This window comes from Bidens hawaiensis, unplaced genomic scaffold (genome assembly GCF_021521415.1).
Source record: "Bidens hawaiensis isolate Kalapana, Puna unplaced genomic scaffold, B.hawaiensis_p1.1 tig00012724_1, whole genome shotgun sequence".
NCBI lineage: Eukaryota > Viridiplantae > Streptophyta > Magnoliopsida > Asterales > Asteraceae > Bidens > Bidens hawaiensis.
The window spans coordinates 33,954-165,894 of record NW_027492052.1 but is presented as its reverse complement, the minus strand read 5'-3'; the positions used below and the strand labels follow the sequence as shown (position 1 = coordinate 165,894).

At 36.2% G+C, this 131,941-nt stretch overlaps 5 protein-coding genes, 1 long non-coding RNA gene and 9 pseudogenes across 7 annotated transcripts; 6 read left to right on the top strand and 9 right to left on the bottom strand.

Moving 5' to 3' along the window:
• Positions 1-1,666: 1,666 nt before the first annotated feature.
• LOC143541905 (transcription factor bHLH104-like) lies at positions 1,667-4,478 on the bottom strand. Its single transcript, XM_077034595.1, has 5 exons — positions 4,306-4,478; positions 2,921-3,004; positions 2,436-2,513; positions 2,178-2,340; positions 1,667-2,088 (listed from the first exon to the last, which is right to left on the bottom strand). Exons 1-5 carry the CDS (start codon positions 4,401-4,403, stop codon positions 1,834-1,836), a joined length of 678 nt encoding a protein of 225 aa, XP_076890710.1. The 5' UTR covers positions 4,404-4,478; the 3' UTR covers positions 1,667-1,833.
• Positions 4,479-6,706: 2,228 nt separating this feature from the next.
• LOC143541904 (VAMP-like protein YKT61) lies at positions 6,707-10,332 on the top strand. The gene is made up of 6 exons (XM_077034594.1): positions 6,707-6,998; positions 8,727-8,824; positions 8,897-9,001; positions 9,102-9,167; positions 9,906-9,992; positions 10,111-10,332. The coding sequence occupies exons 1-6, from the start codon at positions 6,803-6,805 to the stop codon at positions 10,159-10,161; spliced, it is 603 nt and encodes a 200-aa protein (XP_076890709.1). The 5' UTR covers positions 6,707-6,802; the 3' UTR covers positions 10,162-10,332.
• Positions 10,333-34,907: 24,575 nt separating this feature from the next.
• On the top strand, positions 34,908-41,299 carry LOC143541917 (ATPase family AAA domain-containing protein At1g05910-like). The gene is made up of 10 exons (XM_077034601.1): positions 34,908-35,342; positions 36,251-36,352; positions 36,443-38,263; positions 38,963-39,151; positions 39,232-39,374; positions 39,466-39,711; positions 39,804-39,990; positions 40,278-40,343; positions 40,429-40,672; positions 40,797-41,299. The coding sequence occupies exons 1-10, from the start codon at positions 35,073-35,075 to the stop codon at positions 41,156-41,158; spliced, it is 3,630 nt and encodes a 1,209-aa protein (XP_076890716.1). The 5' UTR covers positions 34,908-35,072; the 3' UTR covers positions 41,159-41,299.
• Positions 41,300-42,395: 1,096 nt separating this feature from the next.
• Positions 42,396-47,252, bottom strand: LOC143541887 (exopolygalacturonase-like). The gene is made up of 7 exons (XM_077034582.1): positions 46,968-47,252; positions 46,749-46,871; positions 45,019-45,226; positions 44,681-44,762; positions 43,892-44,000; positions 42,889-43,008; positions 42,396-42,803 (listed from the first exon to the last, which is right to left on the bottom strand). The coding sequence occupies exons 1-7, from the start codon at positions 47,250-47,252 to the stop codon at positions 42,396-42,398; spliced, it is 1,335 nt and encodes a 444-aa protein (XP_076890697.1).
• Positions 47,253-51,274: 4,022 nt separating this feature from the next.
• On the top strand, positions 51,275-53,204 carry LOC143541916 (uncharacterized). Its single transcript, XR_013136828.1, has 4 exons — positions 51,275-51,378; positions 51,480-51,574; positions 51,646-51,689; positions 52,601-53,204. It is a non-coding gene; the product is annotated as an uncharacterized LOC143541916 (long non-coding RNA).
• Positions 53,205-55,460: 2,256 nt separating this feature from the next.
• On the bottom strand, positions 55,461-59,038 carry LOC143541886 (PHD finger protein At1g33420 pseudogene; annotated as a pseudogene). Its single transcript, XR_013136823.1, has 3 exons — positions 58,795-59,038; positions 56,908-57,043; positions 55,461-56,814 (listed from the first exon to the last, which is right to left on the bottom strand). The product of XR_013136823.1 is annotated as a PHD finger protein At1g33420 pseudogene (transcript).
• An 11,114-nt stretch (positions 59,039-70,152) lies between these two features.
• On the top strand, positions 70,153-70,947 carry LOC143541885 (UDP-glucose flavonoid 3-O-glucosyltransferase 6 pseudogene; annotated as a pseudogene).
• Positions 70,948-73,896: 2,949 nt separating this feature from the next.
• On the top strand, positions 73,897-75,383 carry LOC143541915 (anthocyanidin 3-O-glucosyltransferase 2 pseudogene; annotated as a pseudogene).
• A 2,065-nt stretch (positions 75,384-77,448) lies between these two features.
• On the top strand, positions 77,449-78,957 carry LOC143541913 (anthocyanidin 3-O-glucosyltransferase 2 pseudogene; annotated as a pseudogene).
• A 1,145-nt stretch (positions 78,958-80,102) lies between these two features.
• On the bottom strand, positions 80,103-81,548 carry LOC143541914 (anthocyanidin 3-O-glucosyltransferase 2 pseudogene; annotated as a pseudogene).
• A 338-nt stretch (positions 81,549-81,886) lies between these two features.
• On the bottom strand, positions 81,887-83,433 carry LOC143541911 (anthocyanidin 3-O-glucosyltransferase 2 pseudogene; annotated as a pseudogene).
• A 2,790-nt stretch (positions 83,434-86,223) lies between these two features.
• On the bottom strand, positions 86,224-87,808 carry LOC143541912 (anthocyanidin 3-O-glucosyltransferase 2 pseudogene; annotated as a pseudogene).
• A 6,920-nt stretch (positions 87,809-94,728) lies between these two features.
• Positions 94,729-96,351, bottom strand: LOC143541903 (anthocyanidin 3-O-glucosyltransferase 2 pseudogene; annotated as a pseudogene).
• Positions 96,352-96,487: 136 nt separating this feature from the next.
• On the bottom strand, positions 96,488-98,141 carry LOC143541902 (anthocyanidin 3-O-glucosyltransferase 2 pseudogene; annotated as a pseudogene).
• A 2,215-nt stretch (positions 98,142-100,356) lies between these two features.
• On the bottom strand, positions 100,357-107,663 carry LOC143541901 (uncharacterized). Its single transcript, XM_077034593.1, has 6 exons — positions 107,515-107,663; positions 105,626-105,769; positions 105,474-105,541; positions 101,648-101,698; positions 101,503-101,562; positions 100,357-100,777 (listed from the first exon to the last, which is right to left on the bottom strand). The coding sequence occupies exons 1-6, from the start codon at positions 107,636-107,638 to the stop codon at positions 100,436-100,438; spliced, it is 789 nt and encodes a 262-aa protein (XP_076890708.1). The 5' UTR covers positions 107,639-107,663; the 3' UTR covers positions 100,357-100,435.
• Between the last annotated feature and the right edge of the window lie 24,278 nt (positions 107,664-131,941).

Below are 131,941 nucleotides of genomic sequence, written 5' to 3'. Positions count from 1 at the left end.
CAAATTTTCGAAATCGGGATTTTTGGGATCGGTAATGGTCGATATCGGTACCATCCTGAGCTCATCCCTAATTTAGTTTCAGTTTGCATTTGGTTTTCGGTTTTACATAAGGATTCGGTTCAATTATATAACTTTATATAATTACATATGTTATATGAACTCCCTTGCAATGTTCTTTTATTCATATTTAGTCCTTTTCCTTATAATTTGGATTGATTATCACTGAATAACATATAACTTGATAGCTTGGCTTCGGTTTGTAATCAACGGTCAATTAACCTATTAGACTGGTTAATTAGGTTGGGTGCGACAAGCACAAAAATCCTAACTTGTATAACTGAACCGGAAAAAAAACGGTTTTAAAAAATTATTTAAAAACCTAAAATCGGTCTAGGTTAACCGGTTTCTGGGCCAAAATGTATAACTGGATACTAACCATCGGTTTTTTCCATGTAGAAACCAATCAGAGAGGGACCAGTTAGAGAATCGGTTAGAAACCGGTCACTTACCGATTTGGATGTGTGCCTCTATTCATAGCTCATTTCATCCATATCATATAATTACATTAAAAACTACTAACCTTTCTTTTTCTTTTTCAATTAAATAATATTTTTAATAATTTATCATTATATTTAATTTCCCCCCAACTTACAAGCACTTTCAAAAAAGTATTAAATAATTATACTATGTTAATAGTGTAACCCCAATTTTGGTTTTCTCATATAACATTTTCTCTCTCATTTATTCACAAACACTCATATCATATAATTTATAAAACTCACTCACATAATTGTTAAGAAACAGGCTGAGAGTGCTCTAAGAAACATCTCAACATTAGATATGAGTTCGGTTTGGTTTTAGGTCAGTTTTCGCCTTTTAGTTTTACATTTGCTGTTGAAATTTTTGGGCTAGAAAAAGGTTGCCCATTTGAACTTAAAACCTGTCAAAATTAATGAGTTTGGCTACAAATACAATAATAAAGAATTTGGTGTGGATTGACTCGATTTTGTTGCTGTTCAGTTTGGTACGGTTTGGTTTTTAAACGAAAATAACTGAAACCAAACTATAAATTTTGGTTTTCGAAAAGTTAAACAAACCGTCTAGTTATTAGCTTTGATTGGTTATTTCGGTTCGGTTTTATCGGTTATTTCAGTTTCAGTTCAGTTAATTAGAATATTGCTCACCCCCTATACTACTATAGTCTTCATGTTTAGTCCTTTTTAGTTTCAATTTGCATTGCCCGTTCACTAAATTTGGCGTTGATATCATAGTTCGGCTCAGGTATTCAATTTTAAGAAACCTTTCGGTTTTGGTTTTACATAAGATTTCACTTCAGTTATGATTAGGTTTCCGGTTTTATGTTTGGGCTTAAAATGTTTGGGTCCGGAAAAAGATGACCCAAAGTTATGAATTTGAGATCGAAACTTAGACAAAAGGTATTGCAGATTGCTTAACCACTTCTTTACAAATTTGAGCTTTAAACTTTTGGCAAAAATAATGAGTTTTAGTCAAAAATTCAACAACAAACATTATAAACAAGTTCAGTAATTCGGTTTTGCATCTAAATAGCTTTCAGACACCAACAGTTTTGAAAGCATACAAAGCCAAAAAAGTATGAAGAAAAATGCAAATTTCATAACCGACAATAACAAAAGAAGAGCATTATTTCTAACCAACAAATTCGTCCTGCAATAAAACTCTAACCGTCTCTAGAAATCAATAACCGCAAAAGTTCATAAAATTGAAAACAGCAAAATGCAATTAAGCATATTCCTATTTACAAACTACAATGAGCTAACAATATCCCCATTGACCGTCATCCTTACGCGTTTATTAAGCAGCAGGTGGCCTGAGCTCATGATCGCGAGATGTATCACAAGTAGATGGTGGTAAATACTGCCACATTGGAATGTAACCATAGCCCGGGAAAACAGGCATCTTGTTTGCTCCCGCCTGAAATGCAGCTGGATGTGGTGACATAAATCCAGGTGGCGCAATATTATTGGTCATGGCTTTCACCTGCTCCTCCATTTTCGCTTTTTCCGCCTTTAAAACAAGTTTCTCTTCACGAAGCTCGTTCTTCTCCGCCTGTCGGTTTTGCCAAATTAATCTTAAACCTCACACCACATTATTTATATCTGTTATTCTTTTATAACATGCATATTACATTGACTAACCTTTAATGTTTTAATTTCTTCCAAAAGTTTGTCATTCGTTTCTTTGTAATCCTGTGATTCAGATTTGAGTTGATTCAGAACTCGGATAGCGTCTCCAAGTATAGCTAACTTGTCAGTGGTGGCAGGTCGGTTAGGTTCCAAAGTAGAGCTTAATTCTAAGAACCTGCAAAAAGAACCAATAAGATTTCAACTGGCCTAAATAATGATAATGTTATAAAAGGAAAGCTTTGAAGGAAATTTAATGAAGAAAAAGGTCACTTGTTATTCAACATCTCCCTTCTTTGCCTCTCACGACATGCTTTGCTCTCGGCCTTGCTGCATGAATTACCGCGTCCCCTGTTATGTGATCAAACAGTATAAGCAATTATAGCATTACGAGGAGATAAACTAGAATCTTATACACAGCATAAACAAACCCCCCAAAGGTGCAGTAATTTGCTTGCAACAAAAGCACAATTACGGTGGTTAAAAATCTAAATCAGACATACTTCTGTGTCTATTTTTGGTTTAAACAAGTAAAGTGATTAGCTTGCGACAAAAGTACAACTTTTACAATGAAAACTAATTCAGATATTAAAAACTGGAGATAATATTTGCAGAAAAGTCAACTTTAAATGAGATTACTTCTAGCTCTATAATCTTTATTTCAATACAAATAACCAACTTATGTTAGTAACCGTGTCATTTGGACAAAATTTGACGGCACGGTTACTAACATAAACTGAAAATAGTACTCTATATACCTTTTTCTTGAGCATTCTTTCTCCACGCACTCCTTCTCAGGTGGTACAAAGTTAACAAGTGAAGCATCTACTTGGACCGCAGCACTGCAATGCCAAATCAACTATCAATCAAACAATTTTGCTTGCAACTCTATGAAAAACATTCACAATTCAACTTTACACAAAAACTATATATATGTGTGTATTGCCCTAAACCTAACCAACAACAACTAGACATATAATTAACTGTCACTCACAACAACCAAAATTTTGCTATATCAAATTAGTTACAGAAGAAAAATCTACACATCAAGTCTATGCCATAGATTTACTGGTGAAAGTTGCTAGCATCAAATAAATTGAAACACTTAAAGAGGTGCAAACAAGCCAAGCTGCTTGCGAGCTACTCAAAATCAGGTCATAAAAAGCTTGAAATGAGCAGAGCTTTATCGAGCCCGAACCCCAACTAGATCTAGTTTAGATATTAAGCCCAAACTCGATTGTTGTATGGGAAGATTGTTTAGGCTCATCAAACTAGTTAAGGATTAACTAGCCAAGTGTAATTTAAGTTTTAACTCTTTAGAACTACGTGTGCAAACGAGCCAACCTGCTCGAGCTCAGACCGATAAAAAGCTCAAAACGAGCCGAGCCCGAGCCTCAAATAAAGCTCGTATAGTCATCAAGCTCGAGCCTTGTATGGAAGCTCGTTTAGGCTCATTGAGTCTTCACAAGCCTTTTGTTTTTTCTTAAGTTTTACCTCTTTTGGAATTTTATTTATAATTTTACACGGCATAGCGAGCTTTGGCTCATATAAGGTACTACATGACCTCGAGCCAAAATAAATAAATATATAATTAAAAAACTCGCATCAAATAATTAATAAATAAAAAAACAAGCCGAGCATGAGCTTGAAATAACAACTCACGAGCCTAGCTTCTCAAAATGAACTAAGCCCAAGCCTATTCTCGTCTCGGCTCGTTTACACTCGAATTTAGGACTTCTATGTATTAATTTCACAGTGCACCGGCCTTGAGCCGAGCTTTGGTGTTTAGGCAAGCTTAGGCTCGTTAAGGCATTACTCAAAATATATAACATTGTATATAAACTAATGAATAAATAATAATAATAATAACACTAATAATAATAATAATAAAGTAGCCGAGCCCCCAGCCGAGCTTGAAAAATAACTCAAGCTTTACAAACAGAGCTCGAAACGAGCCTAGTCAAGGTCGGACTCGGCTCGTATACAAACACTCCTAACACACCTACTACAGCAATTAGCCAATTACCAATTTGCTCATGGAACAACATTTCAATTTCTATAATCTAAATTCATAATCACAAATCTAAAAATTAAGCTATCAGAATATCACAAACTCGAAATGATAATTCAAATGAGTAGTTACCTCTGATCGGGCCAGTGTAAGAGATCGGATGATGCGACGTCGTTTATGAGACTGTCGTAATCGATTAGATCCCAATTCGCATTCTCGAATGGATCCATTTGATGTTAATGTTAGTTGATTTCGATATTATCAATCAATCGTCCTTAACAATACGAAACCCTAGATAATAATAATAATAATAATAACAACAATAATAAAAAGTTTATAATATAATTGATTGATTATTATTATTATTTATATTTATTATCACGTTCAATGTAAAGGATTGGTCTCTCATCAATCATGATGGCTCACGTGGAAAATGTTATATTTTCGAGGTCTTTTTGTATAGTTGTGGTCTAAATTGGCTAACGGACAAAATTAGAGTTGATAAAATATCCGATTTTGAACCTGACCCCGTGTATCTGACTCGGAACTAGTTTTTATTCGTATCTGACCTGTGAATACGATCTGGAATAGGATTTTTTTCCAAGGTTGTACTCTAAGCTGGAACCGACCTGGACCCACCGGATCCGAGAATACCTAGTTAAAACCCGACCCGACTCTACCTGACGCCTGAAAACACCCGGAAAACTAGGTCAAATACCTGAATTTATACGGAATGGTTCATACCTGACTTGATTTTGATTTTTATTAACCATACCTTACCCATTCCTAAAAATACCTGGAAAACTAGGTCAAATACCCGAATATACAAGGAATTGGCCGACGGACAAAATTAGAGATTCACAAAATATCCAATTTTGGAATTGGTTTTTATCCGTCATGCGGATATGACCTGGTATAGGATTTCTTTTTGGAGTCGTACCTTAGACCGAAATCGGAAAATACCCGGTCAAAACCCGACCCGATTATACCCGGAAAACTCAATCAAATCTCTACCCGGAACCAGTAAATACTCGACACGGTTTTGACTTTTATTGACCATACACTGTCTGGTTCCGGTTTCTAAAAAAACCCGGTTTGAAAACCTCTAGACAAAATTATTGAAATGTTTATTAAGTTTTAAATATTTTATGTTTTGTATGTGTTACAGAGATTTTATAATATTTTAATATAACAAGTTGTATGTTATGGCATGTACGTTAAGCTTATTACTGTTAGATTCCATAAGGTGGCTGTGACAAACGAATAAAATAGGGAGGTTGGGGTAGGTAAAGATGTATCCTTTTTTTGTTTTTTCTTTTTTTTAGAATGATCAACAAATTTTTTAAATGAGATATTGACCAAATATATCATATCAGAAAACACTCGTATTTTGATTTAGTGAAAACCCTCATTTAAGGCTAACGTTCGTGAACATTCGCCCGAAAGCACGAAAATGCGGTGAAGTAAAACTTGTTCAGTTCAAGGATTCAACAAGTGAACGGCAGGCACATATTCGATTAATCTTTCATCATCACCCGTGTGCCTCCGAAATTAAATGATAGAGATAGGAATCAAACCTGAATCATATGAAAGAAAGTTTATTTCTTACCACTTTATCACAAACTCATTGACGGTAGATAAAGGTATCTAATTAAGCCATCTTACAAAGTGATGGCAAGTATGAATAGATATTGCCTTTAGTAGTCATATCTAAACTAATTGAATATTGTCACAGTTGTACTTGAAAATTCTTGTAAAAGGACAAATCATGTTTTGATAATGAGTGAGTCTAAAGCATGTTTAAAGAATGTTAGGCCAGTAGATTCAAAAGATAAAATTCTTTATAAATATTAGTGATGAAAATTATCAGGATCAATTTTCCATTCACACAAGCATGAACCCATAAGTCCATAACTATGTTTTGCATTAATTATAGAGACATGTATTTGTGAATTTTAAAATATTTCTTTCAAGTTAAAATTGTCATATGATATAGAGAAAGAGAATTTTGCATCTATATGGTTGGGGTGGAAGCAGGTTGTTTTTCTTCTTAAAAAATTGAGTTGCTTTAGTCCATGTGGTTTTTACGAGGGATCAAATACGCCCCTCTGTTAAAATTATGTTATTACATCCGCTAAATTGAGTGGCAAAGTCGTCTTTTCACATATATAACAAAATTCTATTACCTCTTCCTTCACCTTCTCACACATCAAGAAATTTGTTCCTTAAAAAGTCGGATAATTCTTCTATCGAAATACAAATCAGTATATTTTGGTCATATAAGAAGCCACAAGAGTAAAAAACGTTCAAAAACGATTTTCGTGAAAAAAGTGAAAATTGATCGATTAATTATCCAAAATTGTTTTTTTTTCGGTGAATCAATGATTAATTGGGTATGTATTGATGATTCCGAGATGTTACAATGTGATTTCATGAATCGATTATTGATTATTCGATGTTTTAACTATTATTATATTTCCAGCAAATTTGGGTGAGTCAAAAGCTATTCTCCCAAAGCCACCGTTTCTTTCTTTTCTTCCTTATTCACAAAACCACTCAAAAACAGCTTTTCCCAATTTGCATATCACACACACACACTAATAATAATAATAACAATAACAATAATAAGATGAAGATCACGGCGTTACTTGTGCTCAAATGCAACCCTGACGGATCATCAGATCCGATTATCCTGGCAAACGCCACTGACGTCAGCCATTTCGGTTACTTCCAGCGGTCTAGCGTCAAGGAGTTCATCGTGTTTGTTGGCCGTACAGTCGCCAAACGCACGCCTCCGTCTCAACGTCAGTCTGTTCAACACGAAGGTATCGGTTATTATTATTATTATTATTATTCGAGTTTGTTAGTTGAATCAATGAATCGGATCTAGGTTATTGTTATTCGGTTTGTTTAAATTGAGTGTTGTGAGGTTAGTTTGTTAGTTGAATTGGATCTAGGTTTTTGTTATTCGGTTTGTTTAAATTGAGTGTTGTGAGGTTAGTTTGTTAGTTGAATTGGATCTAGGTTATTGTTATTCGGTTTGTTTAAATTGAGTGTTGTGAGGTTAGTTTGTTAGTTGAATTGGATCTAGGTTTTTGTTATTTTGTTTATATTTTAGTTTTATGTGATATTCAATTGCTGATTGAATTAGGTTAGCTAGTTTAGTTGAATCAATGAATCGGATCTAGGTTTTTTGTTATTCGGTTTGTTTAGTTTCGTGTTGTGGTAGATTGCTGGTTGAAGTAGGTTAGCTCAGTAGTTGAATTGGATCTAGGTTTTCGATATTCTGTTTATTCGGTTTCGTGTTATGTTTGATTGGTGATTGAATTAGGTTAGTTTGTTAGTTGAATCGGATCTAGGTTTACGGATTGAATTACGTGAAGAGATTGTGCCGATTAACATCGATTTGTTCGATTCGAGTAGATGTTGTTTACTTATTGCTCTTCAACTTTAGTTTCTGATATGAGGTTATACTTTGTGATTTAATTGTTCGATTGCTGATTGAGTTAGGTTAGTTCGTTAGTTGATCGGAGCTAGGTTTACGGAGTGAGCTATGTGAACAGATTGTGCTGATTTACGATGGTTGAAGTATATGAAATTGAAGGTATCGGTTTCGGTTATTCAAGTTATTCGATTGGTGATTGAATTAGGTTAGCTTGTTAGTTGAATCAACGGATCGGATCTAGGTTTTTGTTATTCGGTTTGGTTAAATTGAGTGTTGTGGTTGATTGCTGATTGAGTTAGGTTAGTTTGTTAGTTGAATCGGAGCTAGGTTTTTGTTATTCTGTTTATATTTAGTTTTATGTGATGTAATGATGTTCAGTTGCTGATTGAATTAGGTTAGTTCGTTAGTTGAATTGGATCTAGTTTTTTGTTATTCTGTTTATATTTAGTTTTATGTGATGTATTGATGTTCAATTGCTGACTGAATTAGGTTAGTTCGTTAGCTTAATCGGAACTAGTTTTTTGTTATTATGTTAAGTTAATTTTTGTTGTGTTTGATTGGTGATTGAATTAAGTTAGTTCGTTAGTTGGATCGGATCTAGGTTTATGGATTGAATTATGTGAACAGATTGTGTGGGTTTGATTGAGATGAATCTTTTTCAGAATTTAGATTAGTTTATTGAAGTTGTGGTTTGTTTGTTTGATTGCTGATTGAATTAGGCTAGTTGTTTAGTTGAATCGGATCTGTGTTCACGGCTTGAATTACGTGAACAGACTGTGCCACTGATTGAATTAGGTTAGTTCGTTAGTTGAATCGGATGTAGGTTTACGTTGTGGTGTTTTGAGTTTGATTGCTGAGTGAATTAGGTTAGTTCGTTAGATGATTCGGATCTAGGTTTATGGATTGAGTTATGTGAACATGTAATTGAAGTATATTAATGTGATTTTTTGTTGATACTTGCTTATCTAAGCTTGAGTCGCCACTTATTATTGTATCATCCATGACAATGATATCTGCATTCTTAATACGTTTTCATGGATACTTTCTTTTTGATATGATGTTACATGAACCAGAAGTAAGGTTTTATTTTTTTTTTTTCGTTAATCAGAATACAAGGTTCATTCCTACAATAGAAATGGTATTTGTGCTGTGGGCTTTATGGATGACCACTATCCTGTTAGAAGTGCGTTTTCTCTTTTAAACCAGGTAAGCCATACAACCTTCATCTTCTTTTATTATATCAATTCACTTGTAATAGTAATTTAAAAGTTGCTTTAGGTGTTAGATGAATACCAAAAGAATTTTGGTGATTCATGGAGAACTGTGCAAGCAGATTCCAGTCAACCATGGCCTTATTTAGACGAAGCTTTGACCAGATTTCAGGTTTTTATTTTACACCTATAATCTTAGTATTATAATTGCTGTATAGTAAAATGTACTAAATTGTTTTTATACTGTTTATTGTTTACCTTTAAACTATCAGGATCCTGCTCAGGCAGATAAGCTGCTGAAAATTCAGAGGGAATTGGATGAAACAAAAATTATACTTGTAAGTGATTATTGGTTTATTTCAAGATGAATTATTTGAAAATGATAGCAAGTTCGTGCTTGTTTAACTTAACCAAACTAGCGGGCGGATATGGACAAGTAAACGGACGGGTTTTTCTTGTTCATGTCCGTTCGTTAAGAAAATGACAGTGTTGGTGTTCATTTATTAATAATATTTATGAAGGGTTCCTGAACGTAGATGAACATGACTGATATAGAACGAATATAACTGAGCGAACACCGATTGAAGTAAATATTAACATTAATCTAGCGGGCTCAGAAAACTATTAAAACTAAACTATAAATTGTAATGGGCAAAAAAAGTTAAATGAATATATGAACAAAAGTAAACAACCGAACTTAAACAAACGTAAACATAAACGAACGTAAAAAAACGTGAACGAACGAACATAAATGAACAAATGAGACACGTGCTCATGTCCGTTCGTTTAACTAAATGAACAAAAATAATTGTTCATGTTTGCTTTCTTATTAAATTAATCAAAAATAGACAAACTTCTCGTCAACAGGTTGATTGAACGTTTGGCTCATTAAAATCGTTCTCATGAAGTATGCATGATGATCTATAAGATCATTGCGTATTATGTGTATCTCACCTGATTAAATTAGGCTAAAACATGTATTACATAATTGATCAAATGAATATAATCATATATAAACGTTAATTGAAATACTATTTTTTAAGTTTCTGTTAATGCATAAATGTGTTTTTTTACAGCACAAAACTATTGATAGTGTCCTTGAAAGAGGTGAAAAGCTCGACAGTTTAGTCGAGAAAAGTTCGGACCTCAGTGCAGCTTCACAGGTTTGTATTACATTTTCTTTAATTATCTCATAATTATTATTATTATTATTATTATTATTATTATTATTATTATTATCCCTTAAAAGTCCTTCATGATTTCTTTTTAATATTTTGACAGATGTTTTACAAACAAGCGAAGAAAACGAACCAATGCTGTACAATATTGTGAGATTTGAAATGGGATGCAATGTATACCGGGTTGTGTTGGTTTGTGTTTACTATTTATACTGTTAAGAGTTTTACGCTTAAATAGTTCTTTTGTGATGAATGTTTAATACTCGTTTGTAATATATATGGTGGTTTCATTTGCAAACAAAACCGTTATAAGACATGTCATTTTATATTTACCTGTTTTTGTAAAGATAGCATATGTCTGTGTTGACGTAAAATCATTAACATCTGCGTGTTTATTCGTTTACACTCCAAAATGCATCTCTTGCATTCATTTCGTTAAATGTTTGTACGCCTGATAAATATCGATTAAATACTGTGAGTCATCCTTGTCGTGGGTAGATACGTTTCAATGTGTAGATGGGTTGGGTTGGCGTGGATGTAAGAGTGTATGCGGTTTGTTGTGGGGCCGGGCTAGCCTATTGGCAGGCCCAGTTTTATCGTATGTAATTGAGTATGTTGTTATTTTATAAAAAAATTTTGTTAGTCGTATTCCGTTTAAAAAAATATTAACTTTGTTTAAGATAACATATGTTTAACCTTAATTAAAATAAATAATAAAACCTTTTAACTTTTAACATCGATTTTTAAGAGTGACAAACATGTTTCTTTACTTTTATCACATTCTCGTAAGAGAAAGATGCATTTTGTCTCCCTGGTTTATATCGTCATGCGATGGGTTAACCACTGAAAAAGAATTTGCGAACTGTGGACCACTGTGTTTCTCCGGCGGGTCAGTCTGTGCCACTGCTGTCAGTTGACCGTTGTGACATTCGTCAAATTTGAGTCTTGAGTTGTATTCGTTTTTGTAAACTTTTATTATGTAAACCCGACTCAACATTCAAAAACCTTATTTAATTATTTTATAATATTATGATAGACCTCGACCTGAAATAAATAGATGTTTGTCATAATATAGTGTTGTTAAGAAAACTTAGAGGGTTCAAACTGAGCTTTTGTAAAGTTATTATAAGCTTTGGAAATCTTTATACTCATTTTAAACCATGACAGAAACTAGGGGGGCCTTTTGTGTAAATATGTAACATATAAATAAAAACAAACCCTAACCCTAATATTATTCTCCCAGCCGGCCCTCCTTCCTTTCCGATTTCCGGCCGCTGCCGCTATCCCTGCCGGCGCCATTTCCGGCCACCATCTCCCCTCCCATAACTCATACATCACTACCCTCTTTCCCTTGTTCTCCGAACACCACCCACAACTTTTTTTTTTCTTCTTTCCGGCGAGCCCGAACTCCGGCAGCCGCCTCCGGCGACCCAACCACCTTCGGCCGTCGTGGTCCCGTGCTCTCCCTCTCCTGTCGTGGCCTCACCTGCTCGTCTCTCTCTCTCTCTCTCTCTGTGCGTCTCTCTCTCTCTCTCATCTCTCTCGGCTCTCTCTCTCTCTCTCATCTCTCTCGGCTCTCTATCTCTCTCTACTCTCTCCGTCGCCCTCTCTCTCTTCTTTCTCTCAGCCTTCGTTTTTCTGGCGCACTCAGGTGGCCGGAATCGGCCTTGGCTCGTATTCGGCAGTTTTCGGCTCGGATTTCTTTCCGGTGTAGAGCCACGAGTATATACACGTCTAATAGGTAAATGTATTTGGGATTTAGTGTTGTTAGTTTCCGTATTTCGATTGTCAGATTTAAATCATTAATAAATCGGTTATATTGTTTGATTATATACTTGAAACGAGTTGGTTTGGGTATGGAGTTGTTTTGTTTTGGGGAAAAGATGAACAACTGGGTTCGAGTCTAATCCTAGACCGGTTTCGGTGTTATTTTTATATTTAACAAAATTGTATTACTATTAATACTAACATTACTATATAAAGATTTTTATTAGTATTATTTTGTTTAACTTGTTATTATATGTATTATTATTATTATTACTATTATTAACAAGATAATTATTATTATTAACATTATTATTGTTAACAAGATTATTATTATCATCTTTTTAACAAAACTATTACTATTATCATTATTTTCATAATAATAGATTATCATTATTATCTTTATTACTATGATTGTTAAGGAATATTATTAAAACTTAATATTGTTAATATTACCCATTTGTTTTATCGAACCGAAACCCATGTCGGGCCTAGTGGCCGTTTAATGTCATTGTCACTCGAGTTATATCTTTTTATCACTAATACTACTATTATTAAAATGTTATAAGTATTAGTTATTATTAATATGACACATATAACTAGTATAATAATAATTATTATTATTATTATTAAATTTTATAAATCTCTTAATAACGTTTTCAACAATAAAGTAATAATTATTATATTTATTACTACTACTACTATTATTAGTTTTAACAACAAATTCTCGATGAGTAGTATATTATATATTATATTCACCATTATTATATATATATAACATGCTCTAAAGTTATTATTATCATTACTATCCTTATTATTAATAATATTATTATAAGCTTTATTATCTATTCATTTTTATAAAACCGAACTCTTGAATTAAAACCGTCTTGTTTCTATTTAATATTGGTTTAGTTATTTAAAAGCCTAATAAAATAATCTTATTTTGTTTGATTACCAACTAAGGGGGTGTTTGTTTGCCACTTAATGGAACCATTCAGATGGTATATCTGAATCGCACAGAGATGAGAGCGTTTGGCTGTTTAAAAAATGGCATCTGAATGAAAAGTTAAACCTCTTAACATAAATCTTACGATTACAGTGTTGATTAACGATTTGATTGTGATCTTCCTCTAAATTCGAAACGCTATGAGAATAGATCTAAGCGCCGTTATGTCTACGGTGCCCGCAAACGTTCAGTTCATGCTTGAACCTTTTGAAATCAAAGCCACACCTCGAGTTCAGATCATCTTCAACCAAATAGGTCTCTTCAAACTCCATTTATCCAGTTCGATTCGATTAAGTGTCCGAATTAGTTTACCAGGGGTCAGCGTTGAGCCCGTTTCTTTTTGCAGTAGTCTTGGATGAGTTGTCAAAGACGATTCAGGGGACTCTCTCGTGGTGCATGATGTTCGCAGACGATATTGTGTTACTTGCTGAGAAAAAACAAGATCTAAACATGAGGCTTGAGGAGTGGCGAACAACCTTAGAGACAAAAGGTTTAAAGATTAGCCGATTTAAGACGGAGTGCCTCCACTGTGATTTTGGTGGGATAAACGACAATGACGACGCACAGATCACCATTGAAGGGCAGGTGGTCCCGCAGGTAACGAAGTTCAAGTATTTAGGATCATTTGTACAGAGCGATAGGGAATTAGACAGTGATGTGACCCATCGAGTTCAGGTAGGATGGTGTAGATGGAAAGCAGCCACAGGTATATTGTGCGACAAGAGTTTCTCGACTAAACTAAAGGAAAAATTTTATAGGGTGGTAGTTAGACCTGCAATGCTATATGGAATCGAATGTTGGGCCATCAAGAAGGCACAAGTGCGGAAGATGGATGTAGCAGAAATGAGAAAGCTACGTTGGATGTGTGGGCACACAAGGCTAGACCGAATAAGAAACGCTGTGTTTCGAGGGAGATTAGGGGTGGCGAACATAGCAGACAAGATAAGAGAGTGGAGATTGAGATGGTTTGGACATGTGAAGAGAAGACAGACGACGAATCCCGTTAGATCCGTAGAAAATATTACTATAGAGGGGAGGAGGGGTAGAGGACGACCGAAATTGACTTGGGATGAGAGGATTAGGCATGATTTGATAGACCTAATGTGACACCCGGTAATTTTCCATATACTTTAATCTTTATAATTGATCAAAATTACGTGTTATTTATATAATTTATATGAGGTATAAACCATAGTATACTTGAAATGTGGACGAGAACAGTCATTATGCCTATAGGATCGTATAAAGAGCCGATGAGAACGGCTATATGATAAAGACAGCCCAGTAATAGTCAGAGGTGACAAACATATCAAGCTAAATATATACCTATGATCCAATATAATGGGTAATGGTAAGACTTTGCCCAATAATGTCCTAATTCCCTAATTAGGACCAAAACGCCATAAACATTTAAATAATGGAATATAGTCGCCGAACCGGCCAAATCAATGATACATTATACAGTGAGACGATCAAGATATGAAACTATGAAGAAATTAAAGGTATACTAGTCAAAATAATATGAAGTTAATAATTTAAACAATCCATGAAGGATTACAATATGGAGCACTATTTAACCGAATATAACTCCGGGCTAAATTTAAATATACATCATACCGGGAACCGAAATAAATACCGGGTTCCATACCATCTATAATACTTTAAAGGTGACCAAATAAATTAAGAGAAGCTCATAATACCCAAGTCCAATATAAATTCCATAACTTGTTTACTCGATGATCAACTCGTCCTAACGACTATCCACTTAAGACCCGAACCAAGATTGAACTTAGCACTACATTTGGACAACCAATATATTTATTAAATGACCATAATACCTTCCCTTTTGCAGCCCAAAGCCGAACCCCAACCTCTTCCCATTCAGTTTTAATGTACAAGGAACAAACACCACATTAAATCTTATAAACCATTATCCATGCACCCATATGTATCATGATCATGTATCATCATCATCACCAACATCATCATAATCTTGGTTACTTGCAAGATCAACCAAAGTCCCTAAAAGCCTTCACAAAATCTGCCCACATTATAATATTACAAAGACCATACCTTTGACCATTTCACTTGACAAGATCTTGAGGAGTTAGCAAGATTTCAATCCCTAAACTTAAGGGATGATGTCCCCTACACTATTATTAATATACACCATCAGATCTTCAGCTGAAATTCACCACAAACATTCAAGAACACAATCCAAATCTCCCTTGTTCCTCTCTCGGCCGAAGAACAGCAGCAGGCCACCAAACAGCCGCCTCTTTGCAACCCGTTTTCTCTATAATTCTGCTCTTAACATCTTGAACCCTATATATCGTTGGAAAGCTAGAAGAAATCCTTAAACCGTGGTAGAAAGCCTTGAATGGATCTCTGCCCGGAAAACTCGGTAAGAAGCCTTGAACCTTCAAAGGTCACTACTGGAAACTGCATTTTCCAGCAGTACCCCCCTCTCTTCTTTTGTTCATATCTCACAAACCACTTGGTATTTTTGAGTGATTCTTGTTTAGGAATCCAAGGAAACTCGCAAGGATCACGAACCACCTTTTGAACATCCATTTCCGGCTTCATTTCAGCATTAGGTAAGCCGAAAACTCGAGTTGTAACAGTTTATGGTGGCTGGAAAAACACAGATTCTGTCCAGCCACGGTCTCATCATTTTACTTGACCCTAATCCACCTATTTCATGTTATTTGAACATAATGTAGACTCTTAACATCGTGGTTAACGTCAAGGAACTTGGATCTCGTCTTAAATCGCTCAAAAACCGACATTCCCAAGGTACTAATGCCATAAAATGTTTAGTAGAAAAACATGGACTAAGCCTAAGATACGTATACATAATGAGGTGATTAGACATAAACATAAACTTGAAGTGTGTTGAAATGACATATAATTAAGGATAAATCATGTTAAGTAAAAGATATAAAGGATTTAAAGGGTGTTTAAGGAAGGTTAAGGTTAATAGAACACCTAGTTAAGGTAAAAATGATCTTGAGTAGTAAAACCCACTTTTAAATAAACAAGATGATATAAATGTAAAGATGGAATTTTGGTTATGTTAAACTTTAAAAAGGGTATAACTAACGTATTAAAAACCGTATCGAGTTTGTCATAAAAGTAAAAATAATAATAGTAATAATAATAATAATAATAATAATAATAATAATAATAATAATAAAAATAGGAACACTAGTAATAAAAAAAATGAAAGTATAAATGAAAGTGAACCTTAAACATAAAGTGCAACCCTTGCACCAAAACATGGAAATAAATATAACGACAATGGTACGGGTAAAATCCAAGATACACGTATATTCCTATATACGCAAATGAAAATACCCATGTATAATGTTATAAAAACAAAGGATGTGTATAAGAGTTATAATAGTAAAAGATAACTATATGTTACGAAGACGAAAATACTAATAATACTTATCATATACATGAAGAAATGATATATACAATTAATACACATATATTCCTATATATGTGCCACAAGTATAAATATAAAATACGGGTTTTTGTGATGGACATTGCGAGTAACTGGAAGGGTGGAGGTGCCGGTAGTCGGGACGTCCTGTCTAGGCTGGTAACTGAATATATCATAGATGGGCCCGTTACCTACCTGGGGACTAACGATGAGAGCTCCAAAACCTATTAGGCTAAAGCATGTCACGAACGTCATGATTACCGACGAATAATTTGTATCGAGCATTCCCTCATGCTCGGAGGATATATATATAAATAGGATATAACGGATATACATAACAAGTATAAGACGTTGTCTAACGTCCGTATCGCTAATGTATAAAAAGTATACATATATACCGTCACCTCATAAGTATGTATCGGGCTAAGTATTAATAGTTATATATTATGTACTGAAGTGCATACGTATACGATATAATACAGGAAACTCACCAAGTATAACGGAACATTATTCCTCATTTAAGGTGAGTCTCACAGCCCCTATTTTCACTATGTTTTAAACTGTTTTCGGGGCGAGGGACACGTGTTTAAATATGTTTTATCATGGTGTATATCTTGATTTACAATGTGCGTGTACATGAGATATTTGGCGCGCTCATGGTACATAAAGTCTCCGGTATATATTGTAACCATAAACTATAGGCAACTATAGCCGAGGAACTCTACGGGTAGTACTACTGGTCTGACCAACCCACTCGTAAGTGGTCGCGCCACTTTATAAGACGGGTGCTTAGTTTTCCGATTTATTTATTCCCTCGTGGACTCGTGGGATGTTATGGTGGGGCTTTATGGTGTATATATATAGTCAAGGAATGGTTACGAACTCATGTATTCACGTTACACTGCAAGTCATGGATACTGCATTCATGACGTTATGAGAATTATATTATAAAGCATTTTATCGAGTCACAAAACTTGTGAACTCACTCAGTTTATACTGATTAAATTATTTTACGTGTCTTTCAGGTATTTAGCTACGTGGAGAGGTCACGGTGTCTCACTACGGTTTTTTGTTTAACTATGGAAATTTCATGAATGAGGATTTTATATTTTGGAGTTTTCACGGCTATTTCTCCCTTCGGCGGGACATAACTGTGAAATCTCAATATGTTATATGTAAACCTTTTTATGGATATTTTTGTAAAACTTATATTATGAATGAAATCCTCATGTATTTTATCATATAGTTGTTGCTTAACCGCGCTCTCGAAAACCTTTCATGAGTTGCACACCGGTTGTTTCCGCCTATGGACCGGGTGTGACAGACTGGTATCAGAGCCATGGTTATAGCGAACTAGGATTCAACCCTGAGTCTAGGCTATAACCCCTTAGATTCCCTCATGAAAACGTTTTTCATGCATGACATGTTTTCAAAACTTGCATTACACGAGAGTGCACGTGTCTTCACGACACCTTTATCGCAACTAATGGTCTAGTATAGGAATGACCAAAATAAGGAATAGAAAAAAAAAAAAGCGATATTATCACTAATTAAACCTTAATCCTTTCAGCGATGGCCTTCCCGAACAATGATCCATATCATGGCCTAGCCATCACTGACTCCGACTCCGGCTCTGACTCTAACACTGATAGCAGCAGTGTCCATATGAGCGACGTTGTTCCAATTCCTGATGATCCTATAGAGATCTCCGATGACGAGCCTACCGAGGTAATCAGGCTCGATGAGGACGACAAGGTAACTTATGACGACGACGACCTTGAGGAGATGGAGGAGCTGGCTGCAGTGCCCTCCGAGGAGATACGAGCCGCCGGGCTGAAAAGGTATGCCACGGACTCTGACGATGAGGTGCCCCGGACTATACATGAGGTAGGCGAGTCCTCACGCCCCCAAGGGCGCGCTACCTCCGATGATACAGAGGTCCCCGTACCACCGACCGCAGCAGCCGCCGAGGCTGAGAGAAAGGCCCTTGATGAATGGCTCATGGATTGGGAGCAGAGGGTCGAGGTGTTTATGGAGAGCGTGAAAGGCAAGGCCTGTGAGACCAGTCCCCGCCTTGATAACCACTATGACTTGATCTCGGACGCAAGGATGAGAGTGCTAAAGTTGGAGCATATGGTAAGAGATGCATTGCACTTAGCTGATGTGGGAGCGAGGCGGGCCGCTGCCGCCGAACGAAGGGTGATGAAATTGGAAAATGAGGTTAAGACAATTCAAGTCTTTTTGGGAGACGTGTTTCCACCACCGCCACCACCGATGCCATGAAGCGACTATAGACTAGTATTAGCGGGTAGTAATCATATGTATGGAAGTAATATATTACGGACTACGATCCGATCTTTTGGCAAAACGCTTGTATGTTGTAGGAGTTTGTAGTAGACTTAAACATAAACTTATGTAATCAAATCTTTTGATGTAATGAAGTTATGATTATGATATATGAGTATGAGTATACGATGTGGTATAATGAGATGTAATAATAAAATCTATGTATGCGAGTATATGATTAATAAGTATGACTATAAGCAAATATATGGGTGTGAATGTAATAAGTATCGAACCCTACAACTACTTACATACGAGCGTGATGCCAATACTAACCGATCCTTCTTATTCTCAACTTGAAGGAAAATGCCAAGGAGAAGGAACGACAGTTTACCTAATACACCTGCGCAATTACAAGAAGTCATAGCGCAAGCGATAGCCGCCTACGAAGCCAGTAGGGGCGACTCAAGTCAAGAACGAAGGAATTCCGCAAACACTGAAAATGTAGCTCCAGAGACTGGCGGTGAGGAACGAGGATGTTCCTACAAAACTTTCATGACATGCAAACCGTGGTCCTTTAAGGGAACGGAAGGAGCCATAGGAGTTATCCGTTGGATCGAGAAGACAGAATCTGTGATAGCAATCAGTGGATGCACAGAAAAACAGAAAGTGTTGTACGTGACATGTATGTTTCAAGATGAAGCCCTATCGTGGTGGAATTTACAAGTACAAACCCTAGGCCGAGACGTGGCCTATGGTAAGACCTGGAAAGAGTTAAAGGAGATGATGGAAAAGAAATATTGCCCAAGGACTGAGATGCAGAAGTTGGAAAATGAGTTCTGGACGCTCACCATGAAGGGAGCCGACATCACAGCATATAACACGCGATTTCACGAGCTATGCCGAATAGTTCCTCATATGGCCACCACCGAAGAAAAGAGAGTTGAAAGGTACATCTGGGGATTAGCAACAGTTATCAGGGGACCAATCACGGCCACTAGGCCTGCGACCATGGCCGAGGCTGTTGAACTAGGTCTGAGTTTGACAGAAGATGCAGTACGAGCTGGCACCCTAGGAAAGCCAACTCAGAAGGAAGCCAGCCAACCATTCTCCCAACGCGGCAACAGCCGCCATAACAATCACAAGAGGAGCTGGGCCTCTCGTAATCAAGGGTCAAGTTCCAAAGAACCCCCTGTCAAGAAACAAGAAACTGTGAAAGTGTATGCCGCCCAGACCACGGATCAACCACGGAAGACGTATAGCGGGTCAAACCCGTGGTGTGACAAATGCAAGTATTATCATGTTGGTGACTGCTCAAGTATTGTGTGTAAGCATTGTCACAAGAGAGGGCATGTGGAAGCTAAGTGTAGAATTAAGAATGGTGCAGTAGTTGTGAAGCAAGAACCGGGGAAAACGACACCACGAGCTTGTTATGGGTGCGGAAATACGTGTCATTTTATCAAGAACTGTCCGCAGATGAAGAATACAGCTCAAGCTAGGGCTTTTGTTATCGGGGCGGGTGAAGCTAAGGAAGACCCAAATGTCGTCACTGGTATGTTCCTACTTAACAACCACTATGCGTCTGTGTTATTTGATACTGGTGCGGATTTAAGTTTTATATCCACTGAATTTAAAGACCTACTTGGTTTAGCACCTAGTAAATTAGCAACGCCCTATACTATAGAATTAGCTAATGGCAAACAGTTACGATCAGACGATATAGTGGAAAGTTGCGTACTAGTGATGGGAGAACATGAATTTAACGTAGATCTGTTGCCGATAGATTTAGGAAGTTTTGATGTCGTTTTAGGCATGGATTGGTTAGCAAAGAACCATGCTGAAGTTAATTGTTATGACAAGCAAATCCGCATACCCTTGGCAAGTGGTGAAACGCTGACTATTCAAGGAGAAAGACCTGGCACTGTGATAAAGTTAATTTCGTGTATGAAAGCACGAAAGTGCTTGCGAAAGAAGTGTCAAGCTTTCTTAGCCCACGTGGTGGAGAAGAAGGATGAAGAAAGGAAGATAGAAAGTATACCTATAGTAAGAGATTTCCCCGATGTCTTTCCAGAAGATCTACCAGGGTTACCACCTCAAAGACAAGTGGAGTTTCGAATCGATCTAGTACCAGGAGCTGCACCAGTAGCGCGAGCACCTTATCGATTAGCTCCCTCGGAAATGCGAGAACTATCGAATCAATTACAGGAGCTACTAGACAAGGGTTTCATACGCCCGAGCTACTCACCTTGGGGAGCCCCGGTACTATTTGTCAAGAAGAAAGACAGTTCGTTCCGTATGTGTATTGATTACAGGGAACTTAACAAACTGACCATCAAAAATCGGTACCCTTTACCGAGGATTGATGATTTGTTTGACCAATTACAGGGATCTAGTTTCTATTCCAAGATAGATCTACGATCCGGGTACCATCAGCTGAAGATACACGAGGACGATGTACCAAAGACTGCGTTCCGAACGAGGTATGGTCATTATGAATTTCTAGTCATGCCTTTTGGGCTAACGAACGCACCTACCGTGTTCATGGACTTAATGAATCGAGTGTGCAAACCTTACCTTGACAAGTTCGTGATAGTGTTTATAGATGACATATTAATCTATTCCCGAACCGAAGAAGAGCACGAGCAACACCTTCGATTGATTTTAGAATTGTTGAGAAAGGAGAAGTTGTATGCAAAGTTTTCAAAGTGTGATTTTTGGCTAAGAGAAGTACACTTTTTAGGCCATGTCGTCAACTAGAAGGGAATTCATGTTGACCCTTCAAAAGTAGAGGCCATTAAAAACTGGGAAGTGCCGAAGACGCCGACGGAAATACGACAATTTTTAGGTCTGGCAGGCTACTATCGACGGTTTATTGAAAATTTCTCGAAGATAGCACAACCCCTTACTGCGCTCACACAGAAAGATAAGTAGTTTAATTGGGGAGATAAACAAGAAAAGGCGTTCCAGTTGCTAAAACAGAAACTTTGCAGTGCACCTATTCTAGCCTTACCAGAAGGGATGGATGACTTCGTAGTTTATTGCGATGCTTCGCATCAAGGACTTGGTTGTGTCCCTATGCAAAGAAATCAAGTCATCGCGTATGCGTCACGACAACTCAAAGTGCACGAGAAAAATTACACCACTCACGATTTGGAATTGGGCGCAGTGGTGTTTGCACTTAAGATATGGCGTCATTACTTATACGGCACCCATTGCACAATCTACACCGATCATAAAAGCCTACAACATATATTTGATCAAAAAGAATTAAACATGAGGCAACGACGGTGGGTTGAATTATTGAATGATTATGATTGTGTAATCAAGTACCACCCTGGAAAGGCGAACGTTGTAGCAGACGCTTTAAGCAGGAAAGAAAGGGTGAAGACATCACGTGTTAAAGTCTTAGGACTAACTATAAGTACGAACCTCACCACCCTTATCCACGAAGCCCAACGAGAAGCTTTGAAACCTGATAATATCAAAGACGAGGGTCTCCGTGGTATGGTTGACAACTTAGAATCCAAAGAAGACGGTACCCTGTACTTTGTCAACCGAATATGGGTTCCTCTCAAGGGAGGATTACGTGAAAGAATACTTGATGAAGCCCACAAGACGAAGTATTCCATGCACCCCAGTGCAGATAAAATGTATAAAGATGTAAAGGGATACTATTGGTGGCCGAATCTTAAGGGTGATATAGCAAATTATGTGGGAAAATGTTTAACTTGCGCAAAAGTCAAGGCGGAATATCAGAAACCATCCGGATTATTACAACAGCCCGAGATTCCCATGTGGAAATGGGAACAAATCTCGATGGATTTCATTACGAAGTTACCTAGGACTCCAGGTGGTTATGACACCATATGGGTGATAGTCGACCGGCTAACCAAATCCGCGCATTTCTTAGCTATCAAAGAAACGGATAAGATGGAGCGGTTAGCTAAACTATATATAAAAGAGATCGTGTCAAGACATGGAGTCCCAGTCTCGATTATTTCCGACCGCGACAGTCGATTTACGTCTCATTTTTGGAAGTCGTTACAAAAAGCTTTGGGCACGCGATTAGATATGAGTACCGCCTACCATCCCCAGACTGACGGCCAAAGCGACGAACTATACAAACATTGGAAGATATGCTAAGAGCGTGTGCAATTGATTTTGGTGGTAGCTGGGATGTTCACCTTCCTTTGGTGGAATTTTCATATAATAATAGCTACCACACGAGCATAAAGGCTGCACCGTTCGAAGCTTTGTATGGTCGTAAGTGTAGGTCGCCCTTGTGCTGGGCGGAAATAAGCGATAGACAAATGACGGGTCCCGAACTAATTCAAGAAACTACTGACAAGGTATTTCAAATAAAAGAACGACTGAAAACGGCCCGCGATCGACAGAAAAGATATGCGGATGTGAGACGCAAGCCTTTGGAATTCCAAGTGGGAGATAAAGTTCTTTTAAAGGTCTCGCCATGGAAAGGAGTTCCGAGGTTTGGAAAGCGGGGCAAGCTCAGCCCAAGATATACCGGACCATTTGAGATCCTGGAAAGGATAGGTCCCGTGGCCTATAAGTTGAAGCTACCTGAAGAACTTAGCGGGGTACATGACACATTCCATGTGTCGAACCTTAAAAAGTGTCTATCCAATGAATCTTTAGTCGTACCCCTAGACGAAGTACATATTGACGAACAATTACATTTTGTTGAAGAACCGATAGCCGTTACCGACTGGAAAGAACAAAAACTACGAAGAAGTCGGATTAAGTTAGTGAAGGTACAGTGGAAATCTAAAAGAGGACCCGAGTTTACCTGGGAAAGAGAAGATCAAATTCGAAAGAAGTACCCACACCTCTTCCCGGACCCAACTATAACAGTTAACTAACAACAAATTTCGGGACGAAATTCTTCCAACAGGGGGAGAATGTGACACCCGGTAATTTTCCATATACTTTAATCTTTATAATTGATCAAAATTACGTGTTATTTATATAATTTATATGAGGTATAAACCATAGTATACTTGAAATGTGGACGAGAACAGTCGTTATGCCTATAGGATCGTATAAAGAGCCGATGAGAACGGCTATATGATAAAGACAGCCCAGTAATAGTCAGAGGTGACAAACATATCAAGCTAAATATATACCTATGATCCAATATAATGGGTAATGGTAAGACTTTGCCCAATAATGTCCTAATTCCCTAATTAGGACCAAAACGCCATAAACATTTAAATAATGGAATATAGTCGCCGAACCGGACAAATCAATGATACATTATACAGTGAGACGATCAAGATATGAAACTATGAAGGAATTAAAGGTATACTAGTCAAAATAATATGAAGTTAATAATTTAAACAATCCATGAAGGATTACAATATGGAGCACTATTTAACCGAATATAACTCCGGGCTAAATTTAAATATACATCATACCGGGAACCGAAATAAATACCGGGTTCCATACCATCTATAATACTTTATAGGTGACCAAATAAATTAAGAGAAGCTCATAATACCCAAGTCCAATATAAATTCCATAACTTGTTTACTCGATGATCAACTCGTCCTAACGACTATCCACTTAAGACCCGAACCAAGATTGAACTTAGCACTACATTTGGACAACCAATATATTTATTAAATGACCATAATACCTTCCCTTTTGCAGCCCAAAGCCAAACCCCAACCTCTTCCCATTCAGTTTTAATGTACAAGGAACAAACACCACATTAAATCTTATAAACCATTATCCATGCACCCATATGTATCATGATCATGTATCATCATCATCACCAACATCATCATAATCTTGGTTACTTGCAAGATCAACCAAAGTCCCTAAAAGCCTTCACAAAATCTGCCCACATTATAATATTACAAAGACCATACCTTTGACCATTTCACTTGACAAGATCTTGAGGAGTTAGCAAGATTTCAATCCCTAAACTTAAGGGATGATGTCCCCTACACTATTATTAATATACACCATCAGATCTTCAGCTGAAATTCACCACAAACATTCAAGAACACAATCCAAATCTCCCTTGTTCCTCTCTCGGCCGAAGAACAGCAGCAGGCCACCAAACAGCCGCCTCTTTGCAACCCGTTTTCTCTATAATTCTGCTCTTAACATCTTGAACCCTATATATCGTTGGAAAGCTAGAAGAAATCCTTAAACCGTGGTAGAAAGCCTTGAATGGATCTCTGCCCGGAAAACTCGGTAAGAAGCCTTGAACCTTCAAAGGTCACTACTGGAAACTTCATTTTCCAGCAGTACCCCCCTCTCTTCTTTTGTTCATATCTCACAAACCACTTGGTATTTTTGGGTGATTCTTGTTTAGGAATCCAAGGAAACTCGCAAGGATCACGAACCACCTTTTGAACATCCATTTCCGGCTTCATTTCAGCATTAGGTAAGCCGAAAACTCGAGTTGTAACAGTTTATGGTGGCTGGAAAAACACAGATTCTGTCCAGCCACGGTCTCATCATTTTACTTGACCCTAATCCACCTATTTCATGTTATTTGAACATAATGTAGACTCTTAACATCGTGGTTAACGTCAAGGAACTTGGATCTCGTCTTAAATCGCTCAAAAACCGACATTCCCAAGGTACTAATGCCATAAAATGTTTAGTAGAAAAACATGGACTAAGCCTAAGATACGTATACATAATGAGGTGATTAGACATAAACATAAACTTGAAGTGTGTTGAAATGACATATAATTAAGGATAAATCATGTTAAGTAAAAGATATAAAGGATTTAAAGGGTGTTTAAGGAAGGTTAAGGTTAATAGAACACCTAGTTAAGGTAAAAATGATCTTGAGTAGTAAAACCCACTTTTAAATAAACAAGATGATATAAATGTAAAGATGGAATTTTGGTTATGTTAAACTTTAAAAAGGGTATAACTAACGTATTAAAAACCGTATCGAGTTTGTCATAAAAGTAAAAATAATAATAGTAATAATAATAATAATAATAATAATAATAATAATAATAATAATAAAAATAGGAACACTAGTAATAAAAAAAATGAAAGTATAAATGAAAGTGAACCTTAAACATAAAGTGCAACCCTTGCACCAAAACATGGAAATAAATATAACGACAATGGTACGGGTAAAATCCAAGATACACGTATATTCCTATATACGCAAATGAAAATACCCATGTATAATGTTATAAAAACAAAGGATGTGTATAAGAGTTATAAAAGTAAAAGATAACTATATGTTACGAAGACGAAAATACTAATAATACTTATCATATACATGAAGAAATGATATATACAATTAATACACATATATTCCTATATATGTGCCACAAGTATAAATATAAAATACGGGTTTTTGTGATGGACATTGCGAGTAACTGGAAGGGTGGAGGTGCCGGTAGTCGGGACGTCCTGTCTAGGCTGGTAACTGAATATATCATAGATGGGCCCGTTACCTACCTGGGGACTAACGATGAGAGCTCCAAAACCTGTTAGGCTAAAGCATGTCACGAACGTCATGATTACCGACGAATAATTTGTATCGAGCATTCCCTAATGCTCGGAGGATATATATATAAAGAGGATATAACGGATATACATAACAAGTATAAGACGTTGTCTAACGTCCGTATCGCTAATGTATAAAAAGTATACATATATACCGTCACCTCATAAGTATGTATCGGGCTAAGTATTAATAGTTATATATTATGTACTGAAGTGCATACGTATACGATATAATACAGGAAACTCACCAAGTATAACGGAACATTATTCCTCATTTAAGGTGAGTCTCACAGCCCCTATTTTCACTATGTTTTAAACTGTTTTCGGGGCGAGGGACACGTGTTTAAATATGTTTTATCATGGTGTATATCTTGATTTACAATGTGCGTGTACATGAGATATTTGGCGCGCTCATGGTACATAAAGTCTCCGGTATATATTGTAACCATAAACTATAGGCAACTATAGCCGAGGAACTCTACGGGTAGTACTACTGGTCTGACCAACCCACTCGTAAGTGGTCGCGCCACTTTATAAGACGGGTGCTTAGTTTTCCGATTTATTTATTCCCTCGTGGACTCGTGGGATGTTATGTGGGGCTTTATGGTGTATATATATAGTCAAGGAATGGTTACGAACTCATGTATTCACGTTACACTGCAAGTCATGGATACTGCATTCATGACGTTATGAGAATTATATTATAAAGCATTTTATCGAGTCACAAAACTTGTGAACTCACTCAATTTATACTGATTAAATTATTTTACGTGTCTTTCAGGTATTTAGCTACGTGGAGAGGTCACGGTGTCTCACTACGGTTTTATGTTTAACTATGGAAATTTCATGAATGAGGATTTTATATTTTGGAGTTTTCACGGCTATTTCTCCCTTCGGCGGGACATAACTGTGAAATCTCAATATGTTATATGTAAACATTTTTATGGATATTTTTGTAAAACTTATATTATGAATGAAATCCTCATGTATTTTATCATATAGTTGTTGCTTAACCGCGCTCTCGAAAACCTTTCATGAGTCGCACACCGGTTGTTTCCGCCTATGGACCGGGTGTGACACCTAAACCTCTCCGAGGACATGGTTGAGGATAGGAATTCGTGGAGAAGTAGAATTAAAGTTAAGGATTTTTAGGGAGAATTGAATACCTTAGGGCTTAGACTTAACTTATTTAGGTCACATACCATAATGGTATTTCCCTTACATATATTATTATTATTATTATAATTATTATTAGTTTTTATATAGTTGTTAAACTGTGATCTTATTATTAATATTATTATTATTAGTAGTAGTTTTTATATAACTGTTAAACTTTGATTTCCTTTATTTTGCTTCATACACATGTACTTAGAGTCGAGGGTCTCTCTGGAAGCCACCTATTTATTTCTTTGGATAGAGGTACGGTGTGCCTACATCCCACCATTCCCAGACCCCACTTATAGCTTTGCTGTCGGTGGGACTTTACTGGGTATGATTGATTATTATTATTATTAAATCTTATAAATCTATTAATAATGTTTTCAACAATAAAGTAATAATTATTATATTTATTATTACTACTACTATTATTAGTTTTAACAACAAATTCTCGATGAGTAGTATATTATATATTATATTCACCATTATTATATATATATGTATATATATATATATATATATAACATGCTCTAAAGTTATTATTATCATTACTATCCTTATTATTAATAATATTATTATAAGCTTTATTATCTGTTCATTGTTATAAAACCGAACTCTTGAATTAAAACCGTCTTGTTTCTATTTAATATTGGTTTAGTTATTTAAAAGCCTAATAAAATAATCTTATTTTGTTTGATTACCGACTAAGGGGGTGTTTGTTTGCCACTTAATGGAACTATTCAATGGTATATCTGAATCGCACAGAGATGAGAATGAAAAGTTGAACCTCTTAATCGGTCAATGACAATATTGAATCTGAATGAAAAAGAGACCAAAATAACCCTAACCCTAGACACAATATAACTTCTTCAAACAATCTGCTGCTCCAACCATCGCTGCTCAACCTAATCATCGACTCTCTCCCACCCAAATTACGGTGTTGCTACCCAGGTAATTTTTTTCTCCATTAGCAATTTGCCATTTTATTTCCGAATTGCTAAGCATATGATTATATTTTATAACAAGGATTAGTTAGATTGATAGGATTGGTCATAAATTATGGAAATTAGGGTTTCAATTCTGTTTTTCATAAAACTGGTGAAATAAAGTGGGATTGGTCATGTATATTGTGTTTGTGTTTATATCAAGGGGCTCTCTCTTCATCACATGTGTTAATTTCAGTTTATGGCCAATCTTTCTTAAATTTGGAATGCTGTTAGAGTATGTCATAAACTTGTATATAATGTTGTAATCATGTATTGAGTGATTAGCATGAGAAATTGATCAAATGTGTGTTCAGTTGTGTATAACCTTAACTGTGTTGGTTGTCTAACTCGAAACTATTGAACATCTTAAAGGACATAAGGGGATGATTGAGATTGAGGTACTTTGTCATTTAAAGAACAAATGGTGAAAATGAACTTTGAATTAGGAGTTTGATTTTGAGAGTGTCTTAGGTGAGAATTTGGGAACATGTATCTATGAACTTTGAATTAGTTTAATCTCCATGTAGGTTTACGCGAATCGTGTTGGCAGTTAAGCACAACTGATGTCAATTCTAGAATCTCAAATGAATCATGAAACCATTGGATTTCCATTTTTAAGTTTTGCCAACTAATTTGTATTCAATTTTGCATAATGTCAATTATTTACTGATATAAAAAGTTTTCTTTATTATCTACTGATCTAAACATAAATTTAAGGTAGTTTTATCTTGTGTCTCAAGTGCCAAACAAAGCTCAAGTCCCAACTAACAATTCAGCAGTTATTGTTTTGATTGCTGATGAGGTAATATTTATCTTGATTCTTGATATTAATAATTAATTCAGTTTATGCTTCATGCTTTTGAAAATTCATATAACAGTTTATATCTATTTCTTTTGTGTTGTGTGTGTCATTCTTTGTTTTGGGTGGGTACACCTTTCACGTAACATTGCAGGAACATATGGTAAGACGAAATGGCTAACCATGAAAGTGTTTCCTAAATGAACTAGAACTGAAGTACGTATACAAGAGAGAGAAGAGCAAAAGACTTAGCTACAGAGCAAACTGGAAAGACAAGTATATGCGCAGTTGGGGAAAAATGGTGGTATTAGGCTGGAAAGACAAGTATAAGCGCAGATGACAAAGAAAAATATCAAATGGTGGTATTAGGCTGGAAAGCATATGTGCAGTTGGGGAAAAATGCATAATATGGAGAACAAGTTTAGATATCAATTGAAGCCACAAACATATGAAAGAAAATAGATCAAACTCTTAAAGGAAGGAACACTACTTTATGAAATATCCGCCCAGTCAAGTATGATCTTATAACACAGCGGGAATCCAAACCAGTGGATGATATAGTAATTCTTTGTAGGCGATGTTATACATCTATATTTTACTCTCAGCTTCTTGCTGATTTGGAACTTTGTAATGGTTCGTTTTGGTTATGAATGTTCGCTTTTGCTAGTAAAATATAAGTATTATTTATTGTTATGATTATTATCATTATTATTATTGCTTTGATTATCACTATAATGGTCACATTATAAACATTCTTTCAGTTTGTTTAAGAGATGACTGTCAATCAAAAAGTGAGGATTCTTTCATGGAATTCACTACCATAAATGATGAGCCGGTAGCTTTGATTAGTCCTTATGCAAGTAATATTTTTTGTTCGTGAAGATTGGTTTGAAAGATAACGACATAACATTAAAGTTACCTAGGTTTGCTTTCTATTATTAAAATGTTGTTGTAACAAGACAAACGTTTTCTACAAATTCAAGGTGGAGAAAGTGATGGCCAACTTGTTCATGACATAGAATGGGCAAAATAGTCATTTTGCATGGTCATTCAGAGGTCCAACCAAACAACACTTACTGGTTCAGCACTTACTGGTTCAGAGTCTCTTAACCATTCAGACCTCTTACTGATTCAGCACTTAATGATTCAGCATTTGCCAAACAGCCCCTAAGTATAAGTTCAAGCATGTTAACCGGTAACTAGTATAAAGACCGAACCCCTCGTTAAGGATTTCATTTACGATTTCAACTATAGTTTCATTATGGTTTCAAGTTCATTAATATATATTACATTATTTATTTTAGTTAAGGTGTTTATCGATTCAAGTCGGATCCGTTCGTTTACCATTCGAGCTTCATTTATTTATCTATTTATTTCTCGGTTTATCAATCGAGGTGAATACTTTCATACCCTTTTTCATCTTCCGTTTTGGGGTGACATTTCATACGTATCAAACTAAATGCTTTATTTACTTGAATCTTAAACCCACAAACGTGATTGTATACCTTACTTGAATAAATGCTCGATTTGGTGTTCTATGCTTATTTGTCTATGTGTTTATCGCTTTTGGTTGGTGGAAGTCTATAAATCCTAGACTACTTGGCATCCCCTTGTAGCAAGGTGTCGTTAACGTAATGCAATTAACAATATTCTATTAAATCCTAGACTACTTGGCAACCCCTTGTAGCTAGGTGGCGCTAACGTAATTCTATTAGCGATTGTCAATTTATCCAAGTTGTTGCTTTTATTTATTGTTTCATATACAAGTTTTGTGGCATTTTATTACAATATACTTATATGCTCAAACTTATGAATTGCTCACCAACCTTTGTGTTGACAAACTTTATTTTATGAAATGTTACAGGTTTAACTTTTGTTGACTCGAGGACTTGATGAGAAACGTTACCAAGACTATTAGGGTATTAGTAAAACGAACAATATAAATGTTACTTGTATTAAATTTGTTTGTGTGAACGAGAGGTGTTGATTATTGATTTATGAAATAAATGAGTTGATTAAATATTGTCACTTTAAATAGTATCTTGTGTATTTTTCCAATCACGTTGCACCCCGGTATGTTCCGCCTTTGGTCTGGGTGTGACAACCGTGAGTTGACTGACCAAAAAACGCTGAAATGACCATTTTGCCCCTGAGCCTATAATTAATCCTAAAACTAAATATCCAAATTTCGTGTAAAGGGTGGGGTTCGAACCCCGACCCCTAGTTTAAAAACCCACAAGACCAACCAGTTGAACTAAACTAATATTTCTTATAAAACTTATCTTTCTTTCATTATTATTAGATAAATATAATAATAATAATATTCATCTACCCTATCACCTTCAAACTAACCCTATCCCCAAACCCATTTCAATTTCACAACACATTCTTCTCCTTCTCTTCTTCTTCTTCTTCTTCTTCTTGTTCTCCGCCGCCGTCGGAAACCCACAAAGTCGACGGCCACCGCCGGAAACCTTAACAAACCCACCTTCTTGCTCTTCTTCTTCTTTTTCATGTTCTCCACACCAAAGCGATGCCCGCGGCCGCCGTGTTTGCCGCCACCGGATCCGGCGTCTGCCATGGCGGCTCCGGCACCGTTCATTGCTGAACCCTCAATCATCGCCGCCACCCGCTCCGGCACCGTTCCGGCGTTTGCCATGGCGGCCTCCGGTGCCGTACCGTTTGCTTATTTGTTTGTGAGGTTTTTGGGGTGTTGGGGTTTAGGAGTTTGGTTATTGGATTGGTTTACGGATTGCATTAGTGTTTAAGAGGCGATGGATTCTTTCATTATCTGACATTTGGAACGTCACCACGCTGTCGCCGGAGCTCCGAAAACCCGTTCCGACTCACCGGATCTCCAACAAACCATCACCGGAGGCAATTAATCGAACGGCGACGGGGGAGCGGCTTGATGATGATTATTACTGTTATGTTCAATAATATAAAGATGAATATTACTATTGTTATTATTGTTCAATATGTTCAATATATGAAGATGAATCTGGTGTATGAATATGATTTGTTATGTTGTATGAATATGATATGATTATTATTATTATTAGAGAAATCTGCAATTGGTATATGTTGTTAATATGATGCTGCTGATGGTATATGAATATAATATATTAGTATATAATAAATATAGATGTCATGTAGCTGCTGTTGCTACGATTATTATTATTATTATTTATTAGAAGAAGATTACTAAAATACCCTTGATATGTTGGTATTATTACAAAAATACCTACGGTCAACTGACAATAGGAGTCAAAAGAACCCGCCGGAGAAACATAGGGGCCCAAAGTTCGCAAAATCTTTTTCAGGGGTTAACCCATCGCGCGACGATATAAACCAGGGAGACAAAATGCAGATTTCTCTTCTCGTAATTCAAGTTTCCGATTCCTCATCAATCATACGAAGAAAAAAAAAACAGATACTTTTAAATTTTTGGAATACTTCTAAAACGAGTAATCTTTGGAAAATACTATAGATGTTAATAATTTGGTATAAATGTGTGATTTATCGTAAACCGAAATTCAAAATGTAAATAACTGAGGATAATATTTTTTAACAGCTAAATCTCGCACCCAGTAAGGATTGGACACTTGACTTGACCACCTATTTACTCATAAAAATAAATAAATTTGTACTAAATTGTTAACTATGGGCATGCACAAAACCGAATCAAAACCTGAAAAAACAAAAAAATACCCGAATAGTGGTTTTGGTTTGGATTTGTATTTTGTTAAGAACCGAAATATCCAAAAGTTGAAATAACCATAATATCTTAACCGTAAATCCGTAACCATTAAAGTAAAATCTACCGATTACTATTTGTTTAGTCTTAACATATGGTTAATAACAAATATATTTGGTTTCTAGATATAATTAATAACTAATAGTACTAAGTTTTGATTTTGAATTTTGATTTTAATGTATATTTTATTAGCTTTTAATATTTGAAGTTCAAGTATTCAATATTCTATTAATCATTAGTTTTTTAAAAAAAATGTCATTCCCAATATCAATATCTGGGCTTTTTTGCACCAAAAATTTTGGCTCGATTGACAAAATCGAAAAACCACATTCAAAACCGAACTAAACCCAAAAACGAAAACCGAAAAAAAAAACGAAACCGAATGGTTTAAAAAATCATAAAACCGAAAGTTTGGTTTTAGTCAAAAAACCGCACCACACACACCCTATTACACCCTATTGTTAACTAAAATGGTAAAAAAATCATTAAATTAAATTTAAATACATAAAATAATTAAAAAAATTATTTAGTTTGATTCTCTTTCCATATTGTTCGTAACAAAAAACCCTAAAATGCTAGCAACCCATTAAACCCATGCTCATATTCAAACCACACAAATCACAACTTTTATATATATATATATGTCTCTATGATAAGGTTTACAACCACATAGATCGATCCAACAAGTTGTTGTGCTCTACCTTTGTTGCATGGAACCACCACCCCCACCACCACCATTAGAGACATCTTTAGTTGAGATTAAGGTAATCAACCTTTCGCTTTTGTTTCAATTTTCTTTTGATATATGATTGATAAATTTATCGAAAACAATTAATGTTTTGTGTGATGGCTTTAAATTCCCGCGTTCTTTAGTTTTCATTTTGTGACCGTGTAACATAACTTCGATAATGTATCTAACGACTTAGTTTTGCTATTCAAAAAGGGTTAGCAACTCATCTAGTTACCCATTTACCTTCCGTATCGATATAAACACTATTTTTAATGAAATATAATAATTTGTATTTATAATAAATAATTGCTTAATCGCATTGTTTTCTCCGCTATAGGCACTCAAAGGTTATATGGGGAGGATTTAAAGCGGAGATGGAATGTCAAGATAATAACAAATATTGATAATGGTAATTGATAGCTTTTACAATTTTGTATAATTATTAATTAGTTTGAGGTTAGTTATCTTTAACATTTAATGTATTTGATTATGTAAAGATTGATGATATGTCATACCTATCTCGTGCTGGAACCGTCAAAATTGGTCATCGTTGAATTTTACGGCTGGTTTTTTAAATTTGTTCCATTGTTTTGTTAGAAATTTCTAAATTAAACCCGATGGTTAGGTTTATGGCTTATACTCGAAATCATAAGGAAAGTATGAACCGGGGCATACGATTTTGGAATGTGGAACTTTTATATTACACTTGACTTTAGTCATTTGAAGTTTGATTACATGAATGATTAGGTTTTGCCTAAGAATACAATATATGAAGTTGGTCTTTTTATAAGTGTTAAATGTTAGAACATTATTATTATTATTAGTATTTATTTTTCTATTTGTAAAGGTCCAATAGTTTTTAATGTACTGATTTTATTTGAACATTGACGTATTCGGTATTCGGGATTAACGGCATACCTCTTCATAGCCAAGGTATAACCATCCATTGTTAGTTTGACATTCAAGGATGGTGTCAGATACAGGGATGATCAAATTCGTAACCAGTACCGAATCCGGTACCAAGTTTTGAATTTTCGGTACCGATACAGCTCGATACGGAATTTTGCGATACAAAACCGTAAATACATTTCGATTTCCGATATCGAAAAGGTGCGATTTTCGGAACTGGTACGGTACCGATCTCATCCCTAGTCAGACCATTCGAAAAGAAAGCCAATTATAACTCGTAAAACTAGGGATGAGATCTGTACCATACCGGTACCGAAAATCCCGATCCTGAAAATCACAAATTCTTGGTATTGGTACCGGTATTGAAGGTAAAAATCCGGGAAATACCGATACATACCGATCCCAAAACTCAAAACTTTGGTATCGATTCGGTACTGAATTTGTTCATCCCTACGTAAACCCATCTCACTTTCCTATCAAGAGAAATGCCGACAACAGCAAGGTTCGAGCCCAGAAGCTCGGGACGGAATAAAACAAAACAAAACAAAAACAAAAACAAAAACAAAAATAAAATGACTAGAGGGACCAATTACGCCTTTTTATCGAAACTAATAATATAAACCCAAAACCCCAAATTACAAGCCCTAACCCTCACATTTCAAACTCTCCACAATGAGCTGATCAAATTCAATCAAAATCCAATCAAATTGAATCAAATTATGGTTTCAAAGCAATCAGTTGACGCCGGAGCCGAAGCCGACGTGGACGCCGGTGTAGTATCGTCACCGAGACCGGTTCGGACGAGTGATAGGCTCCGTACACGGCCGAAGGTGTACAATCGGTATGTGCATACGATGAACCGGAATAAGGCCAGGAGTATGAAGCGTAGGAAGACGAAGAAAGCTAGGGTTTCGGCTGCTGAGATTGCGAAGAACTTGGAAGGAGGAGGAGGCAGTAAACAGAATAATAATAATAATATTAATAATTCGGTACCGGTTTCGGCTTGTTTCATTTTCCAAGTGATTTTAGTGTTAGTTTATGTTATTATATGCATTTTGAAGTTTGAACTGAATGAGCTCTAGATTATTTTATCAGAATAATAATTCGGTAGCGGTTTCAGTTTATTGTTTGACTGTTGAGTTATTTAGTGTTAGTTTATGTTATTATATGCATTTTGAACTGAATGAGCTCTAGATGATTTTATCAGAATAATAATTCGGTAGCGTTTTTGGTTTATAGTTTGATTGTTTATAAGTTTTTATAGTGTCAGTTTATGTTGTTATAATCATTTTGAACTGAATGAGCTCTAGATGATTTTATCAGAATAATAAATCGGTAGCGGTTTAGTGTTTGATTGTTTAGTGATTTAGTGTTAGTTTATGTTATACTATGCGTTTTGAACTGAATGAGCGCTAGATGATTTTATCAGAATAATAAATGGCAGCGGTAATATGAGTAGGATAGCATGAGTTATATAGTTATATTCATAGTGTATGGCACGTCAGTCATTTATAGTCTCAGCTATCCACATCACACGCAACCTGTTTGCACATGGTGTGTGCAGGTAGACCTTAGAAGATGCCATTTTGCACACACCAAATATAGGGCTTATTGCATGGATCACACAAGATAAATATTTAAGATAATAGATACATGGCCAAATCATGAAAGGAGGCAATCCATAGAATAGTTCGATAGTAATTCGGTTAATTGTTTGGCTGTATATCTTGTTCTGTTTCAGTTTACCTAATTTAGATAACAAAACTTGAATCTTAGTAACCTTAAAAGCCAACCGACTTCATTCAGTATACAATAATTCTGATCGCCATGATAAATTCAGAAACTAAATTTTATGCTTTCTTTCCTTTTTTGTAATCCGTGTCTATTGCTATTACAGTCCGATACAGCACTTCGACGCTCCACAAGACAACGTAAAGTTCCTTCAAATCTTGATAGCTACACAGACGAAACTTCCGGATCAGAGGATGGGGACTTAATGGTGAGTTTCTAATATTGGTTTATAAGTCTTCTACATGCCTTTGGAGATGAGTATTTTTGATGGTTTAGAAAACAATGCACATTTTTTCAGGATCATCGGGAGTACCGGCATTCTAGAAACCGGAATTCTGGCAGTGGTAGACAGAAGTTTTCATCACGTGAAGGATTGAGACCACGTCGTGATGGGCTTCGTCCTCGTCGTTCTAATACAGATTCAAGGAAACTAATTCTTGAATCGGAGGATGATGGAGATACTTATGAGGATAATAATGGCCAAAATGTAACAGAAAATGGCAATGAGATTGAGGATAATGATGATGAAAGCGAGGAGGGCGGTGCTGTGGGTGATGGTGATGATGAAGGTGAAGGTGAAGGGGAAGGGGAAGGTGAAGAAGAAGACGATGAAGGCGAAGAAGATGGTGATGATGAAGATGTCGAAGAACAAGATGGTAGAAGAAGATATGATCTCAGAAACCGGGCCGAGGTCAGGCGGTTATCCATTGAAGAAGGTAAACAAAGACCAAGATCTCCAAGAAGGGTACTTCAACAAGGTACAAAGCACAGTAGGGATGTTAGAAGAGGTGGGTCTCGAGTTCATAAACGCCATCGGATATCACGTGCTGATGACTCTGATGATTCACTTCTTGTTGATGAGCTGGATCAAGCTATGCCTATGCCATGGTCAAGAGGCTCGAGCCGGTCTGGTGCACCACCATGGCTTTTATCTGGACCTGATATGCACGGGTCATCGGCTTGGGGGCTAAACATTGCTGCATCTGGTTGGGGTCATCAGGGAGATGTTTTGGCTAACCTGGCTTCTGGTGTTCAAACCGCGGGCCCCAGTTCCAAAGGCGGGGCCGACATTCAACCTTTACAGGTTGATGAGAGTGTAAGTTTCGATGACATAGGAGGTCTTTCGGGCTATATTGATGCCTTGAAAGAAATGGTCTTTTTTCCATTACTCTATCCTGATTTTTTTGCTAGTTATCATATAACTCCTCCGAGAGGAGTGTTGTTATGTGGCCCCCCTGGCACTGGGAAAACACTAATCGCACGGGCATTAGCTTGTGCTGCTTCAAAAGCTGGACAGAAAGTAAGTTTCTATATGAGGAAAGGTGCTGATGTGCTTAGCAAATGGGTAGGTGAAGCTGAAAGACAGTTAAAGATGCTATTTGAAGAAGCTCAAAGAAACCAGCCTTCTATTATTTTCTTTGATGAAATTGACGGTCTTGCCCCTGTTAGGTCAAGTAAGCAGGAACAAATTCATAACTCCATTGTTTCAACACTACTTGCTTTAATGGACGGTCTAGATTCACGGGGTCAGGTGGTTTTAATCGGTGCAACCAACCGAATTGACGCCATTGATGGAGCATTAAGGCGCCCTGGTAGATTCGATCGTGAGTTTACATTTCAGTTACCTGGTTTTGACGCACGTGCTGAGATTTTAGACATTCATACTCGAAAATGGAAACGACCACCATTGAAGGAGTTAAGATTAGAGCTTGCTGCTAGCTGTGTAGGCTACTGTGGTGCTGATTTGAAAGCTCTTTGTACCGAAGCTGCGATTCAGGCTTTTCGTGAAAAATACCCTCAGGTTTATACCAGTGATGATAAGTTTCTGATAGATGTTGAATCGGTTGAAGTGGAAAAGAAACATTTTATGGAAGCCATGTCAACAATAACTCCAGCTGCACATAGAGGCTCGATTGTTCATTCTAGACCATTATCTCCAGTTGTTGCACCGTGTTTACAAAGACATCTTCAGAAGGCAATGAGTGCTATATATGATATTTTTCCTGCTCTTGATATTTCATCTGAATCCAAGAAGTTTTCTATGCTTGTTTGCGGTTTTGCTCTTCCTCTTGTATACAGACCTCGCCTTTTGTTGTGTGGCTTGGAAGGTTCCGGACTGGTAAGGGTTTCTTTAGATTCAGATTTTTATATTCCTACGCGTCGTAAAGGGGTTGCTTTGGGTGATGTTTTATGTAGGCCTGTAAACGAGCCGCACGAACAAAAATGAGGTTAAGTTAACTTCAACTAAAATCAAACACGAACATTTAGGGTGTGTTTGGAATTGCTTATTTAAGTGCAAAAGGACTTTTTGCTAAAAGGACTTATAAACTGATGAATTTTTTAAAAGAAGTTTGTAAAAAAGTGTTTGGATTAGCTTATGTGTTGGGGAAACCAAAATGACTAAAATGGACACTCTTTTTTAAAAGAGTGTTATGGGTTTTGAGTATTAGAGGGGTGTAATAGGTAAATCAAACCCATTAAGTTAATAAGTTAGAGATTCCTAACTTTTCAAAACCCTTTTATTTTGCCTTTTCCATAAGCTAAAATCCATAAGGCCTTATGGTTTGCCAAACACCTTATATACCTTATTAACTTTTCAAAAAGTTTATAAGTTAATGAAAATAAGGAATCCCAAACACCCCTTTAAACAAGTCATTATCATCTCTAGGTCTTTCATTTCTTCTTTCCGGTCAACCCAACATGACATGTGCCTGAACTACCCATTTTGACTTGTTACCTGACTTGCCCATTTGTCACCTCTATATCTGTTATCTGTTAAATGTGATTATAACTGAATTCACAAGTACTTTTTTTTCAGGATCACTTGGGACCCGCCATCTTACATGAACTAGAAAAGTTTCCGGTTCATTCTCTAGGTCTTGCTTCTCTTCTTTCTGACGCGAGTGCTAAAACCCCAGAGGAAGCTTTGGTACATGTGTTTGGTGAAGCAAGAAGAACTACACCTTCAATATTGTATTTACCTCAATTTCATCTTTGGTGGGAAAACGTATGTGTACTGTGCACGTATCTATACATTCTTTCATTCTTACTGCTTTTAAAACAAATTTAACTTTCATGTGAACTCAGGCACATGAGCAACTTAGAGCTGTGCTCTTGACATTATTAGCAGAGTTACCATCAGATTCTCCAATATTACTGCTTGGAACATCTTCAGTTTGTCTTGACGAGCTTGATGGGGACCTGTCTTCTGTATTCCCTTCACGTAACATGTATGTTCGGTTATTATTCTGCTACTGTTTCTAAAATGTCTTTTGTTATAGTACATAGCTAATAATACCTTCATTTATGTATCTAAAACAGCTACCAGATGGACAAACCGTTAATGGAAGATAGAAGTATGTTTTTTGACCGTCTGATTGAAGCTGCTTTGTCAATATCATCAGAGGGAGCCAAAAACAAGTCCCAAAAGTCAACCGCGGTTCCTGAACTCAGCAAGGCACCAACGGTTGACACGGGTCCAAAAGTCTCTGAACTAAAAGCTAAAGCAGAAGCTGAGGGCCATGCTCTTCGTAGACTCAGAATGTGCCTACGTGACATTTGCAACAGGTAAGTTTTATTTTTGTTGTGTTTGTTATTATATTGTGTTTTGGTGGACTTGTAACATGTGTAATAAAGGTGGTACTTTTTTATTGGGGCAGGGTTTTGTATGATAAACGTTTCAGTGCGTTTCACTACCCTGTGTTGGATGAAGATGCCCCAAATTATCATGCGGTTATTCAAAACCCTATGGATATGGCTACTCTTCTACAACGTGTCGATGCTGGAAAATATATTACTTGCAAGTTGTTTTTAGAAGATTTTGATCTCATTTTGGCAAATGCAAAGGTTCGTATCCCTTCCTAAAGTGTACATTTTTTTAGGTCTTAAGCAAACCGAATGGACATTTAAGGAGCATGTCCTTGTTCGTTTGTTTAACTTTAACCAAACAAACTATTGAACACGGGCCATTAAATGAATGTGGTTTTCTTGTTTGTGTTTGTTTATGTTTGCTCATTAATCCAATAAATGAACGCATTCCTGGCTTCCTGCCAAACAGTGCAAGGGTACATTTACAGGCGTACACATTTTAAAAATTTTAAAATCTTTTGTAATGCTTTTCATTGTCGATGCAGATATATAACAGGGACGATTACAATGGATCTAGGATTGTCAGTAGAGCATATGAACTTCGAGATTCGGTATGTCATTTTTTCAATAGAAGTAAACTTAAAAATATAAAGTTACACGGTTGTCTTTGTTTACGTTAGTATTTGTTTTGTATAGGTGCATGGAATGTTATCCCAGATGGACCCTGCGTTGGTCGCTTTCTGTGAAAAGATTGCTGAAAACGGTGGTCCTGTGTCTTTGCCTGAAGATGTAGCGGGATCTTCTTTCCAGAATGTTCCGGTGATGGCAACTATGACTCGAGCTAGTGCACGCCTTCGTCACGTCCAGCCAGAAGTTAATTTAGATCAGAGCTATGAAGCACTAAAACGCCCCAAAAAGAATGTTGATCCTTCACATACAGGTGTCAAAAATATTAATCAGGAAGTTAGATTTATGGATATTATTATTCTTATTCTTATTCTTATTATTATTGTTATTATTATTATTATTATTATTATTATTTAATCTGTGATTTGAATTTTCAGCATCAACGGCTGATGAAGGACCTGTTCAGGCTCAAGAACCAGCAGGTGAAGATCAAGATGATACAAACCCTGGTCAAAGCTCGTCTCCGGGTTGCGTAGAAGTCAACACTATTGCCGACGAGGCTAACGAGTCAAAATCCGAAGATACAATCATGGTGGATGCTGTGAGTGACAGCAAAGTTGAATCTGCTAAGAAGCTTTTGTTGGAGCGGACAGTTGATTATGGTATTCCCGAGCTAGAAAGGCTGTATACCCGAATCGTGAAAGGAGTTTTCGAGTTGAAGAATGTTGAACCCGACAATCTCAAGTCCTCGGTTTCAAACTTTCTCCTCGGATTTGCGGAAAACGAGGCTAATTTTTAAAGGGAATCATTTTTTTTATAAATTTCTTGATGGATAGATTATGCTTGTTTTGACATGGAATTTTAAATTTTAAAGGATTTGGGTAGAATCTAGTTTAAAGCCAATCCGGAAGATGGTTTCACTTTATTTATGGTGTTAGCACTCGGCTCGTTTTGACTTACAACAACTCGAGCTTGACTTGTTTCGAGCTCTTTTTCGAAAACTCAACTTGTTTTTTCAAGCTCGGGCTCGGCTCGTTATTTATTAATTACTTTATACAATATTTTATATATTTTAGAGAATAAAAACTAGTATATGTTTTTGCTAGTTTTTTGCTTAGCCTTAGTGTGGTATCTTAAATTATACCAAAGCTTGGCTAAATATGCAGTGTGAAATGAATATATAGTTTGAAAGTGTTAAAAAAAGAATATACAAGACTTGAGCTTGGGCTCGATAATGAAGTAGATTTATTTTAAGCTTGAGCTTGATAAAGTTTTACTTGTTTTGAGTTTTTTATCGATTCTAGCTTGACGACGGCTTGCCTCATTTGCACTCCAAAGTTTTCAAAAAACAAAACATAATAACAATAACAACTTTGAAGTAGTACCCTACACCCAGTGTTGCAAAAACTCCCGACTAAAGACTGATTAATCCCCGATTAATCGTTAGTCCCCACTTCGTTGATTAATTTTGAGCTAGTCGGCCAATTAATCGGTCAACGGTCAAATCCGGCCAAAATCAACGGTCCGGCGAGATTCCAACCAAAATCAGCTCTTTCCGGCGAGATTCTGACCAAATCCGAGGTTTCCGACGAGATTCCAGCAAAACCAGCGGTTTCCCACGAGATTCCAATCAATTTTCGGCCAAAATTTGTTTGTGTATGTATAAAGCTGGAAATTATATATAAAAATGTGTGCGTGTATATATAAAACTGAAAAATTTACATTAACGTCCGATCGGATTAATCCCGATTAATCTTGATTAATCCTGATTAATCGCTAGTCCCCACCTCACCGCTCGATTAGCGAAACGATTTTTGCAACACTGTCTACACCATGTCACCAATTAATATAATATAATAAGAGACTATTATTTATTTATATCTTCAATAAGATATTCACAAAGCATGTATAAAAGTGATTGTTTTGACTTCATCTAGATAAAATAGAATGCTATTCATCAGTCTACTACATAAAAAGAAAATAAAAATATTTAATTTTAGTCTATAAGTTATACAACTTAAAATCAATACTTTGAGCTAGCTTGTTGCGGTTTGGAATTTGTCGTAGTTGTCATCACACGGCACTGCATCGGTTAAGCTTGGTACTCGATTGTCATAACACGACACTACATTGGTTAAGCTTGGTATTTGATTGTCATCACACGGCACTTTATCAATTAAGCTTGGTACACGATTGTCTTCATCAGGTGTTTGAACACAGTTCACACTAGGAATCACGGGTGGAATTAAACTAACGTTAACGTTTTTGCATATTGATCCAACCTTGCCAGACGGGTTGGCAGGATTTATATTGATTTTATCGAGAGTAATGCCAACGCAACCATCCGGATTCTTAGCGCAGTGAATGTTGATCGCATCTTCGGATGTACAAGTCCCATGGATATCATAAAAGGTCACATCTTTAATTTGAACCATTGAAATTGGCTGTTTAATTTTAAAAAACAAAAAAAAATTGACAAAACCAAATACAAATATTAATGTAAATGTAGTAAGAAATATATCTACATACCTTCTCATCCTTATCGCATTTTTGATGAGGGCAATAAAAGTGAGTGACTATGATCGGATTTTGTACATTCGTCATTTCTATGTTACTAAATGTTATTTCGCTTGCAGAGCCCGATCCTCCCTGAAAAATACAACAATTAGTAAGTTATTCTACAAAGAGGGACAACAATGAGAAGGATGCGAATGATTTATAGAAAAAAAAACCCCTTAAAAAATAATGAAAAATTAATAAAAAAATCATAACTCAAAATTTAATTAAAAAAATGATAAATGTAAAAGTGCAAAAAATTTTCCATCGTCTCCCTCGTTCCAAAAAAAACCCACTCGAAATAGACACAATGTTGAGAAAAAAACATCAATGTGTCTTTTTATTATCATTGTGTTTTATGTTTATTTTCGTCATTGATTGTGTCTTTTTTTCTTGACATGGTGTCTTTTTTTCTTGATATTGTTATATATTACTCAAAATTATGTTATATTTTGTTCGACATTGTGTTACATTTTGCGACCTATTGTGTCTTTTTTGATTTATCATTGAGTTGTTTGTTCATTTTCGGCATTGTGTCTTTTTTTCGACATTGTGTTTTCGTCAATGTTTTTTTGGAACGCGAATGACGTGAGAAACATTTTGGATTTTTTTAGTTTTTATTTACATTTTGAGTTACGATTTTTTAATTATTTTTTGTTGAGGGGTTTTTTGTGTGACCACAAATCATTCTAACACTTCTCATTTTCGTCTTCCTTTGTATTTTAACTTTACCCTTAATTAAATAAATGTAAACATAAAATTTACTTATTTAGGGGAAAGTTAATGTATAAATAAAATTAACGTGTTAACTGTGAGAATCAAGTAGAGTAATTATGTAATTACATCATAGAATAATTATGTACTTATTATATGACGTAATTACATAATCACATAATTACTCTACTTGTTTCTCACAATTAACACACTAATTTCATTTATATTTGATCCAAACCCTATATATTTAACGAATATGTACCGGCACTATTTTGACCCGAACTCCGTTTTGCGTATTGGTGAAGGTTGCACCGATGACCCTAATACTACCTGCATATTCTCTTGCATTGTGCCTTCCTAAGCTTCCAACACTTGAAGAAAGATATAATATTAATTAATAATAATAATCAGCAATTCAACATAATTATTTAATGGTGTATTGGTTTTATTAATCCTAACTATCATCTTTTGGTTAATGCTGGTCCCAACTAACGAATTGGCTACTGATAGTCCCAACTTTTAACGTATTTGTTTGCAACAGTCCGCAACTAATATAATCCTAACGGCGTTACTTGCAGGTTACCGGAAAAAACGTTTTTGACAGGAAAACTCACATTTTTGTCCCAAACATCTTTGTAACCTTAGATCGAACCTTTAGAAAACTTTTTCTAGCAAAATACCCAATTATTGAGGTCGCCGGAACCCTAGAACCATCGTCGGAATTGATTGGTGATGCTCAAATGGTAGTGGTTGGTTTGGTCGTGAATCAGTTGGTGGTGTTCAGGTTGAGTTTACCATCAAAAAATGTGATTTTACTGGCCAAAATCGTTTTTTCAACAACCTACGAGCAACGACGTTAGAATTCTGTTAGTCGCGGACCGTTGGGAACAAATATGTTAAAAGTTAGGACCATGAGCAGCCGATTCTTTAGTTCCAACCGAAAATAACCAAAAGATAATAGTTATGATTAATAAAAGTCAATACACAATAATTAATTAACATTAATAGATAATTAGTAAATTTATAAACTTATAAGTGTGATAAAAAGAACCTTATGCCATGGCCAGGGCCACAATGCAGATCAGTAATGTTGATATTGAAACTACCAGCATTGATTGCAATGCAATCATCACCTAAAAGTTAATTATAAATTATTTGTTGCAATAAATAGTTTTTCAAATTAAATTAACTTGCTAAATGTGAGGATCAAGTAGCGATTATATATACAAGTAATGTAATTATGTAATTATATCATAGTGTGATTACAATATGTTGTAATTACACTACACTATAATTACACTATGTTGTATATATAATTACACTACTTGATTTTCACAGTTAGCACATTAATTTAATTTGTATTTGATTCAAATCCTATATAAATAGTACCAGTCCCAATGTTTCCACCCACAATATTAAGTCCATTAGTTGCTGTAATATCGATGCCATCAGTGTTAGGACTATCTTTGTCTGCGATTACAATGATGCCATTGATGGTACCATCGTCGCAAGCATTTTTAGATAGATGATTTCTTTGACTGTTTGTTGAGGTCACTCGGTCCAAAAACAACCCGGGACAATTATGAAACGCTAACGCCTACATGAAAAAGATAAAATTTACTATAGATGTTCATGTTACATATGTAGGTAGCTCTGTAAATGAACCGAAGGTTCGGTAAACTGTTCGACGAGAAGTTCGTTTATTTAATAAACTAACGAACATGAACATATGTTCCGTTTATTCATTTATGTTCATGAACGTTCGTTTATATATGTTCGTTTGTGTCTGTTTATTTATGTATTAATAGAAAATAATTAAATATTATCTGGATGAGTGTTAATTTAAGTGTTTTCATTTATGTTCGTTTATGTTTGTTTGTATTCATTTACATTTGTTCATATATGTTCGTTTACCTTTGTTCAGTTATGTTCGTTCAGATTTTAGACAAACGAATATGAACAAACACAAATGTTCATTTTTTAAATAAACGGACATGAACATAGATATTTGTTCGATTAAGTGTCCGTGTTTGTTCGATTCATTTATATGCTTTCATTATTCACATTGATGAATACACCGGTTTCAATCTCTAGACTCTACCGATTTTATTTGTGTTCGTTTACAGACCTACAGGATAATAAACAAACGTACACATGTGTAATCACTTACAGTGGGATTCTTTTCGCATGTGTTAGGCAATGTCTGGAAAAGATCAACATTCATGGTTAGATAATAATCGATGATTTTTGTTTAGTTAATTATAATCACCTTAATTAACTACTTAATTAATACCTTCTGGCATGTGTTCCACCAACCCGACCCTTGCCCATCAAATTTTCCACCGGAACCACTTATATGAAGATTTTCGACGTTGTGAAAACTAATCCATGTATCGAAGTTAGACGGCCAAGCATTCTTCGGTATGGCCATAACGGTCCCAATGACCTATTAGCATATATAACCATGAAGATATATATATATATATATATATATATATACTGTTTTTCATATACAAATGGAATATATATAAGCGAAAATCACTAAAACGTTCATTTTGTCACAAGAAGTTAAGACGAATGTCTATTTGATCTTACAATTCCTTCAATGTCTCTCCCAAATCTGCCGGACCTGACTGTTTAAATATGTCAGGTGAATGTACTCTACATCAGCCTATTATATAAGAAGCCACGTGTAAAATAAAATATGTTGTAATAAATTTTTAAATGAAATCATGTCGAAACTCACATATAATACGGTCAGAACTAACAACAATAATTCAGACGGAATCACAAATAATTCCGTTGGAACTTAAATTTAATTCCATTGGAACTAAAAGTTAATTAGGTTGCAACTCACAAAAAATTTCGTCAGAACTCACAAAAAGTCCGTTGGATCTCACAAAAAATTGTACCCAAAATAACTTTTGTACACGTGGCTGCTTGTTATAGGTCTACATACCAACGTCTAACATGTATAAACCGTCGGAACCGAAGAATATAAGATGATCATTTGATATATATATATATATATATATATATATATATATATATATATATATATATATATATATATTGTAAAATGAACATATTGTTGAATTTTTTAAGTAATGTTTACTTACATCAACCTCCATCTTGTCACCTTTGCATGGACCTCTAAAAGTCAACGGCCCTATTGGGGAGTTGCCTGTGGATAACACAAATTTACCTGAGCCAGAAGCACATGCATTGTTCCATTTAGTTTCCTGTCAGATACATACATTATTAAAACATGAAACTAATGTGTACATATGTACTTAAATTTGAACAAAAATGGAATTCATTAGTTATTAGTTAATTACCAAAGTATCACTAGTTTCTCCCAAAAGTCCAACTTCATTTACATCAAACTCTTTTGTAGGACTAGTGGTAATCAAATTCCGAGGTCGAAACAAAACCATGAATCCGATGGTTGCGAGACTAAGAACGAATGTAATCGCAACTGCTGAGCTTTTGTACCCAAACCCCTTCACGAAACCAGAGACGTCTTCTTTTAAAACTTCTCGAGCTTCCTTAGAAGATGATCCATGTGATCCTTGTACCTTCCTTCCCCTTAAAGCCCCTAGCGCCTCTTTTGTTTCCTCCATATTGATGATTCAACCTAGCAAAGCGATTATTCCTTAACCACGGTCTACAAGGGAATGTATATCAGAACAAGGTTTCTACTAGAAACCCTGTTCTGATATGCATTCGTATACAAATGTGTTTGCAACGAATTTCAAAATCTCACCTTTGATTAAATTAGGCTCAACCTCGAGCTTCTAATATTAACATTCACTATTCCATGAAAAAACGAAGTGTTTTCATCTCCGTCTATATCCCCTTTTAACCTCCCTTTTGTTTAAGATCAACCCTTCTCCGATCATCTATCTCCGCCTCCACTTGCTTCAAATCCCTTCTCGTCTTTCTTTTTTTCGGGTTTAGTTGTCTCGTTTTGGCCACCTCTTCCATGCCAATGTTACTTATACACCACTCTTTATTAACCAATTCTCCATACTTGGAAATCAATCTCTACCTCTTAATTGCTTATTTATTAACCTTATGAAGCTACCATCACATAATCAAATGAATTCAAACCTCATATACTTTTTAAAGGACATAAAACATCTAATAGATATTTGGTCATATTGCAAGGGTATCTTTCATTTGCTATAGCGAGTAAACCAAAACTGAAAAAGCTCATGTACGCCACAACACACGGGTTTGATTCCACTAGTTCTATTTATGTTTCATGTTGTTTAGTGACGTTTCACGTTATAAAAGTCTAATGTGCCATAACATTAGACATTTCATCTTCTAAAACCAACACTTTTCATGTTATTTGACGTACAATAATTTCTATATGCCTACCTATGGGATCGATAAACTTTTTGGACCTTATTAACCAAAGAGATATGACTTTGCACTATAGTTAGCTCAACACCAATAAAGAATGCCCAAGGAATTCCAAGAATTCTTGTTATACATTATTCCAACCCTCAATCCTCTTTTCGAGATTCATCGATATTGAATCAATCGAACACACTTCTAACACATGTTCCACTTTTGGAAGACCTTGCATTATTTGACTTATTCATATCCAGATCATGAAGGTTTTGAACCCATATTATGCAAGGAGACATTGCTTTTGCTAATTCGAAATGAAGGGTGATATAAAGGAGGTCTTCATCTTCAGACGAAATGAAGGGTGATATAAAGGAGACATTAATACTAGTTAGCAGTTTCGGCTCCATATCAAGAATATCGTCACTAGCATCAATATCGTCAAAACCTTGAAACCTTTTATCCATGAACTTGTTCAGAAATACCGTAATGAAAGGAAGATAGGTGTTTTTCGCTAGCTATTTTTTAGTTTGTAAGAAAGAAACAAATTTCTAAATTTAAGAATTAGTCATAAGTATTTAGTAAAAATAAAAAAAACCAAAGATAAAATTTGCTTAACGCGCGGAGATGAATATGATTCCAACGCAAGAAGTTTTGAATAAAGATAATGGTATAACGGACACACAAAGAAAATGTGATTATTGATTGTTTGATGAGTGAAGATAGGGCATTCAAATGCATCGAAACTCGGCCTTGACCCGGATCGATTTTTGTGGTTATTGATGTGCTTTGGGTTGCAAAGAAGCAGCTTGTTAAGCTTATGTATTTAATTTAATGCTAGGGAAACCCCAAATATATGGGTTCACATTAATCAATTAAACATGTTGATAAAGCATGTACATTTGAGTTGGATGTGGATGGTCTATTTAAGGGTTAATTTTGAGTACTACTTGATATGCTTTCTTTAAAGACAATTGTGTCTACTTTACTCTTTTATACAAGTAGGGGTTGTGTTTGGTTAGGACTCTTATCTAGCTATACTTTTTAAATATTTTGCCGCGCAATGCCCATTTACCCAAAAATAAAAAAATAAAATAAAATTTAAAGCGGATACGAATCAGAATCCAAACAATCAATAATAAGATGTATACAAACTTCAAACATTAGCAAGAACAACGGAAAACGTACATGAAACCAACGGCATACCCAATCTTGTATATGACGAAATAGTTAAGCTATTCGAAGTATACTTATGTGTGTTAAGAGAATTTTACAAGAATGTTGTAAGAAATAACTTATGGAATGCAATGGCCACAAAACGAATGTAAAGTATGTTAATGTATTGGAGTGGTTCAACAAAACCATGAAGGTAGAAACTTGTTGCTTGGGTCCACAACTTCAAAGGATTATGGAAAGCATATTACAAGAAAAATTAAGGATGGAGTAGGAGACTAACGATTAATCAGGAATAACATGGATTAATCGAATTGAAATTTATATGTGAATTTCATATATACGTATGCATACCTTTTATATATAAAATTTTTGTTTTGACCAAATAGCAATTAATCAACGTTTAGACAGAATTTTTACTATCATGAATTCAGGGGTTGCCTAATCACCACCTCTATAATCAAATCAAAACTAGTATGGTATGCATGAATAATAATATATAAGGTTTATTCTACATCTATCTTCTGACTACTCTCCATGAAACTTTTTACAGTTATATAATAATAATAATAATAATAATAATAATAATAATAATAATGCTCCTTTTATGATGCAGCGGTAAAATGAAAATGAAGATCAAAACACGTTGATTCTATGAAAACCCGTGTTGAACTTCCAAACTCTCAAGTCCCACCCAAAAGGCTAGGGAAAACAAAAAGAAAATATTTATTAATCAAATTTAAGTCTGTCTCTCCAAATTACATAAGAAACATATAAATAGATTTCTAATACGAAATGGGCCCAAAAAAGGCCATGGGCCAAACACAAATCCAAAAAGAAAAATGCGAAAACCGACAAAAAAATATAAAAAGGCTCATAACTTTATTTAGGAGGCATTTTTGGGCTTCAAACAGGGCCAAACCGCCGTAGGCGTTTGCCACAATTTGCTCCTCGTCTTAAGCTTCGATTTGACTGGTAATGGGCTTGAAACTGAGCTTCGTGGGCCAAGTTATGCCCATTTTCGTGGGCCACCTTTGGAAGCACGATCTTAGGCCTCCAAATACAACATGACACGTTCTTCAATACTTGGGCCTCAATCATTTTATATACAATCCAATTCCACAAATAACCTAGACTAAATATCCAACATATGATAAGATCAGTTGAGTGTTTTATTTTAGAGGCTAATTCAAAGTACAAGTATTTACACTATTTTCCTTCACAACCCCATACACCAAAATAACACAAAACCGCAAAAAGCTAACATTAAGACACCAAGGACGGTACAAAATCAGCCACTTGAATTCTTAGCCGCATCCAAAATATCACCATCACCACCACCACACGTATAGCAAACGAACCGTGTAGGCACAACGTCACAGTTGGGAATACCATCACACCGAGTATGTTTCCATACACCGCATACATCACATGCAACTGCTTTGTAGTAAACAAACTTTGAGGTTGCAACAAAACCATGAATACGACGGTTAAGAGACTGAGAACAAACTTAACCGCAATTGCTGAGCAAGTAGCCTACAATATTCAACACGTACTTAATTAATCAATCAATAATTAATCTAAATATTTTAACTTAATTAACAAAAGAACTAATCGAAGAAGATGCTTAAGAAAGCTAATTACCATGATCGTCGAGCACGAAAAGAAAATGAACGATTTGAGTTTATTAAAAGCTAGAGAATGATTTGAGTTAATGAAAATATTATAAACCGGTTATGATGTTTATAGAGAAATGTAAAAATGGTAATTAAAGCTATTTCTATCACTAAAAAATCTATATTATAAAAATTCTCTGTCTTTATCATAATTCATGGAGTGGTAAAATTAAGAGACATGATTTCCCAAAACATGTGTAAAAATTATTAAGAGATAACTATGCATGTAAGAAATCATATATATGTATATATTTTATGCAATAAAATCCGATGTTATAAATTCAGAAAAGATATTATATATAATTAATTGAATTAACTTTTTACAGTGTTGATAATTGTTTAACAGTTGATTTTCCTCTGATTTTAGTCTGTGCAGGTTATCAATTTGATTTTCCTCTGATTTTAGTCTGTGTGAATGCAAAATTTCAACCTTTTATCTTATTTTGTTGTAGGTTGAAACAACACATGTATGTAGCTCGAATGATTGGAGCACCGTGTTGTAACACAGACTAAATCGTTTGATGATTATGTTGTTGATCTGGTATTGCATTTCATTTCTAATAATTTTATTAAACCTGTTGATGCCTCTTAGGTTCACCATTGATAAATTTAACTTTTAACGGTTAATACATAAATTTCTAGGCCAATCGTTATCAACTCTTTCTGCAGACGAATCGGTTTCAACTATTGCAGAAAACAAGTCATGGACCAGGCCACCAATATACATGGAATTTCAGGTACTAATAATTTAACGCATCTTATTATTAAAACAATTCATTAGCTAAACTGTATTCTTGTGTTTTTGTAGGTTCCAATATTTACAACATCTGATTCACGGGCAGGTTTCTAAAGGTACATTTTTATTTTACTCGTGATAGATGGTGTTTTGAAAGTCACGAAAGCTCGGGTCATAAACGGGTTCTGGTCAAAATGGTTTAACTAATCGTGTTAACGGGTTAACAAATACACGACACGTTTATAAACTGTTTATTAAAAGGATATAATTATATCACTAACTGAATATTTGAGTGTATGAAATATGTATTATATCCTACAAGGGTAAACTCCTAAAACTAATACAAGTCCTGTTATGGTGCTATACTATATACTGTTTATATATATTATAAAGCATGAATCAAAGGCATGTTAAGAACATCTTATACAATGTGTGAGGGCATAGTTGGAAAACAAAAAAAAACCTATTAAACACTACAATGTGCAGGTTCTTCGTTGACTACAACGTTCCCTTTTCCATTCGGTTCCAACACTGACTGAATGCTTACGATGTTTCATCTTAATCCAACTAATGGTATTAAAAGCTGCAATCAAGTCAGTGTTTGCAATCAAGCGATTGAATGATCGGATCAAGGGCTAATAATGTTATGGCTGTTAAATGTTATTTAAGTCTACCATCATTTAAACATTAAAGAGAATCAAAATGAATGTATTTGACTTAAATCTGTCATATTAGTAACTCTGCAATCTCTTAACTTTATTAAGAATTTTGATGGTAAATCTAATAGTTATTTGGACATGGTTTGTTTGTTAAACTTTTATCTTAAATAACTTAGTTGCTAATCTTATAGTTATTTGTCAATTAAAAGAAATTTGATATTGTATAAGCAATTTTTAAATAACTTAGTTGCTAATCTTATATGTCCTAATATAATTTTATAATTATATTATTTTCGTTGTTGCAGATATCCCAAGTTGTTAAATATATTAAAAGTGCAGCTTTAACTTTGGATCTTTTATCTCTGTAGAGCTTCACAAAACCGGTAAGCAAGGGTTTGATTTCGAGGACATATGTTGTACGATTCGAGGATTTTTACACTCGCATAGGATGTATTACATGCCAGAAAAGACGACCAAATAGTAGAGATGGTGGCTGCAAGAACAATTACTTCAAATGGGATGACAGGTTCAACTGTTTTGGGCCCGGTCTCAGTGCTGAGTCGAGGTGAACGAGCTACGTGTTCGTACGTGACCAGCGGGAATGACCAACTAAATATTTTGTTGTGGTTTGCAGGGGCATTTCTGTCCTTTATTTTTAAACTGTTCCACTGCGAATGTTTTGTTTCGGATGACTATAATACATGTTCCTTACTTAATTGTTGTATACATGTTAGCGTTGTTGAGTTGGAAGTTTTTGTTTTTTCAACTCAGCTTTCTATTAAAAACGTATATGATTTGCATAGCATCGACGGTGAATTTTTACCTAATTTAGAAGACAAAATGGTTATAGTTTTAACTAATGTAACATGGCATTTCTTTATTAAAACTTTATGAGGAGCTCCCCTATTTTCTCCTTTCGGCTCATGGTATTTTAATTTTGATGCACAGATTCACTTATCTGTTTCGTCTAGGCTGGCAAAATGTGTTCATCCATGTTAAAAATATTCACCGAAGTCTAATTGGAAATAAAACTGTACATTGTTATGTTTTTCATTAAAGATGAATTTTTAAATCCATAGCCTTGTGTTAAATCCATTAAAGATGAATGTGTTCATACATATTCATAGCCTTGTGTTAAATCCATTAAAGATGAATTTTTAATAATGATTTTGATAGCATGGATATGCAGAGATATAAAACGGGATAAACATGAAGACGAAACATAGACTAAACGATGCCCCTAAAACCGAGCAACTTAACCATTTAGTTGACCCCATTCTTGACCGAGATCCAACCAAAAGAACCAAGTATACTTAATCATGGTTACTTAAATCTTGAACGACTAACGCTTATGTATTGATTATGATATTTGGCTATGAGCTTTTATAATTAACCTATCCTAAAGTAATTTATCTGTACAACTTTCGATCCAATGTTAATGGTTTTTTTGTTTCTTTCTATTACTAATTAATAAACTTTATTGATAACATGTACCATTTATCCTTTACAATGGTGTTAAAATTTTAAACCAATAATGAATGTGATGATTCTAGCTTGAGAATGTGCTCTAAATCAACTTTCAAATATATATGTGCATAGCCTTGTGCCAAATCAACGACTAAGGCTTATGTATCGATTATGATACTTGGCTATGAGCTTTTATTAACTAACATATACTTAAGTAGTTTATCAATATAACCTTGGATCCAATGTTAACGGCTTTTTTGTTTCTTTCTAACTAATTAGTGTGCACCAAAATCGAAAGAATTTCAGTCTGCCATAACTCTTCGGCGTAAGCTTAGTACATTATAAAGAATAACCCTTTACTAAGTTATAAAGTTAACATCTTAATATTGATCACATTATGGATTTATGTAACTAAGATTAAAACTTGTTACCATTGCAGCGTTGCGTGCGTTTCCAACTAGCTGGATCATTGAGTTTCCTAATCTATGGTGGGTTTCCTCCTAAGACCATCCTCTATGGTGAGGGGCTTAGTGCCACGTCAGCCCCACGTGGGCACTGGTGGCTTCAAAGCCCCACCCCAAAGATGCCCCTCTATGGTGAGGGGGCTTCGAAGCCTCTTAGTTCTGGTACCGTAACGAACATGACGAAAATCGACTGAATGCTGATTTTTGTTTTTTTAGTTCCGGTACCGTAACGAACATGACAAAAACCGACTGAATTTGCGTAGACTGTCCGAGATCGATAACGGTCAGGTTTTGCAAATGATCCAGTTTTACCGACCGACGTCACGCCATTGGTCCACCCAAATTTTATAATTTTTTTGTTTTATTTTTGTCTTAGTTCCGATACAATAACGCACGTAACTGCAACCAAACGAATTCACGTCGACTTACTGTATCAATGCTTTGTGTTTTATCACTACCCGTGTTTTACCGACCTGTCCGGCGTAACGCGCCGGGAAAAAACACTAGTTTAGTACAATTACTATATAGTTGAATTAAATATAAATATATTAATACAACATGGACACATCCTTCCATTTTGCCTATCAAATTTGACTCAAATGCATTAAGGGAGCCCACAACAACGTTGATCTTCCAAGAAAATTTGCATATTAAGACAGAAACTAAGTAGTTACATAAGGCAATAATATGTAAATCATCTTAAGTGAGCCGTCGATTTTGACTACCCTAAGTACTATAAATAACAATCAAGTGATATCCCAGAAAAAGCAAACACAACATATTGAAGTAGTCAGTATTTGAAGGCAATAAGATTCAAAAAATATGGGAGCAGGTGGTCAGATGTCGGATTCAGGTGAAAGATGTGTTGAAACGTGTCCCAGTTGATCCACCGTTTTCGTTGAGTGATCTTAAGAAAGCAATCCCAGCCCATTGCTTCGAACGATCAGTCATCCGCTGATCATACTATGTTGTTCACGATCTTATTATTATAACCTACGTCTTTTACTTCCTTGCAAACACTTACATTCCCCTTCTCCCTGCTCCTTTAGCTTACCTAGCATGGCCTATTTATTGGTTTTGCCAAGCTAGCATCCTGACTGGCTTGTGGGTGATTGGTCATGAATGTGGTCACCACGCCTTTAGCGAATACCAGTGGGTTGATGACACTGTTGGATTCATCCTTCATTCTACTCTTTTTACCCCTTATTTCTCGTGGAAGTCACCATGCCAACACAAACTCACTTGATAATGATGAAGTTTACATGGAAGTCCAAAGTCATGATTTATTCGAAAGTTCTTAACAACCACATTTGTTAAGAACGTTGACCACATTGTTTGACCCGACCAGAACCTTGATTTGTGTAGACTCATCTACACCTCTATATCCAACAACCTCTTCGGCTTGAAACCGTCTTAAAACCAAGTAAACTTCTTGAAACACTTTCGATGCTTCAACTTTAACATCATAAACCGTCGCATTAGCAGGAACGATTATATGCTCGGCTGGCGGGTTTATAACATTTTCTTCGGTTTTCTCATCAAGTTCAGGTTTACAACACAATACTAATGAACCCGGGTTCGCTTCCAAAAACGACCTTTCAGGATTGTAATTCTTCACGAACTGCTTGCAATCGAGAATCATCGTAGCTGAAATTACCATTTTGTCCCTCATAGTGAAATGCACATCATTTACCATAAACTGTGGATGAAGTAAAGCTTCATATAAGAACTTTAAATCTCTCATTAACTTACCTTCAGACGGGTAACTTGTAACCGAGCCTATACTACTAGCATTGCTCGAATCCTGTTCAAGCCGGTATTCAATAACACCCGAGCCTGGATTGGACCGAGCATTAACCACCATACCATCACTCGCTCGTTTCCCTTTAAGTTCTTTAAGACAATAATCCAAAAGGTCGGGGCGACCCACTTTACAGACCGCCCCACGTAACGACCCCCAACTAACCCAACCCGACCCACTAACCGCTTTCAACACTCTAAACATTGCTTCCTCGACACGAACAATGTCATCCATATCCCAAACACACAAAACCCTCAAATCACTTAATCTAACCCTTTTGGCGGTCCGGAAATCATTTCCCATTGTCCGGTTTTCGTTGGCATCATGTAGTAATCTAGTTAAGAAACGAAAAAGGTCTCTACTTGTCACAAGTTCTTGACTTGAAAGCGATTGGTAAAACAAAACCAAGTCGTTTAAATGTGTTATCGGTTTATGCCCTTGAACCGATAACACAGATAAAGGCATATTCGCTAATGTTTCAATAGCGTTATTATACGCCTCATAGCTAATACCATAACTCCCACAACCAAACTCATAACCCAAATTGCCATACCAAGGGTGACCTTTAATTACCGAATGAAGTAAACGAAACTCTAGACTGTATTTCTTCGACACATCCATAACACCCACTTGTCTAACACCAAGAGCTCTACAAAGACGGTCCCAGAAGTCCATAATATGACTCCCGGACAAGAACCACGAGCCGCCTTCTCGGCCATTCACTCGGAGAATATGACCATAACCATTCATATGGACCACACCATGTAACAAATGGTTGGTGTGATCCAACTGGTTGTATAACCAATCTTCAATGTCTTCAGTGGTCATGACATGGTTACATGACTTGCACCTACAAATGTTTTATAACTTTTAACAACACCTATATGTTATATATATAATATCATTTTAAAGGCTTTAACTTTGTGTTTTTTTGGATCATGACCTTGAATCAGATAAATGGACCAAAGCACCACAACCAGTACATGGCTTGTTGTAGCCACTAATTGAAGTCCCATCACTCTTTATTATGAAATGGTACCTCTTTCCACATACTGGGTTCCCACTCCATCCTTCATATATGCATATGAATTAATTATAAATTGCAAATGAAATGTGTGTGTATATATATATATATATGAAGAAAAAAACATCAATACTCAAACAAACAAATTCAGAAATCAAACAATATTTTGTAAATCATGTTAGATATTATTAGAATAAACATGTATTTCTACCTGCGCATTGCAACGGGGACTTTGTCAGTATTGGTTCAGTTCATTACGGAAAAATTTTTGTGGTCAAAGTTTAAAATCTGAAGTTTTGTGGCAAAATTTAAAAATCTAAAAGTTTTTTTTATTGTAAAAGTGTAAAAATTTTGTGGCCAAAGTTGAAAGGCTAAAATTTTTGTGCCCAAAGTTTATGTTACCAAACTTGAAGGGCCAACAGGTAGACGCGTGAAAGTTTGATAAAAAAAGTTTAAATAAAAAATCAAAGTTTGAGGGGTCAACATGTTATATTGTGAAACTTTGGTGACCAAAGTCAAAAGAATACAACCTTACAACATGTAATGTAAAGTCCTTTATGTTGATGATTAGTGATAGCTTGGTCTTAAGCACTAACAAAGTTAGTAACCATCGTTAAATGGAATCACATGCATATCATGTTAGGGTACAAGGGTAATTCTACCACCCCCATTGTTTTCCCTAGTTTAGAAAATACCTCACGTCGCCTGCCATGATGCATCGTCATCTGGTATGGTATTCTGATTTTTCGCATTATTCATGTTCGAACCCACGGACATAATAAAATCCATAACCTTTCATTCTAATGATTGACACTCGATGGCAAGGTTTCGTATTAGACTTGACATATGAATGTCAATTATCAGAATGAAAGATTATGGATTGTTCGATGTTCTTGTTTTCGAGTATGAGAATGCAAAACCAAACACCAGGCAACGGAAACGATCAACAATCGAGTATGGGATGCGACATAAGGTATTTACTAAACTGAGGAAACTAGTGAGTTGGTAAAACTACGCATGTTCTTCCATTTAACAATAATTACTAACTCTTTAACTTATAAAGGACAAAACTTGTTACTAAATTTAGCACAAAGGATGTATACTATAATTAATAAAAATAGAGGACATAGCATGAAAAAAACTATAAACTTTAAGGACCTTTTCAATAATTTACTCCATATATTATGAATACATGACGTAATAAATAACCAATTATAATATAAATAAATTTAAAACTTTATTGAATGTGATTGATAGACACGTAGCATGTAACCTTTATTGAATGGACATACTATTAATTTTATTAATTTATTGAGTATTAAACTATACAGGTTTTACTGTATATTATTTGAAATTAAAATAAAAAACGAAAATCATTAAAAGTCAACGTGACCTCAGTTAAAACAATATAGTCTGGTCAGAGTATAATAACGAGACTCTTCAAATTTTGGAGAGTAGAATCACCTAACACAAGGAAGTCTTCCTTCAAAAAAAGTAATAATAAAGAATAAATAAATTCGGTTCAGATCTACAAAATCACAAACCTGAAATGTCAGTTTTTATTTCGATTTTTACGATTTTATGCACCCCTAGTTTCACATTTTTAAATCCTTAAACCGAGTTATATATCAAATCAAATGTTAAACTATTATTATTATTATTATTATTATTATTATTATTACTACGACTAATTAATGCTTATTAAATAATTACCTAACTTTCCGTCAAACCAGCTGTCAATCAAATTTCTTAAGATATTTAAAAAAAAAACAACCGAGTTAACCCGAACAAGTTGAGTTAACTCACCAACAACTCGACACTGATCACAATACACCGATCTAGATCTCACCACATCCTCCACCACCACATCTAAACACATATCACCATCAAACACCACTTGCCACGTCAGCAAATGCGGCACCAACGACGCCGGCGGCGGCAACAATGCATGCCGGAGCAAAAACCCACGTACGGTTTCCCTGAACGGTCTCGTTGCTGGAGGTTCGCCAGTCGGAAAAGTCAAAAAGTCAGCGGTTACTCTACGCTTCATCTTTTTTAACAGACGACCTTTAATTACCATTATTATTATTATTATTATTATTATTTAATGGAGTGGAGTTGGTTTAGGATGGAAGAGAGGGTCAATCGCTAATTATTTTTTAGTAACTTTTAAAGATTTGTTGGTTGATATAATTTAATGTTTAATAATGGAACTTGTGTTTTGTGACGGGGGTGTATAAGGTGCTGATAAGGATGTATTTATAGAAGGTGGATCGGTGGATTTATATTGCGGAAATAAGAAAGCTATGCGGTTAATGAGACGTGTATAGGTTAAAAGTAAATTTAATTATAATAAATAAGTAGGCGTAAGTGATTAAATAAATAAAGGAGTTAAAAGCGTGACATGTTTAAAGAAAACAATTATTAAAATTAAGGGGTGATATGATAACTTTATTAAAGTTTGAGTTAAAAATGTAAATTGATGGAAAATAATGAATAAATACATTATTTGAATTGCTATATATAGAATATAAAATTTTGTTTATTTTTTTTATTTGAGAGAGAGAGAGAGAGAGAGTTCCTCGTTATTGTTTTAACTGACTGATTGCTTCATCAAAAGACAATCATTCGTGGAAAGCAAAAACACATTTTATTTCAATGGACCCAGTTGATCTTTTTCTAATTGTGGATAAACAAACCAACTTTTTCTCATTACTCTTCGTAGGAAAATTCATATGGAATTTTCCTCTTTTCCTGTCCGAAATCAACAAGTTAATTATACTACCCTTCTTTGGTATATCCAATTATAGTGAATTTTGTATCATAACACGAGTCTGGTTAAAAACTCCAACCTAACCCAACCCCAATTTTATGCACAAGATCAAGTTTGAAAAAACTAATATATTTGCTAATGCTAAGTTTCATTGTAAACATTGTCAACAACATAAAATAGGCTTAGTATACGACCTAGTCTTCTCTTTCGATAGAAAATCCTCCATTGGGATTGGATTCTAATAAAAGTAATATACCAAGACCCTTGACCCTTCTACCCTTCTATAGAAAATTTCTCTTCATTCTCTTACATCTGACTACTTGTGACTACTTGTTCTATTCTAAACCACTAATAAAAAAGAGACAAAAGGACATATTCATAAAAAAGGAGAGAGAGAGAGAGAGAGAGAGAGAGAGGACCATGCGTACTCCATGCACGTTATGACGTTTTCACACCAAAACGCCTGGAGCACCCCCCCCCTCGACGTTTTGACTTGGCGTTTTCGAGGGAGCGTTCCTACAAAACGCTAGTTAATTACATGTGAGGAGGGGGGGAGAGAGGGGAATATATATATATATATATATATATGTAATTATTGTAAGAGAGTTGTGACGTTTTGCCCACTACACCACTTTTTACAAAACCCTCCATTGATGACGGGATGTCACATGGCGCAAAATGCCCAAGGGTGAGACGTTTTGACTACACATGGTCTAAATAGCAAATGTAAATCCTTAGTTACATGTTTAAAGTCAAGTGTTAAAAAGTTTTATGTTTACGTCATTTAGTTTAAATTTATAACGTTGACATTTACAAAAATTAGTTCTTAAACAAAAAGTTGAAATAAAAAGCCTATAAGACCATGTGTAGTTATAAAGCCTTACTTCCAGGCATTTTAAGTCAAGCGCTTAGTAAGCATTTCAATATTTTGCAAAAAAAAGGTGTAAGTCATAATTTTCTTCATAACTCTACACCAATCAATACAATCATTTTTTTCGTTTTTGCATTTATCTTTCTTTTAATTGAAACTAAACAAATAATATTTCATTAAATATATAAACATTACATTAAAATAAAAAAACTACTCGACTCCCATGTCCTCATCTTGGTGTTTACTACAAAAAAGAGTGGTATCTGGGACTGAAAAATTAGTCTCCGATACTTCTTAATCAGTACCTAATGGGTATCAAAGACTGATTTGCCAGTCCCTAGCCAGTGACGGATGTCTAGTCCTAGATAGTGGTTTTAGTAACTAAAAATCAGTCTTTGTTGTATGTCACCAACAAAGACTAACGTTCAGTCTCCAATATACAAAAACTCAGTCTTTAATTTTTCCCCCGATACCACATCATTTCAGCCCCTAATACATTTATATAGTGACTACAAATCAGTCTTAAATATTATGATATTTCAATCCCTAATGAATAACTTCATGGATTAAAAATCAGTCACCTAAACATGACTAAACTGTCTCTAATACGTTTCATAACAAATTAGTCTCCTCCAATAAGATGTTTTAAAGACTGCCAACTAGTCCACGCTATCACCCGATTCTAGTCGTTAATATGTTTTTTATGGGGACTAAAAGTTAATCTTAAATATCGCGTTATTGCAGTCCCTAACATATCCTTTCAAGTCTGATATAACTTATATTTTCAGTCTTCAATATGTTTATTTAAGCACAAATCAACCAAACATATCCAAAATCTCATTTATAAATATATATTTAAACACAAATCAAACCAACAAAAAGGTTATACAGGATCACATATAAATGTATATCTTGCATGTCGCTTCAAGCAGTAGAACTCCCATCAGCTTTGATTAACATTTGCTCCTATGAAAACGAGTGATATCTTTGACCTGAAAATATAAGAGTTCCATTTCATTAGATTTCATGTCATCTGCTACAAATTTATAAAGACTTGCCAAATACTGACAATTTTATCAAAAAAGAATTTCTAGAAACTTAAATCAATAAAACAGTCTCTAGGCAGTTCAAAAATATTTAATTGTATTAAGACATAAATGTTGCAAGCAATATAAAATTATTGTAAAAACTAAAATGTTAGTATACCTTTTGCTGGTATATGAAGTTGTAGAACGAACTCTGTAGCATAAGAAAAAAGAACTATTAGAATGGCAAAAAAATAAGTTCAAAGTCCAATAACACCAAAACTTTAAAATATCTTTGGAGATCAGTTATAATCTCCACATAGAACATAAGCGTTAGATTATAACCAGCTGATAGATTATCCCAAAAATTTGATCTACCATAAGCTCTTACTAGTACCCTAACTAGCTAATAGATTATAACTTCAAAAGTCAAAAAAATAAACAAAACCCTTTGATAGATTGTAAATAAGTAACATCCAACGTTAGCCATAAAGTATAAAAATTTATAGTTTCAAGTAATGTGTCAGGTTAACAAACTTAAATTGAACCGTGTATTATTGGCTAATCATCTAGATTTTTGCAGTTTCTTTCTGCAACCATAATTATAATGCAAAATAATAAGTTCTAAAACAAACATTTGGCTAAAAACAGAGGCATCATATGTCTAATAGTCAAAATCTCCAAAGATATCGTCTATAACAAAGTAGATAAATTACATGATATTAGGTCACAAATATGTTACATAAATGACATCATATGATTTGAATTCTAGTCTTATTTTGAAGTACTTGAATTATCAAAAGCGTAGAAAATTATATATTCTTTAATTCAAAGATGAAAACTACAACAGCACAAATTACTCAATCCCTTGCAGATAAAATAGATTATCCTAGTTGCATTTCGAATTTAGAGAACTGTATACAAATTAGTGCTGGTCGGGGCAAAAGATTGAGGGGTTGAGGCCAAGAGGTTACAGGAGTATGAAACAATTTTGAATAAGTAGAGGGAATAAGAACTGGGAAGGATTTTCAAGAGCGGGAATATAAATTTTTTATTTTCTTTTCCTTTTATAGTTGGGATGGTTAAAGGAGTGAAAGGAAAGAAATACATAATATTTGTTTTCTTTAAAAAAAAACGATTATATTTATAATATAACAAATATTTGAGTATGAAAAGAAAATTAAAAAGGTTTATTTTCATTCTTACTAACAAATAAAAATCATATATAATTCGGTTTTTTCGGTTTCGAATTGATTTTTTAGTTTCTTGCACTGTCCTATCAAATACCCACTTTTAGTTTTTAAATATTTCACAAACAGTACAATATGCGTCGATTTTTAAAGACTTAACATCAGCCTCTAATTCTTTTTCATATACAAAACTTTCTTGATACCAAATAAAGATACAACATATTTGTGGCTGATTTTTTGTTTCGATACTTGTTAAAAATAGTAAATTTCGCACCAACTAATTGGAGACTGAAAATCAATATTCGATTCATTTATATACAAAAAGACTTTAAAGACTAAATATCAGTCATTAATTTAATTCGATTTAGGGGTATTAAGAAATAATTTTCAGTCTCTAATATGTTTCCTCTTTATTAGAGACTAAGGACTAGTCGCCCATACATTTTCATCATTTTTCATTTCAAAGTGAATGTATCTGGAACTAAAAATTCAGTCGGCAGTTATTTTCCCTCCAAACCTAATACCGTGCTCAGATATTTATAACTGAAATTCAGTCTCAAATAGTGTGGCAAAGTATTAGCGACTAAAGATTAGTCACTAACATAAGTCACATAAAAACCAGTCCCTAATATTATCAGTAACTGATAAACCAGTCCCTGATAATATGTATTTGTCACTGATATGTCAGTCCCTGAAACTTTAGTCTCCAATGATCAGTTTTTTTGTAGCGCCGTCGTCTTCGTCTTCATCATCGAACTTGTCTCCATCTTCATCGTTTCCCTCGTCCCCGTATTCATTTTCACATGAAAGACGCCAAAATATCCAAGCATGTTGGACCAAATCCTCCATAAGAGTGTTACGTATTTCTGTTGAACGCACGAAATACACGCTTTCTAGTCTATGCAATAAAGTTGTTGGAGTTGGTGGTGGATCATCGTCCGGTATATAGGTTGAACATGTTATGCACTATGATACACGTATACATAACTTTTCATTCTTTTCAACGACCATAGATGACATGGATTTTTAAAAAATGGCAAGATTGTTGAAGAACCCCAAAACACATCTCTATGTCCTTTCTTGAAGACTCTTACACTTTCTTAAAGTAGTCTATTTTTTCATTGATCGAGTCTTTAAACGTTTTCAAGATAATCGAATACTCAGGATATATCCCATCACCCAAATAATAACTGTGTGGGTAATAGTTATCGTTAGCCCAAAACGAAGCGACATGAAGGTATTGGAGATGTAACCCTCCATCACATGCGACGGTTCCAAGACGTTTATGTCATTGTTGGAACCGGCGACGCCAAAATACGCCGACCAAATCCAAAGTTCGTATGAAGCAATCTCTTGAAGGCTGACTGTTGGTCACCTCGTGTGTATTGATCTTGCCATGCGGTTGGACAGCTAGCCCATTCCCAGTGCATACAATCTATACTCCCGATCATGCCGGAATCCAGAGAAGTGGATATGAAGCAAATCCAAAGGTCGTATGAAGCAATCTCTTAAATGATGTACTCGTGAATTTTTGTTCACTTAATTAGATGGCTGGAATCCAGAGGAGTGGATATGCGAGTTTATACGATCGAGTGAATGGTCAGGAACATGGTCACATAGGTAATCGAGTTCGGGATAGCTAAGAACACATCTATGGATCAAGAAAACTTCCAGAGAGATCAATGAATATTTAATCTGAATTTGTAAAAGTGATTAAAGTTCGGGGTTTGTTTTGTTAAGTTTTATATTAATATTTGTTTAGTATGGTAAGAATATTATGGATTATTCTAGAATAAGTTTGTCTTGTTTTCCAAGTTGGGTTTGTCTTGGATAACAAGTTTAGTAGGTCTATAAATAGGGTCTAGTTTATTAGTTTTATTTGAGAGAGTCAAGAGGAGTCTCTTTTCCTTGTATGTTCGTGAAGTTATGTTCGTTTGGTTATATGAAAAAGAGTCGAGGATTGTCACACCAATATCTCGTGTTCGTTTATTTTATATGATTGCTTGATTCTTCTGGGCTTAAGACCAAGATGGTTGTGAAAACCGAGAAGGTCAAGATCGTGTGTCGAATAAGGAAGGTCAAAGGAGGTGAGTCAGATACAACAATTGGGGTGGGGGGGATTGCTAGCTCAATTGTTGTTTGGTCCAGGTGTAAGGCTCAACCAAGAATTAAAAAAGGGTTATTAGTTTTCTTGTTAGCTAAGTTGAGTTAAAATAATAAATAGGGACAATAAAGTTAGGGATTGTCATGAAGTTGATGCAACCAAATTAGGGGTCATCAAGAGTCAAACCGAGTTAGAGTTTGAGAGTTGTAATCAGTTTTTTTTAGTATATTTCTGATTAATAAACGAGAGTTATTCATTTACTTCGTGCTTGATTATCGATCCGGGACTTGAGATTTAGATCGTTTGATCGCCACAACTTTGGTTGGATCGATCATCCTTGAGGTAACCCTTGAACACCTCACTGAATCCACCACATCCAACAGCAGGTTCATTGAAGGTATGAATTGCCAAACATATCTTATATATATATATATATATGGGGTTTGGATCAAATACAAATGAAGTTAACGTGCTAATTGTGGGACTAAGTAGAGTAATTATATATACATAATTATGTAATTACTCTATAATGTAATTACATAATTACTCTACTTGTATATATAATTACTCTACTTGATTCTCACAATTAGCACGTAATTTCATTTGTACGCTAACTTTCCCCTATATATATGAGCCTGCTACTAACTAGCTATATAGCCATTTAATCTTCTATAAATGTTTTGATAAAACTTTGTGCTTAGTATGAACCCTTAAATCATAATAGTTACATTTAAATAACACATGGATCTCATGATATCACACTAACTAAACCATGTCATTAATCACACAAAGATGCCTGATACCAGATTAATATAAAAATAATACATACACTAGCAAATCAAAGAAAACAAAACCTCACGATGCCTAAAGCATGTTTCTTTCTTGCATCAAGTTAATTACCATAATTTGAAACATGATTAAGAACATGCTTGACTAAAAACTTTTAATGTCTTAGGTGATTTTGTTCATCAGGTTGGTCGTCATTGGCGCCAGGTGGACGCCATTTGGGTGAAGGGTAATGCGGGTAACGACTACGAGGAGCATATGGTCTCCTCGTATGTGGTTTTGGTCTGGGTGGAAGAGTTGTAGGTGGTTGCTTCTCAACTGGTGGTGGCATAATGCTTGGATTGTTAGGTTGTTGATCCTCAGTGGGTGGCGGCAAAACGATGGGATTTTGTGGTGGTTGAACCTCCACGGGTGGTGGCACGTCGACTGGATTTGTTGGTGGTTGAACCTCCATGGGTGGTGGCATATTTGGTGGTTGATCTTCAAATATTGGTGGCATATCGTTTGGAGTTTGTGGTGGTTGAACATTAATTGGTGGAATGTTAATAGGAGTTTGTGGTGGTTGATTGTAATTTGGTGGTGGCATGTCGATGGGAGTTTGCGGTTGATTATCAGTTAGTGGTGGTTGGTTGATACGAGTTTGTGGCGGTTGATTGTCACTTGGTGGTGGTTGGTTGATGGAAGTTTGTGGTGGTTGATCATCACTTGGTGGTGGAAGGTTAATGCGAGTTTATGGTGGTTGAGCATTATCTGGTGATGGCTCGTTAATGGGAGTTTCTGGCAGTTGATCGTAATCTGGTGATGGCTCGTCAATGAGAGTTTGAGGCGGTTGATCATCACCTGGTAATGGGATGTAAATGGGAGTTTCGAGTGGTTGATCGTCAATTGGTGATGACTCGTCAATGGGATTTTCTTGTGGTTGATCGTAATCTGGTGATGGCTCGTCAATGGGAGATTCTTGAGGTTGATCATCACCCGATGATGGCTCGTCAATGAGAGCTTGTGGTGGTTGATCATCACCTGGTAATGGGATGTTAATGGGAGTTTCGAGTGGTTGATTGTCATTTGGTGATGGCTCGTCAATGGGATTATCTGGTGGTTGATCGTAATCTGGTGATGGCTCGTCAATGAGAGTATCTGGTGGTTGATCATCACCTTGTGATGGCTCGTCATTGGGATATTCTGGTGGTTGATTGTTATCTGGTGATGGCTCGTCAATGAGAGTGTCTGGTGGTTGATCGTCACCTTGTGATGGCTCGTCAATAGGAGATTCTGGTGACGGCTCGTCAATGGGAGTTTCTGGTGGTAGATCATCGCCTAATTATGGCACGTCTATGGGAATTTGCGGTGGTTGATCGTCACTTGGTGATGGCATGTTAATGGAAGTTTGTGGTGGTTCATCATCGATAGGAGGATCGTCAATAGGATTCAATAGAAGCGGTTGTTGATCAATGGGCGATGGTTGATCCTCAACAAGCGGTGGCATGTCTATCGGATTTTGTGATGGTTGGTCATCATATGGTGGATCATCAATAGGATTAAGTGAAGGTGGTGGTGTGTAGATATATGACAATGGTGGTTGGTTGTTGACCGACGGCGCCATATCAATAGGTCTTGTTGGTGGTTGACTAACCAATGGTGATGTGTAGACATGTGATGGTGGTGGTTGTGAGTTGATAGGCGGTACCGTGTTTGTTGATGGTGGATTAACCTCAAAATTGGGAGGTGATGTGTAAACTTGCGGTGGTGGTTGAGAGTTGATAGTCGGTGGTGACGTGTACATTGGTGGTGCCATTCGAACACTGCTTGTTGGTGGTGGGGTTATCTCAAAATGCGGTGGTGGTGGTGGTGGTTGCAAGGTGAAAAGTGGCACCATCTGCATTGGTGGGGCCATGCCAAGTCTTGTTGGTGGTGGAGTAACCTCAACATATGGTGGTGATGTGTAGACATGAGATTGTGATGGTGGTGGCGGCGAGTTGATAAATGGTTCCATGTACACTGGTGGAGCCATGCGAAAATGTCTTCTAGGTAACGAGCCATGGATTGGATTAGGCGGTGGTAACATTGACACCACGGGAAATATTGGTTGTTTGCGTCGAAGGTGCGACGGGTGTGGCTTATGATGGATTGGTGTCCAAAAGTTTTCCAATGAAGGGGTAGAGGATGATATAGCTACACTAAGAAGTAACAATAGAGAGTGTATGAGAACCATTTCATATGTTTTTGTTGCTAATTTGGTGAAGAAACTTGCTTGTAGACATTGCATTTTATAGCATAGCTAGCCTTGATAAAAGGCTACCTTAATTCAAGCCCATGTGAGATTTATGGTCGAAACATTTGACCAAAGGTTTAGCCAAAGGTCCACATATAAAATGCACTTGTTATGAACATTATAATAATGCCCATGCATAAAACTTCATATAAGTATAAGTAATATGCAAATTTTTCATAAATGATGAGTAAGTTTGATTATATAACTATTGACATATGAAAATAACAAGTGTACAGAATTCAGGGGCGGATTTAGGAGACTTGAGGGGTAGCCCAGGTGCCAGGTTACCTCTTAACTTAGTCGGCTAAGTACAAATATTTAAATTTTTTAGCATTCTTAGGAAAAACATATGTATACTATGTTTAGTAGTTTAATAACATTATCTGAAAGTGTTAGATTCCTTGGACTTCATCCATGCTGATTCAAAACCCGCTTTCCACATTTTTTTTTACCAGTAGTTCCATAAATTTTTATTGGATTACCCTTAAACTTCTCTTCCAGATCCGCCACTGGTACTTATTATATTTATATGGCCGTATAGAGCGCATGATCAACATACTATACTCTATACAGACGTATACCGGTAACTTAAGTGGTGTACATTTTAAAAATGAATAAAATAAATAAATCAAAAGTACAAATTAAGACTTGAAAGAAATAATTGGACATCATTGATCTTTGCATGTAATGTTGACAAGAAGGATATTGGTAAAATTTTGGTTGAAAACATATATACCATGAATGAGTCGAGATATTAGAAATGGACCAAAGATCAGCTCTACCCACTTCTTAAACATCGAGCAATTCGACCTTCGAAATTCTTGGCTGTTTGGAAGGAAATAATCATTGGATTTATTTGTAACAACATGAAATCCATGTCTTTTATACTTACTCTTCGAATCTTAAAAAGCCTGTGCAGAAACTCGAAGTTTTCGAACAGGTAATTGTTATATTTTACAATCGGATATATTATTTATACACCAGTTTGTAATAATCGTGTGGAACACTAGTACAGTTGCATTATCTGAATGATGAAATATTAATGTTAGTTCGCAACTTAGAAGTGCGTATAGGGATGACAATGGGTCAGGTTTAGGTATTCCCGAAACTCGTATATATGTTTGACAAACTCATTCTAACCTGAATAAAGAATACCAATTTAAAATGACTAAGTTTTAGCTCGAATAGTTCTGACTCGTTACCCCACCACCCAAGCATCCCTTTTTATCTTTTATTATCGTTAAACCATGGTGGTGGTGGTGGTGGTGGTGAGTGCGGATATGGATGGTGGTGGCGCCCCTAAGGTTAAACCATAACACATGGTCTTAGGGATGAGATAGGTACAGCATCCACATCCATACCCGTATTCAACTGTACCTTTACCAAAAATCAATAAAAACAAGTATTGATATCCATACCGAATTTATTGGTACAATATAGATACAGATACTGGTACGCACCCGTTTTTGTACCGCTTTATTATTTTTTAAATCTCGGACCATGTTGGTAGTTGATACCATACAAGTAACAAAGAAGCTGAATCGGTCCAGGTACGTCAAGTACGTGATGTGTACCAAATTTGCTAAATATTGGTACATGAACCGGTATTACTAATACCACAATCAAAGCCAAAAGTAAAACCAATAAAGGTACTTCATAAATCGTAATACGTTCAATGATGATACGGTTGTATGATTTATTTTAGATGTAATACATATAATCTCAATAAAATATGTTCATAATACCATACTTGTACACGTACTCGTACAAAAAATCAATAAAATTAGGTACTGATACCTGTACCGAATAGTTTAAATCGGTACAAAAATAGATACAAGTACATGTATTAGGACAAAACTCTAAGGTTGAGTCTAGAAAATGTAGTAACAATGAAGATTGGACTTTATAGTAGTATAGTACATAGGTTGGTCCCGGTTACTTTATATGTTTTATCTTTATTACCTAACAATGATGACATTTGAGGCTACAATCTTTCCACGAGCTCTTAACGATAACATATACAGCAATATGGTCCCAATAGGTACAATATTTAACATGTCATGTGTTTATACAAGCAAATAACATCATAAAGAAGGATTAATATTAATTCAACCAAACCATTCATGAACCTAAACAAAAACAAATGGCTAGTATAGTTGCAAAGCTCATGTTCATCCCTGCGCCCGCTCTTGGTCATATTATCTCAACCATCGAGCTTGCTAAATTATTTGTGAACCGAGATCAACGTCTTGCCATAACCGTCCTTGTCATCAAGCCTAGCTCGAGTTCTGGATCAGCTATCACGACGTACATCAAATCATTAGGTAAAACGAATATGGATCGAATATCATTCGTTGAACTCCCTCAAGATGAAGCCCCACAATCAAAGGCTCCCTTGACTCAAGAATTTATTGGTAGTCATTGCAAGTATGTAAACACTATTGTGGCTGATATGATAAGTCAGTCGGGTTCAGGTCGGGTCGCAGGGTTTGTGATTGACATGTTTTGCACTTGTATGATAGATGTGGCTAACGAGTTTAATGTTCCAAGTTATGTGTACTACACCTCTAATGCCGCGTTTCTTGGGTTCACATTTTATATCCAGACCATGTGTGATGATCAGAATCAAGACATTATAAAGTTGAGCCACTCGGACACCGAGATATCAGTTCCAACGTTTGTCAAACCGGTGCCAACGAAGATCTTTCCATCCGTGATCGAAAAAAGAGAAACTCTAGACTTTGTTATGTCAGTGACCAGGAAACTGAGAGAGGTTAAAGCAATAATTGTTAACTCGTTTATGGAATTGAAAACACGCGCAATTAAAACGTTGTGTTCTGACAACACCATCCCGTCGGTGTATCCAGTGGGACCCATACTCAACCTAGAAGGTAGTTCTGGCGACGAAAAGCCATTGGACGATAATATCACCATGTGATTGGATGGATAATCAACCGCCTTATAAAATACAACCCCCATTTTGTGGGAGATCATGGGTTATATGTAAAATGGGGTTAGTGGGTGTTAGGATAATAGAAAGATTTATTACTTTGAATGTTGAGTATATATATCTATAGCCGTCACTTGGTATGCATGCTTACATAAAATCAATGCAAATAATAACTTGTGATTAGTGAATTACTTTAAAATCCAGAAAAGTTAACTCTACATATAATAGTGTTAGTTGGCATAGTTAATAAGACAATGGAGTTAATTGGCGTTTCATATATTGTTAACCAAATTCCTAGCAAATTGTCAATGTATGTGTGTGTATAAGTAAACGAAAAACTAAGTTAGAAAATGGGCCGAATGTATCTAAATAATAAAAACCTAAAATATCTAGTAACTCTCCACTAACACAACCACTATTCAATTCGGTTACATTACAAATTACAAAAACATGTGATTAAAACTTGCATTGAGAAACAAAACCAAATTCTAGCAACTCGACTATCACAAATCTATTTATATAGCACTAATAATTACACCCGTTAGACTGCTGATTCGACAATTCATTCCATTTCCATTCTAGCAAGGCTCCGGTTCCTTTTCTTTTCTTCTCTATACCACGGATCTACAAAACATAAATAATTTGTTTGTTGGAAGTTCATAAACTCAATAAGACATAAATACATTAAAAGTCGAATAGAAGAACTTCATGCAAACAACCTCGTCGTTGAACTCACGAGAAAGTTATGATTTGTACGGACTGTAGGGTCCAAATGACACAACTTCAACACCCTCACATCGTGTCTAAAAATAAGCAAGACTACAAAGCAACAAAAGAAAACATTAAGGGTACATTATCATTGCAACTAAAAATACAACATAATCATCTACATATAATATGATTAAATGATGAAGGTAAGACAAAAGCAACTTAAGTATGTATTGCATCTTATTTGGACATATTTATCACTTTGGTTTTCTTCCATCTTGTGTGCAATTGTTGATGTATGCATAAAGAATGCTTCAAAGTTTATATAAATATATCTAGTAGTGGGTGGTTACCCAAATAAATAGGTGTAGTGGGGTAGTTACATGTGAGGAAAAATGTGTAGTGGGGTAGTTACATGTGAAGAAAAAATGTGTAGTGTGGTAGTTACATGCAACCGCTTTTTAATCCATCCTTATCAAACGGCCAATATTCAATCTTAGATCTTATCGGACGGCTCATATCAAATTCCACTCTTCTATAACCTATTATATTAATTATTAATTTCCCCCAATTACTTGTCATATCTTAGTTTTAAATCATCTAGGACAACACCACCACTACCTTGAACCACTCCAGCGTCGCTGGAGATGTTGAGTCTAGTCTTGCTCCGCGTTTCACGATCTCACCATAATCTCTCATACGTATAATCATTGTTAGTTCAAGAGGATTCGACTCCAACGTGATATTTCTCTCCAGTTAATTTCCCTACACCTTTATCATTTGAAAGTAGTTATTCAAACATCTTGATTAATAGCCTAGATAATGATAGAGGTTTACTTAGTCTGACTCAAAAAAGTTTTAATCAACTTCGGTTTGATTTTTGTTTTACATAATCAACTTCAAAAGGGGGTTGCGGCGCAGCTTGTTGCCCGTTTGCCTGCCACTTTATTGTAATCGTTTTATAGTAGATTATAATAATTTATATATAAAAAAAATTGATTACATGTTAAACTAGTTACTTATAGTTAGGGGTGTTCAAGAAATCCGAAATCTGATAAAAACCGAAATCCGAACCGAAATCGAAACCCAAATAAACCAATCCGAATTATTATTCAGATATTCGGATCGGATCAATCCGAATATCCGAATAACTAATTCGGATTCGGATCGGATTCGGATATGGAAATTTAAAAAATTCGGATTGTTCGGGTTATTCGGATATCCATTTAATCCGAATAAAAAACATGATTTTAGTGCTTTTTTTCTGGTTTGGTATATTTATTAGACTATTATTTGAAGTTTAAACTTAAAATTTGTGTTAAGAGTAATTCGTATTTTCCGGTTTATATGTTTATTGTGATCTAAACTATTAAATGTTAGGAACAAAAAAATATGTATTTTTTTTAGGTTTATTTCGGATTATTCGGATAATTTCGGATTATTCGGATATATCCGAATCCGATCTGATTGAATTCGGATAGATTCGGATCGGATAGGAATATTCCTAATTCGGATCGGATCGGATTTCGGATAGGGTCCAAAAATTTTCAAATCCGAATAACCCGAACCGAATAACCCGAATAATCCGTTATCCGATCCGATGAACACCCCTACTTATAGTCTCTTATTAGTAAGTTCCATTTCAAATAAAAATCTAAGCTCCGGACCCAAGAAAATTTGAAGAATAGACACATTTTTACTTAGTTTCGGGCTCTCAAAATGGTTGAGCCGCAATATTGTATAGGAAAAACCGTATCAAAAACCGAATAACATCCAATATCAATATCTTGGGTATCTTTGTAGGCCTGATTAGCACAATCGAAAAAATCGTATCCAAACCGAATAAAACCCAAAAATCGAAAACCATAAACCCAAAAAACCGAAACCGAATTGTTTGGAAAAATAAAAAAACCTCAAAGTTGGTTTATAGTTCAGTTTTAGCTCAAAACCGCGCGCACACCCTAGGTAACTTACAGCTCTTGACTTATTTTATGTGTTAATTAAGTTTATGCCTTTTTTTATGTTTTAAGTTTATGCCATGGAAAAACTTGTGACGTGAAATGCAGACGAGTCTACAAAAGAAGATTGAATGGCTCTCAGCCTCTCACTTAACTCTTTTATCTTCATTAAAAGATTCAGTATCTGCCTACCACTCTTTATGTACAATAGTGTCCATGTGGATATAAGTTTCACAAGCACATAAATTAAGAAGATCAAACATTAAACAAACCAAAACAAAAATGGCAAATATAGTTGCAAAGCTCGTATTCATCCCTGCTCCTGGCCTTGGTCATATCATGTCAACCATCGAGATAGCAAAGTTACTAGTGAATCGAGACCAACGTCTCTCCATAACCGTCCTCATCATCAAGCCTCCAGGCCCGAGTTCTAGCTCGGCTAGTAATGCCTATATTGGATCAATATTAGCTGAAACTAGTATGGATCGAATATCCTTTATTGAACTCCCTCAAGATGAAATCTCGCCGAGTGACTCAAAAGATCCCTTAACTTCTTTCAATGAATTCATCAAGAGTCACTGCAAATATGTTAGAAACATTGTGGCCGACATGATAAGTCAATCGGGTTCAGGTCGAGTCGCAGGGTTTGTGATCGACATGTTTTGCACTTGTATGATAGATGTGGCTAATGAGTTTAATGTTCCAACATACGTGTTCTTCACTTCTAATGCTGGTTTTCTTGGGTTTAAATTGCATATTCAAACACTATGTGATGATCAGAACCAAGATGTTATCAAGTTGATCCACTCGGACACCGAGATACAAGTTCCAACGTTTGTTAAACCGGTTCCAACGAAGGTCTTTCCAGCCGTGGTTCAGACTAGACAAAGTCTGGACTTTGTTCTGTCGACAGCTCGGAGACTGAGAGAGGTCAAAGCAATAATTGTAAATTCGTTCTTGGAATTGGAAACACACGCAATCGAGTCGTTATTATCAGACTCCACCATCCCGCCGGTGTATCCAGTGGGACCCATACTCAACCTAGAAGGTGGGTCCGGTGGTTCCGGTGCTAGAAAGTCAATAGACGATGATATCATCGCGTGGTTGGATAATCAACCGCCGTCCTCGGTTGTGTTCTTGTGTTTTGGGAGTATGGGTAGTTTTGATGAGGTTCAAGTGAAGGAGATAGCACGTGGTTTAGAGCAGAGTGGCCACCGTTTCCTGTGGTCCCTACGTCAACCCGCACTAGCTGATCAAAAGTCTAAAGTCACCCGAGACTACGAGGATCCTGGAGTGGTCTTACCGGAAGGGTTTCTAAAGCGAACGGTTGGGATTGGAAAAGTCATTGGGTGGGCCCCGCAAGTGGCCGTGCTAGGTCACCATGCAGTAGGAGGGTTTGTGTCTCATTGTGGGTGGAACTCGTTGTTGGAGAGTTTATGGTTCGGTGTACCTGTGGCTACTTGGCCTTTGTATGCTGAGCAACAGATTAATGCGTTTGAAATGGTGGTGGAGTTGGAATTAGCGGTGGAGATTAAATTGGATTATAAAAGGGATTTGCTTAACCCCTCAGCGGGCACGATTATAGTCACGGCGGAGGAGATAGAAAGAGGGATAAGGCGAGTGATGGAGGATGATACGGTTAGAACAAAAGTGAAAAAGATTAGTGTGAATAGCAGATCGACTTTGGTGGAGGCAAGTGGTTCATCGTATTCATATACTGGTTCTCTCATTCAAGATGTTATAACAAATGTCTCTTAATATCAAGTTTTTCTTGTTAATGTTTTAACATGTGATGTTGGTAACACCAAAAGTAATAAAGATTTGTTTGATTTTGATCCTTTTTCTATTTAGTAGCTTTAAATAAAAGTTGTCAACTTAACGTACTAGGGTTGTTCACAAGCCGAGTCGAACCGAGTGAAGGCTTGCTCGTTGTTTGGCTCGTTTACAACCGAACCGAATGGCTAAAATTCGAAACCGAGCGAAAATCGAAATAAGCCAAAATTGAATCGAGCACAAACATGTAATAGGTTTTAATTTTTTTTTTATGTGAAAGAAATTTAAAGTGACATATAATGAACATGTAAACAACCTTTTAATATTATGAAAACTTGAATCGAACTAATAATATACTATAAAATTGACGGAATTGGAATGATTGAAAAGTTTTTTAAAAATTGTATACTTATATTTTATATGTTTTTTCTACATATTTATATATTTGTTCATATATAATTATATATAAAATAAATTAAAAATATTCGAGTCGAACCAAACCAAGCAGACCTTTGCTCGTTGCTTGGCTCGTTTACAAACCGAACCAAGCAGAGAGGTTCGTTTACAATCGAGTGAAAACACAAGCGAGCATTTTCTGAGCAAGCAACGAGCGACTTCGAGCGACAAACGGTTTGGATGCCTTATAACGTACGTTGGTGGCGTAGGCACGTTGGTGACTTTGTGGCAATTAGATCTGAAGTCAGGGCCGGCACTAAGGGGGTAGGGTGGTTGACCGCCTCTGTTCTTTATTCAAGCTTTCCTTTCGGAAAAAAAAAAGGTTTTACTTATCATGTAATTTTGGTCTCGTCCCTCGTTAGGTTTTTCTAACCGGGCATGTGTTCTTTATTCAAGCTTTCCATTCAGAAAAAATGGTAACCAACGGGGCGTTTTCAGCCATGCATCTTCACCGTTGAGTTCGTAAACTTCATGGCTACGGGGAAACTGCTTACACTATCAACAAGAGTCATTGATTGCGATAACTTGGTCATGTTCCCTGAGCATGTTAGTTTGTAAACAAAGTTATTATAGCAATAATGTATAAAAATAAAAAAATAAAACTAAACATAATAGAGTAATTGCTAAATTACTAGGTCTTCTATTGGTTAACAAGAATATATACAAATTCAAAATTAGGGAAAAATCAATTAAAATCATATGAGCGACCAACAACTTCTTCATATTCAACTTTCGTGGTCATCCATAGTCGAACTTGTGCGATGAATTTTAACATTGTATCAAAGGAGTGCAACAATTGAAATTATAACCCAAGTGTGAATTGATACTCCTATGTGAAATGAGTGCAACAATAAAGTCTTTCAAGTGTTAGAGAATATATGGTTAGGCGCGAACAACTTTTCAGTCAAGTGGTCCCACAAAGTGTTTTAAAAACCGGTGTGTACTAACCGGTTGAACCCGTTATATCAGATTTTGGTAAGACAACTGTTACTTAGAGCTCGGTATATTTGAGCAGTTTGCTAGAACATCATGTCGTCGATTTTTTTTTTTTTTGTGAATTACGGCAAACCGGTTTTAAACCCAAGAGATTTTTATAAATGACTTGAAACGAGTAAATATAGTAAACAACTATTCGTTAATCAACCAATTTTGTATCATACAAATTCAAGGTTTATACAGAGTACCCGTATCGATGTCTGTACCATGTAGTTATCCACTTGTTCAACATATTGATATCAATTTTTTTAGTACCGTTATGGTATCAAAATTCTGAAAAGACAAATGAAGAAACAAAAGAGATTTCAAAAGACTAAAACTAGGATGAGGGACTCACCCCTTCGGTCTAGATTTCGCTTAAAACAGAGTTATGTGTTCAGTGTGGTCCCAATACCTTATTATGTTGTACGTTTTTGTTGCCGAAAGATGATGACATGTAAGGCTACAATATTTAATTCCTCAAGCTCTTGATAATATAGGAATGGATCTACAATTTGCCAGCAGCAATGGCATCACCCGAAAAAGGAATGGTAGATAACTAAACACCCACAAGATACTATAAACAGTTTAAAGATTATATAAACTAAAACCTTAAGCAATAAACCAAAACCAAAATGGCAAATATAGTTGCAAAGCTCATATTCATCCCTTCTACTGGCCTTGGTCATATCATGTCAACCGTCGAGATCGCAAAGTTATTTGTGAATCGTGACCAGCGTCTCTCCATAACCGTTCTAGTCATTAAGCCTCCAACCACTGGTTCTAGCACGACAATCACCACCTACATCGAATCATTAGCTAAAACCGGTATGGAGCAAATATCCTTTATTGAACTCCCTCAAGGCGAAATCCCACCCGCTCGTGACTCAAAAGGTCCGTTAAATTCGTTGAAAGAATACATAAACAGTCACTGCAGATACGTAAGGAACATCATGGTCGACATGACAAGTCAACAAGGTCCTGGCCGGGTCGCAGGCGTTGTGATCGACATGTTTTGCACTTGCATGATAGATGTGGCTAATGAGTTTAATGTTCCAACCTATGTGTTCTTCACTTGTAATGCAGCTTATCTCGGGTTTAGATTATATATTCAAACACTATATGATGATCAGAACCAAGATGTTATTAATTTGAGCCACTCAGACACCAAGATACCGGTTTCAACATTTGTCAAACCAGTGCCAACGAAGGTCTTTCCGATCATGCTCCAGACGAAAGAAACTCTAGACTATGTTTTGTCATCTGCCCGGAGACCGAGAGAGGTAAGAGCGATAATCGTTAATTCATTTATGGAATTGGAAACACACACAATTGAATCGTTGCGTTCTGACTACATTGTCCCGCCGGTGTATCCTGTGGGACCCATTCTCAACCTAGAAGGTAGTTCGGGTGCCGACGATGGCATCATCAAGTGGTTGGATAATCAACCGCCTTCCTCGGTTGTGTTCTTGTGTTTTGGGAGTATGGGTGGTTTTGATGAGGTTCAAGTTAAGGAGATAGCGCGTGGTTTAGAGAGGAGCGGTTACCCTTTCTTGTGGTCGCTACGTCAACCAGCACTGGCCGGTCAACTATCAGAAGTCACGAGAGACTACGAGGATCCTGGAGTGGTTTTGCCGAAAGGGTTTTTAGAGCGAACGTTTGGAATTGGGAAAGTCATAGGGTGGGCCCCACAAGCGGCGGTGTTGGGTCACCGTGCAGTTGGAGGGTTTGTGTCACACTGTGGGTGGAACTCGTTGCTGGAGAGTTTATGGTTTGGTGTACCTGTGGCAACATGGCCTATGTATGCTGAACAACAGGTTAATGCGTTTGAAATGGTGGTGGAGCTGGGATTAGCAGTTGAGATCAAAATGGATTATAAAAAGGATTTGTTTAACCCCACGGCAGAAAGTGTTATAGTCACGGCGGAGGAGATAGAAAGCTGGATAAGACGACTAATGGAGGGTGATTTGGTGAGAGAGAAAGTGAAAAAGATGAGTCAGAATAGTAGATCGACGATAGTTGAGGGTGGTTCGTCGTATTTATTATTTGGTTCTCTTGTTCAAGATTTTATAAGAAACGTTTCATAATTTCTAGTTTTTGTTAAGTTCAATAAGGTGATGTTGATAACACAAAAGGTACGTTAAGATCTTTTAGATTTCAGTCATTTTATTTTTAATTGTTTTGAATAAAAATTGTCAAATTTGGTCAAACTAAAAGTTGTGTGACCTTGGTTGAGTAAGGGGTACCAATAGTATCAAATAAGTATATCAATTCTCCTCCCCATTTTAAGGGACATACATCATAATCAAAACAAAGGGTATAGTAAAATCCAAGCGTCGATAAAATCCCAACGTTGTCAGTAACACACGTTACGACGGTGGAACTAAATCAAAACTATCAAAAAAAACTTAATTGTGGCTAATCGATAACCCGCCACCTAGGCCAATGGAAAGGCTTGTGGCACCAAACTTCTTAGATAATCTATAGTAATAATATAGAAGGCATGCAACAAGTATTAGTAGTCCTAATCATTCTGGATTGTAAAGTATGTTTAATTAGGGGTGAACAATAATCGAATCGTAGCCGAAACCAAACAGAAATCCAACAAAATCAAACCAAACTTAACCAAAAGCTACCATAAGATTTTTTTACCCTTGGTCAACCGAAAATAACATAATCGGACCATTCATATTTTCATATTTTTCTAGCTTTTATACCATAATATCATGTTTTATATCACAATTTTATGTATTTGTACATTCATTTAATGTATTTATTCATCAATTTAATGTAATTTCTTATTGGCACTATGCTAAAGTTTGAATCAAGTTGGCCTTTCAGAAAGTCAAAAGTATGGTTTCACTATGTAATGACCATTAAGGTTATCATTTTTCCTTATGTTTTCATTAATTGTAAAGTTAAATAGTTTTAAGTTATGGTCAAAGCATTTTAAACATATTGAAGGGTTGTTCATGGTGCAAGAAAATATATATATATATATATATATATATATATATATATATATATATATATATATATCATTTGTTTGTGAACAATATATTTTTTGTAACAAGTTTTGAGTTGATATTATTAAGGGTACTAACTAAATATGAGCCATCTAGAACTTGTTGATATTGCTCACAAACAAATGACATGTAGCATTATAAGCATTATGTTGTCATTTGGAGTCATTTAACACATTATGCATTTCAAACAAGTAAACAACAATTCTCGGCCGCAAATGCTCTACCAGTTAACGACGATTTGAGTATCTCATATGATGTTACTCATGATTTCTTGAACAAGATAGCCAACCGAAGCATATGATGAACCACCCTCAACTACAGTCGCCCTGCTTAGTTTACTCATCTCTTTCACTTTTGCTCTCACCTCTTTATCCTCCATTACTCGCCTTATTCCCCTCTCTATCTCCTCGGCCGTCACAATGACTATATTTGCACCGGGATTAAATATGTCAATCTTATAATCCAATTTCAAGTCAACCGCCAATCCCAACTCCACAACCATTTCAAATGCGTTCAATTGTTGCTCAGCGTCATTGGGCATGTAGCCGTTGGTACACCGAACCACAAGCTCTCCAGTATTGAGTTCCACCCGCAGTGGGAGACAAACCCTCCCATTGCTTCATGGGCCAACAACGACACTTGTGGGGCCCATCCAATCACTTTACCTCTTCCCATAGTGCGCTCGAGGAACCCATCTGGCAATAGCACTCGTGGGTCATCAAACGATTTCTCTAGATAAGGAGTTAGGCGTATGGACCACACAAACCGATGACCACTTCGTTCTAAACCAAGTGCTATCTCTTTCACTTGGACCTCGTTAAAACTTCCCGCACTCCCAAAACATAACACCACCACTGACAATGGCGGTTGACCGTCCAACCAACTAATTACATCCTCGTCATCAGCTTTTCAGCTACACCGTCTAGGTTGAGTATAGGTCCCACGGGATACACAGGCGGGAAGTTGGTGCCAGGAAACGACTTGATTGCGTGCGTTTCCAACTCCAAGAACGTATTAACCATGATCCCTTTAGCCTTTCTAGTTTTCCCAAGCGAAGATTTCATAAAATCCAACCCGTCTTGTTTCTGGAGCGGCTCTGGAAAAGCTTTCATCGGAACCGGATTAACAAAACTTGGAACGACCATGTCACCTTCCGAGTTACTCAGCTCAATAACATCATCTTGGTTATGTTCCACGCATAGCGTCTCGATATACAAGTTAAAGCCAAGAAAAGCAGCATTAGAAGTGTAAAACACATACGACGGAACATTAAATTCATCAGCCACATCTATCAAGCCAGTGCAGAATATGTCAACGACAAACCCAACCACCCGACTCAAACCAGTTTGATTCATCATTTCAGACACGATATTTGTTACGCATTTGCGGTGACTGTTGATGAATTCATATAAGGAAGTTAGGAAGGCTTTGGGGTCTATCTTTAATAATGTTTGATCTCGAGGGAGTTCAGTGAATCGTTTGCGTTCTATAGTGTTTTTAACCAACGATTCGATGTAAGTGTTGAGAGGAGAGACAGAGTAAAGAGGGATTATGAGAAGAACGTTTATTGAGAGGCGTTGATCGCGGTTCACGAGTACTTTTGCCATCTCAATGGTGGACATTATGTGACCAACCCCTGGTGCAGGGATGAATACGAGTTCCGCTACTGTTTTCGACATTATCGGCTAGCTTAACTAAAGTTTTTTTTTTCTTTTTAATGCTTCATCCATAGTTATAAATCCAAGATTGGCTGCATTCGAAGCGTAGAACACGTATGTTGGTAGATTAAATTCATTAGCGACATCTATCAAGACGGTGCAGAATATGTCAACCACAAACCCAACTACCCGACCCGAACCAGGTTGATTTATCATGTCAGCCACGATACTTCTAACGTATTTGCAGTGACTGTTGATGAATTCATGGAAACATAACAAATTTATTTATGACCTATCATAATAAAATGTCTAATTAAAGTATTGTAATAATGGTGAAAATAAAATGTGTAATTATGTTTTTGTTACTTGACTTTAGAAAACATATATGTGAATATAATTAGAAGTAACGATACAAAATTCGAAGTCATATGATATTACTCATGATTTCTTGAACAAGGGAGCCAACGGAAGCATACGATGAACCACCCTGATCCACCGTCGCCCTGCTCAATTTGCTCATTTCATTCACTTTTGATCTAACCTCGTTATCCTCCATTAATCGATTTATACCCCTCTCTATCTCCTCTGCCGTGACGATGACTATATTGGCGCCAGGGTTAACAAGTCGATCTTATAATCCGATTTCAAATCAACCGCCAATCCCAACTCCACCACCATTTCAAATGCGTTCACTTGCTGCTCAGCATACATAGGCCATGCAGCCGTTGGTACACCGAACCACAAGCTCTCAAGTATTGAGTTCCACCCGCAGTGAGACACGAACCCTCCCAGTGCTTTATGGGCCAACAATGATACTTGTGGGGCCCATCCAATCACTTTCCCTATTCCCTTGGTGCGCTCGAGGAACCCATCGGGCAATAGTGCTCTTGGGTCATCACATGATTGCTCTAGTTGAGTAGTTAAGCGTAGACATCACACAAACCGATGACCACTTTGTTCTAAACCGAACACTATCTCCTTCACTTGGACCTCATTAAAACTCCCCGCACTCCCAAAACACAAAACCACCACTGACGATGGTGGTTGACCATCCAACCACCTAATCACATCCATGTCATCAAGCTTTTCCTGCCACACCGTCTAGATTGAGTACGGGTCCCACTGGATACACTGGCGGGATGTTGGCATCCAAAAACGACTTCATAGAGTGTGTTTCCAATTCCAAGAACGTATTAACCATGACCCCTTTAGCCTTTCTCAAATACCGGAAAGAAATTACCAGAAAGTCCAATCCATCTTGTGTCTGGTAGAGTGCTGGAAAAGCCTTCACCGGCACCGGATTAACAAAACTCGGAACAACTACCTCACTCTCCGAGTTGCACAGCTTAATAACCTCTTGGTTCTGGTCATCCACACACAGTGTTTCTAGATGCAAGTTAAAGCCAAGAAAGGCAGCATTAGAAGTGTAAAACACGTATGTCGGAACATTAAACTCATCAGCCACATCTATCATGCCGGTGCAGAATACGTCAACGACAAACCAACGAGCCTTCTCGAACCAGGTTGATTTATCATGTCAGCCACGATATTTTTGACGTTTTGGCGATTACTATTGATGAGTTCATACCAAGAAGTCAATATGGTTTTTGGGTCAATCTTTAACGGCGTTTCAACTTGAGGGAGTTCAATGAATCGTATGCGTTCGATGGTGTTTTTGGCCAACGATTCGATGTAGGTGGTGAAAGCCGGGACAGGGCCAGAAGGGTGTATGAGAAGAACGCTTATGGAGAGCCTTTGATCGTGGTTCACGAGTACTTTCGCCATCTCGATGGTGGACATTATATGACCAACCGCTGGAGCAGGAATGAACACTAGCTCTGCAACGGTGTTCGCCATTAACGGTTGGTTTAGTTCAAGCTTGCATTTTGTTGATGTCTCATTCCCTATGACCTATAGATAAGATAGATTCCAGACTGTTGAGATTTTAGTGGAACATTGGTCCCAAAATTCAGCATCCACATTAAATAAGAGTTTGGATAACAAAGCAAAAAAATCCAGATTTTTAACCTTGTTTTATACCATCATATATGACATATGAAAAGAAGTTAAAACAGTTAAAGATTAATTAGTAAGGGTAAAATAATAATATTCATGTTCCAAAATTGTTGCTCTAGAACCCTATTGTTCAAAAAAAAAGGTTTGATTCATGACCAAGTGTCTTAGGCAGAGGATATTCTTGTTCAAGAATCGAACCATTAGCTCATTGGACTGGATATTGTATATGTGAGAGCGGTTTTTAGGGAAGGAGTGTCACATAAACTTGAAAAAGTTTCACCCACGAAGAGTAGGAAGCTTTGGTGCCTAACACGAATTTTGTTTAGTGTTAGGCACGATCTTTATGATCACGGTGACTAGCATTAATGCAACCTCTAGTTCCTATTTAAATTCTGATTGTTAAAGACTAGACTGCCGCAAGCAAACCGGTACATATATAATCGTATATGTTTTGCAAGTTCTTATATCTTTATTTTGGTTATTAAGACTGATTATCACTAATGACATCTTTATCTCATTCATACTCCTAATAGCTAAGTACCACCATCAATTCATGTCAAATTCAGACCGAAATAAAAATATTTAAGATAATAAAATTGGGTGGATATAATTATATAAATGAATACTAGAATTACTTACCAGCTTTTACTCAGTCATTCAAACTTAAGCTAAAATATGGGTGGAAATACATGCAACCAGCTGATCAATAGCATCTTGGTTCTTATCCACACATAGTGTCTCCATATACAAGTTAAAGCCAAGAAAGGCAGCATTTGAAGTGTAAAACACATATGTCGGAACATTAAACTCATCAGCCACATTTGTCATGCCGGTGCATAATACATCAACAACAAACCCAACGAGCTAGCCTACTCGAACCAGGTTCTCATCTACGATATTTCTAGCGTTTTCACAATTACTCTTGATGAGTTCATACAAGGAAGTCAAGAAGGAATTGGGGTCTATCTTTAATTGCATTTGAACTACAAGGAGTTCAATGAATCATATGCACTTGATGGTGCTTTCAGCCAACGATTCGATGAAAGCTTTGACAGGGCCTGGAGGGTTTATGAGAAGAACTTTTACGGAGAGTCTTTAATCGCGGTTCACGATTACTTTCGCCATCTCGATGCTGGACATTATATGACCAACCCCTGGTGCAAGGATGAACACAACTTCTGTCATTGATGGCTGGTTTGATTCAATCAAATATAGTTTCAATTCTCTTTGTTTATTTACTTCGAATAACACTTATAACTTTTTATGTTCATACTACACACATCAATTATTTATAAAATTAAATAAATAAAAAAGAGTATACGTTTCTATTAGAATACAATGCTCTTTTACCTTACCAAGGGAGGCTCGGAGGGTGTGTGAGCCGAACCATCGGCCGGGGCATATAAGTTTTGGGGGCACAAACGTTTTTATACATATTACATATGTATGTTTTTTGGTGTTAAAAATAAGTTTTCTTCCAATGGTTTATGAGATAATTACATGCTTAGAATGGTTCCGCTTATAATAAATCGGTCGATAAAAGTTTTATCCATGTACATTAGCGAATAAAAAATTCCGTTAAGGCCAACAGGCCTTTTTATTTTGGCTCGGCCAAGGTATTTAAATTCTCAAAGACGGCCCTAACCTTCACCTTTCACCTAAATCATGAATGTCATTAACATTTATTGTTAAAGTGATTACTCTAACTTGTTCAAAATGTTCATATGACACATATCACTTTGCACCGTAAGTATTTATTGCTCAACTAAATTATTCTACTTATAAATACCCATAGATGAATAATATCATATTCATCTCATCAAGGCCTTCAACACACAAAACAAGAATGCGATCTCTCACCGCTTTCTTGGTTTTGTTCTCACTTCTTTTGGTAAAAAAAATCATATTTTGCTAGTGTTTGATTTGAAAGGCATACAGTAGTAAAATTATTTGAATTGATCTAATTCCTTTTTGTATATTTGTTTTCTTTTTTAATGGTTAGATTGCAAGTGTTTGTGTGCAAGAACGGAACCCGAAGAATATTGGAGAAGTGTAATGAAAGATGAGCCTATGCCAAAGACGATTCAAGATTCACTGAGACAAAATTCTATTGTATCAAAAAAACGAAGATGATAAGAAGAATCAATTCGCTAGAGGCTTTGACACACAACCTAATCTCAAGATGTTTACAAGAGATTTTAATCCAAAACCTAATATCATGAATTAAGGAAACCCTCATAAGAACTAGAGTTCAACCACATGATGTAAAACTATCTATAATAAATGTGAATAAAGTTGGGTTATGTTTTCATCGAACATATGTGTGAATTGAAGAATAAAAACATAAATTTAAGTTTTCGATTAGGAGATCCTTTTAATTTGGTGTTCGAAAGTGAAATAAACGATGAAAGTTCACAAAAAAAGTTTGGATTCGAAGCATATAACAAGAAAACAAAAGTTCTAGATATTAAACCCGGTCTTATACTATTGAATATATGATATTTCACAAAATTCCAATTAAACATTATATAAACTTACTAGGTTTGAAACCCGTGTATTACACAGATTGAATACAGTAAATATTAAGTAATTACTAATGAAATGCTTTAGTAATTCAAATAAAAAGTGATGCTTTTTAGCTTATCTTCAACCTTCTGAGAATATAACTACTAATAGCTTATACAAAATCCTGAGTCATATGTTACTCATGATTTCCTCAACAAGGTAGCCAACCGAAGCATACGATGAACCGCCCTCAGCCGTTGTAGCCCTACTCAGTTTGCTCATCTCTTTCACTTTTGCTCTCACCTCGTTATCCTCCATTACTCGCTTTATTCCCTTCTCTATCTCCTCGGCTTTGACGATGACTATATTGGCACCGGGATTAAACAAGTCGATCTTGTAATCCAATTTCAAGTCAACCGCCAATCCCAACTCTACCATTGTTTCAAATGCATTCAATTTTTGCTCAGCATACATAGGCCATGTAGCTATTGGGACACCGAACCATATGCTCTCCAGTATCGAGTTCCACCCGTAGTGGGAGATGAACCCTCCCACCGCTTCATGTGCCAACAACGACACCTGTGGCGCCCATCCAATCACTTTTCCTACTCCCATTGTACGCTCCAGGAATCCGTCAGGAAACACCCCATCATAATTATCATCGAGCCCTTTCGATGACTGGTCTAGTGAAGGAGGTCGACGTAGGGACCACACAAATCGGTGACCACTTTGTTCTAAACCACGAGCTATCTCCTTCACTTGGACCTCATTAAAAATTCCCATGCTCCCAAAACACAACACCACCACCGAAGATGGTGGTTGACCGTCCAACCACCTAATCACATCCATGTCATCAGCTTTTTCTGCCACCCCGTCTAGATTTAGCACGGGTCCCACGGGATACACAGGCGGGAAGTTGGTGTCAGGAAACGACTTGATTGCGTGTGTTTCCAACTCCAAGAATGTATTAACCATGACCCCTTTAACCTTTCTCAAATCCCAAAAAGAACAACCCAAAAAGTCCCACGCGTCTTGTGTTTGGTACTCCGTTGGAAAAGCCTTCATCGGCACTGGATTAACAAAACTCGGAACAAGTAACTCGCCTTCCGAGTCACTAACCATCTTATCAATAACATCTTGGTTCTCATCCACACATAGTGTCTCCAAATACAAGTTAAAGCCAAGAAAGGCAGCATTAGAAGTGTAAAACACGTATGTAGGAACATTAAACTCATCAGCCACATCTAGCATGCTGGTGCAGAATACGCGACAAACCCAATGAGCCTTCTCGAACCAGGTTGATTTATCATGTCAGCCACGATATTTCGTACATTTTCGCAATTACTCTTGAAGAGTTCATACAAGGAAGACAAGAAGGCATTGGGGTCTATCTTTAATGGTGTTTGCACTTGAGGGAGTTCAATGAATTGTATGCGTTCGATAGGATTTTTAGCCAATGATTCGATGTAGGCCGTGAGAGCTGAGACAGGGCTAGGAGGGTTTATGAGAAAAACGTTTATGGAAAGTCTTTGATCGCGGTTCACGAGTACTTTCGCCATCTCAATGGCGGACATTACATGACCAACCGCTGGGGCAGGGATGAACACAAGGTTTGCCATTGATGGTTTGGTTTGATTCAATCAAATTATGTAAACTAAATGGAGTCTTTTAAATCATTTTGGACACCATGTAATGTTATATTGTATATTTGCAATTTGCAATGGGCAATCTTAGTATTTCATTAATAAAATTTGCTTTATTGTCAAGATATGAATTTGGGTATTAATTACCATATGATTTTTTGTATATTCCCAAGGTATTATCAAAGTAATATGCATTAAAACTGCATTCATAATTTTCATGTTCATACTACAGACATTAATTATTTATAAAATTAAAGTTTTGTTTTCTTTTGAATGGCTGAATTTATTAAAAGAAAGTATGCATTTCAGTTACAATATATATATATATCTATTTTGAATGACCAACTAAGTAACGTCGGGTTCTCCGTACGTGGCCCCTGAGTCAGGACGGACGGAGCCGGATAAAACCCGACCCCCACGCCCGCCAAACGGCACGATAGCGAGGAGCCGGTAAAAACGGGTAAGATCAGGACTCAAACCCTAGCAAGTCAGGGTCATCCCTCCCTCATATCTCCCATATAAATTGGTGATAATGAGGTTTAAACCCCTTACCTCTCACTAGTAAAGTAAGTGCTCATCATTGAGCCACATCCAATTTATATTTCAGTTAAAGTAATAATATTCATGCAATATCATTAATTTAGTCCATATAATATTATTTTACCTTTCTCCTAAATCATTAATTCTCTGTTACATACATTTATTTTTAATGTGATTACTCACTTATTCACAAGGCCGTGAAAATCGTGAAAATTTTTGGACTGTTAATGAAAAAAATTTGATGTTAATCTTAAATTAGTTGAGTAATTATGTTTAAATGTTAAAAATACATATTTTTCTTTTAAAAATATATATATAATTTTAAAAGATAATAATATTAATAATTCGTGCTTATTGGTGTGTCAGGCGGGGTCGGTTGACAACCCGGCCCTACCTCATAGCCAGCCTTGCTTATTCAAAATGCTCATATGACACATGTCAATTGGCACCGCAAGTATTTATTGCTCAACTAAATTATTCTATTTATAAATATCCATAGAGTAATACTATTTTGCTAATGTCTCTCTCTCACCACACAAAACAAAAATGTCTCTCTCTCACCACTTTCTGGGTTTTGTTCACACTTCTTCTGGTAAAATTTCATATTTTGCTAATGTTTGACTTGAAAGACATACATAGTAGTTAAGTTATTTGAATTTATCTTTTTTTTTTTTGTATATTTGATTTCTTTTTTAATGGTTAGATTGCAAGCGTTTCTAATGCAAGAACACAACCAGAAGAATATTGGAGAAGTGTAATGTGAAAGATGAGCATATGCCCAAGACGATTCAAGATTCCCTGAGACAAAATTCAGTTGAATCAAAAAACGAAGATAATAAGAATAATCAATTCGCTAGAGGCTTTGACACACAACCTAATCTCAAGATGTTTACAAGAGATTTTAATCCAAAACCTAATATCATGAATTACAATAACCCTCCTAAGAACTAGAGTTCAACCACATGATGTAAAACTATCTATAATAAATGCAAATAAAGTTTAGAAAAATAATTGGCCATGTTTTAGAAAAATAATGATTTTAGATCAAATAGATTCTAATGGTGATCAAAAAATAATTAGCCATGCTTTAGAAACATAATGATTTTAGATCAAATAGATTCTAATGATGATCAAATTTAAGATGAAATAAAATAATAATAATGATAATAATAATAGTTTGTAACTTAACATTTGCTAGTAACTTATCATTAATTATTAAACCATTAATGAGCATGAGTTACAAAACAAAATACTTTATATTTCACTAATATACCCTATATATAAATAACCAGAAAATAAAAAAAAATTATGTGATTGGTTAGAATCTCTTCTCGCACTTCTCGCAATAAGAAACACTTCTGAAATGAACCTAATCATATATATATATATATATATATATATATGTGGGTGGGTTATTATACAAGAATAGCTTATCGTACATTACGTACACGACCATCCAGAGCGTTAGATTACAAAACACGCTGTGACAGTTTCGTAAATAAGCCAAAACTTGATTGTGATCAAATCCATCGATCACAAATTGATTCTGCTCTAAATTCTGAACTCCTCGTTCTATTGCATTCAATTTTTAAACCTGAGTGAGAGCTTAAAGTATGAAATCTCAAAAGTCAAAAGTAAAAATCAAAATCAAAATAGAACATCGTTGAACATCAAGAATCTTCAAATTGATCAAAAATTGATGATTTAATCAATCGAATTGATGTGTAGGAGGCTTTAAAATCATCAATCGATTATGAAATTGCATAATAATACACTTAATTGAGCTTTATTTAGGGTTTAAATTATTGTGTTAAAACATTCTGAACAAAACTGAAATGTTTAGTTCAAAACTTAAAATGTACAAAAGAAAAGGTTAAGAAGTTCAGTTAAAAAGTGACAGAATTACAGAAATTGTCCTTTATGTATGTATCAAATTTCACTTGTTATCCTTTATCTTTAAAATTGATATGATTTATCCTTTACATTTCTAAATCTAACAACGTTTGTCCTTTAGCCCTAACTCAGTTAGTTTTTCTCATGTAACGTGTGTTACACATGAGGGTTAATCAGTCTTTGTGCTATTTGTTTAATAAATATTCTTAATAATTAATCCACCACCACCAGCCGCCACCACCGACTTCTAACATCTCAGGCACCACCATCACCTAAAATCACCATCTCCTCCCCACGATCTTCCAGATCTAGATGTGCATAAACCAAATAAAAACCATAGCCAACATAAGAGACAAGTGGGTCTTCCATAAAGAAGATGCACTCTTTTAAAAATATTATAAGCAAGTTCAGACACTCATTTACCAACAACGGCCAAGGAGTTAGTTTCCCACTGGTTACCAAATAATACTCCCGGAGTTGTGTCCCGTTAGGCCGTTATCGTCATCAACTCTCAAAACCCACCGTACTTTGCTGCAAGAACTCCGGCGAAGCTCGCTGATATGATTCGAACACCAATTCGAGGTAAGTAAAACACCAATATGCTCGTTTTTGCATTCTGAACAAAAGCCCTGTCTTCTTGATTGTTAATATCCATCTGGATAATTGAAGCGTAATTGAGAACGACTTCGACGTTTATGACAGAGTTTGTTTGCTGAGATGGTGATGGCTTCAGAATCTCCTATTAATTTGATCGGAAACCAAGATAAAAAAAGTGAAAAAAATACATGAAACGGGCTAGAGACGGCACCAGAGGTTGAATGGTGGCCACCTTTCAAATCGGTGTATGTATGGTGATTAAGGGTGGCAAACCCAACCCAAACGGATTGTTTTGGGTCAAGACGGATAAACTTTAAAAGTTAAATGGATTAGGATGGATCATAAAAATTCTTCAAGTGGGTCAGGTTAAAATGGGTTTAAACAAGTTATCCAAAATTTATCTAATTCAAAATACCCAAACTATCACATGCGAAAAAAAACTCATCTGAAACCCAAAAAACGATCAAAACGAAACAAACACCCAGAACCAATTAAAACGAAACAAAAAAAAACAGAAATGAAACCGAAAAACTGACCAAAACGAAACAAAAAAAGTGAAATGCAACCGAAAAGCTAACCAAAACTAAACAAAAACACCAAATCGACCAAACCGAAACAAAACTGAACCGAAATAGAAAAACGACCAAAACGAAACAAACAAAACGGGAATGAAACCGAAAAAGTGACCAAAAGGAAACAAAAAAAGTGAAATGCAACCGGAAAGCCAACCAAAACCAAACAAAAACACCGAATCGACCAAACCGAAACAAAACTGAATCAAAATACAAAAACGACCAAAACGAAACGAAAAAACCGAAATGAAACCGAAAATTTACCAAAACTAAACAAAAAAAGCGAAATGCAACTGAAAAGCGGACCAAAACAAAATAAAAACACCGAACCGACCAAAACGAAACTAAAACACCGAATCGACCGAAACAAAACAAAAAAAAACAAAACGACACTGAACAGAAATAGAAAAACGACCAAAACGAAACAAAAAAAAACAAAATGCAACTGAAACCTGACCAAAACAAAACAAAAACACTGAACCGACCAAAGCGAAACAAAAAAACCGAAACGAAACTGAACCGAAATAGAAAAACGACCGAAACGAAACAAAAAAAACCGAATTGAAACTAAAAAACTGACCAAAAGAAAACATAAAAAAAAAACTAAATGAAATATAGAAACCGGACCAAAACGAATCAAAAACACCGAACCGACCAAACGAAACAAAAAAACTGAAACAAAACTGAACCGAAGTAGAAAAACGACCAAAACGAAACAAAAAAACCAAATTGAAACTGAAAAACTGACCAAAAGGAAACATAAAAAAAACTAAATGCAATTTAGAAACCGGACCAAAACGAATTAAAAACACCGAACCGACCAAACGAAACAAAAAAACTAAAACAAAACTGAATCGAAATAGAAAAACGACCAAAACGATACAAAAAACCGATATGAAACCGAAAAACTGACCAAAACGAAACATAAAAAAAAAAGCGAAATGGAATCAAAAAACTTACCAATACGAATCAAAAAAACTGAAACTTAGACGACCAAAATAAAACAAATGTTACGAAACGAAACAAAAAAACGAAATGAAATCGAAAAAACTGACTAAAACAAAACAACACTGAAACCAAAAAAACCGAGAAATCGAAACCGAAATCATTGAAACCGAGTAGATACCGAAACCGACCGAAATGAAAACAAACAAAACCGAACCGAAAAAAACCCCGAAAACCTCGAACCTGAACCGGTACAAAAAGTTTTTTTTTTTCTGAAGGAGGATGATGGGGGAAACATTTTTGTTGTTTTACATTTTGCATTTTTTATTTATATTTTGAGTTATTATTTTTTTAATAGTTTTTTTGAATATTTTTTTGAGTGGTTTTTAAAACCCTTTGTATGTCAACCTTCACTTGGGTCAAGATGGATTAGTTTTACCCATCTTGACCCATATCCATCCTAACCCTCTATTTTAAAAATCCATCCTGACCCATACCCATCCTGACCCATCACTCAAATCCAACCCAACCCAACCCAACCCAACCCACTCCTATTGCCACCTCTAATGGTAAGGGTGGCAAACCCAACCCAAATGGATTGTTTTGGGTTAAGATGGATAAACTATAAAAGTAAAATGGGTTAGGATGGATCATAAAAATTCTTCAAGTGGGTCAGGATAGGTTGAAAATATACAAGTGAGTTTCATTTATAGGTTAAAATAGGTCAAAACAAAATATCCAAGTTATCCAAAATTTATCTAATTCAAAATACCCAAACTATCACGTGCGAAACAAAACTCATCTGAAACCCAAAAAACGATCAAAACGAAACAAAAACCCCGAACAGATTAAAACGAAACAAAAACGAAACTGAACCAAAATAGAAAAACGACCAAAACGAAACAAAAAAAGGGGTATGAAACCGAAAAACTAACCAAAACGAAACAAAAAAAGCGAAATGCAACCGAAAAGCTAAACAAAACTAAACAAAAACATCGAATTGATCAAACCGAAACAAAACTGAATTGAAATAGAAAAATGACAAAAACGAAACAAAAAACCCGATATGAAACCGAAAAGTTCACCAAAACGAAACAAAAAAAAAGTGAAATGCAACTAAAAAGCGAACCAAAACAAAACAAAAACACCTAACCGACCAAAACGAAACAAAAACACCGAATCGACCGAAACAAAACAAAAAAAACAAAACGAAACTAAACCGAAATAGAAAAACGACCAAAACGAAACAAAAAAAAAGCGAAATGCAACTGGAATCTGACCAAAACAAAACAAAAATAATGAAGCGACCAAGGCGAAACAAAAATCCGAAACGAAACTGAACCGAAATAGAAAAATGACCAAAACGAAACAAAAAACCGAATTGAAACTGAAAAACTAACCAAAAGGAAACATAAAAAAAGTAAATGCAAGTTAAAAACCGGACCAAAACGAATCAAAAACACCTAACCGACCAAACGAAAAAAAAAAAAAACTGAAACGAAACTGAACCGAAATAGAAAAATGACCAAAACGATACAAAAAAACCGATATGAAACCGAAAAAGTGACCAAAACGAAATAAAAAAAAAGCGAAATGCAATCAAAAAGCTTACCAAAACGAAACAAAAAAAACTGAAACGTAGCCGACCAAAATAAAATAAATGAATCGAAACGAAACAAAAAAAACGAAATGAAACCGAAAAAACTGACTAAAACAAAACAACACTGAAACCGAGAAATCGAAATCAAAATCATTGAAACCGAGCAGATACCGAAACCGACCGAAATGAAAAAAAAAACGAACCGAACCCTCGCCCCTCCACCTCGAAAAACTCAAACCTGAACCAGTACAAAACGTTTTTTTTTTTGTTTTTTTTATGAACAAGGATGATGGGGGAAACATTTTAATTATTTTACATTTTGCATTTTTTATGAACAATGTTTTTTACGTTTGCATTTTTTATTTTACGTTTTTTTTTTTGTTTTTTTTATGAACAAGACCTAAATTTTGACCCAAAACGGACCAAAACCAAGCAAAACTACAAGAAGTACAGGAATAATTACAATTTTATTAAAATATTAGATCTAGATTTCAACCAAAATCTATTAATTGTCTTACTTGATCATCTCCAAGATAAAGACATCTCGGGTATGCTTATTATTGAAGATCGTCTCGTTCCTACACCTCCATAGGTTCTAGAGTGTGGTTAGAAAAACCACCTGAAACGCCTTTTGTTTTTCAACACTCGTGATTTCCGAACCCAAATTCAACATATCTCGTATCGAAGAAAACCCCGCTGGAGCAGGGATTTTAAGCCAAATACATACCTAGTTCCAAATAACTTTCGCCAAAGGGCATGATACCAAAATATGATTAATTTTTTTTTTACAAAGCAATTACAATAAAGTGGCAGGCAAACGAGCAACAAGCTGCGTCGCAACCCCCTTTGGCCCATCTTTAGTTGAGGAAAGAAAAATATATTAAAATATAATTAAGAGTAACTAATACAAAATTCGAAGTCAAATGATGTTACTCATGATTTCCTCAACAAGGTAACCAACATAAGCATATGATGAACCACCCGAAGCCACGGTTGCCCGGCTCAGTTTACTCATCTCTTTTACTTTTGCTCTAACCTTGTTATCCTCCATTACTCGTTTTATACCTCTTTCTATCTCCTCGGCCGTGACAATGACAGTATTGGCACTAGGATTAAACATGTCGATCTTATAATCCAATTTCAAGTCAACCGCCAATCCCAGCTCCATCACCATTTGAAACGCATTCATTTGTTGCTCAGCATACAATGGCCACGTAGCCATTGGTACACCAAACCACAAGCTCTCTAGTATCGAGTTCCACCCACAGTGTGTCACAAACCCTCCCACCGCTTCATGGGCCAACAACGACACTTGTGGGGCCCACCCAATCACTTTCCCTATTCTCATAGTGCGCTCCAAAAACCCATTTGGCAACACCCCGTCATAATTATCAGCGAGCCCTTCTGACGATTGGTCTAATGATGGAGGTCGACGTAGGGACCACACAAATCGATGACCACTTTGTTCTAAACCACGTTCTATCTCCTTCACCTGGACCTCATCAAAACTTCCCATACTCCCAAAACACAACAATACCACCGAGGATGGCGGTTGACCATCCAACCACCTAATCACATCCATGTCATCAGCTTTTCCTGCCACCCCGTCTAGATTTAGTACGGGTCCCACCGGATACACAGGCGGGAAGTTGGTGTCAGGAAATGACTTGATCGCTTGTGTTTCCAATTCCAAGAACGTATTAACCATGATCCCTTTAGCCTTTCTCAAATTTTTAAAAGAACACACCAAAAAATCCAACCCCTCATCTAACTGGCAAACCGCTCGAACCACCGTCGTGGGAACCGGATTAACAAAACCCGGAAGAGCTACCTCGCCTTCCGAGTTAGCCAACTCAACAACAACATTTTGGTTCTGATCCACACATAGTGTCTCAATATACAAGTTAAACCGAAGATAAGCCGAAGTAGACGTGAAGAACACGTATGTTGGAAGATCACATTCATTAGCCACGTCTATCATACTTGTGCACACTATATCCACCACAAACCCAACGACCCGAACGAAACCAGGTTCATTTATCATGTCAGCCACAATATTTCTAACATATTTGCAATGACTAGTTATAAACTCATGGAAGGAAGTAACCGGTGCTTTGGAGTCGAGTTTTGGTGGGGTTTGATCTTGAGGGAGCTCAATAAATCGTATGCGTTCGATGGGGTTTTTAGCCAATGATTTGATGTAGGTGGCTAGAGCCGAGACAGAGTAAGGAGGGTTTATAATAAGAACGTTTATCAAGAGGCGTTGATCGCGGTTCACTAATAGTTTCGCCATCTCGACAGTGGATATTATGTGGCCTACTGCTGGTGCAGGGATGAACACCAGATTTGCAAGTGTGTTAGCCATTTATGGTTAGTTTAAACTTTAGACTTTAGACTTTAGAGTTTGTTTATTTGGTTATTATGTCTTGTTACATATAAATAAGATAGAGATATGATTTGTTGAGGTCATTGCCTTGCTGGCTGCTATGAATGTTATGGTCATTGGGACCATTTTGTACATTATCAAGTAGTATTAAATTATGTGATCCCATCTATCAAATAGCTTTGTTTTTTTATTATTGTGTTTTTCAAAACTATATTATAAATATTTATCTATAAAAAATGATAAAGTTTTGGTCAAAGTTAAGTTATTTTATTAGATATGTTAAGAAAACATGAGAATATTATTAATTGTAGATTAGTAACTAAGATGATATTATAATGTTCTAACTCATATCATATGATGTTACTCATGATTTCTTGAACAAGGTAACCAACTGAGGCGTATGATGAACCGCCCTCGGATATTGCTGTTCTGCTTAGTTTACTCATCTCTTTCACTTTTGCTCTCACCTCGTTATCCTCCATTACACGCCGTATCCCCCTCTCTATCTCCTCAGCCGTCACAATGACCATATAACCCTCGGGATTAAACACGTTGATCTTATAGTCCATTTTCAAGTCAACCGCCAATCCCAAGTCCACCACCATTTCAAATGCATTCATCTGTTGCTCACAGTATATCGGCAGTGTAGCCGTCGGTACACCAAACCACAAGCTTTCCAGCATCGAGTTCCACCCACAATGGGACACGAATCCCCCTATTGCTTCATGTGCCAGCAACGCCACCTGTGGGGCCCATCCAATCACTTTCCCTATTCCCGAGGTCCGCTCCAGGAACCCATCTGGCAAAACCGCTCTCGGGTCATCATAATCGTCAGGAAGCACTTCAAATGATTGGTCTTGCGGTGGAGGCCGGCGTAGGGCCCACACAAATCGTTGACCACTTTGCTCTAAACCACATGCTATCTCCTTCACTTGTACCTCATCAAAACAACCCATACTCCCAAAACACAACAACACTACCGAGGACGACGGTTGACCATCCAACCACCTAATCACATCCATATCATCGGCCTTTCCAGCTACACCGTCTAGATTTAGTGAGGGTCCCACGGGATACACAGGCGGAAAATCAGTGTCAAAAAACCACTTGATCGTGTGCGTTTCCAACTCCAAGAACGTATTAACCAATATCCCTTTAGCCTTTCTCATTCTCCCAATAGCACACACCAAAAAGTTCATCCCATCTTGTTTTTTATACAACTCCGGAAAAACTTTCATTGGAACCGGATTAACAAAACTCGGAATAACTAACTCGCCTTCCGAGTTAGCTAGCTCAAGAACAACATCTTGGCTTTGTTCCACACATAGTGTCTCAAAATACACCTTAAAGCCAAGAAAAGCAGCATTAGAAGTGAAAAACACATATGTCGGAAGATTAAACTCGTTAGCCACATCTATCATGCCCGTGGATGATATGTCAACAACGAACCCAACTACCCGACCCAAACTAGTCTCATTTATCATGTCCGCCACGATATTTCTAACGTATTTGCAATGACTATTGATGTATGCATAAAACGACGTAAAGGGGGCTTTGGAGTCTAGTTTCGGTGGTGTTTGATCTTGAGGGAGTTGGACGATTTTTATTCGTTCGTTTGTGTTTTTAGCTAACGATTCGATATATTTAGTGAGAGCTAAGACGGAGAATGGCGGGGTTATGAGAAGAACGGTTATTGAGAGGCGTTGTTCGCGTTTCACGATTGATTTTGCCAACTCCATGGTGGACATTATATGGCCTACTGCTGGTGCTGGGATGAATACTAGCTTTGCAAGTGTGTTAGACATTGGTGGCTAGTTTTAAGGTACTTGTCTTTTGTTTATGTGATTATGTTTGATTGTCTATAAATAAGATAAGAGTTTTGATTTGTTGAGTTCATTGCATTGCTGGCATCACTCAATCATATGACCTTTGGGACCATATTTATGTCACAAAAAATATTTTATTATGTTATAGTTTCAAAAAATGCTAAAAGTTAAAGGTGTCTTTTTATAAGTAAAAAAAATAGATTTATGAGTAGAATTAAAGTGTGTGAGTTTTCCGTTCTAAAAACTTAATAACTATCACTCATTAAAAGCTAGTAGGTCTACTAGTTCTGATTTAACCGATGCCAACCGAACTAGCTAAAAGTTGGGTTTGTGGCCGAATTTGTCTAACTTTACAGTTTGGTGATAACAAAATTGTTTAAAAACAATCAGACAAAGCCTTAATAGTAGGGATGTAATTGGTACAGTACCAGTACTGAGGTACCATACCGAAAAATATCGAAACTAAAAATGAGTGAAACCATGTACCGAAGAGCATACCGATTTTTCTGGTTTAGAACCGATCGGTACCAATACCATAGAAAATATTGAAATATAGTGAAACTGAATGGTACCGATATCAAAAACATGAAAAATGAGTATTGATACCGGTACAAATTGTGTTCGGTTAGTACCGGTTCAGTACAGTATCTGTGAAACATGTTCATCCTTACTTATATATAGTTTTCCCATAAAAATACTAATAAAATAATAATAGTAATAATAATAATTCAAATACCAATAGAATATTACTACTTTTTAAAAGATGCATACAAAAAACATCATTAATTTAAGGAATATTGGATTTTAATAATCCCTATTAAATGGTATTGGTTGATAATAATCCCTATTTATTTTATCGCCACTGGCGGTCCCAAATTTAAAAAAGTTGGTTTCCAATGGTCCCCCGTTAAAATTGACTTAACGGCGTTTTTCTGAATTTCAAACCAATGTTTTAGGGCTTTTGATCGTTAGGAGGATACGAGTCGATTGATGTAAACGTAGTTCAAAACAGTGCTTCAAAATGACGAAACAATACTTCAATTCGGGTGTTTGAACTTACAATTAACCAAATTCAAGTTGTTTGGCTCATTGTTTGGAGCTAAGTTTTATATCATTCGACTCACATCTTCCTTCCGATTAATAGCCCTAAAAAGTTAGTTTGAAATTCGGAAAAAAGTATAACGTCGTTAAGTCCATTTTAACGGGGGACCATTGGGGGGCAACTTTTTTGAATTTGGGACCGCCAGTGGCGATAAAATAAATAGGGATTATTATTGGCCAATATCATTCAATATGGATTATTAAAATCCAATTTTCCTTAATTTAAACTCCAAAATATCATCATTCAAAGGTGTGGGTAACACTAAAACTTGGTCACCAAGAAATGGACCACTTTTAAGTGAAATGGTCTTCAATTCCTCATATATCATGTATTTTATTAATTGATGAGTAACTTAATGTAATGCACCAGGTAATGTAGTGTTTGCATCTACAATGTAATAAATTATTCATAAGTCATGTTATTTAGAACTATCATTTTTACCCGAAATCTTACCAGAATCCGAAGTCATCTAACCGAGTTAGAAAATACTCGAAAAACTTGAACCCAACTAACCCAAGCCTTAATGGGTCGGTTATCAGGTCACCTTTTCCTAGATAAAAAAAACGATCAGAAAAAAAACCTAGCATTTATTGCCTTTAAATTCACATGTGTTTTGTTTTGGAGTAGGGATGAGCTTTTTCGGTACCGGTACCACCGCTACATAATTCGGTACCGAATCGGTACCAAGTTTTTAGTTTTCGGTATCAGTACGGTACTGGTATTTCCCAAATTTTACACGAAATACCGGTACCAAACCGAACATTTCGATACCGATACCAAATATTTCAATTTTTCAATATCGGAATTTTCAGGGTCGGTACCGGTACCATCCCGAGATCCCTAGTTTGGAGGCTATGATATTTGGAATATAAAGGTTTGGGATTATGGTTTGACTTTTGAGCATTATCAATTTATCATAACATATTTCATATAATCATATAATGTTAAAATTTTGATGATAATTTTGTTAAAAACATTTTTTTATCATTTTTCATTTAAACCCGAAAACCAAACAACCACGGTATCCTGAACCCGACCAACCTGAACTATAAATGGGTCGGTTCTCGGGTCATTTTTTTCCACCTGAAATTGGTAAAAAAAATCTGAAGAATGCTCCTAATGTTATTAAACCACTCCTAGCGGTTTTAAAAAAATTATCCGGCCACTAAACCGCCCGGTTCGGGTTTCAAAACATTGTTCTAACTCTAATTATTAACACATAGAACCATCACCAAATTTTATAAAAACAGCCAAAAAAAATACATCCAAACTCCTTACACAAAACACATGCTACACATTAACTATTCTTAACACGCCAGCGCGGTTCTACTCTTTGACCGCCTTCCATTGAATAACTTGTGTTACTCCTTGTCCTTGATCCTTGACCTTGGAATCCCGTTGCAGGCGGGTCATAGTTTTTCTTTGAAAACTGTGTTGCAGCAGCCCGTGCACCGGCTATGGCTGCTGCAAGGTTTGGTGACGAGTCCTCGTCCGGTTTGGATTTGTTTGGGCCGTATTTAAGGCCGTGGGCCAGTGACCCTGGCTTTAAAGATAACGGGTTTTGTGGGTCCGGTAGTGGAAACTTAACCCGCATTGGTGGCTCAACTGGAGATAGACCTCTAAGTGCTCCTTCAAGAATCTATATAAATAACAAAATTAAAAAAATTAATAAAATCGTAAATTACGTTTTAGTCTGAAAGAGTTAATCTGGCATTTTCCGTCACTCTGGTTTCATTCTCGTTTCTAGGGGTGTGTGTATAACCGAAAAGATTGATCTGAAACCGTAAAAACCAAACCAAAATAACCGAACCGAAGCAAAAACCAACAGTTGGTTCCATGTTTATAAAAAAACTGAAATTTCTGTTTGGTTTCGGTTTTGCGTGTAACTAAAACTGAAAAGACCGAACCGAACTTTTAGATTTTTATTTTTTTATACTAAATTTTAAGTAGTTTATAATAGTTTATTCTACAATTTAACATAAATAAATACTTAAGCCCAAATATATAAATATAATAATCAACTAATTAAAAACCAACAAAAATATCTAAATTCATTATTTTTAGCCAACTTTTTTTTCGACTCAAAGGCTTCAAGCCCATATGATAAAACCGAACGGTTTTCAAAAACTAAAAAAACTGACATTTCAGTTTTTGGTTCTGTTTTAGTCCAAAACCAAACAGAACCGACCCATGCACACGCCTACTCGTATCAAATGAGAATGAAATCACAATAAATAACATAAACGCCAAATTATAACTTTTGGACTAAAAAGGTTTTTTTTTTTTTTTTGTCAAACCATATGGACTAAAACGTAAAAATAACTAACAAAACCAGATTATTCAGGCTAGAAATTTTATTGTTACCCTTTTTTCCAAGTTATAGACGCCTTGATATCCACGCATTTCAAATGGTACAAGCAATTTCTGCACATATGTTAAACAAGTTGCATATTAGTTACTAAAAAATGACGATAACGAATATCGTTTAATAAACGAGCAAGAAGCGAACCTGTGGTTGCTCACATAGCCAACAAAAAGCAGTTTGTCCCTCCAGCCTAACCTGCAAGAATAACACATAAATAATATTAAATCGGTGTTCATGTAATTAAACTAAAAAATGTTGTGTAATGTAGTTGCTCTCGTCAACAAAAAGCTCAAAAAAATCCGAGCTTTTTCGAGTTCGGGCTCTAAAATAAAGCCCGTTAAGTTATCGAACCCAAACTCGAGCCTTGTGTATTTTAATTTTTACTTCTTTTGGACTTCTATGTATTAATTTCACACTACACAGCCTAGCTCGAGACGAGCTTTGGCTCGTTTTAGGTACTACACGAGCTCAAGCGGAGCTTAGGCACGTTTAAGGTTTTTCTCAAAATATAGAAAAATAATTATAAATGCTTATAAATCTATACTATATAATAAATAAAGCTTTCTAATGCCACATGTCATCACTAAAATGTTCCTTACAAAAATTTTCCCTCCTCTCTTTCATATTAAATACAATTCCTTTATTAATAGTTTTGCATTTCATTTTTCTCTTTTTAATATTTTTTTCTTAATTTAAAAAATTAAATACCAACATAAACATGTTATTGTTATATATAAATATATTGTATTGGTTATTAATATTATGTATTTATAAGTAATCAATTTTCACGTTGATTTTGAATAATGATTGCAAAAATCAAGGTTTTAAATCTATTATATATTAGTTATTTAATATTAATGTTTTATAAGAAATGATATTATTGAATGAAAAGGTAAGATTAACTTAAATTTAAAATTTCAATAAACTTTAACTTATTAAATATATATGATTGTTTACTTAATTAATTACAAGTTTTTTTTTCTTTCAAACCCTTAAAAGAAAATTCACTATTGATGCATTCTGAGTGTTTATGTTAATATAAACGTGTTGATTTCTTTATCTGGTTAAAGTATCAAACATGGTTCAAGTAAAGACAATTTATGATTAGAATGAGTTTCGGTCACGGGTTGGTTTAAAATAACCATTTATAACTTCTTTTTTAATTGATTATTTAATCAACTCATCATTTATGTTAAGTTCATCATCTTAAAAATTCACAAAAATATAAACACCAGACTACATGTTTTGGTTTTCAAGTGGATAAGAAAACTTCTTATATTTGGAATAAAATGTTAGACATTAGCACATTGTTCATCATATGACAAATTGTCAATTGTATATCCTTCCACTATTGAATATTTCAAAAAATATATATATACTATATAATAAATAAAGCTTTCTAATGCCACATGTCATCACCAAAATGTTCCTTACAAAAATTTTCCCTCCTCTTTTTCATATTAAATACAATTCCTTTATTAATAGTTTTGCATTTCATTTTTCTCTTTTTAATATTTTTTTCTTAATTTAAAAAATTAAATACCAACATAAACATGTTATTGTTATATATAAATATATTGTATTTGGTTATTAATAGTATGTATTTATAAGTAATCAAAATTTTCACGTTGATTTTGAATAATGATTACAAAAATTAAGGTTTTAAATCTATTATATATTAGTTATTTAATATTAATGTTTTAAAGAAATTATATTATTGAATGAAAAGGTAAGATTAACTTAAATTTAAAATTTCAATAAACTTTAACTTATTAAATATATATGATTGTTTACTTAATTAATTACAAGTTTTTTTTTTCTTTCAAACCCTTAAAAGAAAATTCACTATTGATGCATTCTGAGTGTTTATGTTAATATAAACGTGCTGATTTCTTTATCTGGTTAAAGTATCAAACATGGTTCAAGTAAAGACAATTTATGATTAGAATGAGTTTCGGTCACGGGTTGGTTTAAAAATAACCATTTATAACTTCTTTTTTAGTTGATTATTTAATCAACTCGTCATTTATGTTAAGTTCATCATCTTAAAAATTCACAAAAATATAAACACTAGACTACATGTTTTGGTTTTCAAGTGAATGAGAAAACTTCTTATATTTGGAATAAAATGTTAGACATTAGCACATTGTTCATCATATGACAAATTGTAATTGTATATCCTTCCACTATTGAATATTTCAAAAAATATATATATACTATATAATAAATAAAGCTTTCTAATGCCACATGTCATCACCAAACTGTTCCTTACAAAAATTTTCCCTCCTCTTTTTCATATTAAATACAATTCCTTTATTAATAGTTTTGCATTTCATTTTTCTCTTTTTAATATTTTTTTCTTAATTTAAAAAATTAAATACCAACATAAACATGTTATTGTTATATATAAATATATTGTATTTGGTTATTAATATTATGTATTTATAAGTAATCAATTTTCACGTTGATTTTGAATAATGATTACAAAAATTAAGGTTTTAAATCTATTATATATTAGTTATTTAATATTAATGTTTTATAAGAAATGATATTATTGAATGAAAAGGTAAGATTAACTTAAATTTAAAATTTCAATAAACTTTAACTTATTAAATATATATGATTGTTTACTTAATTAATTACAAGTTTTTTTTTTCTTTCAAACCCTTAAAAAGAAAATTCACTATTGATGCATTCTGAGTGTTTATGTTAATATAAACGTGCTGATTTCTTTATCTAGTTAAAGTATCAAACATGGTTCAAGTAAAGACAATTTATGATTAGAATGAGTTTCGGTCACGGCTTGGTTTAAAAATAACCATTTATAACTTCTTTTTTAATTGATTATTTAATCAACTCATCATTTATGTTAAGTTCATCATCTTAAAAATTCACATATATATAAACACTAGACTACATGTTTTGGTTTTCAAGTGGATAAGAAAACTTCTTATATTTGGAATAAAATGTTAGACATTAGCACATTGTTCATCATATGACAAATTGTCATTGTATATCCTTCCACTATTGAATATTTCAAAAAATATATATTTCTTTAGTGAACGAATTGCACCAAAAAATGAGGTCGTTCAAGAAATTAGCAAACATTGTTATCCTTGTTTTCGGGAGATGAAAATATTACCATTTTTCAAATGGTATCTATTAGACATAAAATGATATGTTACAAGAAAATATTAGTTTCATGATGTTTTAAATGACCTTAATATATTAGGTTGTCAAGTCATAGGTTAACCATAATAGCCGATGTTATGTTGCTTAAAATATTAACTAGAAAATTGGTCTATGCAATGAAGCTAAACTACATATGAATATATACGATAATCGTGCTACAGAAGCTGAAATCATATTCAGAAGTAATATTGGAACTTCGTTCTTAAAAAAAATCCTACCCTTTAAATAAAATAATTAATTTCAAATAATGAATTTTTCACTTTATTTTTGTTTGCAATGAAGATTAATAAAAGCTAAGGTCAATCATTATAGATAGCTGGTTTGTTTTTTAGACAATTTATTTTAGCTTATGATCAGTTATGTGTTGCATTATCTAGAGTTAAAAGCAGAAACAATGTGAAACTATTAAGTTTTGATATAGAAAGTAAAGTTATAAATAAAACTACAAATATTGTGTACAAATAAATATTTTGAAATTTATGAATTTTGTAACAACTTTTTATTTCCAAATTGTGTAATTTGTTCTACCGTAATAATATATCTTTATATTTTTTGAAGATATTTTTTGTATTTTACATTGTGTTATTATTTGCATAAAATTATTTATTTAATCCGTGTGCTACATGGGTAGCTAACCTAGTTAATTAATAAATAATAAACGAGTCGAGCCTGAGCTTGAAAATACAACTTACAAGCCGAGCTCAAACTTTATAAAAAGAGCTCGATCCAATTATATCATTTGACTATAAAAAGTCAACTACAGAGTACAGATGCATACCCCTTGAGGAACATCCTCCCATGATGTAAGTTCTTCACATTTAACGCATCCAACCACTTCGACACAACCTACGTAAACAATACAATTTGCATGTTTTGATAAAATTACAAAAACAAAAAATAATAAGTTAAATGCACAAAAAATATATACACCTAGCAGCCTTGAAACCGGATAATGTTCTGGGAACTTGAGATCGGTAACTCCATCTAACGCGTATATTTGTCTGTAGAAATCCTCCATGGCTTTGATCGTTTCAGGATCCGGGATCTTACCAGCAGCATGAATCCAAAGGCGACCTTCGAAACGTTTACACAAACAAAAAATAAGGACATTTAATAGTAACAGACTAACAGTTAGTTATGACAGTTTTTAGGTACATTTTGCATCACTTGTGAAAAAATATATTAACAACAAAATTTAATGTGATTTAAGAATGCAATATATACACTTCAAAATCAACAAGCTTAGTATTGAAATCTCGAAATCGCATCTTTATTGACCAGATTAAGTGATGAACTCATAGGGTGTGCATGAAACCGAAAAACCGAATAAAAACAAAGACTGACGTTTGGTTGTATGTGTTAGCAAAAACCGTAAAAACTGAACCGAGCCAAATTTATAAATTTTCATCTTTTATTTTAAGTAATTTATATGAATTTAATAAATAAATAACTCAAATATTTTAGCGCGTATGAATAATAATCAATTAATTATTAATTAACAAAATGATTCAGACCCAAATTCATTATTTTGGGTCAAACTCTTTTTCGACCCAAAATTTTCAAGCTCATATGGCAAAAAATCGAAAAAAAACCCAAATAAAAACCGAACGGTTTTCAAAAATTCAAAAACCGAAGTTTCGCTTTTTTATTTGGTTTTAGACCAAAACCAGCCCAAACCGAAAACACCAAAACTGAAAGATTTTCAAACATTTAAAAACCAAAGTTTCGGTTTTAGCCTAAAACCAGCCCAAACCGAAGAAACCGAAAGGTTTTCAAGAATTTAAAAACAAAAGTTTCAGTTTTTGGCTTAGTTTTAGCCCAAACTTACCCAAACCGAAACCGAACCAAACCCAAACCAAGCAATTTTCAAAAATTCAAAAATCAAAGATTTTGTATTCGATCAATTTTAGCCCAAAACCGACCTAACCCAGACCGAAAACCAAAAAAAGTAAAACCAAACTGTTTTCAAAATTTCAAAAACCGGAGTTTCTATTTTTGGTTCCGTTTTAGCCCAAACGGAAACCGAAAAAGTTACCCTTTTTGGACCGAACCGTACACGCCCCTAATTTTCACACAATTTCCTAAACAACATTATTACAAAATAACAGCTTCAACAATAATAATACAAAACAAATAGTATCAATATGTGTTCTAAAAAAACTTTAAAGTTATAAGATTTCAATAATACCTGTAACTGGTGAAGGCCACGATCGACCTTCAATACGTTTGATTCCGTAAAAATTTAAAATCCAAAGTTTCGGTTTTTGCTTCAGTTTTAGTCCAAACCGAAACCGAACCAACCCCAAACCAAGCAATTTTCAAATATTCAAAAACCGAAGCTTTTGTTTTCAGTTCAGTTCAGTTTTAGCCCAAAACCGAACCGAACCAAACCCGAACCGAAAACCAAAAAAAACAAACCAAACCCAACTTTTTTCAAATTTAAAAATACCAAAGTTTCTGTTTTGGGTTCCGTTTTAGCCCAAAACCGACCCAAACCAAACCCGAACCAAACCAAAAAAAAAAAAACTAAAGCCCAACTGTTTTCAAATTTTAAAAAAACCGGAGTTTCTGTTTTTGTTTCCGTTTTAGCCCAAAACCGAACCAAAAAAAGCCAAAACCAAAACGGAAACCGAAAAAGTTACCATTTTTGGACCGAACCGTACACACCCCTAATTTTCACACAACTTCCAAAACAACATTATTACAAAATAACAGCTTCAACAACAGCAATAATAATAATAATAATAATAATAATAATAATAATAATACAAATAGTATCAATCAATCAATCAATTTATTCTAAACAAAGTTAATAGTACCTGTAACTGGTGAAGGCCAAGATCGACCTTCAATACGTTTGATTCCGTAAACAAGCAAAGAAGCCCATGGCTGATGCATTGTCAGACATGGGTTTCTGTATGTCACGTCACCCCTGCTACCCATTGATTAATTTGATTGTATTATTATTATTATTATTATTATTATTATTATTATTATTTTGGAATTTGGATTTTAGGGTTTATATGGATTTTGCCCCAAATATTAATTATTACCTTTTTTTTGTTCTACTGTATGCAGGCACTCTATAGTCTATACCCACTTTTTAAAGTTTTTATCTATTTTTTTTTTAAATGTCGACTTAAAGTTTACAAATCGAGTTGCTTGTGTAAAAGTTCGATCGAATTAAGCTTAAAAGAGCTTGAGCAGGAGTCTAAAAGTAATTTTGTTTAATAAACTAGCTTAAGCCGGTTCACAGGCCTAAAAAGGTACTCGTTTATTTACACCTGTCGATAAAAAGTTAAGTAAATATATATATATATATATTATGCTATATGTAAAAGTATATTTGAAAAAAATATATATAAAATAATTACAAATATATAAAAATTTATAAGCGAGCCGAGCTCGAGTTTCAAAAACTACTCACGAGCCGAGCTCGAGCTTCAGAAATAAAGATCGAAACAAGCCGTTCTCGAGCGCGAGCCTAGTCAAGCATGGGTTGGGCTCGGCTCGGCTCGACTCGTTTGCACCCTTATTTTTGGGTTGAACCGACATTTTCCTCCCAAAATCCAGCTTTGGAAATAAAGATCGAAAAAAGTTGATTTCGAGCTCGAGCTCGAGCTTGAGCGCGAGCCTAGTCAAGCTTGAGTTGGGCTCGGCTCAGCTCGTTTGCATCCTTATTTTTGGGTTTAACCCAATACCTTTTCATCCCAAAATTCATATGTTTAAAGACTTTGTCTTTAACGATAAACCACCATTCCATCGGTTTTTAAGTTTATATTAATATTTTATTTTTTATTGTTTTCTTTATTTTTATGTAACGTTTTAGTTTTTTCCTTCAATTAAATTTTGAGCGTATAATATTTATGATAAAGTTTAAACTTATTGTTCTATTTTTTGTATTTTATTTATATTATAAGGTAAATCTTAATAAAAGTTGAGTTAATAAAAAAAAATCAAGCATAACTTAAAACATACTATTATCTATATCATCTAAAAGTGTATATTTTATGTACAAATTTTTTAAAAATAAATATATGATAACCACGCAAGTTGAGTGAGTAGCCCTTACACACCGCCCCGTCTCTCTTAAATAAGGGTATCTAGTACCGAGTACGGTTACCGATTTGCAAGTACTAGAACTCGGAAAGGGGGTAAAGAAATGGACACCGATTTAAAATTTAAGAAAGAAAGAAAAAAAGAAACTCTTTTTGTTAAGTTGCGGTATAAATACGCAAACCAATTTAAAAAATATACACGCCATATTATTTCCTACTATCCTACTCTCTTTTAAACAAAAATACACACATCTATGATCTAACCATGAATCCAAACAACCAAGTAAACCAAAACAATAATGTCAACCGAGTGTGCTTATGCAACGGTTCACACCTCCTTCCAACCAAATAGGATATCGATACCGATTCAATTTCGTTGAGCTGTAATCACCATAGAGTCTCTTTTTTGTTTCGTAAGCAATGGAGAGTTTCAAGATTGTATTGATACCGTAACGAATGAAACCAATACCGTCTCAACAATATCGGTACCACGTTGATTCCAATATAATAACATATGTACCATCGGTTATTGGTGATATTCTTTTTTATGGTATTCTATAAATATACAATATGTGTCGATATCTTTTTAAACATTCGGCCTAATAGTATCTTCGTGTGTCATAAAGTGTTCGCTTTCAAAAATGTCGAAGGTTCAAATTCCATTGCAAATATTGGTGTAGATTAAATGTGGCTATAGCCCATGTGTATAAGCCCAATACACATTTGGACCAATAGGCCTTTTATCTTTAGTCAGGCCTTCATCTATTCATTAAACACTCACCAATTCACAGTCCACTGGATCGCCCTTGTGGCCCATAGAGATTTATATTGGACTTAATATATTATCTATGTGAATTTGACTTGTGCATGTATGCAATTTGACAAGTGTTTTATTTTAATAGCGTTTGAAACTATCTAAATACCCGAGTAAGTCTTTTGAGGAGGAATGTCAACTATCTATATTGATTTTGACGTTACATGCATGATTCGCTCAGAAACATCATTACGAAGAAAACTCATCACCGTGGGAAACTCACTTAAGTCAATTTTCGAATCATATACCATTAAATATGAAGCCTCAATCATCACCCTCACCCTCATGTAATTAAACCAAAAGAACTACATTTTGGCAAGTGGTTTAATTGGTTGTTTTTGCTATTTGATTGTTTTAGGCAGGTGTGCAATTTTATAATTGGTTTCACTTACACAAGTTTGCTGTTTGGTTTGCTTTATTTGGATATACGTATGTTTGCAAATCAAGGGTCTCGGTTTCCACCTTTGAGTTGATGATCCATGATAAATTGTAACGACCGTCATAATTGGCACCCGTTTAGACACGATAAAACCTGTTTAACAAAAAAACTGTGCTATGCAATTTTGTACCTTTTTAAAAATAATTAAGAAGTCATACGCTGATGAAAAAATATGATTTACACAATATTTGATACGCATTTTTTTATATATCATATACATATCCAACACCGGATAACCAATAACTATTCATAGAACATCTGCGTGTCTTGACTTTTTTGAAGTCAAACCGTTCGTAAACTATACCGAATTTTCCTTGAATATACCGAAGGATATCCATCAAGATGGAAACATGGGGGCATGTTTGTACATTTATTGCCAACAGGTCACAAGTATTATGGTTACACGATTTTATTTTTAATACATTTTTTATTCCCATGAAGAGTTAAATATAAACAAGTTAGACTAGTTTGATAATATAAACTAGTTATATGCATAAAACTGAACTTATAAATATTCTTGAGCATTTAAATTTAGAGACTCTATGTGCCGTTATTTTAATTTAAAACAAATATATAAATAAATATGGTATAAAATATTTCTTTTTTACACAAATATGAACAAATAAAAAGAGTTGTTAAAGAGTAAAAAGCTCAAAAAATGACACTATGCAAGAGCTATAGCCGGACGGGTGGTACCGGGTCTTGTGAAAACGCTAGACCCTTACCGTCTTACGGGGGCAGAAAGCTGTAGCGATCCCACGTCGGTTGTGAAGGAGAACGAATGGTTTTTTATAAGGAGGTTGTACCTTCACCATCACAGGTACTTTTTAAATCAATGAGACGATGGTGCAGTTACAGTGGATCGTTACAACCATATTTCAAAGCTCTAAAATAATTTAAAATTTTTACTATTATCAATCAATCATATTATTTATATTTTGTATATATTTAATATTATGTGATAGTAGTTTTGTCATTTGTTAATTGTTATATATAGTTGTAAAATTATCTATACATAAATTGGCCTTTACATATATATGTAACTTGGTTTTTACCTTTCCTATGTGTAAATTTGTGATTACATATATGTAATCACAAAATAACATATAATACATAGTAAAACTATCATTAAATTGCATTAAGTATAAAAAGTAGTTTTTAAAATTCTTTAAAACTTAGTTTTGATTAGAACTTACAACTATAGCGTAATTACATACACAACGTAGTTACATTATTTACGAGAATGTCACCACACACCCCACGTATACTTAAAACTTTGATATTTATATTGATGTCGTTTTCTATATGACACTTATACAGATTAATTAAAGTTGTTAATAAATCAAACTTTGTCCTACGACTTATAATTATTTATGTACAATATTTTCACCTTTTCACACATGAACTCATTCACACACAAGTAGTGTATGCGAAAGTACCTAAACATTTATCTATGATCATGACTGTTTTGATGATATTTCATTTTATAATCAAAAGTGTAATTTAATTTACAAGTAGGATGTAAATACATATGAATCAAGCGATGAATATATGTGGGACTTGTTGACGTGGTAACTAAACAATATTCGAGTATGAAACGAACTGTGGGATCGATTATAAATCTTTTTGCGTATTTATATATGGGAACGCTATTACGGGATTTCACCATCCCCTAAGATTTCACAGAGACAAAAATGAACCTTTAAAATATAAATTTTATATGTTTAAAAGGTTTCATTAGTATGATAATAAATTTTTATAACAACAAACAAAACAAAGTCATATCGTGTGGCTCTATTGGCATTTCTGGAAACAAAGTTGTTGCTCAACTATTCATAATCCATACTCCTTAACAAGTCGTTTTCTCAATAGCTTTAATTGTCAATCTATTAAGTATTTCATGTGACATTGTTGATCGTTAGTAGGACCTTAAAATTAACATTTAAACCCAAATTAACGAGCATACGGTAAACTAGTGAAAATTCTTCATGTCATGCAATATGAAAAATAAATGTATTTAATAATAGACGAATTGGATTTTAATAATCTCATCTTAATACAGTTGGCCGATAATAATCTCAACTTAAAAAATAGTTGTCACCGGACCCAAGTCCCCAACTTTCACACAATTTGTTTTCATTGGACCTTTATTAAAAAAAACTTAACGACATTAAGTTTTTTCCAAATTTTAAATTGATGTTTTAGGGATTTCGATTGGAATGGTGATACGAATCGATTGATGTAAACTTACCTTGAAACGGTGCTCCAAACAACTTAATTTTTATTAATTAAAAGTTCACACACCGGAATTGAAGCATCATTTAGTTGTTTGTACCACCGTTTTAAGATAAGTTTGACATCAATCGACCCGTATCCTCAATCCGAACGAAAACCTTAAAACATCAATTTGAAATTATAAAAAAAAAAAACTTAAAGCCGTTAAGTTTTTTTTAACGGGTGTCCAATGAAAACAAATAGTGTGAAAGTTGAGACCGGTGCCAACTAGTTTCTAAGTTAGGATTATTATCGGCCAATTATATTAGGTTGGATTTATTAAAATCCAATTTGCCTATAATAGTATTAGTTTAATCACACATGATTTAATTTTGTATAGCACAATACTAACTCAGATTTAAATATATATTAATTTAATTAAGTTAAATATTTGAGAAGATATTCCTAATTCCTTTATTTCTTGTAGGCCATAAGGAGACTTTTTATATTGGTTTTTTTGGCCATACCTATATTAACTTTCCGAGAAATTCCAAGTATCTTGATTTGAAATGTTTACGCGTTTTCATTAAATGAAAGTGACAACAATATATCATCATTAGAATTAGCAAATAATAACATAAGTTTTTTATTAGAGTTGTGTATATATCCTGATCATATATTGTAATTTGTATACTCATAACACCTTTTAGAGAAAAAGGTTTTCTTTGTTCTTACCTACATAAATGATTCTAACTGTGATCATGTTATATTCAGAAGCCGTCCTCATGGTTTTTATCAGGGTTTATACGGGTCGAATAGACAATACATGCACATAGAGCTATAAACAAGCGAATGCCCGGTGAACCGTCTGGTGGAAAGTTAATTTATGTTATTCTGTTTAATAAATGAACGAACATAAACAAAAAACGACGCTCGGTAAACTTAACAAACGAACACGAACAAAGACTGCGTTCGTTCAATAATGTTCGTGAACGTTTGTGATCAATGCATGTGTTCCTTTACGTCCATCTGGTTAGGCTAATATTGTATTAGCATGTTACTATTCATATTTTATTTATTTGTTTTACTATGTAAACTATTATGTTTTGATTATTGTGAACTGTAAGTTTTTCGGGATAATTTGGTGTAATTCTGAATTTGTGTTGATTTATAATTATTATTCTTGTATTAATATGTAATCTAATATGTCTGTTTGTCTGTCAATGTCGTTTCAGTTCGTTGCCCATAAGAGTCGTTTATGTTTGTCTAGTCATTAGTATCCATATAAGCTATAATATCTCGTTCTTGTTCAAATTTTCACCTTAATTAATCCGTATACGCACTATACGACTCGTTATAGTCATATACTCGTCGTATAGGTGTCATATGATGTCTAGATGTAAAACCTTGGTGTCTAAACGTCTCATGCCTTCTAATTACAATAATATATATATATAACTAAACCGGCTATCCAATCTACCGTCTTACACACTATAACTATACTCATAAGTTACACATTTTTTTTACGAGGACGTAACTTGAACCCGCACAACTTAAAATACAAAAATTATATAACCTTTTGATACCGCTAATCCAAAGCCCTTTGATATTATATTATTATGATTATTATGTACTATTTGTTAAAAACCAATGTATTTGCTAATGCATTAAATAATATTGGATCAAGATCAATCAATAATCCAAGCCACATAAATTATGGTCACAACCAAGAGTCCAATACCATAAAATAAAAACAAATGTCGCAGGAATCTGACTCAATAGTGAATTAGCAGTCCGTTGGCATCAGGAGACTTTCTAAGAAACTTAACAAAGATTTTGATAGTTTTTGAACTCTTGTGAGTTGTGACACTTGGACTCAAATATAAGTAAAAATAAATATAAATAAATAAAATTGCTTGACACGTTAGATTATGTAAAAGGTATAATACACTATACCGTACTTATTATTATAAAAAATGGGAGCAATTTCATATGATAGTAACCAAGTTTTAAAAGTGTTTCAATTAAATCACTCATGTTTAAAAAGTGTTCCAAATTAGTAACTAAACTTTCGTTTTTATTTAATTAAAAGGTTTAATATGTCCTTTTAGTGTTTTGTTTCACAAAGAAAATCTTTTTATCTTTTTTCTAATGGTGACGTTGAGTGGTGACGTGAATTTTATATTTTATTTTTAAATTTTAATATAATTGTCGTTTTTTTTATTTTTTTAAAATTTGTTTGCATATATTGCAAATCCCGACCCCCACATCTTATCCTCCACTGTTTTTTTGACGCACAAAAAAACTGGTGAGGCTCTATTTGAAGAGTTAGTGATCCAATTTGGGAAAATATTGCATGAGTGACCTAACCATGACACTTTTGAAACTTGGTTACTATTCTATGGCATTTTCCCAATAAAATGAACAAGTGTAAAGATTCGAACCTTAGTGTGACAAAAAAAAATCCTAGGTAGTTTACCCAACCCTTGATACATCTTTGATTGTTTTCATATGAATTCAATAATTTTACATAAACCACTAAACTTCAAAACAACAAAATGTACACAAGCTTTGAGTTCGACGACGTTGCCATTAGACCGATAGATGCGGGTGTGTGGTCAAGACTGTGGAATTACATGGCAAAATGTCATGCCGTAAACACCACGCCTAGCGTGCATGGACCACGTACGTGTAGGAAGCTTTGGGAATTTTTCACTCCCCTGAAAGCAACTTTTCGATAAATTTTCTTTTAAATCTATTAATTTTTAATTAACTAAACACCTCAATTGAATCTTCGGTTATAATTTGTACTCGTCCATCATTTTTTTTCTTCTTTTTATCAAAATATTTCAGTATAAATTTAATGAAAAACCTAGTTAATTGAATTTTTCATGTGTGCATTTTTTAAAAATTTGGGGCCGTAGTTTCTTTATCTTCTTTTCAGTAGTTATTTAACATATTTGTATGTTTTTTAATCTTGTTATGTAACGTTTTGTAAATATTAATGTAAAAACAATGGCATGACAGTTTTTCATACCACCACGCCTCATTGTCTTATACTAATACCATAATGAGTCTGCAACATTAACTTAGGATACACAAAGGCAAGAATTAGACAACTCCAAGCTGATTGGATGAATCTAAATAGATTACAAGCACCACATGTCCTTAGATTTGCTAATTATCTTAACTAACTTAACAACTTAGTAGAGAGATGGATGGGGTGAATATGCTCTTTTATTACATTTTATTAGAATATATTGATCCTTGCTTGATTAACAATGTTAAGAACCAATGGGGTCAGCGATTCATTGGCAAACACAAATCTTTTAAAACGTCAAGGGGTTGAGATCGAGGTCATAGATTCAAGTCTCTCAGCTGATAGAAACTCGTCGTTTAAAAAAATTAATAGAGACTTGTATGGATTGATAAAATAATTGATAAGTATTCTATAATGTTGTTTGCTTATTTGCTTGGTAAGTTTGGAACTTGGATGTTAATGTGATTAAGAGGATGGACAAACACTAGGTGTGAAATCAATATTAGGGTTAGGAGCCATGTGGTAGTGTGTCATTCTCTAAGGGTGGATGGGGCGGTGCGTGAGGGGTGATCCATCACGCGTGATGGCCCTTTCAACACCGCTGACGCCCCCTTGTCACGCGGAAATTGGCTTTGTTGCGTGATGGGTGTCACGCGGGATGAGGGTTCCATTTCTAAGAAAAGAGCCGTTAGGGGGGGGGGGGAATGTAGCCGTTGGGATGCTTGGAAAATAAAAAAAAACATTATTTACCTATATAAATATATCTTCAAAACATACACAAATCCAACTCAAAATCTTCTATTACACACACCATTTTTAACATATCAAATGGATGGTTCTAAGAAACGTGGGTCGGGTTCAAAGAAAACCTAAACCCGACCAAAGGTTCGACAAAATCTAGGCGAACCGACGAGATTTCGCTTACAAGACGAACCCGACGCAAACCAACCTTATTATACCCAACCTTTTCAACCGTCCCAAAACCAACAACAACGTTATTATCAACCGTCCCAAAACCAATCGTATAAAAACCAACCTTTTATTCCCCCTTTTTCTACCCAAAATTACCCAAATAATGCTTTTCAAACTTTTGGGTCTCAAATGTTTGGATCTCAACCGTCTCAAATGTCCGTCGATCCTCAAGACGATAACGAGGTTATACATCAATTTGCAAGTGCTTTTCGTCACGAAGTGCAAAGTCTGGATGAAGATAATTCCGTGGATGAGGAGCCGCATCAAAGAGGTAATTGGCGTTGGTTTGCCGATGAGGAGGTCGCCTTGACCAAGGCTTATTTACATTGCTCCGAATCAAAAAGACACTCAACCCAACAAAGAAAAGAAGCGTTTTGGAAACGTGTTAAAGAACATTTCTCGAAACTTCCCGGCGCAACCGAACGAAACAAGGATCAAATGATTGGCAAGTGGGGAGATTTGAATAAAAAAATGTCAAAATTTAATGCTTGTTACGTCCAAGAGGTAACTATTTTAGTTTATTTATTTTATAATCTATTACTTTATTTTTATAATTTGATATATATATTTTTTTCTAAATGTTTTGTAGTCCCGAACTCCACAAAGCGGAGCGAGGGAGGCGACTATCATAAAGAACGCTTTGGCCGAATATGCCCAAGCTTAGAAATGTAGGGATTTTCCCCACTTGGATGCATGGGAGATTGCGAGACATCACGCGAAGTGAGAACTGATTTCGTTGGTCGATTTGAACGGACCAACGGCTCCAAGGAATAAAGGATCTTCTTCAAAAAGATCAAAAACTTCCGAGTCCGGGGACTACACAACGTCTACCGGCGGCTTATCATGCAACATGCTAAACATGAACTTGAACGAGAAACCCGAAGACTATCCCAACGAAGACATACCCACACCCACGCGGCCGAATCGCAAGAAAAGTGGGGAACCGCCAAGACTTGAAAAGGAAGCATTGGCCGAAAACTTCGCCGAATACAAGTCGGCTAAGATGGCGGAAATGGCCGAGACGAAGGAGCGAAGGAAAGAGGCTCATATTTTAAAAATGAAACGTGAGGAGACGTATATCAACCATTTGAATGAAAAACAAAAAGCCGTCGATATAACTTTCCTCCTACAACCGCACGAACATCTTGAGGAACCCTTTAAATCGCTCATACTTCAACACAAACGCGAGATATGCGACAAGTGGGGTTGGGAAGGGCCATAGGTTTTTTTTTTGTCGTTTTTTAATTTAGTTGTCTTTATTTAATGTAATCTTGTTTTTTTTAGTTAATGTAATATTGTTTTCTTTTTATTTAATTTAGTATTTATTAAAAAAAACCATCACACACCATCATACCACACCACCACCCCTAGTAAAAAACCATCACATGTAATGGATTTTGAGTTGGTAATGTGACACCATATAACTGGATGAGGTGTGTGATGAGTGATGCCACCACATCCACCGCCCCTCCCCTCTAAGGGACCAACATATAGGGGTCTTATATTTCTATATATGTAACGTTTACTTGTTGATTCTAAGTGGATATGTAATGTTATGTTTTAATATATTATATTACTTATAAATGTGAAGTTGACATTTATTATTATTATTATTATTATTATTATTATTATTCCGAGCTAGCTTTAGTTCGTGTCAAGTAAACAACTTGTTTGCAACTTGTATATACTTTTTTGCACTAAACCAAAAATCACATGATTCTCTCCGCCTAAACCCTTAGCCGCCGCCACCTTCTTCCGGCCGGCTATCAATCTACGATTCCCTCCTTCCCACCAATTGCTTCCATCTCTAATCCAAGAGAGGCGAAGATGCGGAACCCTAACCCTAGGCCGCCGTCGCAGGTGCCGGCGGTTACGAAAGAAAGACGGGTTTCAAAATACTTCATCACGAATCTCCCGGAGGGTTCCACGCCGTGGGAATTGGCAGAGTTTATGAAAGGGTTCGGGGACGTTGCAGGGGCGTTCGTAGCAAAAAAGAAAGACAAAGATGGCAGGCGATTCGGGTTTGTCTCCTTCATTAATGTTCGAGATTTGGTGGATTTGGAAAAGAAGCTTTCTGGCATCAAGATGGGTAAGAATAGGTTAGTTATTAATATTGCTAAGTTTGCAATTGAAAATGGGGGGCAGCGGAGTAGTAGACAGGTTAGTAGGAGCAAGCCGGTGGCGATGGGGATGAACGGTGGGGTAGAAATGGGGAGGGGGAGGAAGAAGGAGGAGAAGATCAGTGAAAGATTCAGAGCGAATAATGGTGTCACGGTAAGGGGAATGTGGGGAAAGTCGTTCCGGGACGTTTTGGCTGACAGGAAAGGCGGTGAAGACACCGGGGGGGAGAAGAAAGATGTCAATGGTTGCGAGGTGGTTATTCCTGATTCGACCGGCGCTTTTCAAGGAAAGTATAGAAAGTCATTGGTGGGACGAGCGATAGACTTCAAAGCACTTATTGATATGCGCCGGTTTGTTAATTCGGTGGGGAGGCGTGAGGTTGGGTTGCAGTATCTTGGGGGCATCTCGGTGTTGTTAACGTTTGAAAACGAATTCGAAGCTTCCTACTTCCTTGAAGATAAACCGGTATGGAATGATTGGTTCTTGTCGTTGGAAAGGTGGACTGGACAGTCTTTGTATGGTGAAAGAGTTGCGTGGCTAAAGATTGTTGGGGGTACCATTGCATTTGGCATGTAACGAGACATTTGACTTGATTGGTGAGAAGTTTGGGAAGATTCTTAAAGCTTCTCAACTTTCGAAGAATGACGGGGACTTATCGGTTAGTTGTATTGGTATTTTAAGGGGTGAGGGGTTGAAGATTGACAATCTAGTCACTTTGGTTTGGAGAGATAAGTTATTTCGGGTCTCGGTTTATGAAGAAGTGGGTGACTGGATTCCGGATTGGTTGGAAGCGGATGGTAATGCTATAGAATCGGGAGACGGGGTTGAACAGGGTTTTAATGACGGTGATCAGTTGGAAGAAGGTGAAATTAGGGGGATTAAATATGATGTTGGAAATATTTTGCATGAAGGTGAGTTTATGGTCGGATGTAGTTCACGTAAAAAAAAGTACAGGAAAAAGAAATTGAAAAAGAAGGTAGGGGTGGGCTTGGAGTTGGTGGGGATGTTGGGTCAGAGGTGGGACGGTCTAAGAAAAGGCCCAGATGTGCATCCAGTGATCCGTTTAGTCTTAATTCAATTATTGGGATTACAAACGGTGGAAAGTATACCCAGATGGAGAATGAAGGTGATGGTTCGGGAGTGGGGATTAGTGGTTCATTCGGAGGGGTGGATCTCAACAGTACCCCTGTTGGTTCTGAAATGAATGGAGGTGACGGGCAGGACAGTATGAGGGTGGGGGCGGAAGGAGGAGATAAAGTGGGGGTTGGTCGGGAGCCAGTGGATGAAGAGGTTGTGGCCACGGTTGAGACGGGTTTGGTAGCTGGAGTGCAGATTCACGGTTTTGAAGGCTTGGTTAAGGAGAACATTGTAGTGGAAGGTATTAATGGTGTTTTATCATGAATTTTTTATCTTTGAATCTTTGCGGGTTTAGGGGGGGTGGTGGTTATAAGGCCAGTTGGGTTAGAGAGTTGGTTGGCAGTGAGAAAGTGGATGTCGGTGTTTTTCAAGAGACCAAATTGGAGATTGTTACTAGAGAGTTGTTGGCCAAATTCTGGGTTAAAGGTAATTTCGAGTTCGAGTTTGTTGCTTCGTCGGGGTTGTCGGGTGGTTTATGTTGTGTTTGGGACCCTAGTGTTTTTGGGGTGTTAGATTGTATAAAGGATAGGAATTTTTTGTGTTTAAAAGGTTTCATGAAAGGTGAGGGGAGTCTTTTGAACATTGTTAACGTGTATGCTCCGCAAGGGGCGATGAGTAAGAGGATGTTGTGGGATCGGTTGTCGGATTTGGTTGGAGGTGGTGATGGGTTTTGGGTGGTTTGTGGAGATTTTAACGTGGTTAGGGAGGCGTCTGAACGAAGGAATTCGGTGTTCAAAGGGGGGTGCTCTCGGTCGTTTAATGGGTTTATACGGGAAGCTAATCTTAGGGAGTATGAGATGCGTAATTTCCGGTTCACGTGTATTCGTGAAGGGGGAAAGAAATGTAGTAAGTTGGATCGGTTTTTAGTTAGTGTTGATTTTTTTAATAAATGGCCGGAAGCTTGTTTGAGGGCTTTGTCTACATGTATTTCGGATCATAGGCCTATTATTTTGTCGTGTAAAGAGGTTAACTTTGGCCCTCGGCCGTTTAGGGTGTTGAACTCTTGGACTTGTCGTGCCGGGTTCGAAGATGTGGTGAAAATGGCGGTGGACTCTTTTGTTTTTGAAGGCCCGTCGGATTTGAGGTTGTTAGCTAAACTTAAATGGTTGCGGATTCACATTAAACGGTGGAGGGATGAGATGGTAGTTAAAGAGGAAGAGGAGAAAAAGGTGGTTCGGGAGGAAATGGCTATTTTAGAAGAATGTCTTGAAGAAAGGGATTTAGAGGAGGATGAAGTATGGACTTTAGCAAGGTGTAAAGCGGTTTTAAAAGAACATGAAGGTTTGAAGCTTCAAGATTTGATTCAAAGATCTCGAGTGAAGTGGGCAAGGGATGGAGATGATAATACTAAGTTCTTTCATTCTATGGTTAATTGTCGCAAAGCCTCGAATGGGATTCCAGGGTTGAATGTTAATGGGGTTTGGGTTACTAAGGCGTCGTTAATTAAAAAAGAAAATTTTCGGTTTTTTAGGGAGCGTTTTCATGAAGATTTGGATAATAGGCCGCAATTGAGATGTATTAATTGTTTAAGGTTGTCGGAAGAGGATAGTGGGTTTTTGGTTGAGCGGTTTAAAACTTCGGAGATTAAAGCCGCAGTTTTTGAATGTGGAAGCGACAAAGCGCCGGGACCGGATGGGTTCAATTTTCTTTTTATTAAAAAGTTTTGGGGAGTGTTTGAAGAAGACTTTTATGCAGTTTTTTCAGATTTTTTTGAGGACGGTAAGATCAATATAGGTTGTAACTCTTCGTTTATCACGTTGATTCCTAAAAAGAAGGATCCTTTGTCTTTAAACGACTACCGGCCTATTAGTTTGGTGGGAGTTATTGCTAAGGTTATTTCCAAGCTGTTGGCGAATAGGATGAAAGTGGTGTTGGACTCGGTTATTTCGGATCAACAGTCGGCGTTTATTCGTGGTAGGTCTATCATAGATGGGCCGCTGGTGATTAATGAAGTTGTTTCGTGGTGTAAGTTAAAGAAGAAGAAGTGCTTTCTCTTGAAAATAGACTTTGAGAAAGCGTATGATAACGTGAATTGGGATTTTGTGATTTCTATTCTTCACCAAATGAATTTCCCGGATAGATGGTGTCAGTGGGTTAGAGGTCTTCTTTCTTCAGCTCGGTCCGCGGTGTTGGTCAATGGGAGTCCGACTTACGAGTTTAAATGTTCTAAAGGAATGAGACAAGGTGATCCTAGTTCTCCTTTTTTGTTTCTCGTTGTTATGGAGGCGCTTTCGTGTATGATTCGTGCGGTGTGCGATGAAGGTTTATTTTGTGGAATCAAACTTCCTAACAATGGGCCGGTTCTTTCTCATTTGTTTTATGCGGACGATGCCATGATTTTGGGGGAGTGGTCTATTGATAATATTAAGTGTGTTATTAGAGTGTTGAGGTGTTTTTATTTATGTTCCGGGTTGAAAATTAACGTGGCTAAATCGTCTTTGTTTGGTGTGGGTGTGGAGGATGAAGAGATAGGGTGCATGGCGAACGTTATTGGGTGTAGGAAAGGTGAGTTTCCGTTTGAGTATTTAGGGCTCAAAGTTGGGGCGAATATGAATCGGATTGTTAGTTGGAATTCTGTGGTGGAGATTATTCATAATAGGTTGGATTCTTGGAAGGTGAAAACTTTATCGATTGGAGGTAGGGTTACGCTTATTAAGTCGGTTCTTTCGAGTTTACCGGTGTATTATATGTCTCTCTATGTTGTTCCTAAAGCGGTTATTAAGAAGATCGATTCGTTGTATAAGAAGTTTCTTTGGGGAGGCTCGGTGGAGTCTAAGAAAATTCATTGGGTTGCGTGGGAGAGAGTTGCGGTGCCGATAAAGGAAGGGGGTCTTGGTATTTGTAGTACTGGTGTTTCCAGTGTTGCTTTGATAAGTAAGTGGCTGTGGAGGTATAAGAGTGAAAATGGTCTTTGGAAGAGGGTTATTTGCGCTATTCATAGGTCGTCGGTTGGGTGGGGTGGGTTACCAATTGGTAGGTTGGGTAATGGGGTGTGGGCTAATATAGCTAAACAGGTGAATAAGCTTTCAGTCGGAAATGTTCCTTTTCGGAATTTCTTTAACGGAGAAGTTCGTTCGGGGGATACGATTCAATTTTGGTTGGATCCTTGGATGACGTCAGTGCCCTTAAAGGACATATATTGTAATGCTTTTAAATTTGAAAGGTTCAAAAATTGTTTGGTTTCGGATCGGGTTTTTAAAGGGCCGAATGGTTTGGTGTTTGATTGGAGTTGGATAGATGGTGAGAGGAATTCGATAGTGTTGGATGAAATTGGCAGTATGGAAGCTTCTATTACACCGATGGTGTTTCCGGATGGAGAGGATTATTGGAGGTGGGTCGGTGGTGGGTCTAGTGGTTTTTCTGTCGGAACAGTTAAAATCTTATTCGGGCCCAGAGTGGTTTCTGTGGCTCGGGGTCGTTTCGGTGGTGTAGATGGGTTCCGGTTAGATGTAATATTTTCGCTTGGAGAGCTGTTTTGGGTAAAATTCCGACTGTTGACGCGTTATCGTATAGGAAGATTTCGGTGGGGCGCTCGAATTGTGTTTTATGCGAGTCTGGTGACGAGTCAGTTGAGCATATGTTCACGTCTTGTTATGTGGCTTCGATTATTTGGCAAGCTATTGCGTCATGGTGTGGTATTAATGATTTTTTTCCCTTCTCCATGGAGGATCTGATGGAGGTGCATAATTATGTTGGGCTTAAAGGATATGCTAAATCTGCTTTTCAAGGTATTGTGATTGTCAGCTGTTGGCGAATATGGAAAGCTAGGAATGATTGTGTTTTTGACCGTAAAATTGTTAGGGTGGGTGATTTAATTAGTGAGATTAAATCCCTAAGTTTTTTCTGGTTTTCTAATAGGTTTGATAAGTATTCCCTGTCTTGGGATTCGTGGTGTCGGTTTACGTTTATGTAATTGGTGTTTGTGGGTGATTTTGCCTTTTTTTGGGCTGTGTTAATAGAAATTTTTTTGTCAAAAAAAAAAAACCAAAAATCACATGTATAAAAACTTCAATCATCTAAACACAACACTATATATATTTAGGTTTCGTTTCATTTTGTACTTTTAAACTACAACTCAATACTACAAGCATCTTTTACAACTCAAAGTCTCACCTCTAACAGCACCTATTTTTTTATTATTATTAAACACAACTTAGACTTTAATATATGTTAACAGGAATTACATCATTACTTAAAATACGGTTTAATTATTTGAAGTAACTAGCTATATTTATTTTTGTATACCCACATCCAGTGTACCAGATTCTATATTTTTACAAAACATAATTTTAGTAAATGATATATTATCTATACGATAGTATAAAGTTTTTATGTATTCACTCTAAGTAATTAATAAGAGTTATTTTACAAAGTAAAATGTTTTTTTTGCAACCACTAATAACTAGAATACATTGTTTAAAATATGTGAGGTCGTGAGTTCGAGTCTCGTTTGGAACAATTTGTTTCAAGTCAGAACGTTATGTTTTTTAAGTGAAATGTTGATCTATTTGTCAAGGTGATCCCGTGTGTTTCCGTCTTTCCTGTTAAAGAAAAAAAAAAGAATATTTTTTGGATATGAAGTTAATATATTTTGCTCTTAGTAATGTTTCAAGTTTCAAGTTTCAAGTTTCAAGTTTCAAACTTTCAACTTTCTTTAATGAATATGAAATTCAACGTTGCTAACTCCTCCATGTAAAGAAAGGGCAGACACCAACTTAAAAAAAGAGTTTGAAATCAATAATGGCGGCTGGGTGTATATATTCAACACTAGATCTATCGGCTCCATACCTGACACTAGCAAAGTTAAAGCAGTCAGTAATGAGAAACAAACAAACTGTTCTTCTTTCATTATTATTATTATTATTATTATTATTATTATTATTATTTTCCTTTTCTTTTGAGGTATAAGCATGAAACATGTTGTACAAGATTGTGATTAGGAACTAAAACTATACTTTTTAAACATTTGTTTTAAGCTATGTGTTATGAAATAACTAGTTTTTGCCAGTTATCATGTTATGTCACGCCACATCATCTTCACATAGATAACTAGTCATCTCGTTAATTTAAGCGTTGTTGGATAACTAGTCACTACCTCACGAAAATAATAATTAAACTATTTAAAAGAAAAGGAAAAAACAAAAAGAAGGATTGGTTGTTAGTGGGGGTACTCCCCACCTTTATCACCAAAACGCCATTTTCACCTTAGCGTTGGATCGTGTTTGATTTTATAATAAATGACATGTCTTAAATACCGGTAATTCCAGAATAACCATGAGTAAGAAAGACGTTGAATTCGATCATACTAAATGTTCGTTCTCAATTGCCTTCAACATGATTTAAACGCATTGGTTTTGAACAAGAGAAAAGTTCCAAACATAAGTAACCAAAAACAAAATCGTGAACTTGTTACAAAACAAACAATATTAATTGGATGAATATATATATATATATATATATATATATATATATATATATATATATATATATTATAAATGGTATATACTAGTTTTAACGTAAAACGCTACTCTTATATATTAAAATATACACCGTCAATTCTACTCTTTTGTAGATACTTGAACATGAGATATCCTCAGTCTTTAATACTAAATTACTCTAATTTTACGTAGGTTAACTTTTCAAGCTAATTTTAGTTATAATTTAAAATGATGAATATTTCTAAACTAAAAAATAAATAATTACTCGTAGTAAACTTGTTATATTTTTATTAATACTATGTGACGTGTATAATTGTTAATCATGGTTGACGAAAGGGGATGTTATTGTAATACAATCTTGAAAGATATTTCGTTTGAATCAATATTGTAGCTGAAGAGGTAGGTCCCAGCAGAGACCAGTTGGTCCCGCAAGACTCACCTTGAACAGGGACGTCTGCGCAAAGGCCATCTGCTCCCGCAGGACCCACCATGCTCATAGAATCTTACGCGCAGTACGCAAGCTGTACACGCAGGGAAAGCCTCCCAATGGTGAAGTACCCCGCCTGTTCCCGCAGTTGCGGATACAAGCCATCAGGGAAGGCTACCCGCAGACAGCAGGGCTACACGCACAAGACACTAGATACTTCAGTAGTCACATGAAGGAATGAGCAAGGCGGGAACAATCCCGCCTAAATGAGCCAGTCTGTATGATTCTGAAAGATCTTTTGTACTATACCTACCAAGGTATGGATAGGACAGACGATCTGACCAGAACAGCCCATGAGCCAATCACAGGGTGACAGCTCACCGACAACAGTGCGAGGAGGAGCACCCTCTAGTACTGTTTGTCACTATTAGCCGCTGCCTACTCACCAACCCTTACTGTGGGACATGCGCAGCCTACAGTTGGTGGAATAGTGTTACTATTGGCCGTAACCTTTTCACCAACCAGCATGGCCTGCGTACAATCCACAGTAGGTGGGACGTGCATAATCTACAGTTGGTGGAATAGTGCGGCCGACTTTGTCACTGTTGGCCGTAACCTACCCACCAACCAGTATGACCTGTGCATAGTCCACTGTTGGTAGAACAGGAATACTATTCAGCCGGCTGTACCTGCTTGGAAACCTACCTTCGGCTATAAATACTCCAACATCTTGGAATGGTAAGATCATCTGCTATCCAGTCATCTAGCAATCTCTTAATATACACTTATATTCAGAGCAACCTAGTCTGATTCTCACGCCGGAGGGTGGTCACAAGGAGGAACCCCCCCCCCTTCTCAGTGACGAGCTTACGGTGTTTGTTTTGCAGGTCTCCTGAAGAACAGCCTTCTCAGCTAGATCTCATCCGTGGGAAACATTACTTAACCCCCAGATTATCTATAATCTGTACAGGGTCACTTAGTGTTTCTTCATTGGCGCCATCCGTGCATAAAAGCTAGAACTAATTTAGTTTTTTCGAATTTTCTGAAGAAATGGTTAACGTTACTCCGGTCCAAAGGCCAGTAACCGACCAAGAAACCCCGGTAACAACCCCAGCAACTGGGGGGAACACTGGCGGTTATACAATCCTTACGAACACTACCCCGACTACACAAGCCGGGGCAAGTGGAGTAAATATTCCACTGGGGTTCACCAATACCCAGCTGGAAAAACGAACGAGGGCCCCTCGCCAAACACTAGATCAAGTGAAGGCGTGGGCCGAAGCACGGCAAAGAGAATTCCAAGCCGAATTGGATGAACGCTTGCGTTCAGCCCAACAGGCTGACGAATTCGGCAGTACTCGCCAACACCTCAATATGAGCAGTGACTGCGAGTACTCAGACGACGAGTTGGAGTCTGATACCGACGCGAACCCTCGCCATAAGGCGAAAGGGAAGAGTAAGGAGACGGACGACCAACCAAAAAGGAATTTTGGGGAAGCCTTTAAACCAATCGTGGAGAGAAACCCGCGTGACTTCTCCAAAACCTTTAGACCAACTGCTACAAATGCAGGAAAGTCAAAATTCGCAAGGGACATTGCGGAAGCAATCGCCCCGAGAAGTGCCAAACAAATGTCCAACATTGGCACTTATGATGGTCTATCCGACCCAGACGACCATTTGAACAGGTTCATTGCGGGGGCTACCGTCAGCAACTGGACGGAACCCACGTGGTGCTACATGTTCCAAATGACTCTGGTCGGAGCGGCCAGGGCATGGTTCGATCGTTTACCGATCCACCACATATATGACTGGGCGGACTTTCAGAACAAGTTCAGCCAGCACTTCAGCCAACAGAGGAAGTACACTGAAGAGCAGTGGACGATCCTCAACTGCGTGAGAGAGGAGGATGAATCTTTATTGGACTTCATCACTCGCTTCAACTCCAAAAAGCTTAGTCTCGGCAACATAAGTGAGGATCTGGTTCGCGCCGCCTTCATCCAAGGCGCCGAATACCCAGAACTTATCCGCACATTGACGGGTAAGGATGGCATGCCATCAACTTGGGATGCCATCATGACGGCGGCAAAGCGCTTTGTCGAGACGGAAAAGCAACTGGGAAGGGATCTTCCCCAGAGTACACACCTCTACACGCAGAGGACAAGAGAGAACAATGTCCGGATCGCCCGGCAGAACAAAAAGAGGAGGCTAGGTATTTGGCAGTCAAGGGTAAACTTTGACACCTCATCCAGCTCTCGCCCTCTTGTTGGCGGAAGGGATAACACACACCCTTCAAACAGAAAACACCGGTGGACGCCACTCACGAAGAGCGTCACGGAGATATTTGCCACGGAAAAATTACCATGGCCAAAAGCCCCATTGATCCGACAGAAACCTAATGCGGATCAAAGCAAATCCTGTGATTTCCACGGGACAAAGGGTCATGGTACTGAAGAGTGCACATCATTGAAAGACATTATTGAGACATTTGTCAAGGATGGAAGACTTGCACATCTCGTGGTATCAATCAGGAAGGGAGGAAGGAATGACAACCGGTACAGAGGTAACGGACGAAATCCCGTCGACATCAGCATCAACATGGTTCATGGCAAGGTCGGGGGAAGAAAAAGACGAGCGACAGAACCATGCGCGTGGAAGGAAGCTGAGGTGCGCTTCCCGCGAGTGCCAGGAGGCCCCAGCAAAGAAGGCCCCATCGTCATCAAAAGCCAGCTGGGGCATTACATCACTTCCCGCACTCTTGTTGACAACGGCGCTTCGTCGACGGTGATGTACAGGCAGTTCTTTGACAAGCTGGATGATGAAGACAAAGAGCGCCTGGAAACGGTCTACGCTTCAATGGAAGGGTTTGATGGCAGCACAGAAACCCCCCTGGGTATCCTATCTTTCCCCGTTACTCTTACCGATGGGAATTATTCACGCACAGAAGACGTGGATTTTGTCGTGATGAGAAAGCCACACCACACGTACGACATCCTATTCGGAAGAGACGGGATGGCAAGATTCAACGCCGTGGTATCTTCAGTCCACGGCATGATGGGATGGCCAACAGCTGAGGGTGTAGCGATGATCTCTGGCATTCCCCAGGTATGCATTGCATCTGTTTCATCTAAACCCAAACCGAAAAAGGCTAAACCAACCATCACTGAACCAGAAAAATGGGCCTTCAATGGCAAATACCCCGACCAGGCCGTTACCATTGGACCAACAATCGTTGATCCCACCCGCACCTTACTCAAACGCCTACTGCAGAAAAACGCCGACATCTTTGCGTGGACACCAGCTGACATGACTGGTGTACCCCGAGGTAAGGCGGAGCATAAGCTCAAGTGCGATCCGGCTGTTACGCCAGTCGTACAAAAGCGCAGAGTAATGGGGCCTGAACAAACTAACGCGTGTAGAACCCAAGTCAAGGAACTCCTTGACGCAGGCATCATACGCGTTAGTAAATATCAAACATGGGTTGCAAATCCCGTAATGGTACCGAAGAATGACAAACAATGGCGCATGTGCATAGATTTCAAAGATTTGAACAAAGCATGCCCCAAAGATTGTTATCCGTTACCAGAAATTGATCTTAAGGTGGATTCGTTGGCACCATTTCGCCTTAAATGCTTCTTGGATGCGTATAAGGGGTACCATCAAATCCACATGGCCGTAGATGACCAGGACAAAACCGCGTTTCGGACGCCCGATGGTACATTTTGTTATAAAATGATGCCCTTCGGACTTAAGAATGCAGGGTCCACGTACCAACGCCTGATGGACAAAGAGTTTCATGCCCAAATCGGGAGAAACTTGGAAGTCTATATGGATGATTTGGTCATCAAAAGCCCCGAGCCAGAAGCGATGTTGAAAGACATTGAAGAAACTTTCAACACGCTCAGAAAGATAAACATGAAGCTCAACCCGAGCAAGTGTTCATTTGGGATGGAAGAAGGGAAGTTCTTGGGAGTCATTGTTACTAAAGATGGCTTCAGAGCGAACCCTGAAAAGGTCGAAGCCATTGTTAAAATGGAATCACCGACCACCATCAAACAGGCTCAGACACTAAATGGACGACTAGTCGCACTTAATCGCTTTTTGGCAAACCATGCAGATAAGTCGTTTCCTTTCGTGTCAACATTAAGAAACTGCTTGAAGAAAACGCACTTCCGCTGGACACCAGAAGCGGAAGCAGCTTTTCAGGAGATTCGGTCACGCCTAATCGAACTCCCAACACTTATAGCACCACAAGCGGGAGAGGAGTTAATCCTATACCTTTCCGCAACAGATAGAGCAACCGGGGCAGTACTGCTAACAGAACGAAAAGGCATCCAGATGCCAATCTATTATGTTAGCCGTGTACTAACAGACGTAGAAACCCGGTATTCTACCCTCGAAAAATTAGTCTTAGCACTTATACACGCTTCACACAGATTAAGACGATATTTCCAGGGTCACCCAATTACCATTCTCACCAATTTCAAACTCTCAAACGTTCTAGGCAAACCCGAATTATCGGGACGTCTAGCCAAATGGGCAATTGAATTGGGAGAATATGCAATTAAATACAAGCCAAGACCAGCCATAAAAGGCTAGGTCTTGGCCGATTTTATTGCGGAAGTCCCCGCTTCGCGGGAGAAAGAGTGCCAGGAGGAGGCTCAACCCTCCCCAGCACAGGACATCAACGATGTCTGGCGACTCTACACTGATGGAGACGCCAGTAACGAGGGTTCAGGCGCAGGGTTAAAATTAACCAACCCAGCAGGCCAAGAATATACTTACGCTATTCGGTTGGATTTTCCAAGTACGAATAACGAAGCCGAATACGAAGCATTCTTGGCCGGTTTGAGAATTGCGCGTAAGATGGAAGTGAAAAACTTGGAAGCCCACGTGGATTCCATGCTAGTAGCCAACCAAATAAATGGGACGTACACGGCTGTGAACGATACAATGGCCCTGTACCTCGCCCAGGCAAAAACCCTCATGCGTGATTTTAATGATTGTAAAGTCATACACGTCAAGCGCAGCGAAAACAAATCTGCGGATGCGTTAAGCAAGCTTGCGTCACTAGCCTTCACCCATTTGGGAAAGGACATCCGCATTGAACTCCTCGAAGCACCATCAGTCCCGCACAAGGAAATTTGTGTCATCCAAACCGGTACAGAAACATGGATGACACCGATAATAAATTACCTTGCAGCAGGAACACTACCAGAGTCAAAAACACAGGCAAGAAAACTACGCTGTAAAGCACTAAATTATCAACTCATCAATGACAACCTTTACAGACGTAACTTTCTTGGCCCACTTTTAAGATGCGTGAACAACCAAGATGCTGACTACCTCTTAAGGGAAGTACACGAAGGCATCTGTGGAGTTCACGCAGGTCCCCGCGCTGTTGTGGCTAAACTGAACAATGCGGGATACTTTTGGCCGGGGATGCATATGGATGCACTGGCATACATTAGAAAATGCAGGTCTTGTCAGCTTTACGCACCCAACACGCATCGCCCGAAGAACGAACTTGTTCCAGTCACTTCTTCGTGGCCATTTCAGAAGTGGGCCATCGATGTGACAGGCCCATTTCCCACAGCAGCAGGAAATGTTCAGTTCCTAGTGGTAGCCATCGATTACTTCACCAAGTGGATAGAAGCAAAACCTTTAGCCCTTAACAACCGCAAAACATATCAAAAAATTTATTTGGGAAATTATCTGTCGTTTTGGACTTCCACAGAATCTGGTGAGCGATAACGGCACCAACTTTGCTGACAAGAAGCTACAGCAGTGGCTGAAAGAACTTCAAATCACCCACACCTTTACCTCAGTGGCACACCCGCAAGGTAATGGTGAGGTGGAAATAGCAAACAAGAGCGTCGTCGATGGCATAAAGAAAAGACTCTTGAGACACAGATCCGGCTAGGTGGACGAGCTCCCGCACGTCCTTTGGGCAAACAGAACGCTGAAAAAGGCCAGTACGGGGGAAACCCCGTTCAGTCTTACTTATGGCACTGAAGCCATGGTCCCAGTCGAAATTGGTTTACCCTCACCAAGGGTCTTGATTCAGCCAGAAGACAATGATGCGGAAAGAAGGTTAGACCTTATGCTAACCGAGGAACGCAGAGACTTAGCCGCAGTGCGTGAAGAAAATTACAAACGACAAATGCAAAAGTACTACAACACGCGGGTAAAACTCTGCAACTTCAATGAAGGAGACTACATACTGCGTAACAACGAGGCTTCAAACCAAGAGCGCTCAGGAAAGCTGGCCCCGATCTGGGAAGGGCCATACATTATCAAAGAAGTCCTGGGAAAAGGCGCATACCGGCTTGAAAGGCTCGATGGCACTCCTATCCCAAGAACATGGAATGGAGCTCAATTACGCAAATGTTATATGTAGATCAATTCCAAACTTGTAAAGAAAAGGCCTAGAGCCACTTCTAATGGAAATGATTCTCCTTACACAATGTGTTGATAGCCTTGCCTTTAACTTATGAACTTCCCATGTGCCGGTATTCACCGCACCAATGCGTGAAGAAATAAGTAGTTGCGTGTGGAAGGCGGCAAAACCCGCATAAACACAACGCTA

Coding starts and splice junctions, on each gene's coding strand:
- LOC143541904 (XM_077034594.1), top strand. CDS start 6,803: ATGAAGATCACGGCGTTACTTGTGCTCAAATGCAACCCTGACGGATCA. Junction 6,999..8,726: donor TCAGTCTGTTCAACACGAAG/GTATCGGTTATT, acceptor TTCGTTAATCAG/AATACAAGGTTCATTCCTAC. Junction 9,993..10,110: donor ACCTCAGTGCAGCTTCACAG/GTTTGTATTACA, acceptor ATATTTTGACAG/ATGTTTTACAAACAAGCGAA.
- LOC143541887 (XM_077034582.1), bottom strand. CDS start 47,252: ATGGAGGAAACAAAAGAGGCGCTAGGGGCTTTAAGGGGAAGGAAGGTA. Junction 44,763..45,018: donor GGGTGGAAACATTGGGACTG/GTACTATTTATA, acceptor ATTAACTTTTAG/GTGATGATTGCATTGCAATC. Junction 43,009..43,891: donor TTCGGGTCAAAATAGTGCCG/GTACATATTCGT, acceptor TGTATTTTTCAG/GGAGGATCGGGCTCTGCAAG.
- LOC143541901 (XM_077034593.1), bottom strand. CDS start 107,638: ATGGGTAGCAGGGGTGACGTGACATACAGAAACCCATGTCTGACAATG. Junction 105,770..107,514: donor TTGGCCTTCACCAGTTACAG/GTACTATTAACT, acceptor AACGTTTCGAAG/GTCGCCTTTGGATTCATGCT. Junction 101,563..101,647: donor GGCTATGTGAGCAACCACAG/GTTCGCTTCTTG, acceptor ACATATGTGCAG/AAATTGCTTGTACCATTTGA.
- LOC143541917 (XM_077034601.1), top strand. CDS start 35,073: ATGGTTTCAAAGCAATCAGTTGACGCCGGAGCCGAAGCCGACGTGGAC. Junction 39,991..40,277: donor TCATTTTGGCAAATGCAAAG/GTTCGTATCCCT, acceptor TTGTCGATGCAG/ATATATAACAGGGACGATTA. Junction 40,673..40,796: donor TGTTGATCCTTCACATACAG/GTGTCAAAAATA, acceptor TTGAATTTTCAG/CATCAACGGCTGATGAAGGA.
- LOC143541905 (XM_077034595.1), bottom strand. CDS start 4,403: ATGGATCCATTCGAGAATGCGAATTGGGATCTAATCGATTACGACAGT. Junction 3,005..4,305: donor TTACACTGGCCCGATCAGAG/GTAACTACTCAT, acceptor TTGGCATTGCAG/TGCTGCGGTCCAAGTAGATG. Junction 2,089..2,177: donor AAGAAATTAAAACATTAAAG/GTTAGTCAATGT, acceptor CAAAACCGACAG/GCGGAGAAGAACGAGCTTCG.